Below are 144,179 nucleotides of genomic sequence, written 5' to 3'. Positions count from 1 at the left end.
ATCTTTCATGCACAATACCTGAAATATTACCAGGGATATATAGTTATTCATGAAAGATAGATAAGATAGATATTTATCTACACACATAAGATAAATACATTGAAAAAAATAAACCACATTCCTTGTTTTGGGATTCACCTTTGAAAAGAAATATCATGTACATTTCAAATAAACACAAACTATCTTTTGCCTCTTTCCTTCTCCCAAAATATTAATTTTATAATACTAGCTTCACATGTAGAAAAGGACATCTGTATAGAATCAAATAATGATAGTGGTCAGGGCATTTTGGCCAGTCAATACAAAGAGACTGATTTCTTTGAAATCTTTTCCTGCTAACACAAACCCTCATCATCCCAGCCTTGCTATTCATCTCCCTTTCCTTCTATTTCTCTCCATCCTTTTCCATGATCCTTGTAGGAGGCAGGGCATAACTGCTTCTCCACACCCCTGAATCCATACTCTCCCCACCCCCAGGTCAGACTTGAGTGGATGCAAGAGCTGTCGCAATTAGAAATGTTCCCAACCCAATGTGACAGCTTGAGTCTGTCCCCAGGGAGTGGGATGTATATTCTCATGCCCTTCTTTTTCTCCTTTAATGATAAACAAAATGCAAGTCTCCCTTCATGAAGGGAGACTTGTAGAGATTTCTTGGGTTTCAGAACCAGAGTCCATTAGCCCTTTGATATTCTACCCTGTTCTTCAACTCCTTCCTCCTTTGCCTCTGCAAACTCTGTAGCTCATCACTGATTTTCATTGGAATTTCAACTTTCAATTACTGTATACAATACCAATCAATGTATTCAAGCTCGTTTCTAATGTGTAGGTCCACAGATGTAGTTAAATATCAAATATTCATGCTGCTTTTTCTTTTAACTTAAGCACAGAATTACACTTGAAGATATTTCAGTGATAGATATTTTATAAATCTCCATAAATATTTTATGTCAATAAGGTACTCACAGTTTTGGAGCATAAGCCCCTCTAATTTTTTTATGTATATATTTTGAGGAAACGTCTAACTAATTTCAGCCAATACTTATATATTATCTTACCTTAAACAAACTTATGTTAGTTTGCTGTAATTTTTGGGATAAATGTATTAGAATGCAAATATTTAGATAAGACCAACCATCCTCCTAAAGATAACAAAATCTCCTTGGAAAAAATTTGTGACAAAATTATATATATCATATAAGCATCTATATATAATAAGCATATATGTATATATACATCTATATATATAAGCATATATATATATACACACACACACACACACACAAAATCCATAGAATTAAACATTAACCCATTCCAAGTCATAATCATCCTGTAACTGTCAATCCAATTCCCACTTCTTTTATATTCTGTAGAGAAAGATACCCAAATCCACACAATAAAATTTTGAGAAGGAAATTTAGGAGAAAGAGGGCAAATCCTTATAGCCTATAGGTCAAAGTTCCAACATTGGATATAAAAAAGCTGCAGTATGTTCAGAAATTAGATGAGAACAATTTGGTCACACAATTACTGACAACAAAATAATTGATGAGTCCTGAACTATCCTATTAAATTATTTCCCCACAACTGCACAGCCAAACCATCAACAAATCTTGTCATGTCTGTTTGCAAAACAGATGCCAAGAACTTGGTTAAAGTTACTATCCTCCCACATTTTCTAATTTGCTTCCCTGCTTCAGTTCTCAATCCCCCATAGACTACTTGCAACAGACCATGGAAAGTGGTCTTTTAAAAATAGGATTCTCAGAATGCTTCCATAGCTCCTTATCTTTCTCAGGATAGAGGTCAAACCTTTACTGCACGGTAGGCTCCCAAGGAAGACTGCCAGATTTTGTAAGTAAAAACACAGAATGCACAGTTAAGAAAGTACAGAACACTTATACAGAACTTCAGCAAAACTTTGCTCTTCCTTTAGTCCCTTTTAATCAATAAGTTTTTACTGAAGGCTATGGAGGAGTCATCAGAGAGGTCTTTCCCAACTAGACTTTATCACAGCACTTATCTGATAGATAATCTCTCTCTCCATAAAAATATGTAGCTGTAACAAAGCAGAGCACTTAATTTCCAGCTGCCTTGTCAGTAACACCTAGAATACTGCTTGGCACAGAATAGATGCCAATGAGTGATTAATGATAAAATGCTTTCTAAGAAACTCAGATATAAGTAAGGAAAGTATTAAAAGTTTCAGTACATTGTCCAAAAGTTGCATTACTAGGAAAAGGCAAATCTATAATCAGAAGTTAAATCTATCCTGTTAACTACCATCTTACCTTTGCTGTTATGTTTTAAGTGGAAAATAGAAGGCTCCTCCCTCTCCTGTCTAGCTCTGTGTTCTCTTATTTATGATGAAACAAAATTTTTATGGAATAAGGAACTTATGAACTGAATGTTCCATTACTACTCCTTATAAATAATATTATTTACTTAATAGTTCCCAATTTTCGAATGATTCAAATGAATTAAAAAATAAGTAAACAATGATGATGGAAATTGAATTAGGGCAAACACAGCCTTTTAAAATGCAGTCATAATGATTTTATATTATCTAACATAATAAAATTCTCATATATACTGCACCTGCCACCCCAGATTTGCCTGCTTGGAAATTCATCAGAAGATGAATGTGGGGGTAAAAAGTGGAAAATAATTAGTATAATTCATAATCATAATTCCAGGAAGGATGCGATTATACTGACTTTTAAAATAGTATTATTTCAAAATATTCTAATATAAAAACAAAAACTAAATTTTCTGTTCACCAAATGAAACTAAAGTTTCTATTAACTAACTTTAATATCTCTTTGACATATCTGTATAATAGACATATCTGTAAAATTAGTTAACTATACACTAATTCCATAAAGAAGCTTAATTGATGGATACATGGTATTTCCTACCTAAAAATATACCTGAGAGCAAGGAGTACTAATTTCCTTATGACCACGTGAATCTGTTTAAATATAATACTCTTTTTACAAATCATTTTTGAATAGCAATGATATAAGAAAAAATTCATAATTTTTTATTTTTTCTGAAAAAGTTATTAAAGAATGGGAGGTTTCCCTAACAGCTAAAGGATCATCAAGCTGTGGTTTGTACCCCCAAAACACATACTGGAACTGGAGTTCAATCCCCACTGTGAGATATTAAAAGAGTGCAAAAATTCTGCTGAGTGCAGTGGTATACACCTGTAATCCCAGTGGCGTGGGAGGCTAATACAGGAGAATTGCAAGTTCAAGGACAGCCTCAGCAAAAGTGAGGTGCTAAACAACTCAGTGAGACCCTGTCTCAAAATAAAATGTAAAAAAAAGAGCTGAGGAAGTGGCTCAGTGGTTGAGTACCTCTGGGTCAATTCCTAGTAACAACAACAACAACAACAAAACTAAGCAGAAAATCCAGCTATGGTCCTTAGAAGTGTAGACTTTGTGAGGTGATTAGCATTAGATAAAGTCATCAGTGTGGAGTCCCTGTGATTGAATAATGGTGAATAAATAAGGAAAGGGACAGAGACCAGATACACACACACCCTCTCTTACCCTTGGTGCCCTGTGCCAACTTGGAAATTTGCCAGCAAGAAGGCCATCATTAAGAAGGCCAGACCAGAAGTGTGAGTTGAAATAAACCTCTTCTCTTCATAATTTATTCTGTCTCTTATGTTATGAGCAAAAACAAAACTAAGACAATGCAAGACAGTGATTCCAATCTTTCTGTCTCTGTATCTTGTTAAATCTATTATTTGAGCAATATACTATATAAGGAATGCTTCTTAGGATTTCAAAATAAATATATTGAAATTTTAACCTAATTACATCCAGAAGAAAAAACAATCTTCTTAAAAGCAACCATAATCATCCATAAACACAAATGTGCACATACACACACAAACCCACACACACACACACACTCACACTCAACACACATACTTGACCATCTGTATCTGTGGGTTCAACATCTATGGAATTAACCCACTACTGACTAAAAATACTTTATTTGGGGGGAAAATTATATCTCTACTAAGCATGTACAGACTTTTTTCTTGTCCTTATTTAATAATCAATACTATGTAATTACTATTTGCATGGCATTTACATTGTATTAGGTATTGTGATTAATCTAGGGATGCTTTAAAGCCTACAGGAGGATGTGAGTAGGTTATGTACAAATACTACATCATTTTACATAAAGGACTGGAGTATTGGCAGATTTGGAATCCACAGGGGTTCCTGAAATCAATTCTTCACGTATACTGAAAGACGAAGAGATATACATGGCATGTTTTATCTGCAAGGAGTTGTGGCTGGGAGCAATTAGACTAATGCAGAAATCAAGTGGGGACAGTTGAAGCTGGTGGATACAGCTGTGCAAGCATAGTCATGTTGCTGTTGATGCTGCTCTGGTGTTACTTTACTGCGTAAGTGTACCTATCTTGTAAGATTATTTTAAATAATATGAAATATAATGAATATAAAGCATTTTACACTGTTCTTGACATATGTCTCAAACTCCATCATTAATATAGGAATTTTTTCTTATGTCCAATTTCAACATTTTATATAGTATGGCATGTTCAGAAACTTGCTCTAAAATTTTTGAGGGCTTAAGGTCTTCTTACATAAGTCTTCCCTGGACTCAGTGGAAATGTCATCCTATCACCAGACTTTCAATTTGGCTTCATAAAAGCATATAGAATTTTTTTATATCTATCATTTTCGCTGACACATAGTATTTGTATATATTTATGGAATACACTATGATAATTTGTTACATATATGGAATGCATAGTGATCAAATCAGGGTAATTGTTTCCATATTCTCAAACATTTCTCATTTCTATGTCCTACAAACATTCTGTTTTTTTTCTAGTTGTTTTAAAACATAACATGAATTTTATAGACTACAGAGCACAAATTTTTATGCTATAAAACACTAGAACTAATTTCTCCTATTGAACTGTATTTTAGTACCCATTATCCAACCTCCTCCTATGTTTTCAATACCTGTTAGTCTTTAGTGACCACTAGTAAGAATGTGATATTTATCTGTCTCAGTTTACATAACATTACATACCCCAATTCCATCTATGTTGCTTTCAATGATCATATTTCATTCTGCTTTTATGAAGGAATAACATTCAACTAAGTAAATGTATCAAATTTTCTTTATCCATTCATGCATGGATTATACCAGGACTGATTGTGTGTCTTTATTATTATAAATACCAATATAATAAACACAGGAATACAGAGATCTTGTTGGAATGATGATTTAATTTCCTTTCAACACATACCTGTGGGATAATGATATCATATAATAGTTCTGCTTTCAGGATTTTGAAGAATTTCCAAACTATTCTCCACAGTGGCTACACTAATTTATATTTCCACCCTCGGTGTATAAGAGTTGCCCTTTTTCTACATCCTTACCAGTCATTGTTACTTTTTACTTTTAATAATAGCCATTCAAACTAGGATAAGATGATCTCATTGCAATTTTGATATGCATTTCTCTGATGACCAGTGATATTGAACATTTTTCCATAAACTTCTTGGCCATATTTATGTCTTATTTTGAGAAATGTCTATTCAGATTTTTCATCCATTTTTAAATGGCATTGGTTTTTATTTTGCCATTAAGTTATTTGAGTTTCTGTATATTTTGAATTGTGATCCCTTATCAGATGAATAGTTTGCAAATCCCATGGATGTTATGAGTGGCACAACATATGCAAAATGTAATACAGAATGTAATAAATGTAATGCAATACATCAATAGAATGAATAAAAATCACTTGATGAATTAAATTGATGAAGAAAAAACATTTGATTATTTTTATCACAAAGAAGTGTCAAATCTTAACAAATTAGTTGTAGAAGGAACATACTTCAATGCAAAAAAGACTATATACTGAAAGTGTTTCTTTTATGAGAAAAAAATGTTCACATTCACCCTTTTTATTCAATACATTAGTGGAAGTCTTAGAGTAATCGGGTAAGGAAATGAAATAAAGGCCTCCAAGTTAGCAAGAAAAAAAGTCAAATTATCCCTGCTTTCAAATGACATAATTTTTATATAGAAAATCCTGAAGACTCCACCATATAATTGTTAGAATTGATAAACAAATTCGGTGAAGTAAAGCATTTTTATGCATAGATAATGAGCTTACTGAAAAAGAAATTTTAAAAAATACCCTTCACAATAGCTACAAAAATATCTAGGAATATACCAAAGAGAAGATCTCTAAAATTAAAATTACTAAATAATGATGAAAGAAATTGAAGGGTATAAACAAAAATGAAATGGAAAGACTTCCTATATTCATGGATGACAAGAACTAATATTGGAAAAATTTCCACACTTCCCAAAGTTATCAGCAGAGTCAGTATAACTCCTATCAAAATACCAGTGGCATTCTTCACAGTACATATAACCATTTGAATTCTGTTCAAAATATGTATTCAGATAATTGGGGTCAGCTTATGATACAATGCATGCATATAACCAGCAGTGGCTATCCCAATTATGCCAGGTCTCTTCTGGTTGCTACTCCAGTCTCATTTGCTGCTTAAATTCTCTGCCCTGATCTTAGATTATGGGTACCTTCTGATACATTTGATCTTAAAAAATCACAACAGTTCTCCTCGATTTTGGCTTCCTATTGAATTTGGTTAATGATGACTTCCTTCAGAGACCCAAGAATGTCATTTAAGCTACTGAAGTCAGGATGTTTATTCCCCAGTGTTTCTTCCTATGGATAACCTTGAACTGACTGTATTCCTTGACCTGGAGTTACTGATTTCCAAGGGGTATCCTCTGTACCAGTATTTGTCAAACATTACCATGCATTCACATTTCCTTGAAAGTTTGTGAAAATGTAGTTCTATTTCTGCATGTGTAAGGTTGAGCTGGGCATGAAATTTTTCCCTTTCTATTTAACTCCAGGTAAAGTCAATATTGCTATGCTATAGTCTGACTTGAAAGATTTTATATGACTGTCTCCTGATTTCAGATTTCCTCTTTTGTCATTTCCTTTCTATTACAAGGATAACATTACAGTTGCCAGTAACTAATGGCACAATCCCTTAGATTCTTTCATACCATTTACAGACTTTTTGGGAGCGGGTATTGGGGACTGAACTCAGGGGCACAAAACCATCGAGCCACATCTGCAGCCCTATTTTATATTTTATTTAGAGACAGGATCTCACAGAGTTGCTTAGTGCCTCACTTTTTGCTGAGGCTGGCTTTGAGCTTGTGATGTCCCTGTCTCAGCCTCCCAAGCTGCTGGGATTAGAGATATGAACCACTGCACCTGGCCATATATAGGACTTTCAAACATCCTTTTTGAAAGGAAACTCAACATTCCCCAATTAGCTTATTGGTACCTTCTCCTACATCTGTACTAGGCACACAATAGAAAGTTAATGGTAATGGTTGACTGTTCATGACTTCAGGCTCACCATTATATAATTTGACTTTGAATGTAGAAATCTTTATACATTCTTCTATATAATGTTTCTGTTACTCCATAATACATGCATATGTATGTATATACACACACACATATATACATACATACATGTATATATATGAATACATTATTTAAAGTCATGAAAGAATGACGATATTTAATAGTTAAAAATAGTGGAGAACTAAAGCTATCCAAATCTTCTTATTTTTCTATGATAATCTATAAAATGGCACAGAAAACTGATACAAGGTAAAGTAGGTAGTTGCATAATTGAAATTGCTTAATTTAGGGAGAATTTGACATTTTCCCTAGGCATGGGAAGCAAACAGTAGCAAGTCACACCAGTTGGCATCAGATCAGCAATTTGGGAAACAATATGACATTCCAGAAAGTAGTCATTTAAAAACTTTTATATAATTTTCAAAAACAGCTGAACTGTAACATATGCTATCTAAGGGAATTCCTTTTCCTTCAGAGTATGTATTTAATTAATGTTAACATTTATGAAATTTGGAAATTCTAAACTCTTTAAAAAAGTGTATGCACACATTAAGTAAGTTTGGGTATCCAAATTAGTTTCATTAACAACAAAATGTCCAGCAATGACTTAAGTATAGAAAGTCAGAATGGAAAGGCAGCTGAATTTGTTCAGCAAGTTCACTCAAATTTTATTGTATACTTAATCTCTGTCACACTCTATGACAGACTCGTTTTCGTTATCTGAGTTGAATTTTGTTTGGCAGTCCATGAGTTCAAATCTCATCTTTATCACATAAGAACTAAGCAACAGTTAGAAACCACAACTAATTTTTGGAAAGTACACTTTAAAAGCTAGTATAGGTGAAAACACCATTAACCCTAAAGTGTGAGCTAAAACTGAGACTTTATATAAATATATAATATGCATGAGGTGTTTCCTGTGTATCTCACAGAAGATTATAGTTAAAATACTAGATAGAATAAACTTTTATATGGACATACATCTTGATCTTTATTAACTCCTGCTTCCTGATTTATTTTAAAGAAGAGAGAAACAAGGAGAAATTGCTAAAGGAATACAGGGTTTTTTTTAAATGCCACCTTCAAAACCTGTTCCATCCAATTTTTCTTAATATTGACTTTATTTCTTAAGAGCAGCTTTAGCTTTACAGCAAAATTGAGCAGCCAGTTCAAATAGTTCCCATGTCCTCTTTGTCCCTGTACTTGAGCATTCCCTACTACTACTACCAGACACCAGAGTGTCACATTGGTTAAAATCAATAGACCTGTACTGGCACATTATTAGCATCATCCAAAGTCCATAGTTTACATTAAGATTCACTCTTTGGGTTATAAATTCTCTGCGTTTGTTCAAAAATACAGTAATAACTTGTTTTAATCATTATTGTATCATACAGAATAGTATCATGACCCTAAAATCCTTCTGTGCTGTGCCCATATATTCCTCTGTGTCCTCTAGCCCCAACAACCACTGATCTGTTCACTGTCTCCACAGTTCTGCCTTTTCTAGAATGTCATATAGTTGGAATCATACATTAGAGTGTTTTTAAAAATGTCTTTTTTCATTTAGTAATATGCATTTAATTTTCTACAATTTCTTTTCATGAATCAATAACTCATTTCTTTTTAGCAGTGAATAATATTCCATGGCCTGGATATACCAGGTTATCCACTCATCTACCAAAGGACATCTTGCTTTCTTCCAATTATTTTGGCAATTATGAATAACTCTGCTATCAACATTCCTTTGTGGGTTTTTGTGTAGAAAAATCATATATTAAGAGTATGTTAAGCTTTGTAAGAAACTGCCAAACTATCTTCCAAAGTGACCATACCAAATGAATGACAGTTCCTGTTGCTGAGTATTTCCTGATATTGTCAGTGTTTATAATTCTGCTATTTTAATAGGCATGTATGGGAATCTCATTGTTTTGTTTGCAATTTTTTAATGGCATATAATATTGGTCATCTTCTTAAATGTTATTTTTCTTTTATATATCTTCTTAGGTAGATATATAAATGATATATTCAAGTACTGTATCTATTTTTTAACTTGCTTGCTTTCTTTAAGTTATAAAAATTCTTTGTATATGATAACAGTGCTTTATCAGGTTTTGAAACTTTTTTTCCCAATCTGTTTTAATTCTCTCAATAGTGTCTTGCATAGACAAGTAATTTTTTATTTTAGTTAAGTCAATCTTATGTAGTTCCTTCATAGATGATGTCTTTGCTATGTTATCTAAAATGTCATCATCATAATCAAGGTCATCTATATTTTCTCCTTTGCTATCTTCTAAGAGTTTTTTTTAGTTTCTTTTATCTTACACTTTGGTCTATGACCCATCATGAATTAATTCTTGTGAAGGGTGAAAATTGCGTGTGTACTTGCATTTTTTTGTGCATGTGTATGACCAGTTAACCTAACACCATTTGTTGTGTTTCACCCAATTGTAGAGTTACTAAAAGATATTCTGAAAAAACCATCAGCTACAACTTGGACTCCCACACATTATCTTAGTGCCTAATGAAACTATCACCATTCCATCTCCAAGGAAAATAACATGGTATATAGGAAACTAATATTTTATTCATTTGTTGAAGAAAATTTGAATACAAATGGAGAACATCCAGTAGCAGGAAATAAGTAAAAGAGACCAATCCCAGGTGATTATTACAATCCACACTACCTAACTATATTCATCCCACTCTCTACTTGCTGTGCTTGTAATAAAACTTGTTAACTAGGGATGCGCACAGCACCTTCCCTAAAGCAGACCATGGTAAGAACTGCCATGGCAACCCATTTATTCATGGGCAACCCGGTCTCTGAGCACGAGTGCTTACATTTTATGGGTTGAGGGTCTAAGCAAGCCAGAATTCCTTCCAGAGCCAATGCAAGATGAGGCTTCCATATAAATACTCAAATATGCATGGTTAAGGGGCAATGAAAATGTAACAACGTGATTTCAGTCAGCAACAAGGTATGATCATGAATTAAAATAGTATTTTAAAAATGAGATACCTTCAAACCATCTCCTTAGAAGAGTAGCCGGAGGAGACAATTCTTGTGAAAATCATTAATTAAAGACAGACCCCCCAAGAAAGTGAAGCAAGCAGGGGAGAATAGAAGTAGCTATAGAAATAGGTAGTGTCTACTGGAATGTAGTCTCAGCCTCATTCACTGAAAGCTTGGAATTCTAAACAGCTAGATGGTTTTGATCTACTTGAGCAAAGAGGGCTGAGTTGCAGTGTCACTCCACTATTCAACTGCAATATGACCTAGAAAAGGACATACCCTCTCAGGCATTTTACAGAGATGTGAATTACAAGGCAGTTCTCTAAAGAAGTAATAGTTTTGAGATGTCAGCAGTGGATGCATATTGCAGCTGAGGTATGAGTACCTTCCCCTATTAAAAGTGACCCTAAATGGGCACCAACAGCTGCAAGGAGAGGTCACTTTTGCACCCCTAGAAACAGTTCCTTTTCTCTTCAGGCATAGCCTGTGATTCTGGTTGGTCACAACTTGGGGAGAAATTTGTAAGAGGAACATTGATGGGACAACTCCCTCTAGTCCTATCATGTTGTTTCTAGCACCTTTCTAATTTACCCTCCACCTTGGCTTGCCCTTCTACTTATCCAAATTGGTTTTGTTTTGTTTTTTATTAGTTGCTCAAGACAATACAGTCATCTTGACATATCATACATTTGATTCAAATAGGGTATGAATTCTCATTTTTCCGCATGTACAGATTGCAGGATCACATTGGTTATACCTCCATGTGTATACATACAGCAATCCTAGTGTCAGTTATATTCTGCTGCCCTTCCTATCCCCCCCTTCCCTCCACTCCCCTCTCTCTACCCATTCTAATGTGACACTTACCTCTCTCTCTTTTTCTTTCCTCCCCCCTCACACCATCGTATATGTATTTTGTGAAACCATGAGGGTCTCCTTACATCTTCTGTGCAATTCCCCTTCTCCCTCCCATTCCCTCCCACCTCTTTTCCTTGTTTCATGGTAATCTTCTTCTAATGCTCTTCCTCCCTACTCTGTTTTGAGTCACCTCCCATATATCAGAGAAGACATTCGGCATTTGTTTTTTAGGGATTGGCTAACTTCGCTTAGCATAATCTGCTCTGATGCCATCCATTTCCCTGCAAATGCCATGATTTTGTTATTTTTTAGTGTGCTGAGTAATATTCCACTGTGTATAAATGCCACATTTTTTTTTATCCATTCATCTGTTGAAGGGCATCTAGGTTGGTTCCACAATCTAGCTATTGTGAATTGTGCTGCTATGAACATTGATGTAGCTGTGGTGCAGCCAATTTGGAGGGCAGTATGGAGATTCCTTGGAAAGCTGGGAATGGAACCACCATTTGACCCAGCTATTCCCCTTCTCGGACTATATCCAGATTGTTTTTAAGATAAAATACTGAGACTTTGTCCCTGAGGGACCCGAGGTTCTGATTATCATACCCTCAACAGGCTATAGTTACAGCAGTCCAAAGACCTCTTACAGTTTTTTTTTTTTTTTTTTTTTTTAATATAGTTCTATCTGGGCTTAGAAATATCAAGACAGGGTTGGGGCTATAGCTCAGGGGCAGAGCACTTGTCTAGTACAGGTGAGGCACTGGGTTCGATTCTCAGCACCACATAAAAATAAACAACAAAAAAGCCATTCTGTCCATTTATAACTACAAAAATAAAATAAAAATAAATACCAAGATATGCCCTAAGGCATCCCTGTTGTACAAAATACATCCTTCCTTTCTAGGATTATATGGTGCATGGTCTTAATGCCTCCTGGCCTCCCAGCTCAAGGTTATCAGGAAGTGGATGAGAGTTGAGGGGTACTCTTACTATGTATTTCGGTAGGAGTAATTTCCATCTGAGAAGCTGGACCACCAGACCCACACAATGTACATTTGGGGAAGGAAAAAGAAGCCCTGCTACTTCAAGGGATCGATGGAAGTGGTTACTTCGACTCCCAAATCTTTTTTTTCTCTTAGACTCTCAAATCTTTTCTCTCGTAGTCATTTTTCTACCCGTTGAAGTACCAATTAAAGATATATAGACCAAAAAGATGCAGCACCCTGAGTGTCAAGTTCCTACCTCAGCTATTTATTTCAAAGACAATGCCACTACCCTTTCAGGACAGTGACTTCTGGATGGTGTTGTTTGCCATAGTAACAATGATCTCAAAGTCCTATGCCCAGGGATGGTTCTTTGCCTTTCAGCAGGATCCTTGGTCTAAAGTGAAGTTCTGCAGCATCTCTTATTAACAGATAAGACGTTCTACAATTCCTCAAGCAGTTTCTAGGCACTGAGAGCAAGAAAGAGAAGCACACATGGAAAATGAATCTCTACCTGTTTGAATGAGTCACTATCCTTAGGAAAAAAAGGAGACCAGTGAAATCAACTTCCCACCAAGGGGCTGACTGGTCTTCTGGAAGAATGAAAGTAGGTCAGGAGCTCAGTGTAGCTCTTATCTGCTGATAGATTTAACATTCAGCAACAGCAGGAGCTAGATCAGAGTTGACCAGAGGAACCATGCTATGAGGCCTATCTCAGGATTCAAGACCAAAGACTATTCTTTGCCATGATAACTATTCCTTTCAAAAGTCCATTGAACAATCACTAGGGGGGCCAAGGAAACAGGTTAGCTGACTCAATGGTCTGAGTCACCTCGTACTCCCTTTCTATTGTGGTAGATGCTCTCTCTGGTAGGCATCAACATGTAACTGAAGATTCTCACACTCTGTACCAACCTCTTTAGGCCTATTCATAAAGCGCCACAATCTCCTTACCTCAACTCTTCTAATCTTGCTCTACAGTGGTACTTAATAGGTTTGAGACATACAGAAATCAGGTTACCCTAAATGGAATAATAAAGGGGACCAATCAGAGAGTGGTTGACCCTTCTATTAGAAAAGGAAGAGGCAAAGAGATAATTCAATCAGATCACAAAATGCTGGACATTGACATTTTTATTTTAACTGGATTTATAACAGAAACTTGTGTGGCTGTTTAAACCCTTCCTGGGTAATAGCCTAGAAGTGACGTAGTCAAAGATTATCCTGCAATAGGTATTGAATCAGAAGACAGGCAGGTGAGTTGCGGGGAGGTGATAGTGTGGTGGCAGATGTCTCAGGTGTGATATAGAGTGAAGATTCATGGAAATAACAAGATGAGTCCCAGAAATATTTAAATGAGTCATCCAGAGCGGTGATAGAGTTGGGTGTAATGTTAGTGGAGATATATCTTTTTTAAAAGTCCGAGGAGCTTGGGCACGATGCGATCTTTTGGGCCAACAGGATAATTCTGAATTCGGCATGTTGAAAAGAAAAATACAGATGGTTTCCACACCTGGTATTTAAAAGATCTTTTCTTCTATAATTACCACACTATGGATATTCCCTAATAATATTCTTGATAATCGGTGCAATACTGTTGCATTAGTTTTTGAAATGTGTTTTTTAGCTTCAAATATACTGAAGCACAACTTCATCTGCTTTAATTTTTTTTCTCCCCTTCTGGAAGTTAATAATGCTCCTGAAAAAGCAATTAAACTAAAAAAATAAAGCTTCATTTTGAAGAATAAGCAGCTTGCAACCTGGTTTAACGCTGAGGCTGCACTAATAACACAGCACTTATGATCTAAGGGAGAAAATGAAAAGTCTTTATTATTTCCCCAAATGATGAAACAACCAGGGCCTAAAGACACACTATCATCATTTATTGCTTTAGATAACGTGCATTTTTGTAAATGAAATGCTTACTTCTGAGCATTATATCCTCCACTTTAGTGATTTGGCTAAATAGTTAATTTGATCTCCAAACATAAAGAGCGCTAATGTCATTTCAAGAGTCGGAAGCCAAGTGGAAAGGTGAAAGGAAAACAGAACCAGGCAGAGGCCATGAAGCAGCCTCTACTTGGAGGTAACATGAAGAGACGTGAACACTCATTTGATTTAACCCGAAGAAAACAATCTTTGCATTTTAAGAGACAGTGACTGTAACAAAATCTTTTTTATTTCCTAATCCCAGTACTGCTTTTGACAAGACCAAGGGTAAGAAAGGCAAGTTATTTCAGTAAAATAAAAATGAAATTTGGCTTTTAACGGAGGGAATTACACATAGTTTGTCTAACAGCCCCCAAGAAATCAGAGCTGCTCTTGTGGTTGGCATGCTGGGTGGTGGTAGCAAAGAGAAAAGCCTTTCACAGACAGCCTCCCAGGCCCCAAACAAGCTCTTCCTTCTCCATTTGACTCCCTGAGCCAGAAACTGCTAAAGAGAAAGATCCCTATTAAAGTAAAAGCAATATTAAATGAATGATTTATTATTGAAGTACCAAACATTCCAAAGCTGTCAATAATGTCACTGATGGTAGCAAGACAGTCACTCTGCTGTCCACTTCTGATGGTCAGGAGATGCCTGGATGAGAGGGGTATCTCTAGTCATCATAGAAACCCTTATACTACTTTGGAGCCCAGAGAAAAGTATATAACACCTGTTTTATTTCTGGACAAAGACTCAAACTTGTTGTTGACAGATGAGAAGGAATCCGTGCTTCCTCCCACAATTTTTCTCAGAGACGATTATTAGGAAGCTTAGTTCTCTTAATAGCCCCTGTCTTATTTCAAATGCTTTCTAAATGTCCTCTCTTCTCTCCCTAAATTGTTCTAGGTATATTTTTAACCAAATAATTCTGACTTCCTTGAAGAATAATTTTTGATATTAATTTTTCTTTTACTAAAGGTTTACTTTCAACTCTTGCATACGTAAGAGCTTACTTTTACCTTTGTATTTGAAAGTAGCAATTTTGTGCAAAGTTACCAGAAAGGTTGAAGAAACCAAAGTGGAAATATCTAAAGGAATGAAAAAAGGGTGAGGGTAGTTTTAATGTTGTTATCATGTCATGGCTACTATCCCTGGACAGAAGTGTGAGTCCTAGCCAGACTCTTCTTTCTGTATCCAGTCAGCCTAATGGAGCTTGGCAAATTTCAATCACATCCCACAGACAAGGGCCTATAAAGGAGCATATGTGAAAGTGGGGCAGGCGATGGTGATTTGGCACAGGTAGGAAGTTTTAGGAGAGCTATATGGCAATGACAATATTTTTTAAATGCATATATTGTATCCAAAATTTTAATTTTTTAACCTAAAAAGGAATAGTCCTATAGGTGCTCAAATCAACGTACAGGGACAGGCACAGCAGACTTCTAATATTTTACAATTCTTAAATAGGAAAAATAAAAACCACAAATAATTGACTGTGGAGTCAATAGTTAAATAATTTCTAGTATATATTTGTACTAGGGAAGTTTGCATATAATATATCAGCTATATAGGAATTGAATAAAGACCTTCAAAGTATATTCTGAGCCAGGCATAGTGGCACATGCCTGTAATACCAGCAACTTGGGAAGCTGAAGTAGGAGGATCCCATGTTCAAAGGCAGCCTAAGCAACTTAGCAAGACCCTATCTCAAAATTTTAAAAAATAGCTGGGTGTGGTGGCACACACCTGTAATCCCAGTGGCTGGGGAGGCTTGCGAATTCAAAGCCAGCCTCAGCAAAATTGAGGCACTAAGCAACTCAGTGAGACTCTGTCTCTAAAATACAAAATAGGGCTGATAATGTGGCCCTGAGTTCAATCCCCAGTACCTCTCCTCCAAAAAACATTTTTAAAAAATATAAAAAAGAGGTCTGGAGACATGGCTCAGTGGTTCAGTGTCTCTGGGTTCAATCATATATTTTTATATATGTGTGAGTATAATTTTGTTTATAAATATTTACATATATTTTTTGAAAGAAAAAAAATCAGAGAAAATACCTATGTTACTTTACTTTGGACAAATGTCTCCAAATAGTTTTAATTACTGCTTATATATTTATTTTCAAATTGTAGGCAAATGGAAAAAAATTAGCAAGCAAACTGTTTGAGAAGTAAGGAAGGTAACTATTTCATGATGTTAAAGTACCAGATAGTCATAATTTTCAAGCATTCATTATCAGAGTAGATGTCAGTTCAGTCAAGTAAATGTCCTCCTGTTTTCATTACCTACATTGACTCTTGTACTCAGGAAGGACCCAGCTTTTTCTTTCTAAACTAAGTGCTAGAGTGTTGGCTTTGGATAACAGAAATTATAATTGTAGTCATGTTGTTATTATTATGTAGAATTTATTAAGCACTGACCTATATCCTGGCAATATGCTATGTGTTAAATTACTGGGGAATGTAACGCAAACTCTCACGTTGGCCATTTCATGTTGGGAAACTATAATGCCCCTTCCATAAAAGAAAAAAGTCAAAACAAGGTGAAATGTCATCTTGGAAAAAGAACTCGTAGATTGAACCTAGGGCCCTTGCATTTGCCACTGTAAAAAACTAGATTAGAATTAAAGTGTGTTTTAAGTCACTGGGAGTCTTTGACCATCTCATCTGCCATTACCCTCATGCCTATTAGGAGCTGTTCCTGCAGGAAGTGTTATTCAGGCCTACCACCTGTTGACTTCTTGGCCTAGGAGACATCCTTACAGCTTTCTCTGGTGGCTCTACTAAGCCAGCTAGGCCATTTTGTCACCCTTGAGAAGCCAGTGACTATCCTTTAAAAGCAGTATCTTTTACCAGATATTAACCCCAGATTTCCTACCTGAACCTCCCTTAGTTAAATGAATGATATCTCAAGCTTTTCAAACAAGAACTAAGTGCTGGTGAAGGATTCTGTGACCTGGGAATTGTGTGTGGGTGTCCTCATTTCACACTCTTTGCTTTCTCCAGTAGATAAGCCCAGATAACAACAAACCTTGACTTGGACTCCTAGTCATTTCCAAATAAATGGTTACCTTAAGAAATTCATTAAAGTTTCCAAAACAAACCAAAAAAACCCCAAAACAAACAAAAAATCCATTGTCAAGTTGAACACTTTGTACTTAGACCAAAAGTAGGGCAGGAAGTAAGACTTCGCGTAATGTACAACATGCTGATTCATAATAGTTACAGCATGAATATGTAGCTTCTGAATGTGTCCCCCACCCCAATCACAAACACACTGTGCTTAGTAAGATAATTCCCCTGTACTCATGTGCCACTTCCTTGACACTATTCAAAATGAAGAAGTAGGAAGTTGATAGATTTGGCTCTTCTCAACATAAAAGAATGAAAAAAAGGTAGGGGAGGTGATTTGTCCATGGTTAAAAAAGATGGTACTTTTTTGTTTTGTTTTTCTTTTGTATCTGTTTCGGGGCTCCTTTTCTGATTCAGCAGAACGACCTGGGACCAATAAGTCCATGAGTGCTATGGCTTCAACCTGCCTCTGACAGGCTCCCATGTCAAACTCCAAAAGAATCTGTTATGGAAAAAGAAATGGAGGTAAGAAATAGATAACCGATTGAGGACATTTAAGAAGTGAAAGGTAAGAAAATAATGCATTCATAGTTTAACCTGAAACCCCAAATGGTATATAATGTGCTTTAATAAAAAAAAAAAAATGGAATAATTGAAAGGAAACTGTCAACAAGACTCTGTTAATAAGACTAGTGACCTTTTTAGCATACTTGAAGAATGATTATTCTTATTGTTTTAACAAATCAAATGGAACACACTCCTTTTAATTGAAGCTTACATTTAATCCCATCATTTGAATGACTATTGCCTATTTGGAAATGTGCTCATGAGCATTACCAAATTACCTTATTTTCCCCTCATTTCCTCAGTTAGATTATAAGTACAATTGGTTCAAAATTTTATAAAATAAATATGCCTTCAAGAGTTTTAAAACTAATTTATTGAAATATGACATCTGTGAGTTATAAGCAGCAAATTTAAAATGTTTAGTTTTGTGTTCAATGATTTGTTTCTATTGACAGATAATCAACTTTTCTGATATAGTGTTTCATGACAATGAAGTGTAAAATTTTACAGTCCTTGGGCATAGAGAATACTCCTTTATTTATCTTTGAAAAGACATTTCTTTTTTCAATAGCAAAGTCAATTAACTGGACCTCCTATATTCAATACATAGCATTTAGTGTTAAGTTGATGCCAAAATGAAAAAAAAAAAAACAAGATCTGTATTTTCAGGAGAATTATAGGAGCAAGCATTCTCAAGGTTACATTGGGCATTTCTCTTTTCAGTTTTGATAGCAGTTATAAGCATAATTTAGGTTTCTAGGTACATAATGGTGTAAAGAAGCATTTGTCCTGCCTGCGTTGAAAATAGTAGAAAATAGTACATGATAAAGAGATTGTGAAGTTGGCGTGGGACTATGTCCCGGCAATTTACAACCAGTACAGCAGGGAACAAATTGATATTTTTATTTAACAGAAGATACTTCAATTGCTCTAGATGGCACAGTATTTGTTAAAGAGGAAAAAGAGAACTACTGTAAATTGGCTTATATTACAGATTATATGTCTATATTTGCCTTCTATACTACATGATTTAAATTGACATACATCTCCTTACATCTGTGAAAGAACTTATTACCTTGTCCTTTCTAGGCACTTTATTTGAATTTCATTTATAGACATTCAGACAAATTTATGGGAGAGGCTTCTAAGTATAATATGCAGTGATTTTTGAAAGTTGTATTTATGATCAAGCGGATGCTAGAGATAGGATTAATAAAGCTCCTGATTTTTTTCTAGTTACTTTTAAATAAAAATTGAGATGTGCCTAATTAATCACCACAATGTTATTTACTCTGTCAGTCAGTACTTTAAAAGTACCCAGAGGATGCATATTATGTGGGAAGAAGATGCGATAATTTCATTTAAAATTAAGAATGCCTGGTTTGGAAAAGTTTTTTTCATGATCCCCCAATGAAGCAGATGAGCACAGCTTTGTAGTCATGGAAAGAGAGAAATGAAGGAAAGGTTTTATTAACTCCACGTTTTCTCAAGGCTCTGTGGAATACATTATTTAAGAAAAAAATTATATATAATTATATATTTTATACTGTGTTTTTACTTTGTTGTTACCTTCATTATAGAGATTTCTGGAAAAGATCTGTGTTTGGTAATAATGGATGAAAATCCTGAAATATGGGAGAATTTTAAATGGGGAGTACTTTATATGTTTTTTTCCCTATCATCTTGGAGGAAAAATAGAAAAAGAATGATAATGTTTCTGAGAGTACTCCCCAGTATTGTCAATTTGCAATATGAGGTATTTTCCCCTAATCTAGCACCATGTTCTAAGTACTTAATAATTCTTGGTAATGCAATAGTTTTATTTTACTTTTAAGATTTTGTATTCTGACAGTGATGAAAATTCTTGTTAATCTAAATGTTTGTAATTTAAAAGAGATGTGGAAAGATTTGACAAGATGGTTTGTGCCTTATGTTGTATGAGATCAATGCAGAGAGTGATAATCCTATATTCCACATGTTTCCTGTCAAGATGTCAACAATCCATGGAATAATTCAGTTCTGATTCAGCTTCGCAGCAATGTGTGCCATTTTTCCCTGTTGTGATAGTTGTCATTTAATGTAGATAACTAATTTCTATGCCACAGCTTTCAGCAAAATGAATTACATGAAGAAATTTGAACACGAGTTATTTCTATAAGGAATTGTGAAGTTGATTTTAAAATCTGATATAGCAATTTCTTCGTAAGTCAATGTTCAAAAGACCCTAATTGATTTTAAGTTATTAGAAGACGCAAACCAAAAATAATAAGAATAGTGCTACCTTGGTATAAATGCACATACATGATCAATTAGTTCAGTTATGGTACTTGACATTTAAAGGTGATTTATCATAATTCAGCCAAATTATATTCAGTAATCTTTTTTTTTCACTTGGCTTAAATCAGTACATCAGTATTCATCAAGTTATATAGAACAAGGAAAGTTTAGATAAAGTCTTATAAGAAACCTAGACTAAACTCTTAATGGTGATTCACTCTTGTTCTAGAAGGGTCCAAGATTCAGAATGAAGTGACAGGAAAAGGAGATATAAGAAACAAATTTAATGTAAAATAAATTTATGCCCTTTGTAACATATTACCTATACATACATACTGAAAAAATAATACGTGGGCTGGGGCTGTAGCTCATTGGTAGAGCACCCGCCTACACGTTTGAGGCACTGGGGTCTATCCTCAGCACCACATAAAAATAAATAAAGATCTGGTGTCCAACTACAACTAAAAGAAATATTAAAAAAGGAAAGAAAATATGTTTTTAGGATTGCTATTTTTGGATTTTTAAAATCATAATCAAAATGAAATGACTGCCTGCAAATATATTATTCCTTTCAGACATCAACTTTGAGCAAGTTTGAAACACTTAATGATATTTCATTCAAGTTCATAACCCACTTGAATCTAATGTATGAAATATGATATGTCAAGAGCTTTGTAATGTTTTGAACAACCAATAAAAAAATAAAAAATAAATTAATTAATTAAAAAAAAAAAGAAAAGAAAACTTTTGGCTACATATCTGTGACTCACCAAGTAATAGTTCTTTCTGCTCTTTTTGTTATCTCCCCAATTTTCAAGTTCCCTTTGAATTTCTTTCAAGAAAAACTTTTCTTGTCATCACTCATCACAATTTCCCAACTCTAATCCAAGCTCTTCAACCCTATCAATAACTCAGATCTTCGGACAAGAAAAAATGATTCTCATTCTCAGAGTGATTTGGTGCACATCACCAAATGGGTCTCTAATTTTTCCGTGCTAAATGGTTGTTTCTTCAATAGGAGGAACAGTGTCCTAATCTCATTTTCATCTCACACAAAACGGGGCATATTCTTGATGCTTGTTGCACTAATAAATACTTAATAATTGTGGAGTTAGTTCATGTTTCATTCAGAAGCACCCATTTTAATGGTAACTGTCTTTTGAATTGAATGGATTCCATTTTTAAGGTTGCTATGGAGTGATTTGGTTCTGATTGCTCTTACATACTTGAGTTCTCCCTACAGTAAGGAGTTTGTTTCCTCCATAAGGATTGAAATTAATGAAAACCAGTTTTTCTGGCTGCATTATGAGGTAAGCATGCAGTATAACGTATGGAAATCTTTCCCTGGAATCTATTAACCCTCTATCCTTTGTGCTAATTCTCTTATCTGAATTTTAATTTCCTCACCTATACAACAGACATGTGTTGACACATACTTTGAAAGTAAACTAACTTTTTTAGTACACTTTTTAATTTCTAGAAAACTTGCAAAGGTAGCACAGAGTTTAATAGACCCTGCACTCAATTTTCTCTATCATTAACATCTTTTATTACTATGGTAAATTTGCAACAATTAATAGCCCAATATTGATGCATTATTTTTAGTTAACATCTTTATTCACATTTCCTGAGCTTTTACCTAATATCCTTCAGCTTTTTTTTATGATCTTATCAAGGATATCACATTATGCTTATTTGCCATGTCTCCTTGGGCTCCTCTTGATTCTGACATTGTCTTGAGTCGTTCCTATTCTTGATGACCTTGACAGTTTTCAGGAGTACGAATCAAATATTTTGTATAATATCCTATTAAGCTTTGTCTAATGTTTTTATCATGATTAGACTGATGCTATAAGTTTTTAAGAAGAAGACTGTGAAGTGCCATTTCCATCAATCATACTTCATTAATTGTTTGTCCTATCAACATGACTTATCATTACTAGTCTTGACTTTTCATTTTTGAGGTAGCCTTCTTCAGGGTGATTTACTGTATAGCAACCCCTTACCCTTTTTTTTTGTACCATAACACTTATAAACATTTCTGTGTGCAATTGACCTTAAGGAGTAGGGAGTTATACTCTACTTATTTACATATGAAATAGGTACATAAGTTACTGGGAACTGTTCTCTTAGGAATTTCTCTTCCATTTATATTTCAGTAATTCATTTATATCAATATGGGCTCACAGATACTTTGTACTTTGAGTTACACTTTATACATTGAGTTACTTTATTTTATGGCTCACTGGAGCTTTTTTAGTTTGTTTCTGTATCCCTTAAACAAATGTCCTATTAATTTCTTTTTTTTTTTTTAAGAATTTCATCACTGTTGGGTACTATAAGATGCTCTAGGTTCATCCTGTTTATACCTTCCCTAGTGCTAGAAGCAGACCCCCTTTCTCCAGAAGCCCTGGTTGCTCTCATTGGAGAAAAGTATTAGAAAACAAGATTTAGGTATTACGTGCGATTTTTGCTCCTGAGGTGTTCATAGGAATTTTAAAGTTAAAAGTTTAAAAGTTCTGGTAGATACTCTATTACAAAATATGAAAATAGAAATAACAAGGAAAAACAAAATAAATACATATTTCAATCATCCCATTTTCCTTTATTTCCTCATAGCATTCCTAATGCTAACTCTGTGTACAGCGATATCTCCACACAGCCAAATCCAAGGGACCATTCTCTTATTTTATATTCATAGGCTCTTGCCAACTTATGATGCGGTGCACCTCTCCTATCCATATGGAAAGTCTTTCTTCTTGTACTGACAACTCCATTTCAAGTTTCTTGCAATACTTTCCACTTTTGTTCACCTTAAAGTATTCCAACCCTTTGGGATTTAATGAGCTCATGCTTTCCCCTTGACCCTGGCTTTTGATACCATCTATAAATGTATCAACTCAATGAATACCTTTTGTTCAAGACTTTTCCACTAAAGTCTAGACTCATGCATTCAAGTGCCTTCTTAAAACATCAGCTTTAGGTTCTCAAAGTCATCTAAGAACCAACATTTCCCAAAGGAATTTTGGATTTTCTCTTTACCCATCCTTTACTATCCTAAAATAGCATTGCTGTATAAATACAATGATGAGTTGTAGTTTAATTTATTCTCTCCATAAAACTTGTGAGTTTTAAGTGCCATTATATTGCATTTAGAACAAATTACAATTACTCACCCTGCTCCCCCATTTCTTTATTATTCTGCCATTAAACTGCTTACTTGGATTCGTTTCTGATTTTCACAGGCTTTTTCCTTGCCCTAAGATGTTAACTTACTCTTTGCTGTGCCTGAAACACTATTCCTCATATATCCAATGTCAGATGTGACTGATTTTTTTTTTCTTAATTTTAGGTCTTACACTGTATATGTCCTCCTCGGGGGGGGGGGGGGGACTGCATGATTATTTTCTTCTATCACATCATCTTAGATATTTCCTTTTAATATACAAAAACATACATTTGGTAATCCTCAGGCCTATTTCCCACTTATTCACGTGTATAATTCTTGGGTACATGAGCAGGTATAGGCTAGGAAGTCTGGAACTTTTACTTTTCTATTGATGAACTTGCCAGTGTCTAGCATAGTGCCTGGAACTTATGTCATACCACGGAATATCACTTAACAGCTGAATGAACAGATAAAAGAAGACAGAGGAGAATATCACTGGACAGTTAACCTATGAAAATTAAGTGAAAACAGACTAATTTCTAGCAATGAATTTGACACATTCCCTATTTTGAGAAATTCATATTCCATATATCTACTAAAATACATAATATAATAAAAAAGCATCACATATTCATAGACTAAATATATGAAATACATTCCCTAATTAGTATAAGAGAGAATAATTTAAAAATAATTATTATGTCCTGGAGAAGTAGAGCCCAATTAGTTACCAAGTGTGTAATACTGAATGCAAGGCATTTCTATCAATTCTACCCGCTTATATGGAGACACTAGAGTTCAAGCTCAAATTATTTTAATTATCATGTGGTATTGGCTTGAGTGAGTTACTTTTTCACCAAATCATCATATTTTTATAAAGTGAAAAAAAGTATAAAGTGTTCCATGAAGACAAAAATACTTTGAATGTCACAGAATCATCTCTGTTAATATTCAAAACAATTCTCTGCAAATTGTATTGAAATAAGGGTTTTGTAGATCAACATTCAATATACGACAGTTTCTATGACCATTCTGTTATTCTGTTCACATTTCTGAGGTTTCTAATCTGTGAAAGAAAACAGGATGTGTGTAGGTGTGTAGAGGTGTGTGTGTGTGTGTGTGTGTGTGTGTGTAAAATATATATTCTACACATATATGTCATTCATATGTATGTTCATATATATATTCATTCATACATATATAAAAACACACACATATACATCACTTGATTCTCTAATTACTTGTCAACGCTATTAATTAACATCTATGATTTTACAGTTATACTGACTAACTTTTAGGTCAAATGAATTAAAATATCATTATCTAGTATATTTTGTGTTGCTGTTGTTACAAGAATAAAATACACATTAGTGTATATTCCATGCAAATAAATGCCTTCTCCTGAATTCTACAGAATGATAAATGGTGTATTTAAAATAAGAGAAAAATGACTTCTCTCTCTTCAGAGATGAAATGATGTGACATTGAGAAATTTATGTCTAGGTATTTGACTTTCCAAAGAAACTGGTGGATATGGAGACTTTTGAACTAGTTAATGCTTGTTATTAAAGGTTCATATGAGCACAAAATATGAGTTATACTTTGCTAACTTAATATAAATATCTCTGTTTCTTAGTGTAGTTAAGCACCTTTCTACATAGTGTTGCCACTGATACATTTTGGGGGACTTGCCATTTGGGTACACTGGCCATTTTTAGTAGTGGGTTTTCTGTCTGCTCCCTACTGATGGGAAAGGGAAAGAGTGTTGTTTGCTTGTTTTTTTTTTTTTTTTTGGACATTAATACTTTATTTCTTATAAAATATACATGCATACTTTCTCCCATTATATTGCTTGTCATTTACATTATATTATGTAGCACAGATTTTTTTTTTTAAAAGCAAATAAACCAAACAACACTAGTTTATCATAAAAATATACAACTCAGAAACAGCCAGACAGAAAACCTGCATGAGATAAGGTACAGGAGTAGAAAAATGTAGTGTCTATTCCCTTTTGAGGATTCCCAACATCCAGCACCCTGGGATTCACTAATGCAGAAACTTTCTAAATCCAGCTGTTTACATTTCCATGGATGCTTCATTATATAAGTATGAATGATAAATCATTAGCTATTGATGATCAAGTCAACCTTGAGTTTTTCTCTCTCAATGAAAGTTCAAACCCTCTAGTCACAGGATTCTTCTCCATGACAATGAGCCTCTGAGTCTCTTCAGGAGCCCTCTCAACAGTAATCTCATTTGCATACTAAAAGATACTCACCATTTGGAAATTCTAAGGGTATTACAAGCTGTATGCCAAGAATAAGGGCAGAAACCAAATATATATTTCTTATTATGTTATAGTCTATGCCCTGATCTTTGGCCCCCAATTCTTTATAGTAAGATATCATAAAAATCATAAGATCCTCAGAAAATGCTAGAATCCTATTCAACCATTAATAATTAATCCAATTCGGGCTGGGGATGTGGCTCAAGTGGTAGTGCGCTCGCCTGGCATGCATGCTGCCCAGGTTCGATCCTCAGCACCACATACAAACAAAGATGTTGTGTCCGCTGAAAACTAAAAATAAATATTAAAATAATTAATCCAATTCATTGTCATATCATATGAAAATGCTGCACTGTGAGTTAATTTCAGTTTGCAAACTTTTATTGGGGATGTTATAATGGTCTATTTTGACCTGAAATTCTTTGCCTCACAAAATTCATATGCTGAAATCTAATGTTCTATGCAATACTGTTAAGAGGTAAGACATTTAGAAAATGATGACGTCATAAGGGTGGAGACCTTGTGAATATGATTAATGCCTTTAGAAAAGGGGCTGAGGGAGCTTGTTTGTCTCTTTCAGAATGTGATAATATCACGAGAAGGTAGTATCTATGAAGAAAAAAGCAAACCTTCTCATGACTCCAAATTCATTGGCACCATGATCTTGAACTTCCCAGGTCTCAAAACTCTGATATAGCTGTCTAAGCAGACTAAGACTCATTCTAAAAGCAGGAATAGTCTCAGTAAACTTATAGTTCACCTTTTTGGACATCTAGTATCATGGAGTTAAAAGAAAATATATCTCCTATTCTGGTACATTTTAGAAGATTAATGTAGTATCAGATTTCCATCATTACAGAACTCACTTATTCACTCTTTACCCTAAGCTATTATTGTCCTTTTTTATGTTTAAACTTCCCCCCTTGGAAGGGACATTACATGGGACTGCTATGTGAGGGTCTCCATTACAGGCGCAATACTATTTAAGAAAGTCCCTCCCTCTAAATCCATTCTCATTCAGATAAAATTAGTTACAGGGCCAATGAACTATTTTTACCACCAGGCTACATAGCCAAATTCACTGTCAAAAATATATAAATAATGTTTTGCTTAGAATCATACTTGCTTCCAGTATTGTAGTTGGAGCCCTGGCACTATGACCATTACATCCAACAGTAGTAGTAGTAGTAGTAGTAGTAGTAGTAGTAGTAGTAGCAGCAGCAGCAGCAGCAACAACAATAATAATAATAATAATGCTGGGATAACAGGGAATCATGGACAAAACAGGAAATAAATGTATAGTCATTGTACCAGCGTCTTTTGGCAAAAATCTGCATAATCATGCCACATTCATCTCCATTTCTTCTTCCTCAAATCTACCAGAAATGGAAAAAAATATAGTCACAAAGGGCCCAATAGTGTGGCTCCACTTGTATGAATTGTGCACAATAGGAATCTATAATTTGTATGAATTGTGGAGAATAGGAAACTATATAGAGAAACGACGTCAGGATTTAGTGGGTTGAAGGGAAATGGGAAGGGAATTGCTAAAGGATATGTAAAAATAAGAGTAAAATTATAAAACTTCTAGAAGAAAACCTAGAGGTAAATATATGTGACCTGAATGGTAATGAATTAGCCATTGTACCATCTTAGATATGTCATCTTAGACATGACAGGATTTCTTTCTGGGGTGATGAAATGTTTTAAAATTGAGTATAAGGATGATTGCACAACTATGAATACAATAGTCAACTGTACAACATAGGTTAGTAATTGTATAGCATGCGAAATACATCTCAATAAAGTTTTAAAAATGATATTTAAATAGTTATATTAAATGCCCACATAAATAAAATTCTACCTATTAAATATGAAAGTGTGGGGAAATCAATCAAAATTTCTAACTGTAAAATGAATTTGTGAGTATGCTAAGACAATGGTGTATTTTATATAATAATAATAAATCAGCCAACTTTGTCAATTTTTAAAAGTTTCTTTTTCATGGCTTGGTAAGGTAGCATTCACTCCATCTAAACATCATCATTCTCTCATTTCAAAATATATTGGCCTCTACCCATTTAGTGACATAAACAGAGAACTCCAGAAACTTTGCCTACATAATAAATCAATTTCAACTCTTGCTAGTAGTAACAATTCCCTTTGATTTACAAGTTAATCTGAACCACTCCTAGAAGAATAACCCCCTGATATTATGTATGTCTACTGGGCCAGCTCTGCTGGCACACCTTGTCTACCCACAGAAAATGAAGAGGAATGAGTGAGTAGGGACAAAAGATTTCAATTTATCACCCATGCCACACTGCATGCCTTCAAATCTCTTTCAAAATTAAAGGTTGTATTTTTTCACCTTTGGTGTAAGAACTCAGAGATTTCAATCAATACATAGTCATGATTTTACAGAAGAAATATCTGGTGCTTTTCCAAATTAATTAAAACCTTTGGAATATCTTCTCTGCTTTGGTAATGAGTTCACTTATACTCTTAAAGTTACGCATGCTAATCTTATACGTTTTCATCATTTGATTCTGCTATTTTCCATGTTCCTAATTTTATATAGAAAGTGGTTTTCTTCCAAGTTATATAATATGTAAATAACTGCTAATGTTTGTAATTGATGCTCAGATTTCCTAGACTTATTAATAGTAATAGATACACATTGGGATGCCATGTCTAAATACTTGGATCTGGAAACTCCCTCTACCACTGTGAAACTGAATTAAAACAAAGTTAAACTGAAACCTAGAAGAAGCTTTCATATAATAGAATGAGCGCAGTTTTTGTGATCTGAAAGACTGGTGTTAAAAAACAACAAAATAAGTGTACATTCCTTTGTTATTGGATGGCATATAAAAGTATTTAAATACCTTAAACCATACGTTCATAATTTTAAGATATTTGCCTTGGATGTTTTGTAGGGGATTAAATAAAATTCCAATAGGGAATTAGCCCTATGCCTTTAGCAGAAACTCAGAAAATGTTTATTTCCTTCTCTCTTTCTCTGTGGGTTTATAATATTGTGTTTCTTGTTTGCACGCAAAACCCACCTTCCAGAAGCTTACAATTCAGTCTGAGAATAGAATGAAAACTAACATATATAAACCAACAACAACAACAACACATGAAATTCTATTACAAGTTGGAGAGTGATGTAGAGATTGGGGTGAAAGACAATGCAGAACAGGTGAGAATTAAGCTCTTCAAAATAATTAACAAAGAGTAGGGAGGGTTACATTTTAAGCAGAGGGAATATAGAAGAAATCAAGAATAAAATGTATAATGAGTGTTCAAGGACAACAGGATCATAACTGAATGGCCTCCTGGTTAATCTTGGAGAGAAAGAAGTAGACTAGAGAGAAATGGAGGAAAGAAGCAATTAAGAAGACGATCTAAGGAAAAGGCAATGATCATTTAAATTTTTTGAGTCTGATTTAAAAAGTGATGTTACCATTGAGAGGAGAAACCATGAAGGAGAAAAAGGGGCTAGTTTAGAGATTGCTATGTTATCTTTCTTTTCTTCTTAGATATCTAATGAATCCTGTAAAGCATGTCAGGTCAGGATCACATCAACCAAAATTCCTGTGTCTATGTTCTGTCTTATGATAAGCTACTTGTAATTGGGTCCACTTTTAATCTCTCAGAAGTTGTTCCGTTTCCTATACAGTGTGGGGATATAGTTCATTGAAATAGTTATTTGTGACAATCAATTAGTTAACCTAAAATGTTTGTCATAGTTTTGAGCCCTTGGTAGAGACTTATCAATGCCAGAAATATTCTGAGTCTTTCAAAACCACATATTCTTTTCATCTATTAAAGTCTCTTATGGGTAGGATCTGAAAGTAGGTTTAGTTTGTGCCACCCAATTCCATTATTTAAATGTCTGTTTACAGTAGAGTCGCTTTTCGGTTAAGCTCTGGGCAAAACCCCATGATAGCTCCATGCAAGGGGAGTTAACCATTCTCTTAAATGGCTCCAAAGCTCTTTTCATCCTTCAAAAGTGCAAAGTTTAGTTTCAGGTACTTGGAGGATTCCAACAATGGTGTCTCCCAGCCAAATGCTCTGCAGCTAAATCACCCCTTGCAGTTTGGCAGTTTCTTTCAGGAAAAAATATAAAACATCCCTCAAATTGTTAAACAAGATAATTAGAACTGCTAGAACTGGGCTGATAATAGGCATGGGAATTTTTCAAGGGCATCCATGTCAAAAACTGTATTTAATAGACGTCCAGGGTTTGTGAAAAGCTGTACAAAGGGAAATGTTGCCACTTTGGATCCCTGGGGAGTTCAGTCCTTTGCCAACATGAATGAACTGCATTGTGCACCATTCTCTGCTCCATTTCTAAGTCAAACATTGATGTGGTGAGTGTTAGTCTGTTTCTTATATCTTCACAGTTAGCAACTTGAAAAAGAAAAAGGAAAGGAAACGAATTCCGAGGCTTTTAATGTTACACATTCAGAACACTAACATGAGATTGCTCTATTGAAAAGAAAGAAAGATAGTTAAAATATTATGTAAATCAGCACTTCCCAAGGGGAACAAGAAAACATTCCACAATGGCAGCATGTCATAGCAGAATGATCTTTTCTTGTTTGTTTGAAGAAACACATTATTTTTAATTGACAATTATTTCCCCTTACTAAGTAGTAAGTACTTTTTGAAATTATGAAATGGACAGAGAAATGAAAATCCCTTAAATAACCTCTCCTTTTTAATTTAAATCAGTGCACCTCTGATAATGAAAAAATGGCTCAGCGTTTACATATATCTTAGTAGATATGTACAGCAGTGGAGACATTTAACAACAAAACATTCCCTAGAATCAGCCTGATGGGTAACACAGAGGCTTGGAAAACCTCAATTATCTCACTCTTTCTTCTTTGGTGATCAGAGAGTTAAAAGGTGCAGCACATTCTTTTAACCTTCTCTGAAGGAAAAAGTGCAATGTGTAAAATAAGATGCATTTAAATTAAATTGAGGAGGACACTGCCATTCTTTAGCAACTTCGCCACCCCACCCCCCTGCCCCCGCTATTCCCTATTATTCTTCAGCCCTAAATACAGCCCAGAAGATTAAGGCTGTGAAAGTGAGTTTTGAAGCTCCAAGGTTTTCATCTTAGATTTGTCTTTTACCCACACTAAATATGTCCTGTGAACCCTGAGAAATCATTTAGCAATGCGGAAGTTTCATTTCACCTAATCTAAAGGTTCTTTATACGTTCGAGCTATACAAATATTCGAGACCTGCTGTCACTGATGCTTAGAAGAGAATTTATCTATGTTGGCCAAATAATTCAGTTCTTCTGCTTCTATAAACAAAAGAAGACTCCCTAAAGGAAGACTATTTCTTTAGGCATGCTGAATAGGTTCAACAAAATTTAACGGGAAGTGAATATACCTAAAATGGATTTCCAATTCTGGTGAAGACAGAGTTATGGATAAGCTAACATACAGTCCACCCATAAAACAACTGTATTGATAGATAAAATTTATGAGGCAGCTATTTGCAGGAAGGGGCAAGAGAAAGAATGAAATTGCATGATGTAAATTCTGCATCTCCCCTGGATTCTGGTGTGCTTTACAAATTATGTCATAGAAAAGTGTGGCCACACAGATAGTAAATGTCTGACCGGGCAGAAGAAAGGGATCAGAGCTTGGGACTATTAAACAGGAAGAAATACGTGGGGCAGAGAAAGCATAGTGATCTCCTTGACTCTTTGAATACTAATTCATCTAGGCAGGATGAGACTCCATGAGGACTGGCAGAAGAGAGATTTTCTTTATGAAGGCCAAACAGTAGCAGGAAGGCTTAAAGAGTTAATCAACCATACAAATAGGTATCACTGAATACTCAGTCATTCAATTAAAATCCAGAAAGGCTTCTCATTTATAAATAGATCTGAGGTAGCCTTAGAATGAGTTACTCCATATCATTCCCAACCAAAGCCCAAACTAGCTTGAACGTAAGGAAGCAGTTCAAAACAGTAAATTAGATTCAGGACATACAAAAATGAAAAGCTTTTGAAAAGGAAATACAGATTCTCACAGATATGGTATACACATGGTGCTGCTTAAAATATTGCATCCCAGTACCAGGAGAAACAGACAGAATGATGACACTATTCTGGGACTTAGCAGAGTAGTGATTTCAAGTGGCTGTATAAATATATTCAAAGAAGTAACAGAAAAGATGGATATAATGTAGGAAAATATATCCATGAAATCCAAAGTGGAAGAAAAGAAAGATACGAAACTTAAAATGTCTCCAAAATTGATAGAAATATTAACCTAGAAATTAAAAAGCAAAACGAACCCCAAACACATAAATTGCAGCAATACCAGAGAGCAAACTTAAGTATAATATTGCTGAAAACACTAAAAAATAAAGGAAAATATCTTAAAGACAACCTAAAGAGGGCTAGGGTTGTGGCTCAGTGGTAGAGCACTCTCCTAGCATGGGTGAGGCCTTAGGTTTGATCCTCAGCACCACATAAAAGAAAGAAATGTATTGTGTCCAACTACAATAAAAAATAAAATATAACAAAAAAACTAAAGAGGAAGAAAAACACAAGACAATATTGATAATGGTAGGTACTAATGGTTCATTAGAGTAATGCAAATGAGAAGAAAAATATCTTTAACTTGCTAAAAATAAATATTAATTCTTGAGTTCTTTATATGGAGAAAATAGCTTTACCAGTGTAGGAAAATAAAGACATCTCCAGTTTTAAGTCTAGAAAATTTGACACCTGCATAGTGGAAGTAAAAAGAATGTTAAAATGACAATTTCAGTTTAAAAGAAGGTGATTTGTGATACTGTATGGTGTCACAAAAATAAACGAAGAGAGAGATACATAATTGAGTGTGCAAATATATAGGACTGACCTTATTTGAAAAATGTTTAGAGTATAATTGACATTAAAGGAAAATGATAACATTATAACTAGGATTTGTAGTAAGTATAGATATAGAGTAGAAAACACCTGAAACAGGAAGATGGTTACAAATTGAGTTGATTACTTTAAAGGTATTTATGAATTAAGTGATAAATCCACATCAAGGTGCAGTGTAGCTATTAAAATAGAATACTATAATCCCTGGATATACAGCTGAAAATAAAACAAAGCTACAAAAGTGCATAGAAGAGAAAATAAAGTGATAAGAATGTACTCAGCTAAGCCAAATGAAATTACAAAGATGAAATAAGGAAAGATATGACAAAACTGTTTTTTTTTTAATGGTATAATGGTAGACAGAAACCAAAGCACAGCAATAGTTGTATTACATGAAAATTCATTAAGAGTCCAATTGAAAGAGATTCTCAGATTAGATCAGAAAGTTAGACCCAACTATCTGGTGTTTATCAGAGGTGCTACTTAATCATCTGTAGGTAGTTTAAAGGAAAGCCACGGAAACAAGAAGACAAAGCACTTGTGCCCATGTTAACTTCTGACACAGTAGAACTGCAGAGCAAAAGCTTATCAGAGGCCAAAAGGACATTTCACAATGACAAATTCACAAGAAGGTATACATGTAGTTGATAGGAGTAGAAAGAAATTCAGTAAGGATACAGAGATTTAAACAAAACTAAGAACCCAATTGATATTTATAGAATACTCTGCACAATAAATGTTGAATATCAAGCAAATAACAATGTTCAACATGATAGACCATGTTTTGAACCACAATACTAGTCTCATGAGTTTCAAAGTTTTGACTCCGTATGCTCCAACTATGACCGAATTAAATTAGAAATCAAAAGAAAGAGTTTTGGAAAATCTCAACATGTTGTAAAATCCAGCAACACAGTCATAAATAACATGGTTAAAACAGGAGCTGAGAAAACTAGAAAATACTCAGAACTGAATGATCATTATAACAGCATGAAAAAACACTATAGTGGTATAAAAATAGAAATAGAAAATGGCATTTGACAAAAGTATAGCTTCAATTGCTTGTATTAGGAAAAAAAACTTACAATTGATTATAAAAATTGCCTATCATAGTGCCAGTAAAAATGACCTAATTAATCCCCAATAAATAGTAGCAAATAGTAAAATTTAGAGGGAAAATAAAAGAAATAGACAAACTACAGAGAAAAATGAATGAAAAGTCTCATTATTTATATGGAAGGAGCATACTCTTCACACAATAAAATAAAGTAAAATAACCTTAATAGATCCATAACTAGATGACCAAAGGGGTAGGGGTGGAGGAGGAGAGAAAAACACAATTCCAGGAAATGAGGTAGGTAGCATCGGTACAGAAACTAATTATGAACAATATGTGAACAAAAATTGAATAGCTCACACAAAAAAGGATACATTCATTAAAAAATATATATTAACATACTGATACAAGAAGAAATAGTTAAAATAACTATTTCCTACAGATACTGAGTTTTTATAATTAACCATCTTCCCACAAAGAAACTTTCAGGTACAGATGGCTTCACTATTGAATTCTAGAAAACATTAAAGGAAGAAATAGTAGGAATCATAAAGTCTTTCAGAAAAGAGAACTCATTCTAATTCACTTTATGAGGTCAATATGACCTTGGCAGGAAAAATTTTAAAAGGATATGTTAAGAAAAAAAAATTTTCAAATCGGTATCCTCAGGCATAATAAACAAAACATTTTTCATTAAAATCTAGTAATACATAAAAAAGATTTTAGAAAAACACATTATGCCAAAATTGAGTTTATCTCTAAATGGAAAACTGCTCTAACATTTGAAATCCATCAGTGTAGTCCACCACAGTAATGGAATAAAGGAAAAAAAAATAACAGTTATGTCAATAGACACAGAAAAAGCATTTAACAAAATTTAACTCACATTCATAGTAAAATTTCACAGCAAAGTAGAGGCAGAGAGGGGAAGGAAAATTTCTCCAGCAGACCAGGGTATGTATTAAAAATCTTACTATTCTCATCAAGCTTAATATTCAAAGAATAGTGATATCTAGTATCAGAGGTAAGGTAAAATTGGCTGCTCTGACCAGGGCTACTTAACATTGCCCTAGATATCTTATCTATTGCAGTAACAGAAGGACAATAAGCAAAGAACATACAGATTTAAAGTATAAGGTTAAAAAGACAAATGTTGTTTACTGTATATGTAGGAATCCCAAAGAAACATTAAATACTAGAATAAGTGAATTATTGAATGCATATACTATAATAAACATTTAATGAAGAATGAATAAGCCATGATACAAAAAAATACAGAGACAAATTTTTAAAAATCTTCAAAATATTGGGAAGAATATTTCATGTTAATAGACTACAAGGGAAAATATTATTAGTAAGTAAAGATAGTTCCTAACAAAAATCTCAAGAAGAATTCCGATTTGAAATTAAAAATCCTTCTTTCTTCTTTCTTTCCTCCTTTTTTATTCTTTTATCATTTTCATTGCAGGCTTCCTCCCAAATATGAGCATCTTATAATCAAATGACTGGGTAGGAATAAATATTTTGACCAACTGTTTGTTATGTAGTTTTCAAAGCACTATCTTTAAATATGGGAAGCAACTAACAGTCCATATTAACACCCATATGAAAGAGTTATTTAAAATGTTCCCATATTATAAGCAATAAAGTTAAGACATGGACAAGCTTTGTCATTTGCCCAAAGTCACATAGCACAGAAATAGAGAAGTCAGGATTCAATTTCAGTTCCAGTCAAAGCCAGAGTTTTAGTAGGAATTACACAACTAGTAGGGCCAAGTGATCTGTAGCCTTGTCACAGAACCATTCATGGAATTGTTATTATTAAGTCAACATTTCTTTTTTCATCAAGTCCAAGGAAATTCAGTTACAATACAAGCATTTACCACAGTTACATTTTCATCATAACTAACACAAGCTAATATTCTGTATAAAATTACTACCATGAATTAACTTTATGTCTGCAGAAAATGGGATTGTATGTAATTACTGATTTCTATTCACAATAAAAAAGCAAATTATCTTCACCAACATAAATGCACCATAAATTGTTTTGAGGCATAATGAAGAAATGAATTTCTGAAAGAAATATGGACCAAATCTGCCAAATTATTGTAAATGATAGCTCCTTTAAAATTAGGGCATGTAATTGCAATTGGAAAATGTTATACTCTTAATGGTTACATTATTATTTGGGTAGACCAATAATCCTCTTTGCTGATGTTCCATTTCTAGGGTATTGACAGCATTTGCACATGTTAATATCAAAATGTCATCAAATTTATATATAGAATGATTTACTGCTTTCAGTATCAGATTTGTCATAATGAAGTGTCACCCATAAGTGTAACATAATGACATTTTAATTGAGAGAAGATGCTTTGGTGAATTTTTTTTTAAAAAAAGCTATTTTTCTTTGGATATTTCTGAGATTGTTGACAATTTTCAGCTGAGCATACTTTCAATTCAAAAGATTGTTCTAACATATGGCCACATGCATTTAATCTTAATGAGTGAAAATAACCTTTACTACATGACATTTTAAATCAAATAGAATAATCAGCCTTATTTCAGCACAGTATTTTATAACAATTACCTACTATATTTTGCATAAGAATGGAACATCTGCATCACAAACTGTCACAGATAATAAAGGTGTGATGATTTTATTGTAAAACTCTCATATTATCTAATAGAAGGAACCATCTATGTTTTAGAGGCAATTCAGCTAACCAGTAGTACCCAATTAAAATATTTTAAAATCAAACTTTCATTGCATTCAGAGTAGCTAATCAGCGAGTGACTTTAGAGAATCAATGAATTTACAAGTGACCACATGTGCACACTGCATATTCATTTAACTAAGAGATATGTACAACGTTCCTTATCAGTTTGCTGGTATTTCTCCAGCATTCACTTCTCTGACCATGACATTTATATAAATATATATCCATCCCCCCATATATACATATACATACACACACATACATCCATTCACACATGTAATATACAGGCAGGGACTGTGTTATAAATTGTGAAGCACCCATTTCAGAAAATTCCTCTAAGTATGTTGTTTTTAAAAAGTATACATACCAGAATATTTTGAAATACTACGTTTAAATGTCAACGTAATGCATATGAATTCATAAAGTGTCCTCATTCTGACAAAAATGATAAAACATCATAGTCCCAGACATTATTCCTAAATTGAATAATGGCAATAATAATTCAAAAGCATTCTCTCAAAATCGTAAACGTGCAGACCATTGGAAAACAAATTGTTTTTAATGAAATAGTAACTTCCTGGTGAAGGAGTTAAAATATGCTATTTTGCCCTACTGACAACTGATGTCAAAGGCACTGAAAGAAAAGCAGGTGCAAGAAGATCCTTATAACTTCAGTGTTGTTTCTCAAAAGCAAAAGACAAAACTCCCAAGTGAAGAACACCCTCCCTGTAGAAGAAAAGGCAGGCCTCTTATCCCCAAGGACTGAAGTGAAGACAGAGAAGCAACCGTGTTAAAATAACCTACTTCTTACGCCTTCCCATATAATTTAGTTACTTGGTACATTTTATTGCTCCTTGTTCAAGTCAGTGTATTACTACCTGACCATGCTGTTTTGGATCTTCATTTCTTTACTTGGGCTCTTATGTCATGTAAACCTTGTATAGGAAAAATCTGTAAGCTTCTCTACTGATAATCTCTCTTATATCAAACATTACATTTTCAGATGCAGCCACAACTCCAGGAGGATTCAGTTAGAATTTTTTTTATCCCCTACGATGACAGAGAAACCTAACTAAACACATGGAAATCTAACAAACATATGCCCAATAATTCTATGGATTTCCTAATGGTGGGAAAAGTTTCCCATGATGGGCAGTTTTCAAGGAACAGATGTTTGTAACTTATTTGACGGGGGGAAGGCTATTTCCTAAATATATGGAAATCAGTTTCATTTTGTAAAAACAAAAGGGATATTGAAGGAAAATATATTTATTGTCTTTTAAAACTTGGATTATTTTAATATTGCAGTAAAGATGGAATTTTTGTAATGAATTATGGTAATAATTACTAAGTATTTCCACTTCATTTGTTATGGTAATCTTTTATTATTATATTTTGGTGAGGGGAGATTGGATTTACTTATAAACTAAATTTTATTTTCCAAATCTCTATTTCATCTGAAATTCTACCTCTGACTCCCCACTATGTAAACATTTCCAAGCTTATGAAAAATGAACTAATGAAGAATTTATTTTAAGCCACTTATTTTCACCCTCAGCCTTCAAAACCTCTCAAGACTCCTATAAGGTTTAGAGGAAAAATAAAATCATCAGAAATAACACCTAGCAATACAGGAAGTTAGTACAACAAATTGAGCTTCATTTTACAAATCTGGTCAGAAATATGTCCACTTTGGGTCTGGGGATGTGGCTCAAGTGGTAGCGCACTCGCCTGGCATGCGTGCAGCCGGGGTTCGATCCTCAGCACCACATACAAAGATGTTGTGTCCGCCGAAAACTAAAAAAAAATAAATATTAAAAAATTCTCTCTCTCTCTCTCTCTCTCTCTCTCTCTCTCTTTTTCTTTTAAAAAAAAATATGTCCACTTCAGTGGAAAATCTAGACCTTTGGCAGAAGATACATAAAACAACTGGCATGCCAATAGTCACTTCTCCAAGTCTATGAGGTCAGGACTCAAAACTCAAATTTAGTTTTGTAGAAGCAAAGGACAGCTCAAGGCAGAACGAAGTGTCCACTTCCACCTCGATTTTGATGTAGGCTAGGTTTGATTCATAATATTGCATTTATAGGAACTTGTGCTAGCTCTATGTTAGGCATTATATATTTGATAAAAATTATATATTTCCCAGGGGGAAGAAGCAAATCAATGTCCAATGTCTGTGTCAACTCATTTAGTTACTTCTAAAATATACTATAAATATGAATAGCACATCTTGTAGCTCATTGGCAACCACATTCACTTTGTGCTTTTTAATAGATTTCGCTATGGGACTCCCTTTCAGGAGGCATCTTGAACTTTGTCTTGATCAAAGACTTGGATAAAGATATGGAAACCACATGGATTTAAAAATCAACAAGAGGCCACTATCCAAAATAATTTCAACAAGGTGTAGTAGGGAAAAAACTGACAGAAATTAATTTAGCAGATGAATGTCACCTTGCTATTATGTTTGATAAACCTCATTATCACTGTTCATCCACATCACATGGAAAGCCCATTTTATGATAATGCTCTCCATAAAGTCTAGAACTTTCACTTACTCACACTTAATAGGGGTAGAATTACAAACCAAACTAGAGCATTCAAAGAACACACATGCCTATCCTATCCCTTGGTCAAAAATACAGCACCAATACCCTGTGTCAAAGAGAGTAGTGAACTTGATTCTAAATTCTGGTTCCATGATGTACCACCCCTGAGACATTGTACCTAATACTCCTTTAGTTGGAACTGAAAAAGATACTGACCTTAGTTCTGTTAGTATATATGTATCATATCACCATTGATTAAGCATCTTATATGAGCTAGAAGCCATTTGATTATCTTACCTTCCATTAAGTAGAAATAAAATCAACAAAAAAATGAATAAAAATCTCCAAGGCCCTACTGCTGATAAAGCCATGATTAGAATTCAAATGGGGCTTTCAAACTCATGCTCAATTTAGCAATAAATGAAAATCTTTGTTCATTCGGAAGAAGTAAAGTATAGAACAATCTTTTTAAAAGTCTTTGCAAATTGACAGTTCTTCAAATACTTGTCTTAGCCTGAGTCTTTGATGTGCTATAATTCTACTTTCTGAGGCAACGTTCTTAGTGCAATCTAAAAATTCTTGTGTATACGTTTAACAATAACAGTTGTCCGATAACTCTATAGATTTTCTAATGGTGGATAAAGTTGCCCATGATGGGCAGTTTTCAAGAACAGATGTTGTAACTTATTTGACAAGGAAAAAAAAAAGGCTATTTCCTTTCAAAACATTCCAGTGACTTTTTGATGGATGACATTGAAGACTTGCAAGGAAATCTTTTCTGTCACTTTTTTTTTCTTTGCAAATTGAAATTTCACTGTGTTGTGTGTTCCCCCCATAACCCTATGTCAGGAATCTCTGACAGCAGAGCAAATGGGGGGCAAGACACATCACACCCAGCACATTCACACAACACACACATACATGGTTTAAACAAAACTTGGGAATGAGGAAAACAGAGAGATGATTAATTTAGCACTGTCAAAGCACTATGTTACAAAGATCAGGCAATAGGAATTAATGTCATTTTCTGAGAGAGGTGGGGAAGAAGCACTGTGTGCCAAAGAAAGTGTGCTATGCATTTGATTTACCGTCACTAGTGTAATTTTTCTAATGTTTTGTAAGTAGGTATTACTATTGTCACACCAAAAATAGAAGAAAAAGGCAAAAAAAAAAAAAAAACAGAGTCTTTGTAGAATTTAAGTAACATGCTTAAGTCAAAGCATTAGGGCTGGGATTCAAACCTAAGTTTATCTGACTTCAAAACTCACGCTTATTTTCTGAAATCAGGCCTCATCCCATCACCTGGCTTCAATACCTTGCCACTGGAGACCTAAGGTTTGTAATTTGTTAGTATCCTGTTCTCAGCAGCTTCGTTTCAATTCTGCACGCCAACCTCAAATTTGATTAGGAGATCTCTTTGGATTTTTGAAAGAGGCTGGAACTCCAGTGTGCTTATTTCACCTGCATCCTTCCCACCCACTCATGTGAATTTGGAAAGTGACCAATATTGGGTTTCAATTCCTATCACTGAATTCCTTGCGAATAATGCTGTCCTAGTTAGCCTTAATCAAGCAATCAGGGAGGTGCAGTCCTGCGCTGCTGCTTTGCCAAACAAGGAAAATTCTGCAGAATCTTGGGGGATTCTGAGGACTAGGAAATTATTTTATAATGAGAGAACAGTCATTCACCAGGATCAACATGAACAATATGCTGTTTGCCCCCAAGCAAAAGAAAAACCCGCTGGTGTGTAACGTTGAGACAAATAGTCAAGGGGATGCTGAGGAAAGATAAATAACACGTCTATGAAAATCATCCGGAAGAGTGGATGCTCAGTATTGCATCAGAATCTGGAAGGATTAACTATCCATCTACTTTTTTTCCCCTCTTTAAAATTGTAGAGAATTTGTTGTCAATTTTAATTTATTTTCTTATATCTTTGATGATAATAAAGCAAACACAATTGGCTTTTAGGTCAGGCTGATATTTTTATCTTTTTTTCAGCTAAACATGCACATATGTTACAATGATAGTTGCATTTTTTCATGGTGTAAGTCATCTTTAAAGAAACAAGACTAAGCCGGGTGCAGGGTGCTGTAATCCCAACTACTAATGCAAGAGGATCATGAGTTTGAGGCCAAGCCTAGGCACCATCCTGTCTCAAAAAACAACACACAAAAAAGAGAGAGAGAGAAACAAGGCTGTTTGGGAAATATATCTAGAATGCAATTGAGCTTTAAGGCAGAGAAAATAATAATCTGCATTTTATTGTTATTCACATAATTTTAGCAAAAATCTAATACATGGATTATAAAAAAAGCAAAATTTTGCCTGGTGTGGTGGCGCATGCCTGTAATCCCAGTGCCTTGGGAGGCTGAGGCAGGAGGATTGAGAGTTCAAAGCCAGACGCAGCAAAAACAAGTTGCTAAGCAACTCAGCGAGAACCTGTCTCTGAATAAAATACAAAATAGGCTGGCAATGTAGCTCAGTGGTCAAACGCTCCTGAGTTCAATCCACGGTACCCAAAAGAAAGAAAAGAAAAATTGTCTATTATATGTAAAAACAGACATTTTATATTTGTTAAGGAGAATTTTAAAGAAATAGAATGGCCCTCCCCCCACCCTGGCTTTTATATAATTTTTAAGATGTCATTTTGATACATGACATGATTTCACTAAAATGTCTTTCCAAGCATTTTTGTTGTTGTTGACGTTCTAAGATGTTCAATAACAATACCCGTACAAAAATGACATTTTATTCTCCCCAAAATCTTTAAGATAGTAAAATCTTAAATTTTTATCATCATAAAACTCCAATTGCAGACTTGAAGGGTTAGTAGACCACTAATGTAAATCAGCAGTGTACATACAATAGTCCTCTGGTTTCAACCACTATACTGCCTGAAGATAACAAACATCAAGCACCAGGTATGTCAGCTCAGTTCCAATCTGTTTACAAAATTCTGTTTAAATAGAATAATTAGAAGATATCAGTTGAGTCACAAATGGGTATTTTCATCTCCTTATCATCTTCAAAGACATTTATTCATCCCTCTTTGTGGGTCACAGATGATGCCAGGGTTTGTACGAATAATAAGGAGGTATCAGCCTCCTACTTCATAGGCTGGAGATAAGAACTGGGGACTCTACAGGCAGAAACCACAGGCCGAAGCCAATGAATGTCAGGAAGAGGTATGTTGACAAATCAGGGCTTAATAATAACGAGAGTCTCTGAGGAGTTTTCGTGTCCCAATTCTTTTGTTAACTAAATAATTGCTATTTTTTTTCCACAATGAATACTTCAGACACAGGGAACTAAGACATTTTCTCTTTTCCTGTCACCCCATCTGCCTATGTGCAAGACTGAAGTTATTTCTAGCCTCATCAAAGGGAAATCTCTATGAACAGGAGTGACTGATTGCATACATCAGGGACAGTGAGAAAAGCACAGGCCCTGGAAAGGGAAGGCAAAGAAGGGAGGGATGGAGAGACAGAGAGAGCAAGAGCTCAGTTGGAAATCTGGATAACTGATAGGTGACATTAGCGGGGCTAAGGAAAGAGCTTTTGTTATACCCACACTCAAGGATTTTGGAGGTACTGTAAAAGTCTATCGTGTTAAGATTTGCAGCATCTGATCTGGTGACTTCACATTTTTTATTTTATGAATATTAGTTTAAAACTTTAATCCTCACAACTACTCCAGGCAGTAGATGCTCTTAAAAGTCCAATTTCACATATGAGAAGAGTGAGATCCAGAGTGGTTAAGTTAGTTGTTGAATGACATCCTTCTACTGAGGGGCTAAACCATGAAGGATTCCCAAGGTGGTGAAGATGAACTTCCATAAATACTTCTATACTAGCATGCAGGGGTAGAGCATTTCACAAGACTGTCTTCAGTGAGAGAGATGCTTAGCCTTGGAACAATATCCCTTGTATGCTATACATACAACTGGGAGACACACTGGGCAGGGTCTGCTGATGCAGAAGGGTTGAAAGTCATTTGGGTATCTGAGCTGCTCTGCATGAAGTTAGCACTAATACAGCTAAGGCCAAATATCTCCACATATTGGGATAGGAAGACAAAGGAAGACAAAAGTTTTGTTCCCTTGATTCCACAAAGATGAAGGCAAATGTCACGTAAGAGTAGAAATTCTGAAAGCTCTTCCAGCTCAAGCTTCCAAAATACCCTTCTTTCTAGAATATGAAGGAAGTGATAATCTTAGGTAACTTCTGTCATTTTACAGAAGACAGAACAAAGTTGGAACACATAAGTGATTCTCCTGAGGTAAGAGAACTAGTAAGGAGAAATCTAGAATCCAAACACAGATATAACACATTTCAGAAACAATGCTCTCAGTTCTATCCTTTTAGCTGTAATGTAACTGGATCAAATTACATGAGCTAAATTGCAAATGAATTGTAGCTATTACAATAAGCAACTGTTAAGATCTATTGATGTATCTGTCTCTTTATATAAGTTTCTATACAGATATAGCCTCCATCTCCTGCTGTGAAAATTGTTCTTCTCTAGAGCAAGCATTCTAACACTCACATAAATAAAAGGAAAAGCTGTCTCTTAGTATTATTTCTATTCAAGTTTTCTTGTTGGTAGCTTTCCCTTCAAGCTTGACCAGAACAGAAGCTGATAAGCGAAATGGTTTAATCCACTGATTTTACCAATTGAATGAAGGAGCCTAAGAAAAAGATGGCTCAAAAACACTGAAAGATCCTCTACTCTTTTAAAAGACAGAAATATTAAGACCTTTGAGTGAGGGATATTTTCCCCTTAAAAATGCAATATTATGTGACACATGGACAAGACAAAGACTTTTTTTCTGAAGCAGCTATTAAAGTCGTCTAAAGAAGCACCATTAACAGCTGCCATATTTACTTAAGGTTGGTAAAACACTTTCATCTTCAGGGATGAAGACACTGAAGGACTTAGTGGGGTTATCATCATATTAACCTTAATGACTACGATTCAATCCTTCATGAAAAATAAGAATGGTGTCCGCTGTTTCTATGTTGATTTTGTTAACTTCACAATAATTTTTTTTTCCCCGTGGAAAATAAGGAACATTTTCCCCTACTTAAAAAAAAGTAGAGCTACCAAAGAGGTGGTTTGTGAGTGACAGACTGTAGGATAAAACACCATAATCAGTGAAAATGTATTATTTAGGGAAAGTAAATTCCTTTGGTTTCTGGTGGCTGCTCTAATCGTCTGAATAAAATAACAGTATGCAAATGCTTGCTCTAGAGTTTGACAAGGCTGTCACTTTCCCTTATCGGACACAGTGCTTTATCACAATGCATTCGAAAGAAAGGAGGAAATGAGGTGGAAAATATTATTATAGGATTTTTAGGGTACTTTGATAGAAACTAGAGACAGCTGTTAAAACTACTGTATTTAAGAGCAAATGTGAGTAATGAACCGTTAAGTGAAATATGTAAGGCAGGGAAATATTTCTGGCAATACATATGCTCTAACATAAATTTTACTTACGTATAATGATATTAAAGAGTAGGCTGAGGCTACATGGAGACAGCGATCGGCCACTCAGAACTGCCACCTTGTTTACACATCAAAGCCTTCCTACTCCTTTCTGAAGAGTTGCAAAGCTGTCTTGTGTCATGTAATAGCAACTATGTAATTTATCTCCCTCTCTGGCTTGCAACCTTCTCCCCTTCCCTGTTCCCCTCTGGCTCACTCTGTTTTCACTCCCTTTTTGCATTGGCTGCCAGGAAGCACAGGGTGTGATATTCTGAGCAAATGACTCAACTCTACTTCCAGGATAATTATCTTTTTTTTTTTAAATCAATGAATCTGTCTATTTTTGTCTGTGTCCCTACCATTTACAGTGATTTTATTGTCAATGGTTTCAAGTACCTTTAAGAGAAGCAGATTGTTAATTCAAAACAAACATGAAACAGACACAAGGGTTTTCAGTTAATTTCAAAGAAATTTCAAAGCATAAGGCAGAATGGCAATCTGATACTTTTCCTTTTGCTTTTTAAAAATTCTCTTTGCTGACTTTCCCATAAAAGGAGGGTATGCCAACAGTGAGAACACATTATTTTTTTGTTGTTCTTGGAAATCATTGCTAACAATGTTTTTGGGCCAATACACAAGTAGCAACATGAGTTGTATTGATTATCATTGCACAGTTTCCTCTGTTAAAGCATTATTATTTTCTGGCATTACCTGGGGAAAATAGAATTTTTTATTTATTATAAAAATATGCCTATCACCTAGCTGGGTGTTTTTCTCCCTAGACAATATTTTGAGGTTAGTGTGGAATAAATATTTAATAATTCAGAGAAAAGCCCACTGAATTGGAAATATTTGTTTTGATTTACAAATTATTCTCTTTTGATGTTTTCCTACAGATGAGTGGTACTAGAGTTTTCACCTATTCAATAGTTGTTTTGCTTCTGAATAGGTTTTTGGCTGTAAATAACTGTTGGAAGAAGGTAGTAAAATGTAAAGTTATTAATAACGGGTTTGCTAAACCTGAAAAGAAGAAGAGATGATAGAAAGCTCACTCTTAGGCAAGTAGAGATACTTTTGTTAAAGAGGGTGAAGCAACCTATGGGAAATAAAAAATATATAAATATGTACGTACACACACACACACACACACACACGTATATGTCACTGGAGAAACAAAACGTCTCCAATTATGCTCGAATGCTGAACTTCTTGGCCAAACAGCAAATCCCCCTTCCTGCAGAGAATTCTAAGGACAGGCAAACACAACACCTTTGGCTTCAACTCTGAAGAAAACTTGGCCCAGTGGTCTTTAAACCCTTGGTGGTCAAATTGAGAAGAATCTGGAAAGAAATGTCATGTCAAAATCAGAAGCATGCATCTGTCTTGTAGGAGTCATAGGCCTGAACACCCCACTGGGGTGGGCTGTCATTTGTTCCTAGAAAACAATTTTTGGTGCACAAATGTGAAGAGAGCCAGTCCTCATATATGTCAGGAGTCCCCATCTCTGTCAAGCTCATCTGTTTTCTGTTACCACTGCTAGCAACAACATTTGTGTATGGCTTATATGTGGATTATGTAAAGATCATGGAAGAGTTCTTTACGTGTTTTTGTTTAATTTTTCGGATAAGCATATGTATTTTTATTAGCTATCAGAGAATTTATTAACCTTTAGTGTGACCATGTAATTTGTCCTCCAGATATATTTGAGATTAAGAGAGAGTATTATTAACGAATATGCAGGGGCTGCCCTGAGTATTTAACCCTAACTTTGGCTCCTTCAATTTAAATTTTCATGTGGAATGCAATCACCAACATTGTTGTGACTAGAAGTTTTCAAAGAAGTAAACGCCATGATTTGAGAGTCAGGATGTAGCTACCTTTCAGCTGACAGAACCACCAGGTATGACTGACACTGGACTAGTTCAGAATTTGGCCCACACCATCATCCCAAAGCTCTTGCTAGGGTCTTATGACTTGTTCATTCAAGAGTGAAGGGCTTCTCTAATCCAGTGCCCTGAAAATTAACGCGTATGTGAATCGTGTAGGACTTTGTCAGAACAGATTCCAATTCAGTAATCTCATGGCAGGACCTGAGATTTTGTATTTCTAGCAAACTTTCAGGTGGTATCGATGCTGCTGGCCTGCAGACCCCCATACTGAGTTGCAAATCTCTCAATTATTTTAGTCTACCCACAAATTTTGTTTATCTCTGAGGTTGCTGTTGAGGGCCATTCCAATATCCTACTTAGCAATCCACAACTCCATGCCAGATATTTGGTAAGTTTGTTAACAAAGAATTGAATGTTGATAGTAGATCAGAATTCCGAAGTTGGGCATTTATGTTAACCACTTGTGTATGTAAAACTCTTGAAAGAATCATTTCTCAGTGTGTCTTATCTATACATTTTTTTTCATCTTCTTAGAAATATTTTATTTTTTCTCTAATGTTTTCCTCTGAACTCACAATGGGCTGTCTGAGAATTCTGTTTCCTTTGTTTGAAGGAAATAACTTCCATCCACTGTCTTCAATTTTGCTTCTAAACTTTCAGGACCAACTATGTCCTCCTGAATAGAAAAATGCCTCTAGAACATCCATGACTCCTCTTATGACAAAAATTAAGACAACACTTTTTGGCCAACCCTGACAGATGATTACTTTTGTTTTACTTGAAATGAAGAAAAGAGCAAAGGAAAATAGGAGGTGCAGGGATTAGTAAGGGAAAAGAGTGTCTAGCAATGTCGAAAAGAAGCTGCCAATTGCCTGCTTCCTTGTTAAGGAACATGCCATCTGCAGACAACCTCTACATGTGCTGCAAAATCATGCATATGAGATCTCGTCCCGTGGTAGTAAATGACTCTTTCCCTTGTAGAATCTAATTTAGTCTTTGAATCTAGTAATAGTTTTCAATACTTCAATCTTGAAAGAATATTCACAGCCTTTGTCCACGTATGGACACAGCAAGAGAGAATTGGAAGAATGAACTGCTTAAAAAGTCATTTTCAGATGCTAGCTCCACCTCCAGTTAGCACATCTTGAAACCCTCAGTCAATAAAAAGAATGTATCCCTTTCCTAAGAAAATCTTCTTATTTCATACTGGGTGCACCTATTCACTTCTGCATGTCTGCAGATATGCACAGTCACTTGGACATATCCGTATCTTCTTTTCAGGAAGGGGAAAAACACACATACATCATATATGAATCCCCACATTTCATGGGGTTAGGTTTCAGTACAGTCAGTGCTAGGAATTTTATTAATTAACCTCCTTGCTCTGCAAATATTCATTCAGTTGTAAAGATAAAGAGCTGAAATATCTTCTTTCCTGGTAATTCAAAATAAACAATATCATGATGAAATGAAAGGTAAAACAGTCAGGTCAAGGAACTTTAAAGCTATAGCTTAAGTACCTTGCTCACTGTCATTCCAATTTATAGTCATAACTGCAATGGATTATTGATCAGGCACGCCCATCAAAAGTATTCATCACCAGAATGTTTTAAATTCTTCCAAATGTATTTGTTCTACACTCTTTAAACTATGTACTAAATACTCTATTTTTCTTAACTTAAGGTACATTCATAAAATCTCATGATAACTGAAAAGTCTACTATGTTTTTTCGTCATTCTTGCTGATACATAAGAGCCATAAGTAGGAGCTTGTATGCATTTTTAAGCCCGTGTGTGTGTGTGTGTGTGTGTGTGTGAACACATTTTAGTATGCCTTTGCAAAAGTATTCTGCATAAAAATGAAGAAGAGATGAATTCAGTACTTCTGCTTTGGTTCTATTCACCGTGGCAAAACACTATCATTTCTGAGATAGAAATAAAACATTCTAAAGTCAAATTCAATGAAGAGAATTCAGTCATTCATTCATGAAAAACAGCGTATCTATTATATATTCACTTATATAGCAGTTTCTTCTGCATTTGGTATTTAAATTAATGGTTTAAGTTAAAAAAAAAAAAGCAAAGGGCCCACCAATCAAGTACAAGGTATGAAGAAATAGTCCTCTGGCTAATGTTTTTTTGTGATGGTGATTGATTATTATGATTAGAGATTAGAAGACATTTTCCAATAACAGTTTTCATTTGTAAAATATCTTCCATATGCCAGAATGTAGAGACTTTACATAAATCATTTGAAGTACTCTTAGCTGGGTTTTATTACCATATAATGGACAATAGACGTCAAGATCAGAGAGGTTAAGTACCTTCTCCAAATCTAACAGCTTGTTACTACCAGGCTTAGAGTCAGACAGGTAGATCCTCATTTGAATAATAACTCCATAGTATGTCCACATAATTTATATTTCCTTAGGAACTACATACTTTGAATGCACCCTGATCTTTTTTGACATTTATACATATGAGCATACATTAATGATTTTTGAAATCAAATGATTAAAAGGAAGAAAAAAACCTCCACTTCTCCAAAATATCTACTCTTTTATAGCTTAGGCAATAGATTTATTCTTATTTTGCACAAATTGCCCGTTCTCCTTCATAATTGCTTTTTGTGTTGAGGAATTTGTTCCATTATCATAGAAAAAAATTAGTCTCACCATTTGAATTATGTTCATCACCTTCATGTGGACCTTTGTTGGAATAATTCAGTTCCACTTCTTATCATCAGTTTCAACATTCTCCTTACTGTTGTACTTCTGAGACCCAGGGCTCCAGGATCATGCATTCATAACTACAAAAATTAGTTATTAACTAATAATATGAACAATTATTAATAATTAACAAAAACACCACACATGATAGATCACAAAACAACTTGACACTAGTGTCTCAGATGACCTTATTGAAGAGCCCAAGTCACTTCTAGGAGTAAAACCAAGCTGATTTTGGTCTTCCTTCAGAGGTTAGCCTTGTGTAAGTCTATGACATTTACACACTGAATTCCCATTGATGGCGTCCTTTCCAGATACATGATGATCATTATTACAAATCATTGTTCATGTATTTATGTATGATGTGGTATGCGATTATTTCTTCCTCTGCCTCTTTCCTTTCTCTTTATTTATCTTCTAAATGGAATACCTCAGGATTAATGTACTTGTTTGATTTACTGTTGCCTAGCTTAGTTATAGCTACATGTTTTGATCAGATATTCAATAGTTGAGTATGTAGGCATATATCACCAATGTATTCACATTTATTAGTAAAAATATATGAGGACTTTCATCCTAGTATACTATTATAAAATATGCAGAAAATGAACCATTTTAAAAGATAATGAAACAAAAAATAAATTCTAATACTTCCATTCCACATCTCAATAAATTATATTTCTTATCTCACTTTGGCTCAAAAGATAATATTTAACCTCTGAACCCTCACTTTCAAGGTCTAATGTGAAATTTGTGATGAAAACATTTTCCCTTCCATCTTTTATCACTCCAGACAGACATGTTTTTTTTGGGCGGGGGGGCATGGATTTTGACCTGGGTCACGGGTAAGTGGATACTGTGTAACCTGAAGCATCATTAACCCTTGAATAACAGGACATTTGAATAAAGAGTTCTCAGAACATTTATATCTATAAAAAATATTTTCCATGGTCTGATTAAACATCCAGGACAGAGAGGGATATGTGTCATAGGAAAAGGTAGGTTTGCATTTTGTGCCTTCTCTATAAAAATCTGAGAGCAATTCTTGCACCCACTTGTACCTCCGTATCATAATAAAAGACTTTTAGGAAGGTAGGAAACAACCTCATTAAATAATCTTTGAAATAGCAATTTCCTTGTACTTTCTCCTACCAGATGAGAAATGTGATAAATGGGACATCAGAATATTTCAAATGAATATCTTATTTTACATTCTTCATTATTAAAAAACAATAAATCATCTGAACTTTCTATAATTGTCATAAAAATTAAGTAAAATCTTACCCCTAGAAGCCTTAAGTGCTTTTATTTTCTACATAAAGAACATTAGCCAGAAAATAGAGTGAACTTTAAGAAAAAGGTATTTTGAAAAAATTTAAAAAAATATCTTCCTTTGTGGTAAGTGCCAACAAAGAACACATTTTACATTAATTGGTTGTCTCAGTCCGGACCATCTGTCTCCCCAAATGTAATGAATGCTGGCATTCTTATTGGTATGTACTCAATAGCTCAAATTGGGTCTGAAATAAACCTTGCTTGAAGTCTTGTTATAGCATCAACTTGTGCATTACAGAACAAATGGTAAGTTTCCTCTTATCAGGGTCCATCCCAGTGAAAAATTTAATTTCCACTGCATACAGTTAGGGTACAGACAACACAGAGATATGTGTTGTAGCTGCATAGTTACACTATGCATTGTGCACACTACACAATTCTCGTGTGTCTGTGAGGTTATGTAATGCAGCTGACTAGCATTTTACAAAAGGATTAATATCAAGCATGCCTTTTTATGAAGTGTTTCCTTGGTTCCTGGGAAGCTCATCACATACGTAAGCAGTCATTATTAGCTTCATTTTATAGATGTCAATTAAGGCTTAGAGGCACTGCATAGTAACTGGTAGTTCTTTCTTCTATAATGCTTTTTTCTGTTGGTATCACCTATTCTGGTCATCTCATACAGCACAACTCTTTTTTAATATTTATTTTTTAGTTATAGTTGGACACAATATCTTTATTTTATTTTTATGTGGTGCTCAGGATTGAACCCAGTGTCGCACGCATGCTAGGTGAATGCTCTACCTCTGAGCCACAACCCCAGCCTTCATACAGCAAAACTTTCTTCCCATCCAGATCTCTGTCATTTGTGAAAGAGAGCAGTTGGAGAAGAAACTTCCTACGATATCTTACTAGGCATTTGAATCTCATCTTAAATATTCCCCATCACCAAGAAATCTTCTAACTCAGACCAGGTTAGGCCTCTCTATGCTCTTACAGATACTTTCCTTTCTTTAAAAATACTTTCATAATTGTAATTCAAACAATAAATTTATGCTCCCACCATAGAAAGTGAACTTCAACAAAACAGAGACTTTTTTCTATTCTGCTGGCTAAATTTAACAATGATATTCATGTCCCAATAATGATTGGGTATTTAATTATCAGGTACCATGGTTATAGCACAATCTTAATAACTGTCAATTGGGAAATTGGAGATTTTTCTTCCATTAGTAGTCTTTCTGCACTTCAAGAAAAACAGAAAATGTAAATGCTACTAACTTCTATCAATACTGTCACCTTTTTGGGAACTAGTGAAAAGCTGCTGCAAGGGGAGGGGCCCATGTTGATCCATAGTCCATCCATGTCCTGGAGGTAAAATAACACCAGTCACTCTACAGTAATTCTAGCTATTAATATTATTGAATGTTTAGAAATATCTATTTAAATGCTTTAAGAATGATTCAACTCTTTAAATAGTCATTGGAAATATATGCTTTGATTGTATAACAACAGACGATGATTTTTCTCCCTTCAGTTTGTGTGTGTGTGTGTTTTATAATAAGATACTAATCATAAGTAGAATGTAAAAAGTCAAGATTACAAATGGAAATCTTTAATAGAGTCAGAGTCCCCAAATTAGCTTTTGGAGAAGCCTCAAAGAATTAGTGACTATTTTACTCTGTAGGTAAAAAATAATTGCATTTAAAAAATGTGGGTCATTTAATCACAGTATCAAAACAAAAGGAGAAAGTCCACCTAACATTTCTAAGTTTAAAGCTGAGGACCAAGAGGCTACATTTTGAGAGCTATTTATGGCCAAACACCTCTACCCAGCAGTTATTAAGGAGTTCTAGATGCTTTGCTACCTTCATGACTGCTACCATCCTGTTAACCAAAACAGGACTAGTAGAGAGAACACTGACTTAGCGGGGGGCGGTGAAGGGTAAAAGGGAGCAGCTACCTACATCATATGCCAAATGCTGAGTTTTATTCTGTAATCTATCAGGGAACAAAATAGACAGACATGGGCCTTGTCAATTAGGAGTCTGTGAATCAATAAACTGCATATGATGATCTTATCATTGCCTATGAGAAATACTATCAAAAAAGCTCTTGTTCTTTTCTCCAGTGCCACATTAGGAGGCAGACATTAAGTGAGAATGACTAACTTAAACAAGGGTACACAAGTTCAGTACCTCAATCTCATATTTCTGAGTGACACTGAACTTAACCTTCATTGGAATACTGAGTTTATTAACAGTAAGAGAATCATGGGAGCTTCCTTGGGCAGTTTGGCCTAAAATTTTATCTAATAAATATGTAAACTTTAAGCATATGGATGAATCCAGTTATTCTGCATTTAGAAAGTTCAAATTAACTTCTAAGGAGCTTTGGTTCATTATCCATTTGTAGAATTGAGATTAAATGTTGGCATTAGAAGTCAGCCAGCATCCTACACTTTCCTTGCAAGCAAAGACTAGCTTTGAAATTATTTAAGAAGGCTGACAGATGCTTCAAGATTAGTCAACCTGTTTTAGTAGAGAAAAACAGACACTACATTCCTTTTTTTTCCCCACTTCTACATTTAAAGTGCATTCTAAAATTGACTACAAAATATCTACCTTTGAATATAGAGCTATTTATTCCAGAATGCCATGCTAGCGCATATGGTTTACATCAACTTGCCTTTTCTTCTACACACACACACACACACACACACACAAACACACGCATGATAACATAGACTACATTCATAGTAACATTCTGATAGTTGACAATGTCTCAGAAGACGTTATGTCATATGAAAAATCTCAGCTCCCATGGTTATATGATTTGTCGAAGGGCTTAAAAATGTAAAGGCAAAAAAAAAAAATTACAGGAAGATTTACCTTTCAAAATAATAGAACAGTGATGTTTTTCCAGGTATCCAGAAGAGACAAGTGGCTTTGAGTTTCATTGGACTGACAACTCCTTTTGAAACAATTCATGGTGAGAAATTGTGTCTCTCTTTAAAGCCCCAAGAATGTTTCCAAGTCTCTAGGAACAGGAAAACTAACATAGGTTGTTTTCTGTGCTGCTACCAACAAACATTTCATGCTTCATGCTCTCTTAAAGTCATGCCCAATCATGTTTCAGACAGGCTTCCAACCTGGGAAAATCACACCAAAGCCTGTCTCCATTATCAGATACTGCAGTCCCAGAGGAGAGGACAGTTTCAGGACACTACACCCTGAATTGGTTGAGTAAGGCTCTCACCCTGCTGACTCTTATGGAAATGCAGTTATAAATATATGTTATAAAACATCTGGGCAGACATTTGCAAAAGTCATGGTCATCACTTTCCAAAGCCTCCGGAGAAAGGATGTCAGCCACGATGATTAAAATTCCATTTAAAGCATAAATCCTCATTAGATTTTTAAAATACTTTTAATTCATCGTGTCACACATGCTTAGGGAATTTTTTTTTTAAAAAACCCATTCTACATGCAAGTAACAGTTTTACATTTTCTGCCTTTTATGTTTATTTAGGTTAGCTGTCTCTCTTCCCATGTGAAATGCTCTGACTACACACTCTCTTCTGTTTAGATTTTTTTATTTTTTTGACACAAGAAACAGAAACATAATTTGGTTAGCTTTATCTCTCCATTCAATAGCTTAAAAGAATATGGAGTAGCTCACAGAAACAAATGTAAAGTTGAACACCTGGGCATCTAGGAAGAGATAAATCATGATATATAGGAGGGTATCACTATGCACAATCTCTGGATGATATTCCTGTTTGCTCTGTGATATTATGTTAATCAAGAACTTAATTCCAGGGAAGGTTTTAATTTGGGTGATAAGCTGGCACAATATAAAAGTTGGGAATGCTTCTCAAATGCCAGCTAAGGTGGGTGCCATTACAAAAAACAACAGGCAGGGGGAATGCTCTTTACTGTTTCTTTGGTTGGTATTGTTTACCTGCTTTGATTCAGGTTTGTTTATTATTGTGTTGTTAAATCTGTTTTCCTTCACTTTTTTTTTTTCATTCCCTTTTTAAGTTTCTTCAGGGAAACTACTCAAACACCCACCAGCAGTGAAGTGAATAAAGTGTGTTTTATCTGCCCAGTAGAATGTGATTCAGCAATGAGAATGTGCCTTCTATAACTGCACAAAAATATGAGTGAATCTCATGGCACACAACGCAGAACAAAAGGAACTAGACTAAACACACAGCATGATGTCAATTAGGTAAGTTACAAAAAATGGGTGAAACTAATTTCTGGTGTTAAAATACAGGATTTTGGTAACTCTTGAGGGGAAATGGGAACTGGAAGGGGAGACCAGGAAGCACTGGACATATAGATCATGCCCTGTGTTTTTGATCAGAGCTCTGCATTCGAGGACAGGGTTTAGTCTGTGAATATTTAAGGAGCTGTAAACTTATGCACACTATGTGTGTGTACACTGCCTGGGGTGGCAAGGGACTTCAATAACACTGATACCATCACAACATTTGTTGATGTTGTGTCAATCTTAAGACTTTTTAACATTAGTTTTAATATTTTAGAACTACTGCATTCATATCTTATTTTTTTTGAATACTAGATGTTTGATGCTTCCTGAATTTTCTATCCAAGTGGGTGTATCACTTGCCTTACCCTGACCCAGGCCCTGTTGCTTCAAGCAGAAGAAATGAAAGACAAAGGGTCAAGGTCACAGAGAAAATGTCTTGCTCTTGGAAAGTACTCTCTTTGTTAGTCTACCCCTCTCTCATCTATGTGGTGCATACCATGGAATGGTTCTCCCAGTCTTCCTTCCCCCCCATCCCCCAGTACTCAACAAGTGTAAGTTACATTAAAAAAAAAAGTTAAAACCCAAGACAGACAGACAGACAGACAGACACACTTCTTTGAACTCACCAAAATGTCAAAGGGAAACGTCTATTTATTTTTTCTATAAATGTCAGTAAATCAAGGAAATTCAGTTTAAATAAGGCCCAAGGTCAGACTAGCTCTTTGAAAAAAGGGGAATAATAGATTTCATTTTTTAAAGAAATTTTCATTTGAAAGCCATTGACAATTTCTTCAAGGGAGAAGATCATAAAAGTCAATTACAGACAAAAGTTGCAAAGCAGAGTTATTATTTTCCAATTATGGCCTTACGTGATTTTTTTTTTTTTACCTCTTATTTAATGATAAGTTGTATTTAATGTAACTTGGTTGTTTCTTTTGACACTTTAAAAGTCTATCCAGTACTTTCGTCACTCCTTTTGCCTTTGCTTTTTGCTTTGGAGTTTATGCTTCTGATTAACAAAAGCTCCAAAGTCTCTTGTTTGGAATTCAATCAGAATGCAGATGTTTAATAATGGTACAGTGAACAGCTGACACTTTGCAGGGCTAACATCTTTTCAACAAAATGATTACATCTATTGCACATCAATCACTTGATGTAACCAAAATAAAGCTGGCTTAATAGAACAATATCTCATGATAAATACCTTCCCTTGAAACTTCCCATCTTTGCCTCTGCACTTATATATTGATAAATGATATTCCCTCACCTTGATGCTCTCTTTCTCCGAGTAGGAGGCCCAACATCCTGTGACAGCATCCTATTGAATTCACTACAACACCTACATGTTTAAGGCAGTTTTCAAGCAGAGACTTGTCTGTCTCAGTATATTACTAGTCAAATCAATAGACACAAAGAGATGGCCCAAAGTGGAGAAGGGCAGCTGTCTTCCCTCATGCAATGGAACAAGGTAGCAAGCAAGACACCTGTTCCTTACTTTCTGTCATATTTATATCCTTGAGCAAAGTCACGAACTAATGTCAGGACCCTCATTTTTGTTTGCCAGCTGCACAAGTCTCAGGTACACATGAACTCAGTCTAAATTGTTAGAAATGAAAATCTCAACTGAATTTAGGAGAAACCCATCCAGTGAAATTATGTCATGTATACAAAACTATTTTTGAATTTCACTCATGGGGTATATTAATCACTGGATCTTTCCATTTAAACTTGGAAAGCAATATTATGTATTTATTTTCTCTAATATAAACTACTGTTTTGTTGGCACTATATCAAATTCACATGAAGAGTGTGGCATAGTGACATTCACCAGTAGCTCCAGCTACTCAGGAGGCTGAGGCAGGAGACTAACTTGAGTCCAAGAGTTGAAGGTTAACCAGAACAACATGGTGAGACCGAGAGAGAGAAAAAGAGAGAGAGAGAGAGAGAGAGAGAGAGAGAGAGAGAGAGAGAAATTTTAAGTGCAATATTATTAGCATTAGAGATTTCAGAATCTTAAGTCAGCTGTATCTGAGAAAAACATTAAAAATAATATACATTATATTTCATGTGACATCTTCTTTGGTGTAAAGTATAAAATATTCATATATCCCATAATGCAAAATAAATATTTTATCTGCTTACTCTGGTCATCATTCAAGTACTTCTGGTTTATCTTATAATAAGGTTAAAGAAACATTTAGTCCACATAAGTTTATAACAATCTCATAAAGAAACAACTTAAAAGAATACAATTAACATCAAAGAACTTAGCACTGCTAATATCAGCAAAAAACATGCTTAAAATAATTTGGTTTACTGAAGGTTAAATAAAATAATACACATAAACAACTGCTAGAATAAAATCACTCTAGCAGTAGATATGGCAATAGTTTTATTCTAGAGTTTAGTATAATATTCATTACTAATAGGAGGATGGCATACCCTTTTTTTTTTACAAATTGCATGAACAATGTACACATCGGGGCTGGGGATGTGGCTCAATCGGTAGCGCGCTTGCCTGGCATGCGTGCGGCCCGGGTTCGATCCTCGGCACCACATACAAACAAAGATGTTGTGTCCGCCGAGAACTAAAAAATAAATATTAAAAAAAATTTCTCTCTCTCTCTCTCTCTCTCTCTCTCTCCCTCCCTCTCTCACTCTATCTTTAAAAAAAAAACAAAAAAAAACAATGTACACATATCACTGTGGCATGTTGACACTATTTATTTTTCACCAGTAAATATTCTTATATTCTACTGATGTAAGAGCCTTATATTTTGTCATTTAACATTGTGAATTCTTATTTGTGTATTCTTTTCTGACAATTTATCCATTTAAAGAAGGTTGTTTCAAAGACCAAACTGTACAATTATATTAACATGAAAAAAAAGAATGAAGGCCATTTTAAAAAATATTTACTGAGTATTAAAGTTTAGTAAAACAGTAAAAATGGTACTAACCCCAAGATTCCAGTTGTCTACAAGGGGAGGTTGGAATCTCAATATATTGTAAGTAAAATACTTGCTTAAACAAACGCTTAAAGACTGAACTACCATTTTCTGTACTTTAGTCTTTTTAATTTTTTTTTTTTTTACTTTAAGTGGGTTTATAAAAACTTCAAATATTGGTATTGAAATTTCATGGTTCACTGCCATAGGGGTAATTCTATAAATGTATGACAAATTTTTGCTCTTCTTTTTCCATTGTCTCCTCTGAGATCATCTCAACAGCAAACAACAAACAAACTTTTGACAAGGTCATATAAATTGTCTGCAGTCAGAAAAGACAAATTTAGAACATCACTATATCTGTTACCACCATACACTCTCTTTGCCTAATTGAAGGTTTACAGTGACTAAAAAAAAATACATCTTGATAAAAATTGCTTGGGGCTTTTATAGTCAAGCTGGCTTGAAAACTTGGAACTATATTGTAGAATTAGGTAAGATTGTATAAAATTATTATCATCAAGCACTTAAAATAGTACATGACCAAAATGTATGCTGAAAACACTATAACTTTTATTATTAACAACATTATTACCACCATTATTATCTTTAGAGTGTTTTGTATTGTTAAGACTTTTATGAAGTTCAGTTTCTTATAAGAAGTGCTATGAAAGCATTTTTAATTGATCTCTCTTCATCCACAGCTCTGTTTTTACTCCTATCTACACAAATGTTTTAATTGAAGTTGACATAAGGGAAGCATTTCCTAAGTACAGGACCTTAAACAATTATAATCATAATCATAAACTAGGCCATGAAGAAGCAAAGTAATATCACATCTTTAGCTAATGTACTCTGTGTGCTCAGCAGTTTCCAAAGTGATATTGCAAACCTCTGAGTTTGAAAAAAAAAATTCAAGTCTATGTCAAAGAAACAAAATATCAGTTCTCCTTCATATCAGAGGATTCAACCAGGTACAGATGGAAAATATTTAGAAAATGATGAGTCTGTACTAAACATGTAGACTTTTTCTTGTCGTTATTCCCTGAATGATACAGTGTAACAACTATTTACATCAAGTTTACATTGTGCTGATTATTTTAATTCTTCTAGAGAACTTTAAAGTATGCAGGAGAATGTGCATAGGTTACAGGCAAACACTGTTATGATTTAGATTAGGTGTCCTCCAAAGCTCATGTGAAAGACAATGCAAGAAAATAGAGAGATGAAATGAATGTGTTATAAGAAGTTTAACCTAATCAGTGCATTAATTCCCTGATAGGGATTAACTTCGTGGTAACTGTAAGCAGGAAGGATGCGGCTCAAGGAAGTAGATCCCCAAGGGTATGCCTTTGGGGTACATATTTTGCCCTATTAAGCAGAGCTCCTCCTCCTCCTCCTCCTCCTCTTCCTCCCCTTCCCCCTCCCTCTCTCTCTCCTCCCCCCCCCCCTCTCTCTCCTCCTCCTCCCTCTCTCTCTCCTCCTCCTCCCTCTCTCTCTCCTCCCCCCTCTCTCTCCTCCTCCTCCTCCTCCTCCTTCTTCTTCTTCTCCTTCTCTCTCTCTCTCTCTCTCTCTCTCTCTCTCTCCCACACACACACACCCCTTTTGTGGTGCCATATTCCAGCTGCTTTCCTCCATCACACACTTCTGCCATGATGTTCTGCCTCCTCTCAGGCCACAAAGAATGGAGTTGGCCATTATGGACTGAGACCTCTAAAACCATGAGCCACAGTATGAACTTTTTCTCCTCTAATGGTTCTTGTCAGGTCTTTTTGGTCACAGTGACAAAAAAAATCTGACTAAAACACTCTCCCATATTACATAAGGGACTTGAACATGTAGGACTGGGGTCCTTGATTCAATCCCCTGTGAATACCAATCAGCTTTTCATCACTGTAACCAAAATAACTGACATAAATAGCTAAATGGAGGAAAAGTTTATTTTATCTTATAGTTTCAGATATTTTAGCACATGGTTGGCCAGTTCCACTGCTTTGACTCTGAGGGTGAGGCAGAACATCATGACCCCACGATAGAAGGATATATGAAATAAAAACTTTTCAGAAACTGTCACTCAGCAAGGAGAAAGAGGGGGGGGGGCAGGGAGAAAGGCGCCAATGACAACATATAGACCCAAGGTCATATCCACAGGGATCGACTTTCTCTAACCAGGCTATACCTACCTGTAGTTTCTACCACCTCCAAGTACTCAGATTAATCCTCTGATGAGCTAGGAGCCCTCAATGATCCAATCATTTCTTCAAAGCCCCCTCTGGACACTGCTGCACTGAGGATCAAGTTTGCAACACATGAACTTTCGGATTTGGGGCATCATGCTAGACTCAAACCATAATACTAACTCCTTACATATATATTTAAGACTTTTATCTTTTCAAGTTGCATAAAAATCCAGAATAAAGACAGTCATGGATCCCCCATTCAATTTTTGGCCCTCTTCCCTCCTCAGTTTCATAAATACCCTTTTCCTGGGATGAAAAATATGTAACACTCACACACTTCCCCATCTCTCTTCACAGTTAACTACTGATCTATCTTTTCACATATAAGGCTCTTAAAAAGAAGAAACTGTGTTGATTGAACTTGCTTTGCACATTGTATAAAAGTACCAGAGCTCAAAAAAATGTTCTTAATCAATTCTGACTAAGGATGATAATTTGAGAGGTGAAGGAAAATCTATGTGGATTTCTTTGGAAATGCCTGAACCATCAAAAACAAGATATCAATTTGCAGCTTAATCTGTTGTAACAAATTTATAACCAAATAATTTCTTAAAGTACACCAAGTTCATGTCAGCATATTTCTGAGTACCATAGCAAGTAGGGCACTGTGTTTGTTGCTTGACATATAATTGTCATTAAGGTACCTATTCTGCTCAGGAAGAACACTGAGAACAGTCTACAGTGACATTTTCTGAGATATTTATTTAATGTATTTAAAAAGGAAGAGGGAGTGATTCAAGCTTAAATACATATAAGAAAACTTAAGACCAAACAGCCTGTAAATTACCTTAAGACAGAGGATTAATCCACTGTTATGAATTAACTGGATGGTAACCAGAGGCAGGTGGAGTGTGACTAGAGGATAGAAGACATTGAGGTTGTGCCTTTGGGTTTTATATTTTCTCCCTAGTGAGTGGAGCTCTCTCTTCTTCCTGTTCCATGTCCTGAGCTGCTTTCCTCTCTCACACTCTTCCTCCACAAGGTTCTGCTTCATCTTGGGCCCAGAGCAATGCAATTCGCCAACCATGAACTGAACCTCTGAGACCATGACCCCAAATCCACTTTTATTTTCTCTACATTTTTTTTCTTTTGGTCACAGCAACAAAATGCTAAGTAATCAATTAGAAAATATGTCAATACATGATGAAAAGAGTTTCTTTGATTTTAAGGACCAAAAAGTTAACACAACCAACTATTTATCAATAAGCATTTCAATGACTTAACAAAAATATGCATTATGTATATTCAGAACAAGGATGTATTAATGAGTGTGCATGGGTCTTCCAAAGACTGGTCATCAGCCCTCCTAGGTTTATCAAGCTTTCAATTACAGTGCTCAATGACTATCACACCCAAAGCAGCCTGGCTTCCATATATTGATGCTGAAGTCCCTGCCGGGTAGAAGAATATTAAGTTCATTGTGATCTGTTACCTTTTTAGATAGAAAAAAAATACTGGCTTCTCTTATAAATAATCTTATAAATATGCTGTAATTTGAATTTCTCAAAGACGAGGTCCATGCTCCATGGCCCACTATACATTTTATTATGTAAGATTAACTTTCCTCCTCATTAAGTTGGTTGATTGTTCAAACTTTTTATTTTATCCTTTTATGGTGATGGGGATTGAATCCTCTACCACTGATCTACATCTCCAGCCCTTTTTGTTTTTATTATGAAACAGGGTCTTGCAAAATTGCAGAGGCTTGTCTTGAATTTTATAATCCTCCTGCCTCAGCCTTCTAAGTGGCTGGGATTATAGCCTTGCACCACCACACCAGGCAATTGTTCACACTCTAGAGAGACAAAAATCAATGACAGTTTTTCTCGCTCCATATATGTGTATACATATAAGTGCATAATATGTACGAGTATACATACACATATATATATGCATATATATGTACTATATTCTATTCTCTACACATACTATATATTTGTACTCAATATACATGCATTTACATATACATGTATATATATATACACATCGATGTTTAATATTAATTTTCATACAAATTATTTTATTAATTTTCATACTGATAGGTTCAGCTGAAGTTTCTGCTCTCAATTTCATAAAATTGAACATTGCAAAATGACATTAGCTGAAACAAAATAAAAATATTGTTCACACATATAAAATAAGTCTGAATATAGCTAGTCCAGGTGGGTTTGTTGGCTTCACAGAGACTGACATCCTACTTGGGGAGGAGGGAGAAACTGGGAAAAAAGAACTTAAGAGACAGAACATTAGTTGACCTTGCCTCAACACAGACAATTATCTATCCAAGCATTAAAGAAAGAAAACCTGGAATTAAACTTTTTTCTGCCTCTTTTATTTCCTCACTCATTCTTTCAGGCAAGCAATACCATTATTGATTTTCCTTTTTCCTGTGGCTCTCTATTGCCTGAGGTGTAAAGAATGCCATTCCATCACAATGGTAGACAGGGTGTTTGTTCACACAGTGCTTCCAACAGGGGACAGGAGTCCATAATCAGGACAAAGGAAAATACAGTATCATGAGATAGGGCCAATAGACAGGGAGAGGACTGTGGCAGTAAGTAGGCAAGAACTATTCATCCCGGATTCTACTTACTTTGTGTAAAGTAATTATGAATAAAGAGGGGTAGGAGTTACACAAGTGAGACTGGAAATGTAAAGGAACATTTCAGTGCAGGAACAATTAAGGAGTAGCTCAACACCATAGAGATCATGGCATTTAACGGATTTTAGGTCAGTGTATGCTGTGGTTTGGATATGGTTGTCCTTCAAATGTTCAGGTGTTGGAGATTTGATCCCCATTGTGGCCATATTAGGATGGTGGGACCTTTAAGAGGTGGGGCTTACTGGGAGGTCCTTAGGTCAGCTGGAGGCATGTGGAAAGATTTGGGGATTAGATCAGTTGGAGGAATTACAGGATCCCAGTCCTCTGGCCTCTTGTTTAGTGATGTAATCTCTCCTCCTTGTACTACTTGCATCTATTCACCACGAGGTCCTCAACAGAAGCTGAGCTAGCAGGCTGCCCAATCTTAGATTTGAACCTCCAATATACCTTTCTTTATAAAGGTGTCCTGTCTCCTGTATTTCATTATAGTGATACAAAATGAAATAATACAGCATGACTACTGCCATAAGGAACATAAGAATGAATATAGCAACAGAAAAGGCAGAGACACAAACAGGATTTAGCAAACCACTTAAATAACTCTCTCTTTTTCAGAGTAATAGCTAACCACTGGTACAAACACAAGAATGACTAGATCAGCTTTGCCCTGGAATATTTAGGATTCCAAAGCCAAAAACTGGCATAACACCTCCAACTATTTAGAAACCTGATGTTTTTCCACATTCCCTTTTCCAAGTAGGAGCATCATATTTTTTTGACTGCACATTTAGAAAGCAGTATGAAAAAAACTATTGAAATTTCGTCTGTCTTGGAAAACCCAATTTCATATTTCTGTATTTATTGAAGAACTTTATTTCACATGATATGTGTACTGTTTGAAATCATACATAGGATTTACCATCACTTCCAAATTCAATTTAGATAGTTTCTAAAATAATTTCCATATCTTTAATGAGTTTTGTAAATCACCTCTGAGAACACACAGACTAATATTCTTTGTGAAGCTACTGGAAGAACGATACTCATAAAAGGAAGCTATGCTAATGAGTGAATTGCATTGGAATATTCTTTTCACTGTATGTTTTCCATTATTTTAATCAAGCCAGTGACAAAGAGAATCTCCATACTTATTGTGCAACAATAACAACACCTGCAGAAAAACGAGGACCGTGACAGCTAACAAATGTGAAGCATCGAGTACGTTAAAATGAGCAATATTTTATCAAGACTGAAAACAGTTTCTCAACACTGCAAGGGGAATGGTTTATACTGTCATTCACAGCAGTTAAGCATATAATTATAACAGACCCCGAAATCCAGTCAACTTTATCAATGTGCCTTAGTTGGTCTGGGATTGAAAATAAAAAAATACTATGATTACATTAGAAAATATTTTTGCTCAAAGAGAATTATTAATCAGAAAGATGTGTTCCATTGAAAGAAAAAATGTTCTTACTAATGTGGAATAATTCTTCTATTAATTATGCCCACTGAGACTTCCTCAGTGACACAAAACTGGATGTGCTTATATGCCAAGTAATTATAATGTCCCCAAGAATGAGACATTACAAGTCTTATTCAATATGTGTTTTGGTACTCAGGCATCAGGACTATTTTGAAGAGTCTTTATCTTTAAGGAATTGATAAAAGAGACAGAAATTTAAAAATAAATTACTGAAGATCTCAGAAAAACAACTTCTAAAGAATAAATGGTCCTTAATAATCTTGACATAAGAAAGATACTTCTGTTCAGATTTGTCCATTCTACTCATTTAAGCAGCATCCAACCAGGTGGATATGAAATGATTCTTTAGCCCCTGTCAGACAGCCTTTGTCTCTTAAAGGAAAATATAGAATATAGAGCACATCTAGGGTGCCTCCTTTTAGTAATTTTCCTTTCATATTTCCTTCAAATAGTAAAACTTAAGTTGCAGATCTGAAAAGTACTGAGACCTATTCAGTACTAAAGTACTATCAGAAATCTTTAGAGCAATATTTTATCAAGACTGAAAACAATTCAGTGAACTAGAAAACTAGACATCCAAACTTCAAAAGAAAATTTGAAATTTTGATACACAGAGTTGCTTGGTTGGGCCCAGGGGCACACACCTATGATTCCATTGTCTCAGGAGGCTAAGGCAGGAGGATCTCAAGTTCTAGCTCAGCCATGGCAATTTAGCAAGATCTTGTCTCAAAGAAAAAGGGCTAGGGGTATGGAGCAGTGGTAGAATGACCCTGGGTTCATACTCTAGTACGGGTGGGAGGGGGCGGAACAAGCAAAACCATAAAACAAAGACAGTTTCTGAGGGAATTATTTTAAGACACAAAATGTGTGAATATACAAACTCTTAAATAATCAGTTTCTATCTTCTTTGCAATCCTGTATCAGGTGTACCAATCAGAGATCAATTATCAATGTGTATGTAAACCTAAAAATGTGGATGGATAAGGTATAAAAATGGTTGTTTAGGACAATTTTTAACTCAATAAATTTACTCAAGTTTTTATTAATCCACATTAATATGTTGTAATCATTTCTTACACACATATTTTACTTATATATTTCATTGTTAAGTCCTCAGCAAGTGTAAGTCAGTGAACACAGAGATACATATTCTAGTACATTGTGGTGAGCAGTGACTTGGATCATGGTCTCTCACTACATGATGGCTGAGGCTGTGTTTGCACTGGGAACTTTCTGTGCAAATGTGCACATCAAGATTGCCCAGTTTATATGATGGTGCCCTGCCTGAGGAAGCTTTGTGCAAAGGCATGTACTATATCAGTCTTGACCTTGAGCTCAGACACAAGCTGCCAGGGATAGAGAATTCTTAGCGTAACAAGATAGCCACAATGTCTCACACGTGCTGAGACCTTCAAGTCTGCCTGCTTTGGAGAAACTTTCCCACAAATAACCTTTTGATGATAAAACCTATATAATAAGTGTGCTATACTAGCTCTGGGTCACTGTTCCTCCATCAGAGGTTAATATCTCACCTGCTCCCAGCTTTCTCTCTATAAGTGTTTGTGTATCTTTCTTAATCCTCCATTGCCCTTTGCTGGTTGTTAAAGTACAGCACATGAAGGTTAGAAGAGGAGTAGTATATATAAAATGTTCTGGAGGATTACAGAAGAAAAACTTTTCTCTGATTTTGTATGCTTAGGGGACACTCTAGGGATTCATCACTTTCTACCTTTTCCCCCACTAACCACCCAACAATCTATTTTTTTATTTAAAAAAAATTAATTGACTTCACTATTACATGAGTATATAGAGCAAAAATACAAGGAAGTCCCAGACAGCAAGACATTTTAGATCAAAGTAAATCTATTAGTGTCTTCACCTTAAAAAAAGAAGAGAATTAGGTGTTTTCTCAAATTCTTGGCTCTTGACAAGATTCACAATGGAGAATTGACTGATACTGAGAAATAAGTAATATCAAAACTGTCACTTGAACCAACTGGAGAACAACTTGAGATAAAAATTTGAGGGTTTTGAAAGTTAAACGGTCAATATAGTTAATATTCTATTCAAATTGTCCTCAGTGATCATAGTAGCTATTTCTTTCACATAAAATCAGATAGATTGATGGCATATGCATACAAGTCAATCATTTAAGATCTACCTAGAAATAGATAAACATCAAATTAATTTCTATAAACTCTCACTTCCCAGATTCTATGCCTCTTCTATCCATGTTCATTCTCTCTTATTACCTGAGCTCTGCCTATGGCTGGGAACTTTTGGTAGCGAATATCCTTTTGGAATTGACATACTTGTATGCTATTCTACATTGTACCAAGTTTCATCGGTATGATCAAGAGCATAGAGCATAAATGAAACTGTCACTTCCAAAACTCAGCTTCTGGTATGAACACTATCTCCTGCACACTGTATCTGTCTCTTGCTTAATTTGCAATGTTGGATAGCCTTATGAGAGGCCTTTAGCCAAGAGAGAGGTACAAAACTGTGCCAACAACCATGTAAGTGAGGTTAGAAATCAGTTCTCCAGACCGAACAGAGCCAAAAATTTAACTACAAAGTCACAAGAGATCCCGAACCAGAATCATGTAGCTAAGTTGTTCACAGATGGCTGATCATCAAACTTTAAGATAATAAATCTTGTCATTTTTAAGCTGCTAAATTTTAGGATAATTTGTTACATAGCAATAGCTAACTAATACAAATTTCAGGCCCTGAAGCCGAGAACTGCTGTACAAAACCCAAAATATGACAGCATCTTTGGAATTGGGAGGTAGAATTTAAGAAGCAGATAAGCAAAAGCCTTGAGCCTTGGAGAAGATGTTACTAGAAGCATCATGCTTTCTGGTAAAGCTGTTAGAGAGGGCTTTAGAGAGTGAGATAAACGTCATTGCAAACTGAAGAAAAGGGAATTCTTGTTATGTAAAAGCAGAATGTTTAGCAAAACTATTTCTTGTACCTCATGAACAAGGCAATCTAACTAAAGAAATCTCCAAATCAAATCCTGCACATGCTATGTGGCTTCCTCCTGCTGTTTACAGGACCATGTAAGAGGAGAGAGAGAGAGATAAGATAAAAGGAGGACAGTTAAACCAAAAGGAACTAAAATGTGATGGCTTTGAAATTTTCTGGTATCTATAGATAGCAAAACATGATGCAAAGATAAAGGTAAGAGTATGAGTGTAAAATATTTTTTTAAGACCTCAGGAAGATCAAAGATAGTATCTCAAAGTACTATTGGATTATACAAAATCCCCTCCAAAGGAATTGAGGGTGTGTACATGTTTTCTGAATAAAATAGGGATTATGGGAAGTTTAAGGATGCTGTCCTTAACTGTCTTTGCAAAATGTAAAGGTGAAGAGATATTGAGATATTTGCAGGTGTGGCTTTTTGGTTTGGGGGTTTGTTTTGTTTTTTTGTTTTTTGCTAATGGAGTAGAAGACAAAAAGATTCACAGATCTCCGAAGTTTTTAAAAGAACTATAAATGCTTAAACAGTCTGTTTGGACTGAAATGGATAAAGAGAATGCAAAATTGAAAAAAAATATTTAGAGTCTCCAACTCTCTTGATAAGAAGGTGGCTGAGGAAACTACTCATATGAAAAAACATAGTACTTCTCATGAAGTAGGAAGCACCACTGAGAAGTAGCACTAAGACTTAATCAAGGATAAACTAATGTTTGAATATCTATAGGAGTCTTCATAACGTGATCCATTGTTATATTTTGGGTATATGGGTGCAGATTACCTATCCACTGCCATGGATTAGAAAGAACTAAGATGAATGTACTCTAAGGAATTGCCTTCAAGAATCTCATCCTCACGTGGACTGACTTAGAGGATGAAATTCTAGATTTTGAGCTGGAAAAGGATACCTACATATTACAGATGGAGAGAGATGAATCACTAGTAAGGTCAGAGGATCAAATGCAATTCTCAGCCTGCAAGAAGGGCCACCAATTAATTATTCCTGCCACGTTATCCTCACACCCTGTGTAGTTCTCAGATTTTTACAGTACTGTTCTCCGTGCTGCCAAAAGCATGTGGCAAAGTGATCATCTCTCTTCTCAGAGTCAGTTATGACATCAGTTTCTGTCCTCGGTGGTCTGTTGTTCACTGTTTCTCTCTCTTAGGTCCCTTGCTCTCAGGAAGACAACTGCCATGCCAAGTCAGCTCCATTGCCAACACAGGGTAAGGGGAGAGGCTTCCAGCCAACAAGGAAGGATTAAAGGCCAGCCAATTACAATGTCAGTAATCTTGGGAGCAGATTCTCTAGCCCCAGATGAGCTATGGGATGACGGCAGTCTTGACTAAAACCTCCTAAGAGACCTCGGGCCCTAACCACCCAGTTATACACCATTTCTGGTTTCCTGACTCTTAAAAATTATTAGATTATAAATGCTTAGTTATGTGACAATGGATAATTATGTGGCAATGGCTAATTACTATGCTTTCCTAACCTGTTTGAAATGACACTTTTTTATTACGAGGAAGATAAACTGCTCAGGACTGTCTTGGAGTCAGGCCAAGTCAGAAGTAAAAGAGAAGCAGACAGCATAGATCCCAATAGGATCTCTCCCAAGGCACCATGTCCCTTGCAGACAGCTCACTTTAACTTGCTTCAGGCTCTGTCCTTAGAAGTGGAAGTGTTTGATAAAGAAATAGTCTAGTCTTTTCTGATGAACTTACCCATTGCCTAAGAGCAGGATCTGTTATAGTCAGTACCCATATATTTCTGACTGAATATAAAACAATATCCTGGGAATATAATATATTTTTAGTCTCTTTTTTGGTGGTACTAAGGATTGAACCCAGTGGTCCCCTTACCACTGAGTCACAACTGTCACAAGCCCACCTCTTTTTAATTTTGAACACAGGTCTCAAAACTAAGCAACTAAGCTTCTAAGTTGCCTCAAACTTGCAATCCTCCTGCCACAGACTCCTGTGTCACTGGGATTACAGGAATGGGCCACTGTGCCTACATTTTAGTCTCTTTTGAGATATTTAGTTCTTTCACGAAAGTGATTAGAATCCTGGCAGAAGTCTTATCCTGGAAGTTGAAAATTAATGATTTTAGGAGCATTAACACTGAATTAGAAGTTTTATGATGACTACATATTCTTATGTCCTGAACTTAAATGTAAGACATATCTTATAAACTAATATTTGAGTTCTGATATTGATCTGAAATGTGAGCATTCACATTAAATAATAAAAGCAACATTGATCTTTGGTTTTCTCTGTACCTCTGAGGAAATGAATATAAATAATGAATATAAAGAATAGGAAATGGTCCCTCTGTTAAGAGAAAGAAATTATGGAAAATTTGAGGGACATGAAATTAGTTTTATTTGTTAGAAACAAAGAAGTCATCAAAAAGTCATCACCTGGGATGGTAAAAGTTATTCATATTTGAATATGATCCATATAATATTTTCATAATCTACGTCCCTATATTTTCATAATTTACTTCCCTATATTTTGTGATATGAGACCATATAAATATCTTCAGACATAGAAACAAAAAGTTCTGAATTCTAGTCCAGTTGTTTGTTTCTCCACATAAATGTACTTAATATGTAGAACGACTTCCTAAAACTTTTATATTTTAATAAGCATATCTGTATTTCCTGTCTCTTGATTTTGGGAGGAATCACTTGAATACTTAAGCTTCATTCTTTCTCATTAGAAATGTAGAGAAATAAACTTGGCTGTGTTGAGATGTATTGGGCCTTCTTGTTTGTTGTGCAGTGCGAGGGATCAAACCCTGGGCTTTGAGCAGACTGGCCAAGCGCTCTACCACTGAGTTACAACCCAACCCTGTGCACTGAGCTTTAAAAGTAAGCTTTTATTGCTTGTAAATCCCTTAAACCATAACGTATATACTCTGTACTGTTCTTTCGAAATGCTGAAATAATTATTTTTAAAAGAATAAAAGTTCATTCTAAAGGGCAAAGTAATTAAGATAAGAAAAGTGATATAAAATCTGGCATTGGGAGTTGGGTGGCAGGATGAACCATGAAGGGGAAAGAGAGCCGGTGGATAGAAGCAGAGATTCAGGATTGGTTGAGGCTGTGACTATGAATGTGAGAGGAGAACACAGACCTAAGTCTCAGGGTACACTAACAATGTTGGTTCCTCTGGGTATCATTAATTGTATTGTCCACGTTCCTGCCCTAAGGAAAGCTGGGACTGATAGTTATTATAGGGCTTCACCATCAAAAGACTGATAACTCATATTGATACTGGCATTTATGTAAGAGCCTCTGTTATATTTTTCCAGTATAAAATAAATAATGGTTGATTTTTATATCTGTGAAAAATAAATTCCATTTAATGTACCCACCGATTTGCATGCTGGCTACAACTCCATCATTTTTCTTTCCTATTCAAGAAATTATCATAGGAATAGAAATACATTAGAGTGACATTAGAGATCTTGCTTGCTTTTGTGCTAAAAAGAAATAATCTTCTATCATTGTTACTATTACCACTAATCATCACATCCTCAAGGTCCACATGATTAATACAGGATTATCAAGGTTACCAACCTTCAAAACACAAGAAAGGCACCAAAGAGATAGCCAATATAAAGGAACAAAGAATGATCCCAATAAGTGACCATTTCAATGGCAAAATCACAGGGGCTTCAGAAGACAGATTAACATTATGGAAGGTTAAGCTATTCTAAAAAGAATTGCACATGCCCTTGAGTCGTAGAAGTTTCATCTTCTTCACCCTAGTTGGATCATGGCAGTGTCTAGAAACATTATCATATTACTTTCCAGACATTCTTTGCAGCAAGGGACTATATCTAGCTTGAAATCTTAGACAGTTGAAGAAGGAAAATATTAAGCAAATGTCTATAAGCATAAATGTAATAAATATCTTAATGTGAAATTGATCTTGAAGCCCAGTGCTTCGCACAGTGTCTAACACATGATAAGGACTAATAAATACATATTGGTAATGAGATCTTAGAATTGTTAAACTGGACAATATCCAATATAATTCCTACAGCAGGCAATTCATTTGAAAGATGGAGGAACTAAGCATCCCCCACCACCACCAATGACAGATTGAAAGGTAATTATAACATAGTCCCAAACCTACACTCCGGAATGGCTTAGCCACTTATTTACTCAATGGACTTGAACAAATGATTTGAATTCTATGAGCCTCATCCTCCCGAGCTGTAACAAATGACTGTGTTAAGTTCTCACATTTATGTAAAGGGCTCAAAACAATGCCTGACATATAGGGCACATTCATTGCGTGATACCCACAGCATCAATACAGGAAGTTTCCAATAGACTAGGGAAGGAGATGTATGTTTCTTGCATCCAATACTATTTTTAAATCTAATTTAAATTCTAATTCAACTATTATTTATTGACCTTTTATGCATGGTATATGTTAATTTCACATATGTTATTCTTAATATCATATCATGCTTCCTGAATATTAATTTCCCCTCTGATCTCCTTCTGTCAAGACTGGTGTATAACATTAAATGGCCCTACAACCAGCTCATTTTTTTTTGCCGCTAATATTTCCCCTATTATAATTTCTGAACATTCCAATTTATCAGTGTTCAAGATAATTTCCTCCCCTCATAAAACATTAACATTCTTTTTTGTGTGAGTAAGAATTGTCTTCGAGCAACTTCTTCCTGTCATTAATTAAAATAATGAGTAGTGTAATATTAAATGTGTAATTCTCTGACAAGCGCTCAAGTGTTTGCTGAGAAGTCCCTTTCTACCCAAAAACATCTGGAAAATAATATGGTAAATTAAAAAGCTGATACTTTAATATACTACAGGGTAATCCCCAAGTCTGGGTAGGCAAAGTGCCAAACCGGCAAAGCTCTTGCTTCTGGCATGGTGCCATGGTTACCTCCGTCTCCTTTTCTTGATGAGGATTTTGCTCAGCCTCCCTCTGTGTTCACTGCATTGCTTATCAGGAAAGAAAAATGACAACACATACATTCCAGCACAGGTTAGCTTTTCTGCTTGCGACAGACAGTGTCTCACACAGACCCAGTCATCATAAATATTTTAGGTACTCCGACAGACTTGGGAACAACCGTAGTTAGTAAAAATCGTTGCGTGACTCCTGCCCCAGCAGTAAAAGCAAATTGTTCCTTCTCATTGGTTTTATGTCCTCCGCTAGATGCATTTTAATGGGCACTCAGGTCCCCTTCCAAGAAGTTCTTCTGGTCCTTCCCTGGCTTTTTCCTCCTCTCTTGACTCTATGTTTCCAGGGTGTTGAATAGTATATTAAGAGCTCCAAGCTTTAAAACTCAGTCATCCAACACTTTGTGAAATGAGTTACTTGATTTGTCCAAGACTTTACTGTCCTGATTACAACCCCTCACAGCCGTATGATATTTTACAGTTTGTGAAAAATGGCCATATTCCTAACACCTCTGATCCTCAGATGTACACAAACAAGGTTTAACTGCCCCCTTTTCTTTTGAGGAAAACCAAAGCTCAGAGTGCTAAGTGATTCCTCTAAAAATCAAAGACAGAAAACGTAGAGATGAGCTTTTTGATGTATGATAAGATTAAGATAATTAAGATAATCATTCTACATACTAGATAAACATGAGTAGGAAAAAAACTGGATTAGAATTTGGGGGGGTTTGTTTCTGTTTTTTGTGGGTTTTTTTTTTTTTTTTTGGTACTAGGGATTGAACTCAGGGGCACTCAACCACGGAGTCACATTCCAGCCCTATTTTGTATTTTCTTTAGAGACAGAGTCTCACTGAGTTGCTTAGTGCCTCACCATGGCTGAGGCTGGCTTTGAGCTCAAAATCCTCCTGCCTCAGCCTCCTGAGCTGCTGAGATTACAGGTGTACGCCACTGCACCCCATAGAATTCAGATCTTTTTCACCCTGCATCCAGAGAGATTTCCATGGCAGCACCTTGTAAGAAGAAGCAAAATAGTGCCAAGTAAAATATCTGTGAAGAATCCTTTGTTTCTGCTCAATAATAATTACCATTTCCGTCCAATAAAAATGACCCTCAAAAACCCTATACTATTTCTCTAATGGTGTGGACTATTTCCTACGTTGTAATTTCATTTTATGTGTTTGTGTGTTTGGGTATATGGAGGGGAGTGCTGTGTTTTACCCATTCTCCATCACAAAGTCCTTGAGAATATTTGATTAATTTGTCTCAGGAGTTTCCAAAATACTTTGCATTGTGCCTGGGATGCAGAAGGTGCTTATTAAACATTTGGCAAAAACCAGCTTAGTTTATTCTTATTTTTCCCAGTTGAGATCCTGGCAGGAAGAGGAAGTGAAGTGCACCAGAGCTGGCTCCCCAGTTCAGTCACCTGTGTTCTCCATCATATTCAAGGGAAGGTGGAACCTCATAACAATGTACGTCTAGGAAAGCAGAAAGTCTGACTACATCCTTAGCCCCAGCATTTCCAGCACCTACACTAGGCAAGGCACATAAAAGGGGGGTCATTTTTTTTCTTACATTCATTTATTACATGCATTCATAACAAGAAGTATTTCCATGATGTCATTACTGAAGTCACCTATGAATCAGTTTAGCACAGGGATGAAGTGCCATCTTTCTGTATTTACATGGGTACTTTCCCTGAAACTACAAATCTGCTGTGCTGTTGCCATGATAGGTACCTCCTTTGATTCCTGCTACTGCAATCAAATTATCTTCCTCCTTCCTCTCAATGACCTGCTACTATAAGAACACAATAGTAACATATGCATGACATATTCGCTTATTTTTTCTGACCTCTACAGTAGTAAGTGCTTTATATACACTATTCCATTTCAATCACGACATCATTATGAGGTCTACATTCTTCCATATTCTTATTTTCCACTCAGGATCCTAAGAGGTCAAGTCACTCACTTAAGGCCAAAAAGCTAGTAAGTACAGGGCCAGGATCCCCCCTCACCTCTAGCAGTTTGTCTGCAAAAACTTCTTATTCACCCTGCTTCGCAATTCAAACTCAGTACATTAGCTTAATCCATTAGCTTCTTCCACAAATCCACTTCTCCTCTCATGTAATGATGAGGGTTAAGAGTCACCGCCAATCAACTCAACCCAACTCATTCTTGGTCAAAAGTCACCCATTACTCACCATTCTGCATCGTGCACATCAGATTTCCAAGGACTCTCTCTCTCTCTCTGCGGCTCCAAATTTATCCTTCCTATTCTTGCTCCGTGCTCTGAAGTAAGGACACCGGAGAAGCTTTCTGCTCTGAAGTTTCATTTACTCCTGGCTTCCAAAAAGAAAAACAGACTAACTCCTTCCCTCTAAATGTTTCAATTTTACAGTTCCAAAACCAGGATATAAGGCACTGAGTTGGACCAAATTGCAAAGGAAAACCACTCCTTCCCACAAGATTGCAACACTTTCCCGGCCAAAGCTTGCCTCTTTGCACCTATAAACCCTTTCATCCCTCACGACAAGACACATGATGTGGGTGTTCTCTGTTGCAATAACCAGAAAGTAGCTTTATCTTTTGTAATTTGAGTCTCAGATGTATATATTTTTTTAAGTTTGCAGAACTGATAATCTCAAAGTTAAGAATATTTTTTAAAATATTTTTTTTCTCGAAACATAAGAGAAAATGTTCATTGTGAAAAATTCCAAAGACAAGAGGAAACAGGAAATGAGAATAATCACCATCTATACTCCTTCCCATAGCCACTTGACTAAGATTTCTCTTTCTATCATGTACTACAAAGGAAATCTTAACAATTTCCCAGGGTCCACAAATCAGTTCTGAATTCTTCCGCAAAACTACTCTTCTTCAGCCACATTTCCAGTCCTCCCTTCAGCCTCATCAAGTCCATGCATCAAACCAGCTCAGTCATTACTTCTTGCCTCTCTCTAGCACTTGGAGCAAAGTATCTTTAGACATAACTCTCCAAGAACTTAATTATGTGGTGGATATTTAGATCCTGGGAAGTTCATTGGGCTGTTCTCTCCAGGACAAGGGCTGAGGAAGTAGGAGAAGCACAGCTGATGGCAGGAGTAGATGAACCATGAGGTCTTGAAATACAGATGCTCCTGACAAATGATGGCTTTACATCCTCATAAACCCATTGTATAAAAATATCTGAAGCCAAAAATGAATTTAATACACCTAACCCAGTGAACATCATCGCTTAGCCTAGTCCACTTGAGACATGCTCAGAACACTTAACATCAGCCTACACTGGGCAAAAATCACCTCATTCAAAGCCTATTTTATAATAGAGTATTGACTGTCTCATGCAATTTATTATATGAGTGAAAAATAAAAGAGTGGTAGGGCATACTTTCACACATTGTAGAGTCCAAAAATCATTAAGTCAAATCATGGTAACTCAGATATTCTCTGCAGATACCATAACTACTCCCATTCAATATTGTCCTGAATTAAGACAAATGAGCCAGGGTTCTGTATAGCAAGTATAGTTTGAGGATGAGATGGAATTTTTCCAAGAAAAACCCTATTTATCTTCAAAATTTCTGGCCAAACAGCCTGTATTTCACTCCCCACCCCCACCACCACTACCACCATTGTTCTGTTGTATATTTTATGTCTCTAGAAGAGTATTTATCAGAAGCCTCATTAGACTGATTTCTTTGAAGATAGAATCTGTCTTAATTATCACTTCTTCTCCAATGTCTTGCATAGTACCAGGTTATAATAATTATTTAATTAAATATTCACTAACGCAGCAGCACACCAGGCCTCTCCTGAGCACTTTTCTGATTGTACCTCAATGATATGATGGAAGTAAAGTCATATCTATGCATAACAAAAGATCTGCTGATATGCTGCCCTGAGGTTCTTGATTGAAACATTGTGTTGAGGAAGGATTTGTATCATTTATACCCAGAGAGCAAGTGAAGTAAAATAAGAGAGACAGTTGCAGTAGGAATTGCACTACACTCAAAATTAGTAACACTAAATTTCAGCCCCTAGATAAGGCCATGTACTAGTTGGGAGAGCTTGGGGGTACTAGCTGTCCATATGCTATGATTTCCTAGAAAGTGCATGATTTGATCATGAAGTGTGCGCAAAAAGAAAATTTATAGAATTTCTAATCTTTATATCACCAAAATGGAACAAAAAAAGATTGACAGTACTTTACAAGGAAAGGCCTTTTTAGAAAACAAAATTTTAGTTATTTACAGATGGAATGAAGGCATGCAACTATCTTAGGCAAAAGAAAATGAGCAAAAGAGACAACTGCAAAAGCAACATAAAATAAAAACGTGAGTATATTCCGTAAGTCAGTTCACATATGCAGGGACATTTTTAAACGAAAGATTAAATATCCCAGTATCCCTAAACTTATTCTTAAATTCATTCTTTTTAAAAATGCCGTCTCCTAGAAGCTTCATCAATCTTTCACTATTTCATGTGTCTCCCCTGAATATGGTCAAATCCATGAAAAGATGCACCAGCAACAGTTTTTCCTGTCAATCAAAAGATATGTGGGAGAACACTTAAAACATTATATAAATACCAATTATAATTCTGTTTTGTTCCTGAAAAGGCACACGTCCATGGCTGTATCATTCCATCTCTTAAAATGTTTCATTGTCCTTAAGATTCCTTTTATAATATTTTTATTTTGGCTTTGCCTGAGTCACAGGACATTGCCTTCTGTTTTGAAAAGGTCAGACAGGATTTCCCTTCATGGGAGAATGCTAATTTCAGTTCAAATAGTAAGAATCTATTCTAGATTACCATGGTGATAGACGAGCTTCGCTTGACAGTGAAGTATCAGGTAAGATGATCCTAGAAATGAGGACGCTAGAGGAGGGGGAATCACAAAGAGACAAAGACAAACTCCATCCAAATTACTAATTCCTCATTTGTCTAGAATTGAGGAATTCCAGAAGGAAAACAACCCCAAGCCCAGCAACAGCAAGAACTAGAGAACTGATCAGGTTCAGCTACTGCCACTACAAAATTTTAGAGTTGGAGTCTAGCAAGTTTAACTGGTTGATTCATCACTTCAATATTTTTTTTTTCAGAGGCAAATGAGAGAATCTGGTGTCTCAAAAATGTGTTGTTTACAATGTTCAACATGCAATAAAATGAACTAGACATACAAAGAATAAGAACTATAAGATCTGAAATCAGGAGGGAAGACAGTAAGTAGAAGCTGCCTCCAAATGACACAGACATCTCAAACTGTCTGAAAATAGCTTTAATGTAGTTGTTATATATTGAAAGGTTTTTAACAAAGATGATCATGATGAATGAACACATGGATAACATCAGCAGTAAAATGAAAATAATAAAAATGGAAAAGTATAACATTTGTTATTAATAGTTCACATGAAAGGCTTAACAGCCAAATGGAAGAAGTAGAAGAAACAGTTAGTGAATTTGAAGAGAAATCAAGGGATATTTAGTAATTTAACAAAGACAAAAAAATGAAGGGAAATAAATAGATTCTAAGTTAAGTATGGGGTTATTACAAAACCACTCAGCTACAATAGACAGAGGAAAAGAGGAGAGAATGAGGCAGAAAAACAGATGAAGATATAATAATAATTTAAAAAACTGTAGATATAGAAACACACACAAATGTTTCTGTGCTTTCCACTGAAAGAGGTTTAAAGTAATGGCAAAGAAAACACATAGTATTCAAATATTATTTTCTTTATACAACTACTTTTAAAAGTGAGCTAGGTTGGTTTGGGGGAAAGTTGATGCATAGCTGGGTGAGGGAATGTTAACAGTCTGGTTACTCTTGATGTGCACTAAAGTCTAAGTAAATGTCAGGTGATAGAAGGCAGCTTAAAAGAACTTTTACTGGCCAAAATCAAGACAACTTGGGCATCAAAATTAAAAATAAGAGTAATAAAAAAAGAGTAATGACTACTTCATTAAGTAGTAAAAGGATCCATGAGTCTGCAATAATGTACATAAATAATAAACAAAAGAGAATGAAAGATTTTTCCCTACAGTAGAATGCCAACTAACAAACACAAAAAGAATTGTAAATGTGGAAAATCACTGTGATATTCAGCGTTTGGTCACTGTGGTCAAACATCTGACATGAACAACTTAGTGGAAGAAAGATGTATTTTGTCTCCTGGTTTCAAGAGTATTCAATCCGTGGTGAACGGGCTCCAACAAAGAAACATTGTGGCAGAAGAACATGGTAAAGTTTCTCACTCATGGCAGCCTGGAAGGAGGTAGGGAAGGCCCAGGGACACATATAGTAGTCCCCAAGTCCATGTTCCTGGGGATCTACTTCCTCCAACCAAGCCCATCCACCTATAGTTACCACCCAGGAGTCAATTCAAATTATTAGTCTATCAAATGGATTAATCACTGATGTCACAGCCCTCACCATCCAATCATTTCCTAAAAGCCACACCTCTGAGCCTTGCCACAGAGGTGTGGACTGTGCTCTCAACTCATGGGCTTCAGGGGGGACATTCCAGCTCCAAACTCTAACAATCATCAATAGAATTAAAACTATGATAGAATGACAGTTTGATAAGAGAATATTTGAATAGTTTAAAAATGTATAACCCAAAATGGCTTACTAATAATTACTAGGAGAAGATAGTAACGTTAAGTAGAGAAGACTTAGAGATACTCTGAGTTCATTCCTGTTGCTATAACAAAATAGCTTAGATTGGGTAATTTATTATACAATTTATTTGACACAGTGGTGGGGGGATGAGAAGTTCAAGACCAAGGGCCCAACATACTCACTGTCTGATAATGCCTCATCTTCTGTTCCATAGAGTGTGTCTTGGTGCTGAATCTACATAGGCAGAAGAGGCCAAAGGGACAAGGGAATGCATTAAAGCCTCTTTTATGAGGGCATAAATTCAATTCATGAGGGAAGAGCCTTTCTTTCCTAATGCTGAAAGTTCTACTTCACTATTGCTTTGCTGATGAAGTTTCAACATATGAATTTTGGAAAGACACATTCAGACTATCACACCAAGTAATGAAAGTTGACATCACCAACACTGGGGCTAATAGACATTGTGTCCCCTTATGAAATGATGCACTGAGAAGGATGCAGTACTACCTTTGTTATATTCCTTCCAGAATTGCATATATAAGTTTGATCATTAAGAGAAACCAGATAACCACAAATTTAGACATTCTTCAAAGGTTCACATGCAGCACTCTTCAAAATTCTCAATCAATACATATAAAATAAGGGCTGAAACCATGCTATAGATCAGAGACTACAAAGACATGATCACTGAAGACACGAATATGAAATATTACTGGGATAACCCAACATTTTAAAATCTAAGGAGTATACCCACGTAAGTTTTCCTAATTCTGACCACTGTACTATGCATATGAAAGATAATGACTTTATTCTTAGGAATCACACAATGAATTATTCAAAGCAAATGAATATATCCATAACTTCTTTTCCAATATTTCAAAAAAATGTGTTTTTTGCAAAATTAGAACATGCAGCTTAGTTTTATACATCTAATATATATTTTACATACGCATTCAGAGAGAGAGAGAGAAATACAAAGCACTTGGTAACCTGGGTGTTGGGTTTCCAACTTTCTTGTAGGCTTAATGTTTTAGAAAGTTAAAAAGTACAAATACAATATATGAAGACAGACAAAATATCCATACATCTAATATATGTGTTTAATGTTTGGCCATATGTCCATGCTATGTTCTATATCATAGGTTACTTGGCTTCTTTTTTTAGGTAAATACATTGGTTACTTTCAAAATTAAAGATAACAGAACAATGATAGTTCCAATGTTTTATTTCCACATTTTGCTATTCAAAGACAAGCAATGTAAACAACTTAAAAGATATGTATGTTCTACCAGTAATTCTTGGGCCAAATGTCAGTAAAATTTATCATGGTGCCCTGATAACACATATTGTCTTTCAAGGTTGGACTCAAACTTATTTTTTTCTATGACATTCCACTAGATTCTACAAGTTGGTATTAATTGGACTAGACATTATTCTCATCTCTGAGTGTCCACAAAATCCACATACAATTGAGCTCTCACAGTATCCACTGAGATATGCCCACCCATTACATTTTAGTGATTTAGTGAATGAATTTGTTTTCATACATTTACTTTTTTTAAAAAAAAATTTTATTTGTTCTTTAGTTACCCATGACAGTAGAATGTATTTTGATATATCATACATGGAGTATAACTTTCCATTTTTGTGTTTGTACATTATATGGAGTTACACTTGTCATGTATCATATATGAACATGGGAAAATAATGTCACATTCATTGTACTGTCTTTCCTATTCCCATCCCACTCCCTTCATTCCCCTTTGTCTAGTCCAATGAACTTCTATTATTCACCCCCACACACTTATTATGAGTCAGCATCCAGATATCAGAGAGAACATTAGGCCTTTATTTTGGGGCGATTAGCTTTTTTCACTTAGCATGATAGTCTCCAGTTCCAACCATTTATTGGCAAATGCCATAATTTCATTCTTCTTTATGGCTGAGTAATATTCCTTTGTGTATATGTACCACATTTTCTTTATACGTTCATCTGTTGAAGGGCAACAGGTTGGTTCCATAGCTTAGCTACTGTGAATTGAGCTGCTATGAACATTATTGATGTGGCTCTGTCACTATAGACATACTTACTTAATTCTGAGTTATAAATTTGGGGATAGAGAAAGGACATTTTTCATCACTTGTCTTTCATGGTCTTTAGGATACAAGGCAAATAAACTGATAAAATCATATGAAGTATAATAGCCAGGTCTCTTCTCCACGAGCTAGTCAAAATACACCCAGAATGGGTGCTCAGTTTGTTAGTCCAGAATGTTGGTTTAAAGCACAAGTTGGCAATATAAAAAGTACCTGAAATTGAATCCTAGCTCTGCTACCCACTAGTTAAGGGACCTAGAGCAAGTGATTTAATTTTCAAATGTGTGTTTAGAAAATTGAGTAATAAAAGCATATGTTTCTTAGGTTCTATGGGAATTAAATATACTGGTAGACACAGAAGGATTTGAAAAATACCTGATACTTTCAAAGTATGTACATTTGCTCTCAGTATACCATGTATCAATAAAATGGGACATGGGTATTCTGTTGGGAATTACCTAGTTATCTTGAACCATGCCACATGAGGCACTGTTAAAGATGTATAAAGCCTGTTGTAAACAAGACTAACAGATCAGAGTGTGAATCCTGGTGCCACACCTTACTAGCCAGGGGACCTTGCATAAGTCACTTAATTTCTCTAGGCTTCACTGCTTATATTTGCAAGCTAGACTGAAAGTGAGATAACAGAAAGATGGTGAACAAAATTGGTCCAATTATATTTTTACATTGTGTGCACATATGAATATGTAACAACAAATACTACTATTTTATAAAATAATGCATCAATTTTAAAAGTTTTTCAAAAAGAGAGAAAGATGGTAGAGAAGAGGAAGGGAGAAGAGAAGGAGGAAAAGAAAAAAAAAGGGGTATGGAATCTCTCCACAACCTCAGTGAGAAAGGAAATGGCAGAGAAGACAGCGGAGAGAGAAGGTGAACCAAGACATTGGGAAAAACATGAAGTAAAATTAATTAATGAAAATCCCCTAGGGGCACGTAAATGGTAATGTTCAGTTTGAAGCTTGCATACTGTAAAGAAATAAGCCACTCTGGTACGTCACTGAAGTATTCCCAATTTTCAACAAGTTATTGAATTTAATGGAATCAAGAAATTGAGGAAAATGCTAAATTTTCTCTCTTGCATAAACTGGTGAGGTTTGGATAAGAAAGACTGCATACAGAAGCACAAGTCCAAAAGACATTGAGAATACAGGTGATGCATTAATTTCCAGAAACATCCTTGATTAATTTAGACTTTCACAGAACAAATGGTAAAGCATACGTAAATCTCAAAGGATCAGAAAACTGTACCTGTAATCTGAACCACATTATGTTTAGAAAGAAAAAAAATATTTAGAAATGTTACTGAGAGTCAAACTCTAGTTCATTAAAATAATGAGTACTAATATAATATAATTGTAATTTTGTGGGTTAGTCTCTGTTTCCTCTATTCTGTACCATTAGTCTACCAGTCTGTTTTGGTGCCAATATCATGTTGTTTTTGTTACTATTGCTCTGTAGTATAGTTTAAGGTCTGATATAATGATGTCACCTGCTTCACTCTTCTTGATAAGAATATCAAGAATATCTTTAGCTATTCTGGGTGTTTTAATTTTCTAGATGAATTTCTTGACTGCTTTTCTATTTCTATGAAGAATGTCACTGGGATATTGATGGGAATTGCATTAAATCTGTATAGTGCTTTTGGTAGTATGGTCATTTTGATAATTTTGCCTATTCAAGAGCAAGGTAGATCTATCCATCTTCTAAGGTCTTCTTTGATTTCTGTCTTTCGCGTTCTGTAGTTTTTGTTTTCAGGTCTTTCACTTCTTTTGTTAAGATGATTCTCAATTTTTTTTTAGGTTATTGTAAATGGGGTAGTTTTCTTCATTTCCCTTTTTGAGAATTTGTCACTGATATACAGAAATGCATTTTATTTATGGGTGTTGATTTTATATCCTGCTACATTGCTAAATTCATTTACTAGTTCTAAAAGTTTTCTGGTGGAACTTTTTGGGTCTTCTACTTATAGAATTATATCATCAGCAAATAGGGCCTATTTGAGTTCTTCTTTTCCTATGTGTATCTCTTTAATTTCTTTCATCTGGAAGGATCCATGATATACAATCAATCAACAAATATATGAAAAAATGTTCATCCTCACTAGCAATTAGAGAAATGCAAATCAAAACTACTCTAAGATTTCATCTCACTCCAATCAGAATGGCAGCTATTATGAAGACAAACAACAGTAAGTGTTGGTGAGGATGTGGGGAAAATGGTACACTCATAAACTGCTGATGGGACTGCAAATTGGTGCAGCCAAATTGGAAAGCAGAATGGAGATTCTTTGAAAAGCTGGGAATGGAACCACCATTTGACCCAGCTATCCCTCCCCTCAATCTATACCCAAAGGACTTAAAAACAGCATACTACAGGGACACAGCTGCATCAATGTTTATAGCAGCACAATTCACAATAGCTAAATTGTGGAACCAACCTAGATGCCCTTCAGTAAATGAATAGATTAAAAAAATGTGGCACATATACACAATGGAATATTACTCAGAAATAAAAGAGAATAAAATCATGGCATTTGGAAGTAAATGGATGGAGTTAGAGAAGATAATGCTAAGTGACGTCAGCCAATCCCCCAAAACCAAATGTGAATGTTTTCTCAGATTCATAGTGGGATAGGGAGGGGGAGCATAGGAAGTATAGACAAACTCTAGATAGGGCTAGAGGGTAGGAGGGTAAGGAAGGGGGCATGGGGTTAGCAATGATGGTGCAATGTAATGGACATCATTATCCAAAGTATATGTATGAAGACATGAATTGTTGTGATTATACTTTTTATACAACCAGGGATATGAAAATTTGTTCTCTATATGTATAATATGAAGTATAATGCATGCTGCTGTCATATATAAATTAAAAAATTAATAAAAAAGAGTATTTGACAATTGTGTAGAAAATGATTGGTAGACTGGAAACCATTTATTCCAATTCTTGCTTGGAAAGATGACCACTAGTTGGCATTTTTACAGAGGGAATTTATGAGGGAGGAAGATGAAGCTGATCTTTGGAGTTCTTTCTAAGAAAACAACAGAGAAAAGAAGCAAAACACAGAAAAAGGCTCTAGAAAATGAACAAAACCATCAGCATTTGATAGTAATTGGTTCTGACTCCAGTGCAATTTTTAAAAGAATAAATTAAATCTAAATGATAGTGAAGAAAGGCAAGAATCTTAATTTCATAAAATTTTGAAAATAACAGATACTGAGTAGTAATGGTGTAAGAGTGGGGATATGTAACATTTGACGCAGAGAGATGCTGGTAGCCTAACCGTGCCCTTAGGGCTGATTTTATGATATTAATATGAACTTGAAGCTAATAAAACAGAAATGTACCACAAAGAGCTATAGGAAATAAAAGTAGAAGCTATCATACAGCTCTACAACATGAAAGCAATGTGACAATTTCTACAGTCTGGGAAGTAATGAAAAATTTTCATATTTATTATGTTTCAACGATTACTTATGGGACCCTCACTGCGCTTGGGGTCCTATACTTGAAATGGGGCATTAGATAGATTATTCAGAGAGCCAATTAAACACCCAGTCATACTGTCGCTTAGTAATAATAAATGTTTCGTCCTGTATCATAGATATTTTAAAAAGAAGCACTTAATACTTCCGTCATTTACTTACAACTTGACTATCATCTAGTAGCCTCCATAAATCCTCTTTTGGAGAAGTCAGGATATAATAAAATATTTTCAAATCCTCATATTTATTTCCATATTGTTTGGGACTCTTAATGTAAATGACTTTCCTACCGTCTTATGAGAGCTCTTAGTCCATAAAACTTTTATTCCTTTTCATTCCACTTTCAAAAAAACAATTATAAAAAACAACTTTCACCTCTCCAGATTTCTACATTCTCTTTCTTCTTCAGAGTGTATGGATTATTTAAACATTCCATTCCACTTTCTTTCCCTCCTTAGACTCGTAAACACTTCTAAATCCTTCATGCTTCAAATTAACGATCACCTTCTCTAGAACAACTTTCATGACCCCTAGACTGTATCACTTTCCTTTTCCTGTGCTCCAACTCTTTGCACACTTCACTGAAATTCCTTAGCAAAGCCATCTTTTGAACTAGATGTCAATGAAGTCCAAACAGGTACTGCTGCCTGTTTATTCACGTGTCTCCATCACCACTGGGCCTCACAAACAGAAACGGTCCTTAAGTGGAAGATGAGAAAATTATTGAATAAGCTGATAGACAGATGGATTAGAATTGAAATCAATAGATGTATATCTAATAGATGCCCCAAGTGTTTTAGATGATGTAGAGATAGAATATAGAAAGAAATGAGTTGTGGCCAATTACTTTTGGATGATAAAAACCTATACAAACAGATACATGTTCAAAAGATTAATTTTAAGCCAAGGAATAAAACATGTGCTATCTCAAAAAGTATAAGCAAATTATGGCTGGGGTGTCAAGGAAGGAATTTAAGTAGAAGCATCACACGAAGCATATTGGAGGGGTGATATGAACTGATCAATATAACCAATAAGTCATAGTTATAGCTATAAGCCAAGATAGAATAGATATCAATAAGCAATAGACATAGGATTTTAACCATAGGATAAGTCAGTGTGACAGTAGAGTTACAAATAAATACAAGCAAGAACTGTCATAGACAGGCCTAAGACTCCATTTTGCTGCCTTCCATAAAAAAAAAATGTTCTAAGAGCTGTTTCTAAGAAACGGAAATGAAAGCTGTTTTCCTATATAAATTGTTTTTCTGTACTTTGTGCCCCACAAATTGTGCCCTACTCAGGATGCAGCTGGTGGCCGTGGTGAGCTACATCCTGGGTTTGAGTGCCCTTGTGGGTCTACATGACTTTGAAGTAGATTCTCGCCCTGCCGACCCCTGCCCAAATTCAGGATGCGACTGTCTAGCACCTGCTTGAACCCAGGACTGTGGTCAACTGAACTTCAGAGAGAATGCTTTTTTAGCTTCTGTTTATGGCTTGCTTGCTGACTGGAAAATTCCAGTCCTGTCTAGAGCCCACAGGTCCCACTTATTAATGTTTTAATTTCTATGATTGGCTAGTTTACATGACCATAAGCAAGTCATTGAGTGATGGGTTTTGTCCTTATATTCTCCTTGAATGCACCAGGAAGCTGCTGTCCTTCCACAGAGCTTGAGTCTCTGCGGTGGGTGACAGTCCCTGGCCAGGTAAATAAGGCTCTCTTTTGATTTGAAATTCGGACTTAGAGTGCTTTCTGAGGTGTCTCCCGTAACAGTGGCTACTGTTCCATGCTTCAGAACAGCACCTATCGAGGTTCAGAAGCTTGGTGAAAAATGGCATTATCAGGACTGTGTAGTTTAGACTTTGGTAGAGTTGAGTCCTATGAAGTGACTTCACCAGTGAAAACAAGGGCATGGGGCAGAACATGAATGATTGCAACAGTTAGGGGAAGAGTTTGGAATTTAGTCCATAGGAAATTAGAAGCCATACAATTTCTTTGAAAAAAAAATAGTAATGAGGGTTTTAAAGGTATAATACCTGGTGGTAATATGGATAGTTCCTACACAAATTGAAAGTACCCAACTAAAACAGGAAGTTATTGGGCTGGGGTTGTGGTTCAGTGGTAGAGCATTTGCCTAGCATGTGTGAGGCTGCTGGGTTTGATTCTCAGCACCATGTATAAATAAATTAATAAAATAAAGATCCATTTTAAAAAATTTATTTTTTTATATTAAAAGTAGAAGCTATCATGCAGCTCTATAACATGAAAGCAATGTGACAATTTCTACAGTCTGGGAAGTTATGAAAAATTTTCATATTTATTATGACTCAACAATTACTTATGGGACCTTCATAAGTAATTTTTTTAAAAAAAATAGAAATTTTAAATTAAAAAAAAATTTAAAGATTTTAATAGGAAGTTATTTAAATAATAAGAAATGACGATACTTGCAATATCATCTCATAAAACCACTAATACAAAGATTTTGTGGCTAGTTTACTTGAAAAGCCATCCTCAATATATTTGCAATATGCATATTTATTTATGCCTAGTACTGATAAGCATAAAAAAGAGAAAGCACAGAAGTAGTATTTGCTGAAATTTATATCCTTGAACCAAATTTGAAAGGGGGCACATATCAAACACAGATTAAGACAACTGAGTTCATTTTAAGCGCTTATCTACTAATTAAATCAATATTAAGTTTATACATGTGCCCATGGTTTATACATAGGAGGTTTATCAAAATTTGCCTTCAACATTATCATGACTTATTTTAATATCAATAGCCCATAAACTGAAATGACATGTTACATTTGGGGCTTGAAAATTTTCATGACATTTATATTGATTTGGGAACTTAGGCTTTCTATGGTGGGTGTTTTTCAGGTTATTATGGGGATTGGTGGGGGCAGGGAATGAGAAGAATGTGATTGAAGTCACTGTTTTTATTTTGAGGTTCTTGGATGTATTTGTTTGTTTCACCCTGATTAAGCTGCAGCTTGTGTTAACCTTGGCGAATGCATATCTTTTCCCTGATTTAATTGCGATTGCCTGGAGCTTCAATCTGCATCTAATGCTTTGACAGATTCTAAAACAACCACAAAACAAACCAATACCAAAGGCAGCTGGGGAGGAGAAAATTGAGAAGCGAGGGTTTCCATCCTAGGCATGTGATACCTTTGGTTAGCACAAACATTTCCCTTCTCAGAAGCAACTTGGGTCCTCTTTCCCCCAAGCATTAGAGTTTTATTTACAGAACAAGGTAAGGATGTGATTTTCAGTAACAGGTTTTCTAAGTGTTACCAACTGTGAAATGGAAGAATAGCTTAACTTGACACCTGAAAAACAAAACAACAACAACAAAAATCTTTCCTTGGGGGATCCAACATGGCGGCGAGAGGGGAGGCAGCGCTTTCAGTACCTCCTCAACAAAGGGGTCAGAGAGACGCATGGATACGCTTAGATATGACCTGCTGAGAAACTCCTAGCAAAATTCCACTAAAGAGAGACCGGCCGGGAATTGGAAGGATTTTTGGAGGTGACAGTCTGCGCTAGACGAGTGAATCTCCGCCACGCAGCGCAGAGGTCCAGACCCGCCAGCCGCTGCCCGCGCGACTCGGCGACTGTCGGCTGCCTGCACGCGGCCCCCGCGTCAGGGCGGATAGCCTCCGAGGCGCAGCGCAGCAGGAGCGGTGCAGGGACTCTAGGAAGAGGTCTCTCGCCAAGCCTTCATGAAATAGCAAACCGGGAGCTGAAACCAACCAGAGACAGACCAGTCCCACCCCTCCCTTCGGACACTCTGGCAAGGAGCCTGGGGCCTGCCATAGCAGAGTGGTGACATCACCAGAGTTCCGCCGACAGAATTCCTTCCCAGCGGAATCCACATTAGCAGGTGTGTGACTCCCACCCCCTCCAGATACAAGCAGCCAGGAAACCACCGGGGGCGTGTCTGTAGGGAAGCAGAGGGGATTCCAGATCCCCACCTCCCCTTAACACCAGCGGCGACACCCAAGATCTTAGCCGCCAGTTTCTGGGGGCGTGCCCACCAAAGGGGTCCTGAAAAATTAAACTGTTGGTTCCCAGATCACCCCACCACAGCACTGGGGCTTAATTGAATGACAGAGAGGGTGTTCATCGTTCGGGATATAGGACACGCGGTGGGGCTGCAAGTGTAATCAGATCCTTGGGGAACAGCCTCTGGTGAACAGGACCTGGCTGGCTGGCTGGGAGGAGGAACAGGGGGAGGGGCCGGATAAGTGAAAGGGCTCTGGACTAACAGGATTGAGAGACTCCCAGGAGCCACCGTACAGGGATTTCTGTCAGCACATAGAGGGCAGAAGCTCAGCTCAGAGGGCACAGCTCCGCCTATTGGAAGAGAAGAAAATGGGATTCAGCCACAGAACAGGGGATGCCAGCATGGCAGAGATCTGATGTCATCGGAGAGCGGCCGAGGAGAAAACTTCATCGGTGCCAGCGGCGACGGAAACAGTTGGTCCCCTGGTAGGGAGGGTGAGTCACAGATACCCGAGTCTCTCTCGCTTTGTCGTCGAGCCAGAGGCGAGGAGAGGGGCCTCCGCCCACGCCCGCAAGGTAGGAACACCTGCGACCAACCTGCAGATCAGGCCCAGCGGTCTGCAGGCGTGGTAAGAGGGGCAGGGCAGAGCCACCGCCCGCGCTGGCAAGGTAAGCAGACCTGCGACAGACCTGTGGATCAGGCCCAGCGGCCTGCCAGCGTGGTACACACTTCACCCCAACTGGAGTAGGGGCAGAGCAGAGCCTTAGCCCGCGCCCAGATCAGGCCCAGCGGCTCGCCTGTGTGGTGGTCAAGTGACCCCAATTGGAGTGGGGGCGGAGCGGAACTGACACCCTTGCCCACATGGTGGGCAGACCTGCGACCAACCTGCAGATCAGGCCTAGCGGTCCCCGGGCGTGGTAGGAGGGGCAGGGCAGAGCCTTCGCCCCCACCTGCAAGGTAGGCAGACCTGCGACAGAACAGCGGATCAGGCCCAGGGGTCCGCGGGCGTGGTAGACACCTCACACCAATTGGAGGAGGGGCAGAGCAGAGCCCCTGCCCGCACCTGCAAGGGAGACTTTTCAACTATACAAGAGCAACATAAATATATAGGGGGGGGAAAAATTTCAAAAACACAACAGTTTCACCAAGAAGAAAGAAACGCAAGCAGTATGAAAAGACAAGGAAAGAAAGGACTACAAGCAATGCAGGTCAGCTCAACTTTAGAAGAGGTAACAGCTGCAGCAGATGGAATGTCAGATAAAGAATTCAGGATATATATGCTTCAGATGATCTGGAGTATCAAGGAAGAAATTAGACAGCAAAATCAGACAATGAAAGATCACTTCGACAAGGAATTACACAAACAAATCCAGGAAGCAAAGGATCAACTATACAGGGAGATAGAGGTTATAAAAAACAAACAAACAGAAATCCTAGAAATGCAGGAAGCAATAAACCAACTTAAAAACTCAATTGAGAGTACTACCAGCAGAGTAGAACACTTAGAAGATAGAACATCAGACAATGAAGACAAAGTATTTCAACTTGAAAAGAACATAGACAGCTCAGCAAGACTGTTAAGAAACCATGAGCAGAACATCCAAGAAATATGGGATAACATTAAGAGACCAAACTTAAGAGTCATTGGGATACAGGAAGGTATAGAACTCCATACCAAAGGAATGAGCAATTTATTCAATGAAATAATACGAGAAAACTTCCCAGACTTGAAGAATGAGACAGAATCCCAAATTCTAGAAGCCTACAGGACGCCGAATGTGCAAAATTATAAGAGATCCACACCTAGACACATTATAATGAAGATGCCCAACATACAGAATAAGGAGAGAATTTTAAAAGCTACAAGAGAAAGGAAGCAGATTACATTTAGGGGCAAGCCAATCAGGATAACAGCTGATCTTTCAACACAGACTCTGAAAGCTAGAAGATCCTGGAATAACATATTTCAAACACTGAAAGAAAATGGGTTCCAACCAAGAATTGTGTATCCAGCGAAATTAAGCTTCAGGATGGAAGATGAAATTAAAACCTTCCACGACAAACAAAAGTTAAAAGAATATGCAGCTAGAAAACCATCTCTTCAAAACATCCTCAGCAAAACATTACAGGAAGAGGAAATGGAAAATAACAATGAAAACCAACAGTGGGAGGTAGGACAGTAAAGGGGGGGGAATAATCAAAGAGGAAAACAAACCATGTTTAGTAACATAAATAAACAAATATGGCTGGAACAACAACCCATATCTCAATAATAACCCTAAATGTTAATGGCTTAAACTCACCAATTAAGAGACACAGGCTAGTAGAATGGATCTCAAAACAAGACCCAACAATATGCTGCCTACAGGAGACGCATTTGATAGGAAAAGACATACATAGGCTGAAGGTGAAAGGTTGGGAAAAATCATATCACTCATATGGACTTCGGAAAAAAGCAGGAGTGTCCATACTCATATCAAATAAAATAGATTTCAAGCCAAAGTTAATCAAAAGGGATAAAGAGGGACACTACATACTGCTTAAGGGAACCATACACCAACAAGACATAACAATCATAAATATATATGCCCCAAACAATGGTGCAGCTATGTTCATCAAACAAACTCTTCTCAAGTTCAAGAGTCTAATAGACCACCATACAATAATCATGGGAGACTTCAACACACCTCTCTCGCCACTGGACAGATCTTCCAAACAAAAGTTGAATAAGGAAACTATAGAACTCAATAACACAATTAATAACCTAGACTTAATTGACATATATAGAATATACCACCCAACATCAAGCAGTTACACTTTTTTCTCAGCAGCACATGGATCCTTCTCAAAAATAGATCATATATTATGTCACAGGGCAACGCTTAGACAATATAAAGGAGTAGAGATAATACCATGCATCCTATCTGACCATAATGGAATGAAACTGAAAATCAACGATAAAAGAAGGAAGGAAAAAGCATACATCACTTGGAGAATGAACAATAGGTTACTGAATGATCAATGGGTTATAGAAGACATCAAGGAGGAAATTAAAAAATTCTTAGAGATTAATGAAAACACAGACACAACATATCGGAATCTGTGGGACACATTGAAAGCAGTTCTAAGAGGAAAATTCATTGCTTGGAGTTCATTCCTTAAAAAAAGAAAAAACCAACAAATAAATGATCTCATGCTTCATCTCAAAATCCTAGAAAAAGAAGAGCAAAACAACAGCAAAAGAAGTAGAAGGCAAGAAATAATTAAAATCAGAGCTGAAATTAATGAAATCGAAACAAAAGAAACAATTGAAAAAATTGACAAAACTAAAAGTTGGTTCTTTGAAAAAATAAACAAAATCGACAGACCCTTAGCGATGCTAGCGAAGAGAAGAAGAGAGAGAACTCAAATTACTAGCATACGGGATGAAAAAGGCAATATCACAACAGACACTTCAGAAATACAGAAGATAATCAAAAATTACTTTGAATCCTTATACTCCAATAAATTAGAAGATAGTGAAGGCATCGATAAATTTCTGAAGTCATATGATCTGCCCAGATTGAGTCAGGAGGATATAGACAACCTAAACAGACCAATATCAATTGAGGAAATAGAAGAAACCATCAAAAGACTACCAACTAAGAAAAGCCCAGGACCGGATGGGTATACAGCAGAATTTTACAAAACCTTTAAAGAGGAACTAATACCAATACTTTTCAAGCTACTTCAGGAAATAGAAAAAGAGGGAGAACTTCCAAATTCATTCTACGAGGCCAACATCACCCTGATACCTAAACCAGACAAAGACACTTCAAAGAAAGAAAACTTCAGACCAATATCTCTAATGAACCTAGATGCAAAAATCCTCAATAAAATTCTGGCGAATCGGATACAAAAACATATCAAAAAAATTGTGCACCATGATCAAGTAGGATTCATCCCTGGGATGCAAGGCTGGTTCAATATACGGAAATCAATAAATGTTATTCACCACATCAATAGACTTAAAAATAAGAACCATATGATCATCTCGATAGATGCGGAAAAAGCATTCGACAAAGTACAGCATCCCTTTATGTTCAAAACTCTAGAAAAACTAGGGATAACAGGAACATACCTCAATATTGTAAAAGCAATCTATGCTAAGCCTCAGGCTAGCATCATTCTGAATGGAGAAAAATTGAAGGCATTCCCTCTAAAATCTGGAACAAGACAGGGATGCCCTCTCTCACCACTTCTGTTCAACATAGTTCTCGAAACACTGGCCACAGCAATTAGACAGACGAAAGAAATTAAAGGCATAAAAATAGGAAAAGAAGAACTTAAATTATCACTATTTGCAGATGATATGATTCTATACCTAGCAGACCCAAAAGGCTCTACAAAGAAACTATTAGAGCTAATAAATGAATTCAGCAAAGTGGCAGGATATAAAATCAACACGCATAAATCAAAGGCATTCCTGTATATCAGCGACAAATCCTCTGAAATGGAAATGAGGACAACCACTCCATTCACAATATCTTCAAAAAAAATAAAATACTTGGGAATCAACCTAACAAAAGAGGTGAAAGACTTATACAATGAAAACTACAGAACCCTAAAGAGAGAAATAGAAGAAGATCTTAGAAGATGGAAAAATATACCCTGTTCATGGATAGGCAGAACTAACATCATCAAAATGGCGATATTACCAAAAGTTCTCTATAGGTTTAATGCAATGCCAATCAAAATCCCAAAGGCATTTCTTGTAGAAATAGAGAAAGCAATCATGAAATTCATATGGAAAAATAAAAGACCTAGAATAGCAAAAACAATGCTAAGCAGGAAGTGTGAATCAGGCGGTATAGCGATACCAGACTTCAAACTATACTACAGAGCAATAGTAACAAAAACAGCATGGTACTGGTACCAAAACAGGCGGGTGGACCAATGGTACAGAATAGAGGACACAGAAACCAATCCACAAAACTACAACTATCTTATATTTGATAAAGGGGCTAAAAGCATGCAATGGAGGAAGGATAGCATCTTCAACAAATGGTGCTGGGAAAACTGGAAATCCATATGCAACAAAATGAAACTGAATCCCTTTCTCTCGCCATGCACAAAAGTGAATTCAAAATGGATCAAGGAGCTTGATATCAAATCAGAGACACGCCGTCTGATAGAAGAAAAAGTTGGCTACGATCTACATACTGTGGGGTCGGGCTCCAAATTCCTCAATAGGACACCCATAGCACAAAAGTTAATAACTAGAATCAACAAATGGGACTTACTCAAACTAAAAAGTTTTTTCTCAGCTAAAGAAACAATAAGAGAGGTAAATAGAGAGCCTACATCCTGGGAACAAATCTTTACTCCTCACACTTCAGACAGAGCCCTAATATCCAGAGTATACAAAGAACTCCAAAAATTAGACAATAAGATAACTAACAACCCAATCAACAAATGGGCCAAGGACCTGAACAGACACTTCTCAGAGGAGGACATACAATCAATCAACAAGTACATGAAAAAATGCTCACCATCTCTAGCAGTCAGAGAAATGCAAATCAAAACCACCCTAAGATACCATCTCACTCCAGTAAGATTGGCAGCCATTATGAAGTCAAACAACAACAAGTGCTGTCGAGGATGTGGGGAAAAGGGTACACTTGTACATTGCTGGTGGGACTGCAAATTGGTGCAGCCAATTTGGAAAGCAGTATGGAGATTTCTTGGAAAGCTGGGAATGGAGCCACCATTTGACCCAGCTATTCCCCTTCTTGGTCTATTCCCTAAAGACCTAAAAAGAGCATGCTACAGGGACACTGCTACATCGATGTTCATAGCAGCTCAATTCACAATAGCAAGACTTTGGAACCAACCCAGATGCCCTTCAACAGACGAATGGATTAAAAAAATGTGGCATTTATACACAATGGAGTATTACTCTGCATTAAAAAATGACAAAATCATAGAATTTGCAGGGAAATGGATGGCACTAGAGCAGATTATGCTAAGTGAAGCTAGCCAATCCCTAAAAAGCAAATGCCAAATGTCTCCTTTGATATAAGGAGAGTAACTAAGAACAGAGTAGGGACGAAGAGCATGAGAAGAAGATTAACATTAAACAGAGATGAGAGGTGGGAGGGAAAGGGAGAGAAAAGGGAAATTGCATGGAAATGGAAGGAGACCCTCAGGGTTATACAAAAGAACATACAAGAGGAAATGAGGGGAAAGGGAAAAATAATACAAGGGGGAGAAATGAAGGTCAATAGAGGGGGTAGAGAGAGAAGAGGGGTGGGGAGGGGAGGGGAGGGGGGATAGTAGAGGATAGGAAAGGTAGCAGAACATGACAGTCACAAGTATGGCAATATGTAAATCAATGGATGTGTAATTGATGTGATTCTGCAATCTGTATATGGGCTAAAAATGGGAGTTCATAACCCACTTGAAGCAAAGTGTGAAAGATGATATATCAAGAACTATGTAATGTTTTGAACAACCAACAATAAAAAAAAAAAAAATCTTTCCTTCAGGCTCTGATGCTTAAAAGCTTGATGAACCAAATAACTATTTGGGCTTTCCAGTTGCTTATGTGCCCCTGAAACAATTGTTCTCTTCGCAATCCAGTTTCCATCTGTGCCCTATAAAAGCTTGTTCATGAGGATGGCACAGGATAGAATGTCAAAGAGACATTTTAGAAAGGATTCTTACATGAGTTTGGTGAACCAGCCAGTCAAGGGGAGGGATTAACCAGAAATACGATGGTGAGAAGTCAAAGTACATATTTAGACTGAGGTTCCTAGTGGCCATTACAAAGAATGAAAAGGGTGAAAAGCACAAATGATCAATATCTAGGTCAAAGACGAAGGGTTTGGGTGCAGCACAGATGGATCACCGGGCTGTTCTCAAAGCACAGTTAAGAAGAACTTCAAACTTCAAGGGGCCAGAACTTCCCACCAACTTGGTGTTCTGGTACTTTGGGGAGCACTCCACCTCATCATGGAGGAGCCACTAACATTACATTACACTCTGATTATTTCAGAGAATGATTTGTCAGTCTGACCTCCTGCCTCTTCTGAAGCCCTCTTGCCTTGGCCTCTGTATGTTGCATTAGCCTGGATCTTGTTTCCTCTCTGCTAATCTCCTCCTCAGACCGCCCATGTCTAGGATCCTAAAAAAGTAAAGTTAACTGCTTGCAGAATGGTGACTTTTAGATGCACCTGTGCTACCTAAAATTAAGCAGGTCAATAGCTTGGTCCCCAAACAAACTCCTTTCCTTGATCTCCACAGCCTCTCAATAGCATCTTCAGCTCCCTGGTCCATATCCTCAGCATCACTTTTCCCCCATTTATCTGTTTTTTCTTACACATCCCTGGTCTCCTCCTGTTGCTTCTGTTGAATTTCACTTGTAGTTAGCATACACAGAACAGAGTTCAGGTAAGGATTATATTTTTGAAAATCTGAAAATTTCCAATTATTTTGATTTAAATGCAAATTTCCTATGTCTAGGGAATATCCTGTGTGGGATTTTAGTTCTTTCGTCTAAAAATTTTCATTGTACTTGGTTTACGTGTGGGACAGATGCTCTCATCGATCTCCTTCCATAGAATATTTTGTTGTGCTTCTTTAAGTTCTGTGTGTTTATCTGTAAGCATTAAGTTATTACCTCTCTTGAAATTTTTGAGTTCTTATTCTCATTTGTGCTGATAACTACTACCTCAGAAGCAACTGTTAAAAAAAAAAAGCCCTAAATGTAAAGTTTCTGCTCAACTTCCCTAGGCATATTAGGCACTGGATTAGTGCTATTAATGATGTGGGAGAGACTGGGAGAGACTGGGAGACTGACACCAGATGTAGCAACGTTGGTATCAATGCAAAACCCCTGAAAAGCAGCTGGACCTGTAATTTGAAAGATTTTACTGTTATTATAAAACAAAGTCAAGAGCTCATAAGACACAGACATATGCAGCCACTTAACACAAGCAAAATCTGCTTTTGCATCATTAATAGTCACTGATGGGACTCATTTCATCATGGTCTAATTATTGATACAGCAAGATCTGGGTCATTTAGAAAATAAATGTACATTCATCTTAACTTGGTTTAAGAAGACAATGAAGCATGCATGCCATTTAGAAAGGTTTAAATTGTTAATATTTTAGGTTTAAAAAGATGCCTATAATTGAAACCATTTAGAAACCTGAGAGTAAAAGAAATCCCTGCATAAACATTAGTATCCTAAGAGAATGGCACATCTGAGAAGAGAGGAAAAAAAATCTTTTTACCATAAGTTGGCAGCCTATATTTCTTCCTGCTTTGCATGACTGCTTGGTATGCAGGTACCAGGTCACAGGTGGAAGATGTTGAGGACCATTATACAACGTAAATGTTTATAATATATCATAATTACTGACACACCTGTAGTAAATAACTTTGTGAGATTCTGCAGCAAAGATGCTGAAAATGCTCAGTAGAGAAAGCAAAAAATTAAAACTCTTGGTTTTTTTTTTTTAACCTACAATTGGATGAGATCCAATTTACATGTTTGGTGAGTTGGAACATCCACTTCCAAGACTCTGAAGCAGACGTCTGTCTTTATTGTGTCCAGCTCTCAATATGAGGCTGTCAAGAGGCTTGGGGGTTCTTTCCCTTCCCCATTTCTCTTTTCCAAAAAACATCTTGAGTTTAACTTTTCAAAAATGAAACCCATGAAGTTATTTATTGGAAAAATCAAGAAACTACAATTAACGTATAAAAAGTTATAATCATTATAAAATCTAAGTCAATAATCTCAGTGACATCTCCAAGCATTAAACTGATGTTTACTGTAACAGTCTCACAAATTAGTTTCACTTGCTCAGCAGTATGTTTTGCATCGGGTTTGACTTGGTGGTATCTCTGAAAGCAACTTGGTCCAAGATGGAATGTTCTAACAGATCTGGGATTGGCTCCAATCACACACTTAATAAGATTCTTGGGGGATCAACACCATTAGAGAAGTTCAGAATACCTGCTCTAAGATCTATTTGTGGATTATATAAAATGAATAAGAAACTAAGTGTTTAAATATTTTTATTGTTTTCTTCCTTCCAATATCCAGCCTCATAACATTTATGTTATTTTAAATACGCTTCAACCTTATACTAATGAATAAACTTGAGAAAGATTCTTGTAAGTGGTAGTTATAGTACAAGGACATTTTTTTAAATCTTGTTTTTGATACAATCCATAATGCCCCCCTGGGTACCACTGGGTACTGGAAAAATTGAAGCACAAATGATGTACTGCTGAATACATTTTTGTAAAAAAAAAAAAAAATTTTTGCTTTTCCCTTTTTTCCTTCAATGGGCATTGACAAGGCTCACACTCCCTCACTGGTTAAAAGAAAGTGGAGAGACTAATTTAAGGCCCTCCACATAAAAGGGGACAGGTGTTCAAGACAACCACTGTGGGTTCCATTGCCATTCCCATTTTTATTCAAAGTCTCTTTTTTCATTTGTTCTGATTTCTGCATCTATTTTATTTTTAGTTTACATGTTTACACATAGCTAAAGACATAAACTTTAAACAAATATGACATTTTACTAAAAAAAAAAAAAAAAAGAGAGAAATACCTAAGCTCTTCCCTTGGCCTATTTATCTCTTCCTACCAAGCAAATATGTTGTCTAATAAAAGTAACCTCAAATTATCAGCTTCCCATCCTCAGGAGAAATGAGATTAATAACAGAAGAGAAAACTTTCTCTTGATTGTGGAAAGTCTCATAAATAAATGCTGTGAATATCTAAGCCACATACGATCACATTTAATTATTTTTCACCCAACTTAATGCTTGAAACCTAACTCTTTTGTGGGTCAGAGATGCTCACAAAAGAAATGGCAAATGCTGCATATCCCCAGCAAGGGTGAATGTTGATGAAGTTTGAAGAGACAGAGGAAAATCTCTACCCCATGAACTTAGAAAGAAACACTGCCTGAGGCTATATCAACAGGGAATTAATGAGCCACAGGACATACAGTCTAATAGAGAGCAAAGCATATTAATGAGCTCAAAGCTCATGGTCACCCTCTACCAATTAGTCTGAGAAGACCTACCTGGTGTCCCTCTCTGATTTTTCCTTAATGCCTCATTTAGGGTGCTACCAGAGGTCAGCCAATTCTGCATTTCAGGTCCCCATCACCTGGAGAATGAAGTTCAGAATGTTTTGTCTAGCATCTAAGGCCATCCAAAATTAGATTAAAAGTTACCATCCTATTTGTCAAACATTTTTCATATTGCTCTCTAGCCATACATTTTGCCAAATGGCTAGGTAAATCATTCAATTAGAAGTTCCTTCGGGGTTTTTGAACAGAATGGTTCTTTATAAAAATGCTCTTTCCATCCTGCTTTGTTGGAATCTAATCATTCTTCAAGATAAAACTCAAACACAAAATCCCCTCTCAAAACTCCCAACAGGCCTTCATCTATCTGTATCTTCAGAGATGCAATTTGTACCTTTATCTGTGGAAAGCAATAAATATTGATTGCTCAGCGCCTTAATAGAGAATGAAACTAAGCTAAAAACCTGAAGTGGGGCAAATATTAATGTTTAGTTCAAAGGGGGGGGGCTTGGATATTAATATGGCAACATAGCTTCATCCTTTTTTCTGGATTCCATAGTTAGTAACAATTTATGAACTTTGTACCTAAACTCTGAGTGATCTTTCACAGGTGAGCATACCTGTACTGAAGTATGATGCTATTTCTGTACTGCAGACTGTTTTCCGTTTGGTTTATTTACTTTCAGAGTCTGTCAGAGACTCACTTACAACAAATGAACACACTGGCTACATCAGTGGGGTGTCTTTCACACTGTGTTTCAGAGACATTTGTGAGACCTATCCAAGTCTGAAGATGCAGGTACAGATGGTCATGGAACAAGGAAGAAATTAAGTAGCACAAAAACTTGTAGTGCTTTCCCAAGCCACAGGGAATGGCTAGCACAAGATGGAATTTATCAGATTTGTTTGGAGTTTTGACTTTGCCATATGGGTTCAGACAAAACTGAAATGCAAAACAGAATTCTAAATCATTCAAAACTGTGAATGAAAATTGCCAAGTTTTAGAGTCTCAACTATGAGGTGGTAAAACCAGGGGAGGAAAGAAAGGTGTTCCACAGAGAGAAAATTAGATTAAAAGTTACCATCCTACTTGTCAAACATTTTTCAAAAGCTTGTAGTTCTTTCCCAAGTACTGCTTTCTTTATCCCAAGATAAAGAAAATCTGATTTTCTTTATGTCATCTTTAGTAAGCACGACATATCATAAGATAGGTTGAAAAGATAGAGAGAGAAAACGAAGAAGCTCTCTCTTTTTTAGCCATACTGGGAATTAAATTATAATGGGATGAGCTCAACTCTGGGAATGAGGACATGCATGTGGCTCCCTCACACTTCATGCAATAATTATGATGTCCTAGGCAAGTTAAATTGCAGTTCAACAAACATGAGTTCTATGTCTTCTTTGTGGCAGGTTTTTTTTTTTTTTTTTTGTAATATTTCAGGATTCTAAGATTGAGTATCATAATGATACTTGAGTCATAAAAGGTAGTAGATGGCCTGATTATCATGAACCTTGCATGCAATCTTTTAAAAACATATGGTTTTATGCATATGGTCATATGTATCTCTTTGTAAAATAAAAAATATCAAGTGGTTTCTAAACATTGACGCCCAACTTGATTCTCTCATTTTTAATATTTTAGCATTTTTTTTCAATTTCATTAAATATGAAAAAGTGTCTATTATTCTAATTATTTGTGTACACAGCATACAATTTCTAGCATACTATCAATTGTTATGTGGGTTTTAAAATTTTTTACTGTAATAAACAATGAAGCACTTCATGTTTTTGAAGTGGCACAAAGAATAAATGTGTTACTGTATTTTATATGTATAAATATTTAATAAAACTCCTACTATATAAGAGTTTTAGTCAACACACCCTACACAGGTCTCTCCTGTTAATATGTCATCAATTTGGAACAAATTTGGAAACTAATAAAACCAATATTAATATGAGATAATTTACTAAAATCCATACTCTATTCAAAATTCCCTAGTTTCCTATTTTTTGTTTTTTACTTGGAAGCAGTCATATATTCATGTGTAGTTGTACCCAATAACAGATCCCTTGAATCATTTATCCAGTTTCACTCAATGGTAGCAACTTGCAAATCTGTATAACATCACCACAACCCTGATCTTGACATTGAGGCAATCAAGACAATGCAGAACAGTTACCATCAACACAAGGATGCTGATCGCCAAAATCACATCGGTCCTACCTCTCATTTCTTCTCCATTTTGATAATTTTGTCATTTCAAAAATCTTATGGTAACTAACTTTGTGGGATTGGCTTTTTATTACTCATAATAGTTCTTGGGTGATGTATGCGGTTTATTTCATATATATAATGTTTATTCCATTTTATTGTGAGTAGTATTTCATGGTAGAGATGTACTGCAATTTATTCACTTGCTGAAGGAATTTGGGTTGTTCTCACTTTGGGGTAATTATAAATAAAGCTACTGCACATTTAGTTATGGATTTTTGTGTGAATGTAAGTTTTCATCTTTCTGGATTAAATGTCTAAGGGGTCAATTGTATAGTAGGTTCCTGTTTAGAGTTTAAGAAATCATTCAACTTTTCCAAAATGGCTAGGCCATTTTGTATTCATACCAGTGGTGTCTTCGTGATCCAGTTTCTCTCCATTCCCTTACCATTTTGATAAGGGAACCCACAATTTCCTTTAAGGATCAGAAGACCTCCCACTAGACTCCACCTCAATTTGATTCTATCTTTGTCAGTGAACATAATTTTTTAGTTTCCTAATGTTTGTTTTTCTGCCTAGCATATGGTCTATCTTGGTATGTCTAACATGGAAACTTGAAAATTTTTATATTTACTCTTTCTGGATGGAGAATTCTATAAATATTGACTAGATAATTTAGTCAATGATGCTCTACATCCTTCCTGATTTTCTGCCTACTTATACAATCAATTATTTAAAGAGGAGAGTTGAAGTCTCCAGCTACTGTTGTGTACTTTTCTATTTCTCCTTTCAATTGGATAAGTTTTAACTTCATGTATTTCACAGTTCTTTGGTACATACACATTTAGTATTATTATGTCCGTTTGATGGAGTGAACCATTTATCTATAACTATATATTGTTCTTTTCTATCTCTGGTAATTTTCTTTGCTCTGAAGTCTACTTTATCAGATATTGATACAGCTATTCCTACCTTTTTGTTTAATATCTCTGTTATATCATTTTCCTTTTTTTCATCACCTAACTATATCATTACAGTGAAGTTATACACAATCATAGATAGAATATGTTTTTGTTTTTCAGTATGTTGTGCCAATTCCTGCCTTTTAATTATTATATTTCAAAGTGCAATATTATTATAATCCATTCTATTATGTTTATGTTGATTTTATGTATATCTTTTTGCATAGCTTTTTATTTGTTCTACATATTGAACAGAAAATTCACAAATTCAGTCTACTGATGTCATCATTTTACCACATTAAGTACAGTATAGAAAAGCTACCTCCATTTTAATCCTCAAATATGTTCTATATAAACAGAACTACATAATATACTGTTTATGTTTTGATTCAATTGCCAAACATAATCTAGGAAACTCAATAAAAGATGGAAAATACCTTTTAGTTATCCACATTGTGACTCTTTCCATTATTTTATCTTTATTTCTGATGTTTCAATACTCTAAAAAGCATTTCATATCTGTTTGGAAAACTCCCTTCAGTCATTCTGTGAGAGCTGATCTACGGGTGACAAATTCTCTTAGTTTTCCTTCACCTGAGAATGTCTTCATTTCACTTTCATTCCTGGAGGTTATTTTGCCTACTAAGAAAATTCTGGGATGACAGTTCTTTTCTTTAAGTATTTGAAAAATACCGTCACTTGCTCTTGGCATGTGGTTTCTCATGAGAAATTCACTGTAATTTATACTGTTTTAACTCATAGATGAGGAGTTATTTTCTTCCTTTTTGAGATTTTTGTCTTTTCAGAGGTTCAATTATGTGTTTTGAAGTAGATTTGTTTGAATTTATTCTGAATTTGATGCTTGAATATACAGGTTTATATATTTTGCCAAATTGGGGAAGTGCATCAGACATTTTTCTTCAACTATTTTTTTCGACTCCTTTCTCTTTTCTTCCTTTGGAATTACAAACCAATGACATCAACGATCATCTTTTGTTACAGGCCAACAGTACTCAAACAGTTTTTAAAATTTTTATTAAAGACATATTTTCACTCTGTTGTTCAAACTGGGTAAATTTTATTTTCCTGCTACCAAATTCACTTATTCGTTCTTTGGTCTCTTCTTTTCTATTGCTGAGACAACCTATTGTGTATCTTATTTATGCTAGTAGATATTTTAGGTGTAACTTCCCATTTAGTTGTCTTTGGATATTCCACTTTTTTATTAAGAATTTCTAAGTCTTGTCATGACTTTCTACATTGTTTTATTTTGTTTCAAGCATGTTCGCTATTGTTAAAGCACTTCTGTTATATCTGCTTTAAAATGTTTGTCAGGTAATTCTAACATCTGAATCACATCCATGTTAGAATCTATTAGTAGTTGTTTATACAACTTGAGATCTTCCTGATCCTTAGAAATACAAATATTTTTATTAAAATCTGGTCACTGTACTATACCATAAAACTCTGATTTTTAAATTTCTGTTTCAACTGCCTGCTTCTGACACTGCTCTTGTGTGAGAAGAAAATGGTGGTGCTTCACTACTGACAGCTACACACAAATATTCAGATACCCCATGGGTTCCATTGTTACCTTAAAGGAAAATAGCCTTATCACTGCTTAATGGGAAGAGGAGTTGTGGCTTCTCACTAGGTTTCCACTGAGACTGCCCTTGATTGACAGAGTTGATATGCCTTGCTACTTCTCCCTTTATACCAAGATTCAGGGTGTGGCTTTGTTATTGCTGGGCCATCGTGAAATGCCTAATTATTTCCTAGACCTTCTGTGACATTTGTCAATATAGTAAGGGAGAGAAAGCATTCTATTACTGCCAAAAGAGGATGAAATTCCAGTTTCTCCATTAGATCTCATTGCAATGGAGAGATTGCTCATTAGCACTGGTAGGGATGAAAGATGCAGTTCCCTAAATGGGTTTCTCTAAAAACATCACCCCACCAATGGGGTCAAGGTACCTTACTGCAACCAGACCAGGATAAAAGTCAAGGTTCTCCATTTGGCTCTTACTTGCTGGAGTAGAGGTGAGGTTACAGCCTTTTTTTCTGGTGTATTTGGCTGAAAATAGAACAAAATTATTGTCTAAGAATTTTCTGTCTTGTTAAGCTGTTCTTTTCTTTATCCTTTGGCTAGAGAGAGCAAGCTATTTTTGTTTGCTTGCTTGCTTTGCCTGTGACTGTTGGCATTTCTGGATTGCAGGCTTCTTCAGCTCCATGTCTGGGGTATGAGAGGCAAAAAGACAACCTGGGGAACTCACCACCATGGCATTTCTTGGATCTTGAGGTTTTTAGTCAGCATGCCTCCTTATCTGCAACTTTCAGAGCCTCATGTTTATCTTACGTGTAATATACAGGATGTTTAGTTGCACTGAGTAAGAGAAATAGGGAAAATACATTTATTCAATTTCCTAGAAGTGGAATTTTTCTCATTTAATTTAAAATGCTTCTGCTCTGAAGTGCATTTCTAATGTTTTCAATTATATTGGTCTGTAGAAAAATCTCAGAAGTTTGGTTTTTGTTGTTTTAAGTTTTGCTTGACATAGACTTGGCTTGAATTATTATTCTGGTTTCTATTTCTTCACCTTTAAAATGAAGACAAAAACATCCACGCAGAAGGCTATCAATGAAAATTAAGTAATAGTATGAATGAAGAATTTGGCAGAGTATCTCATATATAGTCACTCAAAAATGATAGCTATTGCTATTTTCATTATTAACAGGCACAAGCAGATTTTTCAAATAAAAGCTACATAACATTAATCCTCAGTTAAAAAAAAAAATAAAGCAAATACCATCTAAACTACAAGAGTATCCTTGGCTTAGGACAAAAATATATGAAATATATATAGGTAACCTAGAGTCCGAACTGGAGAGAGGGAATATGATTGGAATTTAGAAATAAATCTCAATTACAATAATACATTTTAGAGTCCACCAAAAGTTCCAGTCTGAGGATCACAGTGAAGCAAGACAGCTCATATATTTAGTCTTATGATAAATGACTTCATCCTGAGAGGATTCCACTACAGTATTGAAAGTGCATTATATTATAGCAAAAAGGGAAATGTCAAAACTGTTTCCCGGATTTGAGGAGCCAATGTGCTACATCATATGTCTTGATCATCCTGTCTTTCTACTGAATCTCTGAATATTGACTTGAAGGTGCGCCAGTAAATGTGTTTCTTTCCAAGGCATAGAGAATGTGCTTAGGACAGAATCTTCACTATTGCTAAAAATCTAAGGGTTTACTATTTTATGTTGAAAAGTTCTGCACCCTGATCCTTTCAATCCACCAAGCCCAGACGCCAATATTAGAAAATACAGTTCTTAAGAAGGACCTTGGATCAGCTTATAGGCTGTCAAGCACTATGTGTTTTGGCCAATACCAGTTCAGTAGTAAGACCAAAGGATGCTCCCATTGCTCTCCTTCCAGATAAAAAAGTAAAAATAATTCAAAATTGTGAATCACAGTTTTAAATAGGTCATATTACAAAATTTGCATCAGAAGGGTTGTGATACAGGTGATTTTTTTTCCTCTGCTTAACTGGAAACAGGAAACCACTCTATTTATTATAACAATCTTTCGCGTGATTTTTTAGGAAAATTCTAGGCCTTGGAATTTAACATTTGGGGAATAAGGATCAGGGAAAATGAAATTCTTATCACACACGACTTTGAAAAACAAAACCAAAAAACAGCTTTTCAATATTATTTTCTTCCAGAACACATTTGATGAATAACTCAGAAGAGTTTTTATGTTCACTTTTTCTTTCAACCACATAACCTCACTTTGAGGCAAAGGTAGTCACCTTCATTTTAGAGATCAGTCTTATAGGTTTTGATACCTGTCAGAGCTGGGATTTCCATTCAAGTCTTTGTGTATTTATATCTTAGGTGTTTCCTATTCTAAACGAACTGTCTTCTTGGGCTATTCTTCCTCAGTTTTAAGTTCCAAGCCAAATGTCCCATCAGCCAAATTGATAATCCTTTCAAAGATATTTTGAAAGGAGCACAGTGCATCCCTGTGGCCAGCAGTGTAAACAGCAGGAATCAAAGTTTGAGAATTCAAGGGAAAGTGATTTAACAGCTTGTAACAGTAGCTGCCTCATGAACACCTGAAGTATGTTGTCCTCTAAGATCTTAGAGACTCATTAAAAAGGCAGTTTTCTTTTTAGGAGGATAGTTTTATTAACATTTTGGGTTTTGTTTGAGTGTGTGTGTGTGTGTATGTATACTTATTTGCAAAGAGATTTTTAAAAGCATTCTCCACATGACAAAACAGCATGAAGCCTTCTGTAATTTTATTTAACCCTCACAATGGCCCTATGTGATCAGTCCTGCTAATTGCCACCATTCTACATTGCATAAGTAAGGAAATAGAAGTTCAGAGATGTTCTGGTAACATGACTGCTAAGTTACGGAGCCAGGATTCCAGTCCAAAGACTATCAGACAGGAAGTCTAGATAATTAACTACTTTCTATACTTTTATCATTGATTTTATTTTCTCTTTCTTAGTTGAAAAGATAAAAGCATAATTATTGGGAGTTCTAATAAAATTACTTGAGGGTTTACTGACACATTTGATGCAATTGTATGATATCTCTTTAGCCTCAATTCCCATGTTGGCTAGCTATACTCATGACAAATGTTTAGCCCCTGAAGCCCTTTAATGTATGACCAATGAATTTTACCTTTATCTCGTCACCTTTTACCTGTCCACAGAAATTGTAGGCCTGAATCTCAAGCCCCTTGGAATACATGCAATTCATTAACTTACTACTAATCGATTGTTTTGTATCATTGTTCCATCAGATATCATCCACTAGATATTTTACCCATTTGCTAGAACAGGTAAAAATGCCTTCCTCCTTCTGAAAAGAAAATTGAAAGACAAAACGATGATACCTTTGGTCCATCTCAAGCAGTATGATAGAGCTGATTTGGTTATCTCCCCTTAAATGGTGTTTAAGGAGAGGGCAGGAGAGGCTGGGGCTGCTCAGTCTAGACCTTTACCACACTCAGCCTGGTCCTCAGAGCAGCAGCACCAGCATTATCTGAGAGATTGTAAGAAAATCAGGATCTCAACCTGCATTACAGATTTAAGGAATCAAAATCTGCATTATTTTTATAATATATATATATATATATATATATATATATATATATATATATATAAAATTCACAGATACCAGACACTGTTATTTTTTCCTAAAACAAGATGGAGGGAAGACACTACACAAATTATTATTCCATAAATCTACTCCAACATGAGTTAGGACATTTTTATCTTTTTGTGATTATGAGATATAGCTAATTACATTATTGCTTGAGTTGATGGGAAAGAATTTAATGATTAACTCAATATTTTACTTTGAATATATTCTCTAAATAGACAATTTATTTTCTGCAGAACTAAATAAGATTTTTTTTTCCTTTAATAACAGGGTAAAATGGGACTTGGTACAGGGATTGAAGAGTAAAGAAATGACTTGAATAGTAGAAGTTTAACCCATGTGACCATAGCTCAGACAAAATTGAGTTCAATTTAAACTAGAGGAACCAGAATTCAAAGAACAATAGACTATAGAAATACTGAAATTGGAAGAAAGCTACATATATTTGCTTAAAGAATATTCTGATGACTGGCATGGTGACACATACCTGTAATCCCAGCGATTTAGGAGGGTGAGGTAGGAGGATTGCAAGTTCAAGGCCAGTCTCAACAAATTAGAAAGGTCCTAAACTATTTAGCAAAATCATGTCTCAAAACAAAAAGTTAAAAAGGCTGGGGATGTGGTTCAGTGGTAAAATACCACTGGTTTAATTCCCCAGTATGTTCGGGGGAGGGAGGGTATTCAGATGAACAGGTAGCCCAGAGGGACTGAGGGTCTTGAGTAAACCCAGAATGATTGTCTTGCATAAAGACACACAGTCCACAGGTAGTTAATTTGTCTCCATATTCTATACCACCAGTTCTTTTGTTATGATAAATACCCAGTTTTCTTAATTGCTAATTTTATGCAAGAATAAATTTAGAAAAACAAAAAACTGGACATCTGCAACAACTCAGCCAGAAAAAGATATTGGTCATTTTCCTTTCTTTCACTTTTTTTTTTTTTTTTTTGCCCAGTTTATTATCTTTGTCAACTATTCATTTTCTTTCAATTTCCTTTATTTCTCCTCTGGCTATCTTCCTCAATATTCCTTCCACTTATTTAAAAACTTCAAAGGAAATTTGTATATGAATTTAGGATGAAATAATTAGTCAAGAAGACACCGATAGCAATTTCATTCAATAATCCCTACCATTGCCAAATACAGATGGACGATTTTGCCTGCAGGCTCTGGGCCAGGTACTCTATAGCATGTTTTAATGTGTACTCTCCACTTCAATCCCCAACTCCATTTCAATAGATAAGAAATCTGAAGTTCACAAAGTGAATAATTATATGACTTTGGGCTAATTAAGTAATAGGTTCAAAATCAAACCCTTATCTTAATGCATCAATAAATATATTTGTTGATGTGAATGGCTAGGCAGGAAATTTCAGGGGCAAGCTCCTATATTTGTGAGAAAAAAAATCTGTGGCATATTTAACACTTTTCTTTTTTTTTTTTTTGGTTGTTGTTGTTGTTTGTTTTGGGTTGTTTCAGATAAAGCCCTCTAGAGAAACCCATAAGAAATTAGCCAAAATCTTGGAGTCATTCTTCTTGGTGACCTCCATTGAACTTCACTGATGGTATCTCATTATAATATTAAATTCTGTGTCCAGAAGGTATTTCCCTCTTCCACTTTGAGCATGTATGAAGAAGCATGATCCTGGACTTCAGAAGTGTATCCACCTCTACATGTGATGAGAAGCCTTTCCAATATGAATATGCATGAGTCATGCCAATAAAATCCTGGCACCTCCTGCTTTCAGAGACACTGCTTTCATAGTCCCAAGGCTCTCCTTCTACCAGTAATAAACCATTCCTCACTCTACCACCTAGCTGTGCTTATTGGCTTTGCACCCACCAGGGGCAAACCCACTGGGGGCCATTTACAGTGACACCAAGATGATTCTAAAGTTCTCACTGGGAAATATTTCTTACCAAGTTGCCATTTTTATGCACATTATGAATTCATAAATGGATAAAGAAAACTATAACAGCAGATGAGGCTATTTCTACTCTTTTTGACCATTTCCATTTTATTAGAATTTTAAACATATTAATTACTAATTAGACAAATCTAGGTGATAATCACAGTGATTCAATGTATCCAATATCATGTATGGGAGCAAGAGATTCATCATTTGGAAATGATAATTAACTCATCAAAAATGTTTTTGGATTGCAAGAATAAAGGAAGTACTCAGGAGTTATGCTAAAATAAGCAGCTGAAATTCTCATGGTTACTGAATATACTGATACAAGGCAGAACAGACTTTCAGTAAGTACCCTGTTTGCAGCTCCAAAAAAAGGAGCCTTAGTAAAGCAATCACAATAATAGAAAAATCTTTGGATATTTTAATGCCTTAATGTAAATTTAAGTCTGTGAATATTGGGTTTCCAATGCCTTATGTTTAATGAATCTACATTTAGCCTAAAAAAGCCTCAGTACTTGGATACTCCAGTCCTTGCATAGGGACTGCAATCTAACTCGGTTTTTAAACAAACTTAAAACTCAACTTAGCAATCTGCCTTTGTAACAATTAGCTGAATCTCAACTAATAACAGTAGCCAAGCTTTAGTCAAACCAGGTTCAAATAAGGCAAATGTCAAGTTGTAACCAAACTGTCATTACATCTCAGTTCCCTTTTTCTGCATGTCATTTCCTTTTTTTCTATCCAGAAATGTTATCCAGGATTAAGGAAGTTCCAGAGACCTACAGAACCTGTCTGGGTTCTAGGAACTGCCTGATTCTGTTCTTTGCACAATTACACTCTCTTACATGTAATGAGTCTAATTTTCTTTTTTCTTAAACACTAATCAGAATTACAAATTAATTTTCAAAGTTCTTTTTCTTTTGCTCTTATTTTTGTTGTCTTCTCTGGAAGAGATTTTATGTTCATGGCAAGGCTTTGCTGGTGTTTCTTCATGATATTTTATTTCATATTCCTATCTCTGTAACAAACACATAACACAAATAGTCTGAGTCACTGCTAACATTACAGAGCAGTTAAATGGTAGTTTTTTACATTGTCATGGGAAATATGTGTTAAGATTTAGATATCAATAGTAATGAGAATCCTGAGTTTATCAAGAAATATGTATCATCAGTTTCTATTGCTTTTATAAGATCCCATAAGTAATACTAAATTGCATCTGTTTTGTAAGAGATCTAAGTCTGACTGCACGATGTGTTAAGAAAAAACAAATATTTCAAGAGTTCGATTTTCTTAATTACTTGCAAAAAATTCTACCAGAAACAGAACTTTTCATTAAGCAAAAATAAATCATCTTTAAAACTGAAAATGAATAAAAGCAGAAATGTGTGTGTGCACATGCACATGTGTTTTAATCTCTAGGTACAGGAGATCATGATAGATGAATCTGCATTGTTATCCGAGATGCTTCTCCTCCTAGTTGTACAAGTAATGAAGTCCATACCTTTTGAACACTTATAGATTCCTCTTCAAAAACACTTGAGTTTTCTCAGCAGTGATATTCAAAGATACTCTGTATATAGTGACTTTTTTATTATAAATTTTGCATATAAACACTTTGCATGTTCTGATTTAATAAGGACATTCAATGCTTTCTTAATACTACTGAAAGTTTCTCCCCTAGGACTCATTTGATTGCTCAGAAATATCTTTGATTCATTTCCATGTGCTAATTCTGGAAACCATGAGGCCATTTTCTGAACCTCTACTAAATTCCTGATACTAAACCCTAGGGAGACAGCAATAAACAAGACAAATGAGGTCCTTGCCTTCACTAAGCTTGTAATCCACTGGCTAAAACATATTTTTGAGGGAGTGATTATAAGAATGTGAATTTAACAAAGAAGTCCAAGGCATAATGCAAATATAAATATTTTATACAATATAAAATGAACATGTGCCAAATTGTTAATATAATTTGTTAATTAATGAGGGAACCAGAAATATGAAAATCGGTTCAAACGAGAATTTAATTTATAGAGATTTATACTCTCTGCCAAACAAAAGTTAGACTCATTACTATGAGCAGTAATAATCTGCATTGGTCTGGACAGGAAGCATTTACATTACTATCAATTTTCTTAAAGTCAGCTTCTTCTGCACAGTTGTAAAAAAGCTGACCACAAGACAACTGAGACATCCCTAATGGCATCAGATAACCCCAGAAGTTTACCAGATCATGCCTATCATTCCTCCAAATGGAAACCCAGTGATCTCCTTTGCCCATTTTTAAGTCTTTGACATTTGTCCCAGTAGCTGAAAAGGGAATACCTGGAGAGATGGTCTGTAATATTGGGTCAAAAAGACAGTCACCATGTCCCTACAGACCCAATAGAAGGCACTGCATAAGCATTGAAGAGCATTATAGAAATCTTCAACTAAGGTGAACAATGATAATAAACAGAAATTCACTTCCAGACATGTGGCACCTTGCTTTATTTACAGGAAAGGAATTGGCAAAAAACAAACAAACAAACAAAAAAAAACACCCTGATTTCCTGTAACTTGGCATACTGACCCATAATTTTATGCCAATAATCCTTATCTATTAATATGGAGTTATTCACTTTTCAAATGTAAAATATGTGTGATGGAGAATTTTTTGTCAATGGGACATGGAGTGCCCATATATTTGATTAAACATTATTCTGGATGTTTCTGAATAACTTCAACATTTGATGAAGTTACAGCTAATTGTCCTTCTCTGTTACAGGGCCTTGTTGCATGCAGGGCAAATACTCTACCATTATGTCTCCCAAACCAAAGCCAATTGAGGATGAGCTATATCCCTAACTCAAAGCAAAGTGCCCATTTTAATGTAGGTAGGGACGATCCAAACTACGCAAAGCCCAGATAGAACAAAAAGCTGACCTTCCTCTAAATAAGAAAGAAATTATTCCTGCCTTACTGCCTTAAGCTGAATGTAGGGTTTTTGTGCTTGGAATTGAATCTGAAACATGGGCTCTTCGTGGGTCTTGAGCCTGCCAGCCTTCAAACTGTCACTACAGAATCAGCTCTTCTCATTCTCAGGTCCTCACACCATTATCTCTCCAAATCGCTGACTGCAAAACTTGGGACTTGTCACTCTCCATAATTGGGTGCAACAAATTCTTGTAATAAATCTTTTCCTATTTGGTTGTATTTCTCAGGAGAATCCTGACAAATACAATGTGTATTTGTATGTTCAAGATCTGAATGTCTATTCATCATCGTTTCCAATTTAGCTGTATTCCAATTAGAACTCTCTTGAGTTTTTGATGAAAAGTTGACTCCAGTTTCACCTCTGGGAAGTGACCTTCAAGTTTTTCTGTGTGTGTGGTGGTGTGTATGTGTGTGTATGTTTAAAATTTATGCTTGTTTATACAGTGTGGGGAAAAGTACACAATACCATGCATTTAAAATTGGTTGAAAACACAAAAAAACTTGTAGCTATTAAAATAAATATGTACTGCAGTTTATTAAACTATTCTCATTCAGTTGGATATTTGTTCACATATCTAATAATTGGTAAATCTGTTTTATAGACAATAACTGGACCTAAAAAGAATGTGGATGTATCAGTCATTTGAGGCACAGTTTTGTCATTTTATCATTTTGATTGTACATTTCTAAGTTTCTTTCTTCCTCTCTTTTTCTATCTCTAATTGGATTAGATTTTTAATTGAAAAAAGCAGGATTTCTCTTCTTCCTATTAAAAACAAATGAAAGTTTCTCCACATAAGAGCAGCTTCGTGCCATCATGATTAGGGCTGAGTAGGGAAAATGCCCTTTGAGAGAACATTCCTCCTCCTTTTCCCTGTTGGTGAGTTGCAAGAAAATTCATGAAGAATGGTGAATATTAATAATTTAGAAGAATCCAGAAAGGAGAAAAATATGCTTCTTAATTTAAAATGAAAGGGTGGATGCATAGCCACTAGATACACTTCACTAGAAACGAAGGCCATTTAAATCATTCATGCCACAAGAAGGGAATATAGATCATTTTCTTATGTCCTCTTCAGTGGTGTTTTACAAACTCAATCACTTGAGCATTAACTTTTGGAGTCATGCAGCCAAAAAAAAAAAGGAAGATTGTCTTTAGATCCCAGTTTTTAAAAGAATTTTGAGATAGCAAAATGAATTAATATTTGGCAAAGGCAGCACATGACTGTAATTTCTTTTATGGAGAGAGTGACAGGAGGAGTGTGTGTGTTCAATCATTTAATGTGCAGGATCCCTGTAATTATAGGCAACCAGGAACATACATATTCTTTTGGGTCGTAAACTAAAATGATGGGTCCCCTCAATCTACATTGTCCAGATGAATTTTTGATTTGACTCATGCCAACCATCTGTCCTCTTCTTCCTCCTGTTTTATTTTTCATGTTTTCTGCATCCTATGAACCCATTGTGTTGGATTATTACAGCCCACAATTTTTGAGGGTGGTGGGGTAGTGCTGCTTGATGCATCATGTTCTTTGTATACCGAAAAATGATTTAACATGATTTACGATATTTTTAAAAAAGGAACTTGGCTAAATAAGAGAAGACAACTTGCCTAGGACTAGTAATACAGTATTCATTACATTGATTTTTTTCCTTTATTCTGTATTTCTTAGAAACTAAAGCAGAAAGGGAATTTGTTCAATTAAATGAATCTCATTTTAAAAATTAAGGTAGTATTATAAAGTATGTTTGTATTTTTGCTGACAGTGATATGTAGCAGAATTTAGTGGCAACTTATTTAAGAAACAATAGATAACACAAAGCTTTTCATGATTTTGTAATAGTCTTAATTTGTATGCTGATTTAATTTTCTATTATAGTATAGATATATATTAAATATAATATAGTTTTGTTTTATAATAGCACATGAAAACTTGATTTGCATAATTCTATTGCATTTCTACATTATTTGTGTGCTCACAACAAGAAAAGGAAACTCACTTTTGTTGTATAGTAGCTATCTGAATGAAATATCTTTTTGTAGTTAATTTGGGGGAACAAAGATAAAAAAATTATCCTTTGGACTCTTCCAAGATACTTTTAAAATGTCAAGACTCACTTGAATAGGGTATTAAAGGCACCTCCAAGCAAATATAAAACAAAGAGAGGAAAACTGTAATTCAAAATTAGTCTGAGAGGTCATAGGAAGATTTTTATTTTCATGTCTTATGTTTTTATTCATTTCATTTGTCACTTGGTCAGAAAGAACAAGCTGAGTAAATAAGATAGTCAAGGAAAATAAGGGTTACAGTAAAAAAAAAAAAGAAGAAAATTGAGGAAAGAAATACAAATGTGTTACTTCAGTTATATTTCCCTGGATTTGCTTGTCTATTTATTTAATTATGCTTTACCACTTTCTCTCATCTGTGCTCCTCCAACTCCATACAAATCCACAGAGCCATGTTTCTTCCAGGTTCCTGAATATGACAAGCTCTCCTGGGCCATTTGCCATGAGATTTTTAACAGACCACTCTGAAGACAAGGGCAGGTATCATTATCCAGTTATCTCGATGGAGAATGTAAGCTCAATTATCTATGATGTTGCCCAAGGTATTTCAATACCTAGACACATTTAAATTTCTACTTCTAATTGGCCAGGTAAATACTATTCTTTTTGTTTTAAAGAAAAGACCTCCCTTGAATATTTGATGTAAATAAAGGTAACACATGAGCTAGTTTCTATACACTGTGAATGCAGTATCTGCATGTGTATGCACTTATGTATTATCTATTCTTGGTAATTTAACAATTTAATCCACACTACCATAACTGTTGGTTATCAATATATAGATACTGCACAAAATATTAAAGAAATAAAAAATTATTTTATAACTCAACCAGAATACACATTAACAAGTTTTTAAATTATATGCTCATTTTCCTATTTCCAGCACAGCAGGGATGTAAAATTATAAAGACATAGGGTTTCTTTCTAGTTTTGTCATTCCATAGGTGGATGATAATGGAAATGTCATCTAACCTACTGAGCCTCATAGTTCTTTTCTGTAAAATGGATGATAATGCATACTTCATTAACACTATGAGGACTACATTATATAACATGGCAAAGAATAAAAATCAGTTCCTACATGTTTTCTTGTATGTAATTTCACCTGTATTCCATGGTATTTTTGAGTACTACACAATAGTCAAATTACATAATATATGAACTGAATCGAATAAATTGAGTTATGTTGAGTTAGAGGAAATCAAGATGATTTGAATGAGGTGTTATAGTTTCTCATAGAATTGGTTCTTGAGATAATGCAAGTGGAAATCCTTTCACACGGACTTTGACAGGACTTATAGTCCTGGGCATAGTAGAAAATGGAAGAATTCAAAATGGTTAATCAAAGTCTCAAATCCTGATTGCTATATTATGCTAAGCAAGGTAGATGCTGACTTTTGTTTACTTTGTTTTAATTAGTCTATACTAATTTATCTCATGAACAGTGGGCTTCAGGTCTTTTTGTTATTTTATTTATTTGGTACTGGGGATTGAACTCAGGGGCATTTTATCACTGAGCTACATCCCCACCCTTTTACATTTGAGCAGGGTCTTATTAAATTGTTGAGGACACTTGTGATCCTCCAGTTTCAGTTTCCCAAGCCACTGGTATTACGGGTATGTGTTACCACATCCAGCCAACTTCAGGCCATTTAAATCTTACCAAGAAAAAGAAATGTACCATCTTGCTCTCTTTTCTCCCTCCCTTCCTGTCCTTCCTGTCCCCTTTGGAGGGTAGGATTTTTCTTTTTAATTAACTTTACTTGGACATACTTTAAACATACAATAAAATATATCCATGTGTCAATTGGGTAAATCTTGACAAATATATTAACAAGTGTAACCAAAACCCCAGTCAAGATTTAAAATGCCTGCATCTTCCTTAAAGTCCTCTTGTGGAACTCCTTGTAATAAAACCGCTGGCATGCTTTCTGTGACTATAGCAGAGTTTTGTCTGTTTGGAAATTTCCTATCAGTAGACTTATTCAGCACATATCCGTCTGTATCTGCAGAGGATTGGTTGCAGGACCCCCTATGAATACCGAAATCTGTGGGTACTCCAGTCACTCGGACAAAGTAATAGTTTTATATAACCTATGCATATCCTCCTATATGATTTAAATCATCTCTAGATTACTTATAATATCAAATCCAATGTAAATGCTATGTAAATAATTGTTACAATGAATTATTTAGAGAATAATGACAAGAAAAAAGAAACCCATACAGGCACAATGCTTTTTCCAAAAACTTTCAATTTGCCAATTGTTTGAATCCTTGGAACCCATAGATACAGAAGGCAAACTACATGTAGTTTAATTTTTCCGTATTATTGTTAAATATCTTTACAGGGTCGCTATTGTTCAGTGTGTGTATATAAACAGTTTATTTTCTCATCTCTCATTGATGGGTTTAATTTTTATTTCCAGTATGTGGCTATCGTGAATACTGTTGCTGTGAACAGTCACATAAAAATCTTTGTCAAGATACCCATTTTCATTTCCATTTTGTGGTTGCTTAGGAGTGGAACGTTGGGTCAGATAGTAAGTGTACATTTAATATTTTTGAGAAATCTCCAAGATTTTTTCCAAAGTGCTTGTCCCATTTTACATTCCCAGAGTAATGTGTGTGGGTCCCAGTTGCTCCCCATCCCCACCAACACTTCATATAGTCCATCCCTTTAGGGTTAGCCTTTCACACCCACATGCAGTAGAAAGTAATGGCTACTAAATATATATATATATATATATATATATATATATATATATATCACAGAGGATCTGTAATGCTGATCTTTTCATGTTCACTGATCATACTTCAAATATACTATTATTTAACTTTTTATTGGAAAGTAATTTCAAGCACAGCAAAGGTACAAAAGTAGTACAAATAAGTATTTTCCTCATTTATGCTTTAACCCAGCCTCACCATTTAATTACATTTGTCTACCATTTGTTCCTCCCTCTCTTTCTCTAACCATGTAAGTGTGTGTATTTTTATATTTTCCTTAAGACTTTTCAGTGTAACTTTCATAGGCTGTGGTCTTTTCTCAAAATCTTCAGGGTGTATTTCCTAATAAAATAGTAACCTTATTTAACTCCCACAGTACAATTATTAACTTGAGTAAATGTATAGTTCTTTTATGCATTTTCATATACATATTTTCAGGGGACCAGGATTGAACCCAGGGACTATATTCCCAGTCCATTTTTTATTGTTTGTTTTGAGACAGGGTTAAGTTGCTTAGGGCCTCATTAATTTCTGAGGTTGGCTTTGAACTTGCAGTTCTCCTGCTGTACCTTTCTGGACCACTGGGATTACAGGTATGCTTGTGGCACATTTTTATAATTTTTATTATGACTTTGTTGGGACTTAGTTGCATAGTTTAACATTAAGGAATGTTTGCTTAAGTTGAAAATAAAGTACAATTTAACAATATAAAATTAATACTCATAGGCAGAGCCACATTTTTATCACCCACACAAGATTCCCTTTTAATGGTGGTTCTTCTCATCTTCTGCTTACTTATATGTGCATGCACATCACAATTCTATCCAAGAAAACCATCAAGGAACCATTACATAATTAATAATATAGTATATAAATGTTGCATTTGAGGGAAAAAATGTCTACATAAAATGTAGAGGAACCCTTTGATTATCAGGGTGTCCATAGTAGAAGGAGGGAGAAGGAGTTTCAAATGGAGGGAATAAGGTGCTTTTTATATTCCTCCTTCTCCTGCTTTTTACCTAACATACCACTTATTTTCCAGTTTTGTCAATTTGCCTATCATATTAAGCCCTCAATATAGCAACCTGGTATATTGCTCCATCTATTCAGTTTTAACAATTGTTCTCAGTACAGTTTAAACATTCTCATCATACTTTAAAAGTTTATTTCTGTGTATTTCACATTTATTTTAAATAGTTTATTTATTGTTTTTTGTTAATCACTAGTGTATAAATAAATATATTCATTATTTTTAATACTGACCTTACACTCTGACAGTACAAGATTAATATTTTTAATAGCTTATTTATAGATTACTTAAAATTTTCTAAGTACGTGATCTAGTTTTCTGAAAATAAAGACAGTTTTCTTTCTTTCCAGTCTATATGCTTGCTTTATTTCTTTATTTTTCTATGTTCTGCCTTTTGCACTGGCTAGGTCTTCCAGTACAATGTCGAATACCAGTCTCAAGGGGAATACCTTTGCTTAGTTTCTAGTATTAGTTCAAAAGCAATTAGTTTTATAGTAAACACAATGTTAGCTGTAAGGGATAATTTTTTAAAATTTATTATCAAGTTGAGTATTCTACTCCTAGTTTGCTGAGAATTTTATCTTCAATACATGTTGAATTTCACTAAATGCTTTTTCTGAATTTATGGAGAAAATGTTACAATTCTTACTTATTGTTAATATGGTTAAATATGTAATGGATTTCTAAATGTTATATCAAACTAATTTTTTTTAAATAAACCATTCTTGGTCATGATTAATTATCCATTTTTATAGTTATTCAACTTGCTAATCTGATGTGAACTTTTTGCATCTGTATTCATGAGAGAGGTTGGTTTATTTCAATTTTTTTGTAATGACTTTGCTTTTGTCAAATTATTTACAACATTTTCCAATTATTCCTTTTATATCTTTAAGATGTATAGCCATGACTTTTCTCCTATTCCTAGTATTAATAGTTTGTGTCTTCTAATTTTTTCTGGTCAATCTATCTAAAGGCTTATCAATTTTATGGACTTAACAAGAAAAACAAGTTTTTAGATTTTTTTTTCTATTTTCTATCCACTTTTTAAATGACTCTCCTTCATATTTGCTTTCACTTATGTTTTTCATTTTAATTTACATTTCTTTTTTTAGGTTTTTGCAATGAAATTTTATATCATTGATTTTAGCCATTTCTTTAATTTATGTTTGAACTTTTAAATTCCTGAATTTCTTTCAGTTTGGCTTAGCGTTGTACCTTATTAAATCTGACATGCTCTACTTTCATTTTCATTCAGTTTCAAAATATATTCTAATTCCCCTTTTGATTTCTTCTTTGACCCATGGGTTATTTAGAAGCCCATTATTTAATTTCAAAATACATAAAGGTTTTCCAGATATGTTCCTATTACTGACTTTTATTTTAATTTTGTTGTGGTAAAAGAATGTGTTTTGCATAATATTGGTTTTCAAAAATTTGTTGGGACTTTTTGACCTAGAATGTACTCCACCTTGATAACCTTGTGGACACATTTGAAAAAGATGTGATTTATTTTCCTGTTACTGTGTGGCATTTCTGAAGAAGACACTTAGTTCAAGTCTGTTAATGATAGTCACAGGCCTTCTATACCCTACACATGTCAATTATTTCATATCGGTCTCAAGGATAGTCACATCTTTTCTATCTCTACTGCTTGTCTGCCTACTTTTCTATCAGTTTCTAAAAAAGTGAATATTAAATATTCCATTATGAATGTAGAGTTGTCAGTTGCTCCTTTCTCTTCTATCAGTATGCTCTTCATGCATTTTGAAGCTTCTATTACTGTGTGCATAACTTAAATTTTATAACTCTTTGTGATGAACTGACCCCTTTCTCTTTATGAAATGTAACCTTTATTTCCAATAATATTTTTTTCTGATTTTTATTTTTATATTAACGGAACCAACTCTACAATTCTTCTGATCAGTGTTTCTGTGCTTCTACTTCTTTGAGACTTTAACGTTTAAACTATATGTACATTACTATTCAAATGAGTTCCAACACACAGTTGGTTCTTGCTTTATACGCTAAGTACTCATAGTTTGCTTTTTAATTGGAGTTTTAAACAATTATATTTGCTTTCTTACTGTTTGTTTTTTATTTTTTTCCATCCATCCTATTCTTTCTATGACTTTACTTTCTTTTGGATGGAATATATATGCATAACTTAACCCATACTCAGAGTTTATTTTATAATCATCATTGATCTAGTAGCTAGTCTTCCCTGCTTGATTGATTGCTTTAGCATTTACTCTAAGGTTTGTAATACATTTCATTAATTTGCCAGAGTCTACTTTCAGATATTATATAACTTTACTTTTATATAAAATCTTTATTCTTCCATCTTCTTGCTCCTAACACTTTATTATTTGTATTTATACATGCAAATTAATATATATACACACACATAATGCTCTTATTCTTATTGGACAGTCTTTTAAATTAAAAGCACTATGCCAGGTGTGGTGGCATATGCCTGTAATCCCAGTGACTCCAGAGGACAGCAGGTTTGAGGCCAGCCTCAGCAACTTCATGAGGCACTGAGCAATTTAGTGAAACTCTGTTTCAAAAATAAAAAATAAAAAGGGCTGAGGATGTGTCCCAGTGGTTAAGCACCCCTGGGTTCAATTCCTGGTACAAAACAATAAAAATAAAACCCCCTCAAAAAATGAGCCTTGTAATTGCCCCTTCTGATACTTTTAATTAATTTTTGCATGTACATTTTAATGTGATACCATTTTTATTTCTACTTAAACATACTTTTGTATAAAAAGTACTAATCAGCTAGAAAAAAATACTCTCAGCTTTTTATTTGCTTGTAAAGTCGTTAGAGAGAGAACTCTCTCTCTCTCTCTCTCTCTATATATATATATATATATATATATTTTATTATTATTATTATTATTATTATTATTATTATTATTTTTAGGCACTTTAAAAGTTTTATTCTAGCCAGATGTATTAGTGCATGCCTGCAATTCCAGTGACTCAGGAGTTTGAGGCAGGAGGATCACAAGTTGCAATCTAGCCTCAGCAACTTAGCAAGACCCTGTCTCAAAATAGAAGAAAAACAACTGGGGACCTTGCTCAGTAGCAAAGTACCCCTGGATTCAATTCCTGCAAACAAATGTTTTCTCCTTTTTTTTTTCTACTTGTATTTTGTTCTAATGAGAAAAAAACAAATATAAGAATGATTCATTTATGTATGTAGTATGTTTTTAACTGTAGATATTTCAAAGATGTTTTCTGCATTATATTTTTTACACTATTATGATGTAACTCAAGGGATTTTTCTTGTGTTTAAAATCTTGATTTCCTTGAGCTACTTGGATCTGTAGAGTTATAATTTTTAACAAATAATTTCCAGATAATTAATTTCTACTGTACCCCCATTTTTCCTGAGATTCCAATTATACATATTTTAGACTGCTTGATGGTGCCCCACATAGTTTTTTTCCTCTGTGCTTTAGTTGAGAACAGTGTTTACTTTTGTTATTGTTTTTTTTTTTTATTTTGCAATGCCTTATTTACTATGAATCCATTGAGTGACTTTTTAATTTCAGAAATTATAATCTCCATCTCTAGATGTTCCTTTTGATGATTTTCTTCTTTCATTTTTTTCTTAAGTTAATGATTTCCATTAAACTTTGGAGCACACTTAAAACTGTTTTCTTTCTGGATATAGATCACATTTTACTGTTTTTCACAGTTTGATAGGATACATGACATGGTAAATTTTGACAGGATGTTTTACATGGTAATTTTACATGATTAGGTGCTAGATAATATTGTTGTATTTTAAAATATGGCAGACTTTGATCAATAGGCAGTTGTCTTTGGATTGGTTTGACTCATTAAAGCTTTTTTTCTCTAGATCTACAGAATCCTTCATCTAGAGAGACTTTTGTCCTGCCAATAAGGCTGGACCCTCTGATATCTCTACGTTTAACTCTGTTTTATTTCTACTAAAGCAAAAGTGAATGTGGGAGACCTTGGGATTCAGCTTACAGATCTCTGGTATTGTGAGTCCTTGTGGAGGTTTACCCACAGGTGCTTCACTTACTCAGCAAGGGGATCAAGGAGACCTGTAGGCAGATTTCCAAGCTCTTTCTCTGCATAGCTCCTTTCTCTCTGGCTCTCTACTGCTTGTGTGTCAGCTATGTGTCCCTACTGGACCCCTGTCTCTGTTGTCTCAACTCAGAGAGCCACCGTGCCCTTTTTGGGTTGCCTCTCTAGCATTAAGGTCCCCAGAGTGCATCTGGGAAGGAGACTGGGGTGATGGCAGCATTCCCCCTGCAATCCCCTTTCTTGAGGGTCATTGTTACTATATTTTGGATGTTGAATATCCCCACAAAGGCCCATGTGTTAAAGGTTTGTGCCTCACATGGTGTTACTGTGAAATGGTGACCTAGAAGGAGGTCTTAAGTCATTGTGGGTATCCCTTGAGGGGAATTGTGGGACTCTAGTCCTTTCCTCACTTTTGCTTCTGGGCTTGAGGTGAGTGGTTTTGCTCTGCCACATGTTCCCACCATTATAGAAGCTGGCTGAAAACCATGGGGCCAACTGATCATGGTCTGGAACCTACAAAACTATGAACCACAGTAACAGTTTCTCTTTGTAAGCTGGCTATCTTGGGTATTTGTTACAGTATGAATCAAAGTGTGAAATATGATATATCAAGAAATTTGTAATGTTTTGAACAACCAACAATAAAAAATTAAAACAAACAAACAAACAAAAAGGTTATTTATAGAGAGCTTAATAAAATGTTACCAGAAACTCACGGAAACCTAACCTTGTATTTCCTCTTGGAAATTCTCTCATTCAATTCCTGTGGCAACTGTGTAGGGCACAACTACTAAGGAAAGCTCTATAATTTTATATAAATCCTGGCACATTTCAGAAGTGCTTAGTAGTACCAAGGTTACCATATCCTTTCCAAGTTCAATACAATTTTCATAGTTAAAACACTGAGTAATTAAGACTCTGTTTTTTTAAAATAGATGTTTCTTTTATGTGGTAAAACAAGTTAATGGAAACAAATTAATTTTATGAAATGGAGATTATATATCATATAAATATGATATTGTCTGAATATATTTTTAATATACATTTTTTATTAAGAATTAATTCTATTTTCCTACTTTTAAAGAAAGACATAAAGTCAGACATTCTCCTAATTATATAATTCTTGACTATATCTACAATATATATGCCATATTTTAGATCCAGAGATAGAAAACTGAAAATGTGATCATGTCTTATTGTCCTTTTTACTTAATAAAATGCTAAATTTTACTTATTTGTGAGTATAAATAATTCTTAATAAGGTATAAATTTTAAACCATTGGAATTTAGCTGTAATAATTTGTATTCATTTTATATCTTCTTATACTTAACAATTTTCTTTTTAAACATATATATTAATAGTATAATTCTGTCATGTTCATTATTTCTAGTGATCCATTTATCAAATATTCTTATCTCCATATCCAGAACAATTTTTCCTAAATTAAAAATAATGTTTTTCAGATAAAAAAAGAAAGCCAGCTAATACAATAGCCCTCTGCTTCTTGCTATTTTCTATTTTCTGGAAGTAGTTATTACATATATTTTGTCCTATGTTCTGCATGCTTACATCAAGAAGAAAATTGGTCTTAGCTATTCTGTCATGACCAGGAAAGGAATTCCCATTTTGTGCACTATTTTCCCCCAAAATAAATTTAGTTCCAACAGAAACTTCCCCAGCACTGTGCTATGACAAAACCACTCTGAACATAATGAGTGCTATTGATCCACAGGTGACCTCATGGTCTCATCTATCTAAAGAGTACACATAATAAAACAATTGATCATCAAATTATTTATGGCCACACAGAAATGAGTGAAGTGACATTGTTATCTCATTAAAAAATACTGCCCCAAAGAGTTTATGGTTTCTCAAACGGCATTCTTCAATGAAGAAACATAGAAACTAGCTGGTTGTCTTAGACCCAACAAATTACCTTTTACACACACACACACACACACACTTCATAAAAGTTGCTGATCAAGAAAATAAAACCATCTCCTTAAATACTATTATAAATTCTAATATATATAAAGGGTAAAATGATTCCCACAGTGAGTACTGATAGTATAATTGTCAACTTTTGTTCTTATTATCATGTATGATAAAGAAACTGCAATCCATCCAGTGAGATCCCATAACTGTAAGGTACTGTGTGGTGAATCCAAAGGCCTCTAGTTGCTTATTTTGGCCTTTGCTCTATGCTGTCTCTACCGTATGGTGTATAAAAGTCTGCTAGGAGAATGCCTACTGGACAGCAGTGGTCTTCATTCAGTGAATTCACCTGTGGATTTATTTTCTAGTCAATTCCCCATTTCCAATATTGAATTCTAATGAAATGACACAGCAATAAGAAATCAGTCTTCGGTGTCAGAAAACTTGGTGCCAAATCTTAGCTCCATCACTTCTTGTTCACACAGAAATTTGCTAAGCTTTAGTTTTCCTCAGTTGTTAGGTATGAACAATAATAGTGCCAACCAGACTTTTTTTTTTTAATAGTAATAAGTTACCAAACCTAGTAGGCGCCCAATAGATACTTGCTAAAGATCATATGTGAAAAGCTTACTCATGACCAATACTCACTGATGACCAATATGTACTGATCATTAAACAACTACTTTTAAATATTTTCAGCTTGATTTTAAGAAGTTGATTTTTTTTAAGGTAGCATTTTTAACTGAAAATAGGAAATCTTAAGACCACAGGCAGGGCTCTACCCAGGGCTCCGTCTGTGAGCCTCACCTTGGTTTTAAAAGTCAGCCTTCCAGAGGAAAGACATAATCTTGTGCCTGCCTAGGACTCCACCTGCTTCATAGAAGCACCAGGAAAATTTCATTTAGCTATTGTCATTCTAGATGAACAAGGTTACTAGGACCTGACAAGTTATGTCCTTGAATGGAAAGACAATGTCCAAAGAACATTGTTTGAAAGGGGACTTTCCTACCTCCTCCTCTGTGCACAATGATTTTATTCCTCCTCCTCTGTGCACAGGCGGATAGTCTCTTCCAATTTACACATCCCCACCCCTTTGCATTTTCATAGAGGCCACCGTTTAGCCTTCTTGATCTGGAGTCACCTGTCTTTTTAGGTGACAGCACCGATGGTTCCACATTCAGAACAAAACTGCCATACCAGGTTCTGTTTCATCCCATGATTGAAAAGCACAAGAGCAACTTCTGTGTTATTTCAAACACACAGAGCTATTCATTGGCAGTTTGAAGTGATTCACTTGATTCAGATGTGAGGCATTATTACTCCTAATCACAATGGGAATGATGTGAGGATCCTGATAATAATTTAAGGAGAAAAATAATAAGATCACATTGGCTGTTACAAGTTAGGAGGTAAAACAGTAACATTTTTACACATAGGGAAGCATCTGTAAAAAAGTATTTGGATTGACTTTGATACTGACATTCAGCACCCAAGCTGTCATCCGCTCGCCAGTGAACTGCAACATGTGGGAGTCTAGAGTCAAGGAGAAACTCAAGTTCAAACACAGTAGGCCATGCTTGATGGTCACATAGATTCTCCCTCAGGGAGGTAACTCTTCAGTGATGTTTGTGGGGTAGAAACAACAAGACAGCGTATTTCTTATTCTGAAATATCTGGGGAATAAATCCTCATATTGTTTGTGATCAAAATGTCATTATGCATGCCTTTCATCAGAGTCATTATCAAACAATATAAAAAGTTTCTCTTCTCTTCATAGGCTTAATTGGTTGACTGGAATGAATTATTTAAAATATTTCAAAGACTCTTAATTCGTGCGGTAATGATACTTTACAATTGGCTTATATATTTGACAGTTAAAATTGTTTGGGGCTCAAAAAAATTAGAAAGCACTTCTGAAGCATCACACGTGGGTTTACATCCCATCTTTCTTATAGAGAATTTTAAAGCCCTGGAATAAGATCTATCATAATATAACTATGCTAGGAGACTGTGTGCTAAGTGTTCTCACCACAAAAAATAATTATATGAGTTAATGCATGTGCGAATGAGCTAGATTAGCCATTCCACACTGCATATATACTTCAAAACCTCAAATTGTACATAATATAATTTTATCTGACAATTTACAAATAAACACACATGATAATTTATCTGGTTTGCTCACCATTTTAATCATGATAGTAGCACAATACATAGTTATAGTCAATATTTGCCACGTGAATGAAAGATCCAATTTTTAAAAATTCTCTAACATCTGATTTCCCCACCCTGAATTTCTTTCTTACTTTCTCCAAGACTGTTAATGGATGAGGAAGAGATTGGGAGAAGTTGAAGCAGAAAAAGGAGAACCAAAAAACTACCACTATTTTCAAAGCTTGTTATTTAGAAATCAATATTATCTTTTATATTTGATGTGGGGGCTATCACATGGGTTAATCTAAGTGCCAGAAAGTGAAGTGTATGTGAGAAATAAAATAAATTTAGAAAAATCAACTAATACACTCAGCAGGACAAATATCCAACAAAAGAAGAAGAATCAGCATTTCGAATAGTCTAATAAGGGGGGAAATGCCTTTGTTTAAATAAAATATGATTTGAAGAAAACACACATTCATGCACAATATTCAAGTTTATTTGATAAATTCACATAATCAAATTTGAATGTATGATGATACATTTAGATGAAAATGAATGTACTCATTTTACCTGACACCATATAAAAATTCCCATGAATTCAGAAAAAAATAGAAACCGTGTGACCTATTTTTCCCAGTGAGGAACAACAATGTGGTGGTGTAATTCAAACAACTCTAGTTCCTATGTTCAAATCCACTTATTTTCCATTTCTCCAGCATATGATATTGCTCAGTCTACCCTGAAGGACAGTTCTGAAAACAGAAGTCAGTATGTAAGAATATTAAACTTACTTTTTCCAAATTGGAGAATCCAATCGGAACTCCATTGGAGCTGGAAACTTTTAAGAAATTTAAGTCTATGTAAAATTCTTAAGGGCCGGAGGGACTCCATGCTGTGGTTTGCTATTTTCTCAAAGTTTTAGAAGACAAAAATCATCACTGTATTACTTTACATAGATGAAATCTAAATGAAGCATTAAGTACTTGTCTCTGACAAGAAAGAAACAATTTTTTTTTTTTTTGGGGGGGGGTACTGGAGAGTGACCCAGTGGTACTTAACCACTGAGCCACATCCCCAGACCTTTAATTTTTTTTTTTTTTTTTTAATATTTAGATACAGGGTCTCCCTAAGTTGCTCATGGCCTTCCTAAGTTGCTGATGCTGGCTTTGAACTTGAGATCCTCCTGCCTCAGAAATTTTTGTCTCATCATGGTCTACTTTGGTGATTTAACTTGATATTCTAACTGGATAAGATGAGAAGGTAAGAAAATGAAAATAAAGACTTTCATCCTCTGGATGCAGTGTGAGTGAATGCAAACTTGAAGCTTTCAGATGGAGAACCGACTGACGCATGTGGACTTTGCAGTATTTATTTTGAAATGAAACACTGTAGTGCATAAAAATCCTGAAAAAAATCATTTTTTGAAAACATAAGCATTTAAAACAAACATGTCTCTTGCTTCAGTGAAGACTAAATAGCCTAAATGTTATAATTGCTTTTAAGTGCCAAGGAAGTTGAAGAAATAAAAGATAAAATTACAGTCACTACTTCCCTCATGAAAAGTCATTCTTTTTGTAATTCAGTAAACAAAGGGGCTTATATAATACTGTTCATCTGTGAAAAATACTTTATTTATGACAAAGATGTCTCTGTGATAAGAATTAATTAAGACCGACCATCTGGTTTGAAGAGTTTTTTTTCTCTAAAAGAGGACAAAAAAGAATTCTTGAATTTTTTTAAAAAGGTAACTTTTTATTAAAGATAGAAAAATAAATAATATAATTTTGATTACTTTAGGAAGAAATGTGTGTGTGTGTTCAGAAAAGGAGGGTATTACCTGGCTCGGATGAAAATGAAATAAATCTATCTAGAGCTGTAGATGTTTCAATCTACATCTATATGTATGTACCATATGTGACTTAAAATATCACTGTTTTAACTTTGAATTTAGACTTTTAAGTGGAATATGTGGGAACTCTGAAAACTTTTGTGTTTAGAATAAAACTTTCACCCACTTCTTTCACCTCCAATCCCATGCAATAGTAAGCTTTTAGAAACTTCTGCCTGTGCTATCACCTTCATTTTTTTTTTTTCTTTCTTGAGTTCTGTCGGAAGTTTCACAGAAAAACTATTGAGTAGCTGGGCATGATGGTCCATCAGCAGCCCAAGAGGCTGAAGCAGGAGGATCTCAAGTTCAAAGCCAGCCTTAGCAACTTAGCAAGGCCCTAAGTAATTTAGCAAGACCCTGTCTCTAAAAATATTAAATTAAAAAGGCCTGGGAGATATATATATATATATATATATCTTCACACACACACACACAACCTTGTCATGAAATTCTTTTTTCTGCTTAATTCTAAATCTTCATAACACCATTATCTTGTTCTACTGCTATGGGTAAAGATATGATCTGTCAGAGTGAGTGACATTGGCCCAGCATTGCATGAACATATTTCTCATCAGGTAAGAGTGGAGCAGGTGGCTTCCCAAATCCAGATTTTTCTTAATCCACTAAATAGATCTGGATTTAAATCACTGTTTTCTTTTCTAGTGATGTTCCCTTAGTCCGTTTAACATGACAGCTATAAATTCCCATGCTATTTCTCATGACAATCTTGCTAGATGTTTATAGAATTTTAGCACAAAGTCTAGTATAGGGAAGGTACTCCATCATGTTAGCCATGTAATCACAATAGATGCTTTTGAAGGAAATTTCCAGTTACATTTCTTAATTTGTCATCAAGATTTCTTGTGAGCAACATGTTGTGTGGATGATCATGTGCATCAATGCAAATATACACATGCTATGTTCAGTGTTATCTTTTTAATTATATATTATAGTTAATGCTTATGATGCTATTAATGAAAAGAAAATTCAGTGTTTTGTTTCCCCCCCTTCTCGAACTACTCAGACAGTCAAAGTTGGGGTGGGGGGTGGAAGCAGGTTCCAGGTGTACCAGATATCCTTAAGAAAAAACAAAGGAATTCTGCAGAGCTGATCAAGTCCCTGAAAGAGAAATTTGCCCCAAAGCTGCTTCAAAAGGCATGGAGGAAGCTTATATATGAAAAAGCTCAGCACCATCACAAGGGATATAGCAGATAAATAGAAGTGAGCTTCACATGTCTAGAATGACAAGAAAAACTCAAGTCTTCAATACTTTTGCACAACTCAAACTGTTTTTTGTTATCAGGATTAGAGGTATCATTGGTATGAGACTAAAGACCCATAAAGAGTTGTAGCTTCTTTGTTTCTGCCAGATCTTCCATGGCACCTTTGTTAAGTGCAATGAGGCTTCCATTAACATGCTGAGCATTGTCAAAGTTTGGGGGTATCCAAACTTGAAGTCAGTAAATGAACTAACCTACTACCATGATTATGGCAAATCAGTAAGAAACAAATTATCTTGACAGGTAACATTTTGATTTCTCCAACTGTTGGCAAATAAGGCACCATCTGCTTGGAAGATCTGTTTCAAGAGATCTGCATTGCTGGAAAATGATTCCAAAAAAACACACCACTTCATGTGGCACTTCACATTACCTTCTCTAGGAGATTAAAGGAAGAAAAAGAAGCAACCACTTTGTAGCAGGTAGAGATGCTGACATAGCATATCAAAACGCTTACTAGAAAGATGAACCAAGGTATCTACCATGATATTTTTGTAACATGGTCAGTTCATAAACAGTGCCTGCTCTCAAACTGGGAAAAACAAAAAGCAAGTTTAATACCTGTAATACTCATTTGTATGTATCAACTTGAGTGAGTAAACACTTAGGAGATTAGCTTTTAATTCAGAAGACTCAAAAAAACCAGATTGTCCTTCCCAGTGTGAGTGGGCCCAATTAAAACAAAAGGCTGAAGAAAGAGAAATTCACTGCAGAAATTCCTCCTGTCTGCCTAAACTAAAACATCTGCCTCATCTTGCCTTCCCCAGCCCTCAGACAGATTTATACCATCAACTCCTCTGATTCCCACACCTTCTGCCTTAGACTAAACTCTACCGCTACCCACCAGCTTTCCTGAGTCTCTAATTTGCAGATAGTATATCTTAGGCTCATAATCATGTAGCCTTTAGCCTTCCTCATAATAAATCTCTTTCTCTCTGAACACACACACACACACACACACACACAGAGTTCTCCCTTGGCATTTGCAAGCCGTTGGTTCCAATATCTCTGCAGATGCTAAGAATTAATGAATGCTCAAATCCCCTCTATGAAATATGAAATGCATGTATGTGCGTATAACCTACACAATCCTCCCATATCAGATGACCAGGATCTAAAAAAAATATAAATTATATATATATATATATATATATTGTTAAATTGTATTGTTTAGGGAATCATGACAAGGAAAAAAAGAATTGTCTGTACATGTTAGCTACAGATGTGATATTTGTTCAAATATTTTCCATCTGTGGTTGGTTGAAACTGTGGATTTAGAATCTGTAGATATGAGATACACATTTATGGGCTATTGCTTCTATTTCTTGAGATAACCGTGACCAAGAAAATACTCATTTACACAAAATATGAGGCTTGGACTAAGTGAGTTGGCTCTCCCAGAGATGGGAATTCACATATTTGTATTCTAGACAATGACTGTTCAGAAACTTCTACCAGCTCTTTGTGTCATTAATAGAACATACGATTTCCTGGACAGATGTGCTTTGTGAGCTTAGGGTTTTTCCTTTCTGCAGAATGTTCCTTTTAAGGAGAGTGTCTGATGAATGTTCTATTGAAACATAAGAGTACGAAATTTCTAAAATTATGCCCAATATGCAGATGTCCCAGGTACAACAGACAAGTTAAGATTCATTGGAAGTATTTGAAGTGTGAGGGTGTGAGGGGACTCAATATCAACTGAAACTGCATTTGGATAAACTGTCAACATTGCATCCGGTAGAACTAAGTCAGGAAACAAGAGATGATAGGTTCATTTTAACAGAGGAGGTTTCATGCAAAGTATTGTTAACTAGGTGTTAGCCAACTGAAGAGTGAGATGATAGCAGCAAAGGATCACAGAGGGCATAACTTCAGGGGCAGCTACCATTCCTAGGTGTGGGAGAACAGAGAAAATGTTAATAAAAGATAGATGCTTGAAAGTCGAGCTTTTTTGCTGCTCAGACTCAAGCCTTTTTGAGGGAGTGTGGGACAGATGGTGCTAGAATGTCTCTGAGCTTAAAAGGGCCCCTGTGCTTGAGAACTAGGTAGATGCCAATTGTTTGGTTCTGCTGCCCCTGAAGTGAGGGGAGGGGAAGGGATGAGGCCGATTCAGCAGATGTTCGAAAATTTAAAGACTGAAACCTTGCTGGGTTGACATGGGCAGGAACCCCAAATGAATAAGGAAGAAACAGGATTATTTTTCCTCCTCCTCCTCTTTCTGCATTCTAGCCTCCCTTACTAATCCTAAGGACACAACCTAACTGGTAGCCACCTGGCAAAGCTACAAGGTCATTTAGAGAGTATTTGACTTAGTGGCTGACAGTCATTAGTAATACAGTTTTATTTTAAAGACAGTTAGAATGTTCCTCTACTAGAAATTCAAAGACAAAATAGTAAATTAACAGAGAATAAATAAAGTTAAATGTAATTTTGAAAAACCCCTAAAAAGATAATGGTGGCATTAACAGCAATATAAGAAAGGCACATGTAAAGAAATGGGGAATTTATATAACTGAGATCAAGTAGTATATACTTCCTATTGTAGCTTGCTTCCTGTGTGTGTGTGTGTGTGTGTGTGTGTGTTGAGGGCAGGCAACTGGGGATTGAATCCAATAGTACTCTACCACTGAGATTCATCCCCAGCCTTTTTTATTAATCTTTAAAGTTTCGAGACAGGGTCTCACTAAGTTGCTGAGGCTGGATTTGAATTGCAATCCTCCTGTCTCAGTCTCCCAAGTTGCCTGCATCACAGATGTGCATGACCACAACCTGCTGCATCCTGCTGTTTTCAAATGGTCCCCCTGCCTTTTCATTACATTTGGTAAGTTTTGAGGCTCAGAAGTAAATGATGTCATTTTTGTGCATATCATAAATAACTCTGAATAGAAATCTGAACCCAGCTCAGCCCATCAAAACAGTTTATTCCCACAACTCCAGCTGATGGACACATCAGTGTTCCTTTGTTGTTCTTAATAATATTTAAACTTGGAATAAGAAAAGATATGAAGCTTCAGTTCTTCTCAGTAAGTGTAGAAAACGTGAATATTGATGCTGCCAATTACCGCGTTTCTACCCATGCCTTCAGCCAACCAGAAAGTGATTCCAACCCAGAGAAGGAAAAAAGGAGGAATATGGAGGCTCTAGTACCATCTTCCAGGATCTCCAACATCACCCTGTGCACTTCCAGGCCTTATGATTTAGTGACTGTAATAAATAGTACTCAGCTTCTGCTGAGCCTAGTCTGACTTTCATTTCTCTATGGAATATTTTCTCTGACCTTATGTCTGATCAGTTCAATGCTCTTTGTACTAACCCCCTAACAAATTGTTATGGGATACTCATCTTTTTAAAGAGTATCCTTGATTTTGCCCCAATTTATAGTAAAAATATCCTTTAAATATTTTAATTAATTAAATTTTTTTGTGTTACTTCAGATAAAACTCATAGCATCAATCTTGAGAATCCCATTCAAACTATTAGTGAGATTATTTTGTTTTCTTTCTACCTGTAATGCTCTGCTCTTTCATCCCTTCCACCTGCACTGAGAAGCTCTGAACCCATTTCTGAGGTACATACAGAGAAGAGATGTAAATGCTACCTCCAAGATGCTGTCTGCCTGGAATTCTTTCTTTCCTGGGTTGAATCTGTCAGTCTTCCAAATCTCTCATAATACTTCATCATATAAGGTGGGGAATACTTCAAAGTTTAGATGCACATTTATATACTTGACTGTTCCTTCCTACAAGACTGAAAATTTCAAGGGTGTGGACATGAGTCTCACTTCACTGTTAACTTCCATAATTACAGTGATGGTAGTCAATAATATATCTATACAGAATAGGTCTGTGCCTTATAAACAATCTATTTTTAACATGCCTTGGATATTCCTAAAAATATACAGACTATTTTTTGTTGTTTTGTTTAGGATTTGTTGTTTCTGTTGTCTATCAATCTCGATTTCATAAAGAATCTTTTTTTTTTTTTAAATTTGAAGGTAGAAACTATTTTCCTGATTTTAAGGATGAATCTACTATCCAAATCCTCTCTCCACCCTCTACCACTGGTTTTCCCTATCTCAGTTTTCCCTAAAATCTCCCGCATGCCTCCAAAGTGTTTATTATTCCTCTTTCCTGGTTGTTTGAAAGGCAACTGACAGCCTTTGAGTAATTGGCGAGGATTGTTTTTTGCTTCAAGATGTTATTAAAAGCTTCATTGCCAAAGTCACTTTATTATTAACAGATTAAATAACATATCCTGGAGATCATGATGTTTTAATTACCTATATTCCTTACAATGTTTTACACAGTTGCCAAGCTTTTTACATCAGCAACTCAGTGGCCCTTGGCATCCAGTGACTGAGCACTGTGGATTTGATTACCCATGTCCATCCAGGAAGACACCTGGCATGTAGCAATTTGTCATTGTTCTGGTGCTCAAATTTGAAGCATGTGCACTGTTATGCTGAGGTTCAGAAGGAGTCCCTTAGAGGGTGAGGGAGCCCTGCTGAGCAGTGGGATTGCATGTACCTACCAGGTTTTACTATATGGCAGCATTTAATAGACTGAAAATACTTATAGATTATTCAGGAAATTTTCATCCTGAAGTAAGGATTTTCATGTTCCATTCTTCTCTGGGAAGAGCAATTATTGGAATGGAGAAGACAAGAGTCTTCTGTTTTGAAAGAAAACAAACTTTCAAGTCAATAAGAATTAGGTTCATATTTTGGTTCTTCAATCTCCTCTGTCACAGCTGGAAAACCTCTTACCTACTCTTACTTTGCGTCCCTATGTATAAAGGATCTCAGAGATCACTTGACAGGACTGAGACAAAAAAAAATGTGTATTAGCATACTGGATCATTATGAGAATTTTATTTTATTTACTATTTTTGCCAATAATATGTTTTTTGTATTGCTTTATAGATCATCTTGTCTTTCTCAATCATGGTCACAATTGACCTTTTCCAACAGAGCAGTAGAGTATGAGTCATCATGAACAATGTCTAACTTGGACATTTTCTTTGTCCTGAAATAACTATATTGTCTACTAGGAGTATTTAATCCAATTTCAATTGGTTAGAGCTCATTTTTAATTCACCCTTCTTGTAAGATGTGGGCATAGAATAGAAAACTTGGTTCAAAAACTAAAAACAATTTTATCATTTTAAAATATCTCATTGTTCAAATATATTTATTTTATATAAGTATAAAATTAAAAGGCACTTTAATGTTTAAAAATATAAAAGAAGAAAGACCCTTTATTCTTTATCGGTGTTTTCCACTCACTTTGTGAGGACCAAGACACTTGCTCTTTAAAAGCAAAGCATGCTCTCTAGTTGCATAAAGATATTCTGTTGCATAGAGCTTATTTTTCATTTAATCACTTGGTTCCCAAATAAATTTTATTGTAAGATATTGAAACTTGCAGTCTGTGCATAACCTCTCCTTTGGGAAATGGAAATCAACTCCAAAGGAGAGGGAAAGTATTATGAAGGATAAAGAATCATCTTTTGGAGGCTTATTTATATTTAATGTTATATAGTACTTAGCCTAGATTTGAAGCTGGAGCCCATAGGTTGGTTTGTACTGTAGTCAGGCACTTTCCTAAAATGTAGGACCACTGACTCTTCCTTTGGGCAGTTCTGAGAAGAGTTAAGCTATTTATGGCAATGTGAAAGATGAGTCTAACTAAAATATCAACTTTGAGGATGAACCATCAAATATCATGCAATTTGCCATAACATGGATTATGGAAAATTCTTGAAAAATTGGATGTTGGTATGACCACCAACATCTGGGTTTCTTTCCCTCTTATTCTAGCACACAAAAGTTGCCTGCTGGCTAGACTTTTTGCCACTAGCTTTGACCTAGTTAGGTGAACATTGCCTATAGGACTTCTGGCATGTACTTTCTCAAGAGCAACCTTGGCCATGTCATTCTTGTGTTTATTTGAGTTGGCTTTTAAAAAATTTTCTAATACCATTCAATGATTCATGTTTCTCTAAAACACAGACTGTTCCTCAACATGGTCTACAAAGTTTTTCCATTAGCTTTCCCTCCTTATATATCCAGCTTTCTAGTTTCATCTCATTACTTCATTATTGTTCTAAAAATGTAAAAGCCAAGACTCCAGAATCTTCTTGCTACTCATTCTGCCTGGAAGCTGTGTGCTCCATTATTTTACTCTTCCTCCTTTTGCAGGTTAATTCCTACTGTTACTTTTAGATCATTCCAGGACTCCATTCTGAAAAGCTTTCTCTGAGATCTCCAAGATGGACTGAGTATTCATTACCAATGTTTGATATAACTTAGAAATTTTAAGACTGTGCTTTTGTCTATTTGTATTTTTTTTTCTTTCTCTGGACTATGTTTTACATTTAGGTTTGTTTCACTACACCCAGCCTAATGCATTTCTTTTAAGAGTAATTCAGCAAATGTTTGCTTAAAGATTGTAGGAAAGGAAAATGAATGATCTTCAAAAACTTGGTTTCAAGTCCTTTTAATCCCACACAAGAAACAGGCCCCTACAGTATGACTGCTGCATTTGGATAACTGACCTAGCCATCTTATGTGTCTCCACACCACCTTCCAATTGTCTGTAGCCTACATTAGGCATCACTTTAGAAGAATCTTTTAAAAGTAAGTGATGAAGGTTCTCTAGGTTGGACTGGTGGTGCAGAGGATCAAGTTCAGGTATTCTCAGTGAAAATAAAAGAATAAAGCACTGATTTCCTTATTTGACTTTCAAGATTCCCCATGATATTATCCCAGCTTTCCTGAACTCATCCTCTCAGTCTCCAACTTAGGTATTTTTATCTGAACTTCCTCTTGATCTTTAATCTATCTCTATATCTTTGTCTCTGTACTTATTGTTGTTTGTATCCCAGTCATGTTCTAACTTCTGATTTTCAAGTTCTTCTTCAATATTCCATCTTTATAACATTCCATAATTGACTTCCCCAGGAAAACTGGATTCTTTCTCCTGTTTGTTGCAAACAGAGCACTGTACATATTGAAAAGCATACATTAATACAATAAAAATGTGCACTTTGTTTCTCTTATTGTAGATTGAAAAACACCTAAAGAAAGAGAACCTATGTCTAGTAGAATGGTGTGGTATTAAACCAGATTTAAATAGCAAAGGTTTTGAGTCTCAAATGTGTTGTATTTGCTGCATTTTTTTTTTTACTTTTAAAACTTCTTACTTTTATTTTTCTTCCAAATAAATTTATTTCCTCTTTCGAACAAGCACTTTTTTTTTACTTTTAATCAGTTATACATGACACTAGAAAGTTCATCAATTATTGTACACAAATGGACCAGAATTTTTCACTTCTCTGGTTATACATGAAGTAGAGTCACACCATTCATGCAATCATACATGTACCTAGGGTAATGATGTCCATCACATTCCACCATCTTTCCATTTACAACTTCCTATTTGAATCTCAAGTTTTTTTCCTGCTGTTATTGTGTATGATGGGAATAATTCTGGAATGAAAACTCTAAATGAAGACAACAATACCTGTAATTATTTGGCAACATACAGAAAACTAAGCTGAAAATGTATCTGGTGATCCACAGGAAGGGTAACCAACTACCCCGTTTTGACTGGTAATTTCTTCCTTAATTTTAACAGTAACTCTTTTGCACCCTAGGAACCCTCTTTAACTCTAAGCAAACCATCAGAAAATGATGGTTGACTACCCTTTTAGCTAATTATATAAACATTTTTGTAAGTCTTTAAGTGACCTAAGTATCCTTTTATGATTTGTCCCATAGTGAATAGGAGAGTACATGAACTAGGGAAAGACTGAGCTCAAAAGCAAAGCAAGAAAGAAAATGTACAAATTCAGCCCAAAACATTCTGCCAGGAAAGGGATGAATAGATGAACTTCAAAGGAATAATCAAAGAATTCAGTGATTCACTAGATAAAGAGATGGAGGAAGAGGAACTAAAATTCCAATAAATCAGCCAAAAAAGTTGCTGAAATGGAATACAAAACTCTCCTCAGTGTCTTCTTTCTTGCTGAAGGTAATCAGCTAGATACTACCAAGACATTATAATAATATATATTATTGAACAGGAAGTTAGGAGAAACAACTTAAATGAGTAATTGAAATTAAAGTATCAGGTTATTCTCAGGTGAAATCAGATTGCATGGCATTTTATAGTTGCAGTGAAGAATGTACCTGGGACAGGTCTGGAGAATGAATCAGCAAGAAACACAGGGAGGCAGCAGTGATGTGGGTCAGGTAAGAGAACAAGTGTGCTCTGAACTTGACCTTTCTGTCTCCATAAGAAGTAATAATAATAATATTAAAGTAATGGCAAATATTCAATGAAACAGTGATTAAGCATGTCAGGAAGTATTTCAAGCACATGTAAATTTTCTGCAACTTAAATAAAATCTGAGAGTTAAAAATCTACTTTAAAGAACATTTGAGTTTTTTCTGTTTGGGAGGGTTGGAAACAGACCAACTGGACATGAGTCCTGGGACGAATGAAAGGGTTAAAGCTTCCATGACTGAAGGCTCTCAACCACAGGAGAAGCTGCAAGGCAGTTAGCAAAAAGGAATTGTCTTTATCAGGGGGCAACTGTGCCAGAGACAGATTGTCACATGTTAAGCTGAAATTATGAACTCTCTTTGAAGAAACAAGTTTATCAGAAATGTTGTCTGTGTTGAAGAGCCATGTCTGAGTATTGAACTAGGTTTTCAAATTCAACACCTCACCAAACAGGCCAAGGAATTTTGTTCTTGAACATTACTTTTGAGGATCTGTTCAGATCTTCTCATCTCAATTTCCCCGTTATAATCTAGAACAGGTATATCAGAAACACTTTCACAGTTAAAATGCAGTTTGACTTCTACCAAAATGTTATTACTTTTTATGGTTTGGATATGAGATGTCCCCTCAAAACTCATATATGTGATAATTTACCAATGTTCAGAGGTGAAATAATTAGATTATAAGAGATGTAACCTAATCGGTGGATAGATCCACTTGAATGAATTAACTAGGTGGTAACTATGAACAGGTAGGGTATAGCTGGAGGAATATATCACTGGGGGCATGCCTTTGGGTTTTATATTTTGTCCCTGGCACATACCTCCTCTTCCTGGCAGCCAAGAGGTGAGCAGCACTCCACCACCAGGCCCTTCTGCCATGATGTTCTGCCTCACTACAGACCCAGAACAAGAGTTGGCTGACCATGGACTCAACCTCTGAAGCCATGAGACAAAATTAATATTTCCTCCTCTAAGTTTTTCTTGTCAGGTATATGGATCATAGTGACATGAAGCCAATTCCAACCTTTATGAGGAAAACTGAGATGAGCTAGAAAATTGTAATATAACTATGGGACAAAGTCTTTTGTTTTTCCTATAAATAAGTGCATGTTGTATGTGTGTGGAAGAACTAAAAGAGAAGAAGTGATATTTTAGAAAACCATACCTTAGACGATTAACAAGATAAAGCTCACTTATACAATGTTTTGTTCAAGGGTAGGAAGATCACTTGTCAACATGGTTTACATGTTGCTTCGAATTTTTGGCCCCCTGAGCATTCAAATAATGATCTTTTCATTATTTATGTACAACACCATCATCTTATACAATGGAAGAAGAGACATAATTTCACAATGTGTATGTATGTATGTAGGTAGACAGTTATATAATTTAGTCATGAGAATAATTATAATATAAATACTTCAATAAACATTCTGTGGATGAGGAGACTAAAGCTAAAACCAGAGGGCATTTTTCAATTAAATGCAAATCACTGAAACAACTATTTGTAGAGCACCTACTATGCACCAGGCATTGGACGCACCGTAATGAAAAATGCAGATGTGCAAGTGGTTCTCACGGTGCTTCCAGACTGTGACACTTAGTTGTGGCTATAGTATTTCTGTGAGATAGATAACCTTCACAGCTCCAAAGCACGCAACAGTAAACATCTATTTAACACATGTAACTCAGGGATGGCTGGAAGTTGGCTGAGCTAAGCGAGCTTAAATAAGTGGCACTGTTATTATTTAGTGAACTCTCTCACACCTCTCAACTGGCCAATCATCAGGTTTACTGATGATTTCTTCTACCTGCTATGTAGGTCCTGCCTTGATTTTTCTTTTTCACTTCCATTATTGTACTTTTGAACTACAAAAGTTCTATTTGGTTCTTTCTTTGATGTGCTATCACTTTATTGGTATTATCTATTTGATGAGATATCGTACTTTACACATGATAACCTCTGAAGTTTTCAATATATGTAAAGCAGCTGATTGAAAATACTACTCTAGTAAGCCCTAAATCTGGATTCCTTGGAGGGCAGTTTTTATTTACTTTTAACTGCGTATCTATCACGTTTTCTTGGTTTTTGCATGTCTTGGAAGTCTGGTTTGAAAATTGGACACTTTAATATAAAGTGATACCTGTGGAAATTAGATTCTGACCCATCCCCAGAATATATACGTAAATGCTATGCAATGTCTGTTACTATACAATGACTTTTCTGAAATCACAGTGTGTGTGTGTGTGTGTGTGTGTGTGTGTGTCTAGTGAAGTCTCTGTCAGTTACGTTTCTGGTCAACTCATGATTAGACAAATTTTCTTAAATGCTTGGAACCAGAATGAACAATCCTCAACAAGTACATGGTCTTCCAGATTCTTGAGAAAATAACAGAGTTTTTTAGTTCTCTCTATGGACATCTAATTCCACAGGTTTATCTTTTTTGGTCAGTCTATGATGTTTAAAAAAAAAAATCTGTTTTCAATGAATCTCCGCACACCCCCCCCCCCAAATGCAGTTTACACTGGGGAATCATGTTAAATAATGTCAGCATTATGAATGGGGTCATGCCTGGAACCACCAAAAATGTCAAATAATGTGAATTCTCTGGGAATGGTCCCCTCTGGTGACTGCAAGTTTCCTGGTTTTCTTGAGTCAATGGGCTATTGGTTTTCAAAGCTACCAGAAGAGAGAGTAATAGAAATAATGTCAATTAAAATACCACAAAGCTAGCTCTACTTACCAGGGTACAGTAAATCATTTTCTCTGCCCCAGCTGAGAAGAAAATGTTAGGTACCACAAATTCTCATTGTGTGAAGGTTCATACAGAGAAGTGTAATGACCGAGTTCCTATTTCGACCAATCCTCGTGTGTGGTACAAACATTAAACAACAACACAAAATGAATGTTATGAAAGAGTTTTGTTATTGGAGGGTAAGTGGATAGATAAACACCTGGACAGGCTCTAGAGAGATACCTGAGGATGCTCTTTGTATAATTTCTTGGACTCATATTGGGAAGAAAGCACTGTACTACACTTATTTTAGAATAGACACAAGCAATATCATTTAAAGTTTGGAAAACCGAGTATGCCAATATTTCTTCTGAAGTTTTATTTATTTTTATACTGTAATATAAATGATTCTCTAAATTTTCAATATAAATTATTCTCTAAATTTTCAATCAGCATGTTATCTAGGAGGAAAAGAACAATGAAAGTTACTAGGCCCCAAATTTGCTGAACCCAAAGAAATGAAACCTCCAACCAAATATTCTACCACTGCCTTGGACCAGCTCCTTCAGTTCCGGGTCTACTTTATTTCCTCAGCCATAAAGTGAAGATAATTAAACAGGGTTGTTATGAGGCTCAGACAACTTACGGTATTCGTAAGAGCTTTATAAATGACTCAAGCATTATGCAAATACAAAAGGCCCTCACTGTGCTATAAACCTTAGTGCGATATTGTCCTGCTGGCTTTATAGGCCAATAAACGTTGGTTCTTGACTATGCGTAACAAGAAGTAGGGAGAGATATTGCTAACATTTAGCACTATCACCACCAAGTTCAGGATCAGTGTGGGGAGACTGTTATGATCTCATAAAGAACTACAGGAGTGCAGGGATGTGAGGGTGGTCCTTTCTGATGCAGGAGTTCAAAGGTATGCTTATGATGCATTCAGTGCCTAAGGATGTAGAAACTTACTTCTGGATTATTGCATAACTTGGGCTGAGCAGTCCTGATCAGTCATCAGTATTATTACATTATTGTTATTTTCTGTCATTAAAACAGTCACGATGATGAATAACAAATATTAAAATACCATATGTATAGCTACTATCTATAAAGACATTTATATATGCAATTCATAAGTACAATTTATGTCTATACTTTTATTTCATAGTTGCATACTGCTAAAACTGATAATACTGTTTGTATTGATATTCATACTAATGACAATGAATTATTATTTGTTATGTGTCAGATTGTTTACTAAACAGATTATCCTTATTATGATAATTAATGACGATGTATTGTTATCTTTGATACAAAGATTCAAAATAATTGAAGCATAAGAAGTTTAAGGAACAGAGATAAAAAATGACTAGACTAACACCTGAATCAGGCTGTTTGACTGCTCAAGCCACACTTTGGAAATATCATGACATTTTTTTTCTCTCTCTCTAGTTAAAATACTTAAACGAAGCCCCCTCAAAGTAATATAACCCTTATTTTAACAGAATATTATTTTCAATAGTTAACATTTGAAGTTCATCCCCATAATTTAAAGGACATTTTGACATACAGCCCAGGGGAAATACTGATATGGTGAAATGAAATCAAGTGGGCATATATTGCAATATTCCAGATGAGAATTCCAGTAAATCTCTCTATTAGTTGGTAAAGAATTTCTCAAGAGATCTCTGACCCTGCTCAGTGTTCTTCAGATAGCATAGGGGAAAAAAAGCACTTTACTTCCCCAAGAAATATAGCCAAATTATGTAGCCCCATTTCTCATTAAGTTGGGTCAGACCTTTCATAATATTTTAATATGGTCATATGCATTTACAGAAAGTCACATTTAATGATCAATGTTTACCTGAGAAGGACACTGAAGGAAATTTGAAAAGATAAAAGAAAATTTCTATACTGAAATGTTCATGTCAAGAAATCATAATATACATTCTTCCTTGTTACTACACATACATACATACACGGGGGGGGGGCTATACACACATAAACACAACTATCCTCATAACATAATTGGAATAAACCAATTTTTTGAAAAATTTTTGGACTCAGGACATTTGTTAAAGTAATGGTACAAATAACATACCTCAAATTTACCATTTTAACCTCTTTTAAAGATACTAATGTAACAGTATAATATATATTCATGTTGTTGCCAGAATTTTTTTCAACATACAAAACTGAAACTCTGTACCTATTGGAAAAGTATTTTTCATTTTCCTTCCCCACCTTAGACACTTGATAAACACTGTTTTATTTTTGTGAATTTGACTATTACAGTATTTCATACAAGGGGCACCATACAGTATTTGTCATAGTTATCAGTGGTTTATTTCAACTTAGCATAAAGTCTTTGAGATTTATTCATGTTGGAGCATGTGACAGAATTCCTTTTATTTATAGGGATCAATAATATTCCATTGTATGTGCAGATCACATTTTGATCATCCATTATTCTACTGATGACCATCTTGGGAACTGTGAATAATGCTGCTATGATTATTGCTTGGGTGGGCAAATACCTCTTTGAGATCTAGCTTTCACTTGTTTTAGATATATACTAGGATATACAATTGCTAGGTCAAATCATTGTCCACTTTGTAAACTTTGAAGGCTTAACATATTTTGTCCATAGTGCTTGCTGCAATGAATAGTTCTACCCATAGTGAAAAAGGCATGCTGATTTCTCCACATCCTCATCCACTTATAATTTTATGCTTGTTTGTATTTTTTAAATAGTAGCCATCCTAATATCATGGATCAATAACTTATTGTGATTTTTATTTGCATCTTTATAATGATTAGTGATTTTAAGCGTTTTATTATATGCTTATTGGCCATCTACACATCTTTGTTTTACATATGTCTATTTAAGACCTTTGCCCATTTTTAAATTGGGTTAAAAATTAATCTCTTAGCAGATATTTGATTTGAAACTACTCAATTTCATAGGTTGCCTTTTCAGTCTGTTGCCTTTAACTTAACACAGAAGTATTTTAAGTTTAACATTATTTCATTTGTCTTTTTGCCTCTGCTGACTGATTGTTGAGTCATATCTGAGAAACCATTTGCCAATTTCAAATGTCATGATACTTTTCCTCTATTTTTCTTCTAGTACTTTTATTATTTTAGGGGTTTTGTTGGTTTTTTTAAATTTATATATATAACAGCAGAATGCATTACAATTCTTATTACACATATAGAGCACAATTTCGTATTTCTAGTTGCATAGAAAGTATATTCACATCAATTCTTGTCTTCATACATGTACTTTGCATAACAATGTCCATCACATTCCACTATCATTTCTAACTCTATACCCCCTTCCCCTCCCACCCTGCTGCCCTATCTAGAGTTCATCTCTTCCTCCCATGCTCCACCTCCCTACCCCACTATGAATCAGCCGCCTTATAGTAGAGAAAACATTTGGCATTTGTTTTTTTTGGGATTGGCTAACTTCACTTAGCATTATTTTCTCCAAATCCATCCATCTACCTGCAAATGCCATGATTTTATTCTCCATCATTGCTGAGTAATATTCCATTGTGTATATATGCCACATTTTTTTAATCCATTCATCTACTGAAGGGTACCTAGGTTGGTTCCACAGTTTAGCTATTGTGAATTGTGCTGCTATAAACATTGATGTGGCCATCTCCCTGTAGTATGGTGTTTTTAAGTCCTTTGGGTATAGACCAAGGAGAAGGGTAGCTGGGTCAAAAAGTGATGGTTCCATTATGGAAAGCAGTATGGAGATTTCTTGGAAAACTGATTACTGTTGCTTTGTAACATGTTTTGAAATCAGGAAGCTTAAGACTACCAATTTTGTTGTTCTTTTCCAATATTGTTTTGGCAAATTAGGGTACCAAGATATTTTTATTTCTGCAAAATGTCCCATTGGAATGGTGAATCTGTCAATCACGTAAAGTAGTACTGACTTAACAGCATTAATCAGATTAATTAACAGATTAATTTTAATCTTCCAATCCAAAAACACCCACAAATTTTTAAAATTATGAGCATTTTATTAGAAGTGTACATCCAATGGGAATTTGTTTTATTTGAGATTTTATTTCCAATATCTTTGGAGAAACATTATAGAACACAACCTGTGAAGTGTCACCCAAGTTTAAATTCCACTGCCTCTCCATAGCTGAACATATCACTACCTAAAAACCTGATATTAATTTTAAATGCCTACTAAGTTTGTACAATTCAATAGCTCAGTTGATACTGATTCATAAGTGTCTCTTAATTTTCTCACCAATCACCTTAATTTCATATTTCATTTTCTATATCTCAAATTATGGTCACAGTCTATAGGAGAAGCATTTGAGACCAACTTCCCTGCTCCTCATCATGGAGTCTATTTAAAAATATTGCCCAGCAACCCATCAAAAACAAAAGAAATTAAAAACTCTTGACCTACAAGACCCTTCATAAAAGATCCTTTTCTATTTCTCAAGTCACTCCTTTTAGTCTCCCTTTTAGTATTTACAATCTCTTGATCTTTCAGGGTTTTCTCACATCTAACTACCTTTGTTCTTGGTTTCTCTCTTTCCTTGGGTGCACATTCTCTTCATATATTCTCCTGACAATCATCTGTTCATCATGTAGTCTCATA

At 35.4% G+C, this 144,179-nt stretch overlaps 1 pseudogene; it reads left to right on the top strand.

The window, feature by feature from the left end:
- Nucleotides 1-127,740: 127,740 nt before the first annotated feature.
- On the top strand, nucleotides 127,741-128,905 carry LOC124086391 (large ribosomal subunit protein uL30-like; annotated as a pseudogene).
- The last annotated feature ends 15,274 nt before the right edge of the window (nucleotides 128,906-144,179 follow it).

The sequence above is a fragment of the Marmota monax genome, unplaced genomic scaffold (assembly GCF_021218885.2).
Source record: "Marmota monax isolate L192 unplaced genomic scaffold, Marmota_monax_Labrador192_F-V1.1 WCK01_AAM20220418_F8-fsc00024, whole genome shotgun sequence".
In the NCBI taxonomy this organism is placed as follows: domain Eukaryota; kingdom Metazoa; phylum Chordata; class Mammalia; order Rodentia; family Sciuridae; genus Marmota; species Marmota monax.
The sequence above is the reverse complement of the archived record's forward strand: the minus strand, read 5'-3'. Positions and strand labels throughout refer to the sequence as shown.